At 36.0% G+C, this 144,179-nt stretch overlaps 9 protein-coding genes across 11 annotated transcripts in view; all 9 read right to left on the bottom strand.

The window, feature by feature from the left end:
- The window catches only part of LOC142336295 (dolichyl-diphosphooligosaccharide--protein glycosyltransferase subunit 2-like), a 23,698-nt gene extending 3,676 nt beyond the window's left edge, over positions 1–20,022 (bottom strand). The window contains exons 1-10 of the mRNA XM_075385011.1: positions 19,849–20,022; positions 14,709–14,879; positions 13,913–14,329; positions 13,293–13,472; positions 12,592–12,731; positions 10,380–10,509; positions 9,972–10,066; positions 9,462–9,666; positions 3,938–4,126; positions 3,237–3,446 (exon numbers count right to left, since the gene is read on the bottom strand). Coding sequence (XP_075241126.1) covers positions 3,237–3,446; positions 3,938–4,126; positions 9,462–9,666; positions 9,972–10,066; positions 10,380–10,509; positions 12,592–12,731; positions 13,293–13,472; positions 13,913–14,329; positions 14,709–14,879; positions 19,849–20,022 — 1,911 coding nt within the window. The remainder of the gene's footprint in view (positions 1–3,236; positions 3,447–3,937; positions 4,127–9,461; positions 9,667–9,971; positions 10,067–10,379; positions 10,510–12,591; positions 12,732–13,292; positions 13,473–13,912; positions 14,330–14,708; positions 14,880–19,848) is intronic.
- Positions 20,023–28,497: 8,475 nt separating this feature from the next.
- On the bottom strand, positions 28,498–33,650 carry LOC142336294 (UDP-glucose:glycoprotein glucosyltransferase 1-like). The gene has a single exon (XM_075385010.1). The coding sequence runs from the start codon at positions 33,614–33,616 to the stop codon at positions 28,946–28,948; it is 4,671 nt and encodes a 1,556-aa protein (XP_075241125.1). The 5' UTR covers positions 33,617–33,650; the 3' UTR covers positions 28,498–28,945.
- Positions 33,651–41,480: 7,830 nt separating this feature from the next.
- Positions 41,481–57,982, bottom strand: LOC142336293 (asparaginyl-tRNA synthetase-like). 2 transcript variants are annotated; one of them, XM_075385009.1, is made up of 4 exons: positions 57,744–57,982; positions 57,048–57,465; positions 42,092–42,792; positions 41,481–41,726 (listed from the first exon to the last, which is right to left on the bottom strand). In XM_075385009.1, the coding sequence occupies exons 1-4, from the start codon at positions 57,894–57,896 to the stop codon at positions 41,538–41,540; spliced, it is 1,461 nt and encodes a 486-aa protein (XP_075241124.1). In that variant the 5' UTR covers positions 57,897–57,982; the 3' UTR covers positions 41,481–41,537. The 2 variants fall into 2 exon arrangements, with proteins under 2 accessions (XP_075241124.1, XP_075241123.1); XM_075385008.1 differs by having other exon boundaries at positions 42,092–42,809; positions 57,044–57,465; positions 57,744–57,979.
- A 7,732-nt stretch (positions 57,983–65,714) lies between these two features.
- LOC142336291 (uncharacterized) lies at positions 65,715–67,408 on the bottom strand. Its single transcript, XM_075385004.1, has one exon. The coding sequence runs from the start codon at positions 67,406–67,408 to the stop codon at positions 65,951–65,953; it is 1,458 nt and encodes a 485-aa protein (XP_075241119.1). The 3' UTR covers positions 65,715–65,950.
- On the bottom strand, positions 67,182–71,609 carry LOC142336292 (uncharacterized). 2 transcript variants are annotated; one of them, XM_075385006.1, is made up of 3 exons: positions 70,328–71,609; positions 68,552–68,679; positions 67,182–67,300 (listed from the first exon to the last, which is right to left on the bottom strand). In XM_075385006.1, exons 1-2 carry the CDS (start codon positions 71,518–71,520, stop codon positions 68,577–68,579), a joined length of 1,296 nt encoding a protein of 431 aa, XP_075241121.1. In that variant the 5' UTR covers positions 71,521–71,609; the 3' UTR covers positions 67,182–67,300; positions 68,552–68,576. The 2 variants fall into 2 exon arrangements, with proteins under 2 accessions (XP_075241121.1, XP_075241120.1); XM_075385005.1 differs by lacking the exon at positions 67,182–67,300 and adding an exon at positions 67,636–67,774 and having other exon boundaries at positions 70,328–71,607.
- Positions 71,610–80,286: 8,677 nt separating this feature from the next.
- LOC142337145 (proteasome subunit alpha type-4-like) lies at positions 80,287–82,436 on the bottom strand. The gene is made up of 3 exons (XM_075386249.1): positions 82,120–82,436; positions 81,576–81,797; positions 80,287–80,992 (listed from the first exon to the last, which is right to left on the bottom strand). The coding sequence occupies exons 1-3, from the start codon at positions 82,404–82,406 to the stop codon at positions 80,719–80,721; spliced, it is 783 nt and encodes a 260-aa protein (XP_075242364.1). The 5' UTR covers positions 82,407–82,436; the 3' UTR covers positions 80,287–80,718.
- Positions 82,437–86,436: 4,000 nt separating this feature from the next.
- Positions 86,437–93,722, bottom strand: LOC142336290 (alpha-mannosidase 2C1-like). Its single transcript, XM_075385003.1, has 5 exons — positions 92,937–93,722; positions 91,913–92,545; positions 91,518–91,636; positions 88,753–88,895; positions 86,437–88,252 (listed from the first exon to the last, which is right to left on the bottom strand). The coding sequence occupies exons 1-5, from the start codon at positions 93,631–93,633 to the stop codon at positions 86,665–86,667; spliced, it is 3,180 nt and encodes a 1,059-aa protein (XP_075241118.1). The 5' UTR covers positions 93,634–93,722; the 3' UTR covers positions 86,437–86,664.
- A 10,374-nt stretch (positions 93,723–104,096) lies between these two features.
- On the bottom strand, positions 104,097–122,364 carry LOC142336289 (POU domain, class 2, transcription factor 1-like). The gene is made up of 5 exons (XM_075385002.1): positions 121,783–122,364; positions 121,054–121,241; positions 119,992–120,583; positions 104,881–105,105; positions 104,097–104,472 (listed from the first exon to the last, which is right to left on the bottom strand). The coding sequence occupies exons 1-5, from the start codon at positions 122,003–122,005 to the stop codon at positions 104,246–104,248; spliced, it is 1,455 nt and encodes a 484-aa protein (XP_075241117.1). The 5' UTR covers positions 122,006–122,364; the 3' UTR covers positions 104,097–104,245.
- A 102-nt stretch (positions 122,365–122,466) lies between these two features.
- On the bottom strand, positions 122,467–124,200 carry LOC142336288 (eukaryotic translation initiation factor 2D-like). The gene has a single exon (XM_075385001.1). The coding sequence runs from the start codon at positions 124,188–124,190 to the stop codon at positions 122,505–122,507; it is 1,686 nt and encodes a 561-aa protein (XP_075241116.1). The 5' UTR covers positions 124,191–124,200; the 3' UTR covers positions 122,467–122,504.
- Positions 124,201–144,179: the final 19,979 nt, after the last annotated feature.

The raw sequence follows: 144,179 nt of genomic DNA, 5'->3' as shown, positions 1-144,179 counted from the left end.
CGCTCGACTTCCTGTTTCGGCGTGACCAAGATCACTACTCCAATTTGACTTCAAAAATCATGAAAATGTGTGAACAGATCTTAAAAAACAGAGCCGGAAGAATTCGGGAAACGACTCGAAAGATAAAATTGCCCATACGTATGACTTAATAAATAGAACAACTATTGTGAACCCTGAACCTCCACAAATGCCATAAAAAATAAGGAAGAACCGAAACGGCAATCGAACACAAATTGAACAAAAACTAGAAATAGTACAAGGAATAGTACTTTTTAATAGTACAAGGAAGCATAAAACCTAGTAAAGTTCCTCTGCACTTAGAGCAATGAAAAGTTCGCAAAACAATGGGCAAGTCATAATAGTCTAGGAAACTACTCAGATATAAAAAAAAGAGAAAAACTCCAAAAAATAAGAAAAATAGGTTTAAAATTTCTCAATTTTTCTTCCAAATTTCCCAAGAAAAAAATAATTGATACCAAGAGAACTTTAGTCAATTGGTAACCGAAAATATCTTAAGAAACAAGCTTCTATTCGATTCTCACTTAAAGCATTAAAACAAAAAAAAAACAGGCAAAAAACCATTAAATTTTGTCTAAAAATAAGCAAAACTGATCAAAATCCTCCAAATTAGCAGAAAACTCAAATTAACTAATTGAACAATTCAATTCCTATCAAAACAAGCCTAACACTAATACAATATCATAATCAAACTTCATAACCATCAAAAGTTGGAAAAAAACTGCATTTAAAAGCCGCACGTGAAAAAAAAATTCGCTCGCTTAGAGAAAATTTTTTCAGAAATCAGTTTCTCGCTCTCTCAAAAACAGCTGAATGAACAAAAACCACTCCCTTTTCGCTCAACTCTTCAGATTTCTTCAGCGCCAAAATAACTCCAAACGTTTTTACGCGTTTCATTTCCGGCTTCAAAAATCACTTCAAAAAAATTGATTAAAAAAAAGTAAAGAGATTAAGAAAAGTTAGTAATATCTGTCATTGAAAAGTCCTCTAAATATATTCCATTAAAACCGATAGAAAAGTTCCTTTCAAAAGCTAGAATAGTAAAAAGTAGCGAAAAGCAGAATCAGAAGATTTCAGCAAAAAATCAAAAAAAATCACAAAAATTCGCGGAAATCTTCATAAAAATTACTCAATTATCTTTAATAAAATGACTCAAAGGTAAAATCAAAATCATCAACACGCATCAAAACCAACTAAATTGGACTGTGGGCATCCCCAAATGCTATAAAAACTTGAAGAACACAAAGAGCATATAAAAACAACTTGAAAGAAATCTTAGAAAAAAATAAGTTTTTTTGATTTGACAAGAGCACATAGAGCCAAAAAACGTTAAATGGAGCAAAAAGAAAACTGAAAAACTTCCAAAACAATAGGAAAACCAAATAGGTTAAGAAACTTCTCTAAGTTTAGTAAAAAAAAAAGAGAAAAACAGCAAAAAATTAAGAAGAATAATTAAAAATGATTCAGTTTGTCACTTTTCTTAACAAAAGAAAACGTAATCACGTGGTATCTAAAGACTCAGTAACTAATATGCGTCTATTCAAAGCCCATACAAAGCAATATAACAAGACAAAACGCAAAAAATTGCTAAAATTCGCCTAAAATTCAGCAAAATAGCTAAAAAACAAGCAAAATGGTATAAAATTCTTATTAATCTCCAAAAACCTACAAACCACTATTAAAGCAACCATAAAAATCACACAGTATCATAATTAGACTTCTAAACCAAAAAAATTAACAAAAAAAACGGTTTTAAAAAGCCGCACGTGAACAAAATTTCGCTCGCTTACAGAAATTTTTTTTCACACCTCAATTTCTCGCTCTCTCGAAAACAGCGGAATGAACAAAAAACCACTCTCTTTTCGCTCCCCTGTTCACTTTTGTTCAGCAACCAAACCACTCTAAAATTTTTCACGCGTTTCATTTCCTGCTTCAAAATTCACTCCAACTAAAAAAAACATAGCCGGAAGAATTCCGGAAACAACTCGAAGTGAAAATCCATTTAAACGCCATCCAACTACTCATCAAACAAAACGTGCCTTCACTAATTTATGATTATCTAGAAACAAAGTCAAGAAACAAAAAAGTAAAAACAATAAAATCAAATCTGTTAAAATATGATAAAAAATCTGATCAAATTTTGTTATAAATTGAGATCCCGAAAAAATTATCTCTGCCAAAATAACTTCATCAAAACAACTAGTAGTTACAAAAACCACTAAATTGAATTTTGAAAAAAAAAATACTTTAGGCTAAAATTATGAATAAAAAGCTCTTAAAAACAACTTTCATTGAAAAACTGGAAAAAGTTACTAAATTTTTTAATATTTCAAAAACATATAAATCCAAAGAAAAATTCCCTTCAGCCAATAGGGTATGCAGATGCTCCCAAAACAATAGGCAAGTCATAATAGGCAAAGAAACTTAGCTAAAAACAGAAAGAAAGCGAAAACTGCAAAAAATTAAGAAAAATAGTTCCAATTTTCGCCATTTTTTGTCATACTTCTCAACAAAAAAATGATTCTTACCCACAAAACTGTAACCAATTGTTATCATAAAATTGCTCAAGTAGAAGGGGGGTTTCTCCAATGCCCATTCGAGCCAGTAAAAAAATAATTGTCAAAAAAACGCAAAAATTAGCCCGAAAATCAGCAAAATACATTAAAAACCTCCTAATTATCATAAATTCATATTAATTTCCAGAAACCGTCAAACCACTACCAAAACCAGCCTAAAATTAAAACAAAATCTTAACCAAGCCTCTTCACCAAAATAAATGAAAAAAACTGCTTTAAAATGCCGCACGTGAACAAATAAATTTCGCTCGCTTAAAGAAATTTTTTTCACACATCAATTTCTCGCTCTCTCAAAAACAGCGGTATGAACAAAAACCACTCTCTTTTCTCTCCGCTCTTCACTTTTGTTCAGCGCCAAAATCACTCCAAATTTTTTCACGCGTTTCATTTCCCGGTTCAAAAATCACTCCGATAAAATTGATTAAAAAAGGACTTTTCCAATACTCCTCTTCGAGTCGTATAGAGGGGACTTCTCCAATACTCCTCTTCGAGTCGTAAAAAGACAGCGCCCCAATACAATTCAAATTCTTTGATTTGTAAAAAAATAGGATCGCTATAATAGCCGGCTGAGAAGACGAGGGCGGCTATTAATAAAGAAGGATTTGGTACTCTGTGCTCCATATCAGGCTATTCAATACTAACCAAATGTGCCCAATAACAGTAGTACAGGGCAAATATGGCTGCCAGTCCTCCGTGGAACCCGATAGTGGCCACGTCCAACTCCATGTTTGAGATATTCACTCCCATTTTAGACCAGACAGCCAGGAGAACCAACAAGGGCAACGCTGCCAACAGGGCAAATGCCTGGGAAAACACTACTGCGGGACGGGGCTCCGGGGTGCGGAAGAGATGCTGAAATGGTTGAAAAACCAGCTACTCACTATTGAAATCAGTGTAATATTGAAGTAGGCACAATAGGTGCTCAGACGCATGGACACCTTTCAATACGAAATTACCTTAGATACCAGTCCCAAGTTATATTCCAAGTGAACATTTCAAACGCACTTGAAGAAGTTCAAAGTTCACCCCCAAATAAAATAAAAACATTTCTGATTAATTTGAATTTCATAAAGAATCACAGGTGAATGCCCACTGTAAGGCATTTCAAACGTTAGCTATCTTTCGAACGTTAGCTATCTTGTAACTTTATGGGAGACCATATAGGATCTTTCTTTTCCACATCTTGATTTTCTTGGTATTCCTGCCTTCATTTTCAGTGAAAATCATACCTTGCAATAAAATTGATTCTCCGATAAAATTTGCTAAGTTTCTCACACCCGCGTGAATAATCGTATTTGCTATATGAAATGTCCGTTTATAACTAATATAGTATGACAACTCACGTGTATCTCTGGCTTTGGCTGGAACTCCTGCTTGTACTGTGGCTGTTGGTAGCTCTTACTCTCCGCGAATGCCAGAGTGATCTTGGCCAGTTGCCACATGAAAGAGTTGGAGGCCACTGCATCTCCCACTATGAGGTACATCTCATAGTCACCCGAGAGAGACTTGAAGAAACTATCAGAGGCACGAACCTAAACAATACATACTAGCATATTAGCAAGAACAGCCAAAGTGACGAAAACACATAAGCACCCCATGTCAATATCAAACTTTCTCAAAGCAAGGAGGCTCGCGCATCTGAGATTTCGCACAGCTTCCACTTAAATAGGACATAACAGACTAACGTTGGGCGAATTGCTCTCAAACGACTGGCGAGAGGTTGACATCGTCAGTAGCTAGCTACGGTTTATAACATAGCCGGCGGATTGCCGGAAAATAGCCGCGATAGACGCTTGTGGCCTTCCATGGAATTAAAAACATACCCGGCAGATTGCCGGAAAATAGCCGCCGTTGATTCCAATAAGCATGATTGGGATTGAACGAATAGAATATATTGAAAAAAAAAGATTTTTGTACAAAAATATTTTTTAAGTCCGATACACTTTGATGGCGTTTCGTGGTTGAACATACTTCTGTTTCTTAGAGAGAGGCTACAGGGGCTACTATCAACACCAATAAGCATTAGAGGTGGTAACTAAGACTTATAGGAACGACGTTCAAATAGCGGGCATCTAAAATTGGGCTTTATGGGTTTATCCCGTTTCTATTTCTGACTTTAATTTTTTATACCGACTCTGTTCATTTTGAATTGCTTTGCTTAGCAACTGATGTTCAAATTCACTTTTAGCAGAATGAGAGAAGAGAGAAACTAGCCTAGAGAAGTCAAAAAGATTTCACGCAAAATGTCGAAAAAGCGGCAAAATGGTAAAGCGAAAAAAAGTTTGACGAAGTAAAAAAAAATACGAGCGCAATAATAGCCGGCTGAGAAGATGAGGGCGGCTATTAACAATTAAAGAAACAAGATATATTGACCACCAGTCCTTTAATAGACCACTAGACTTTTTGGTTAGATTCGGACTGTCATTTTTATGAGACACATAGGCTCTATAAGAAAAAAGCCCTAAGAGCTTTTCAAAATTAATAATCGAAATCAACAAGGCGGCTCGTTAATGTGCGATCTCACATAAGGTTCCGACCCCGCTCATCCACAATTTTGGCATAATTGTCTACCAAATGAGGAACAGATGGAAAAACAAAAAAATTCAAGTATTTAAAAAAAAAACAAGTGTATGAACGAAAAGATAGCCTCCAAAGCAAATAACTCAGTGGAGTAAAAAATGATGCATTAGATTGATGAGATATGCCGATATTAAGAAAGCGAGCGAAGAGGAACGGCAAAATCAAACAACAACAACAAACATTAATTACATCAAAATTATGTCCGTTTTAAAAAACAAAACTTAATAACAAAGTCAAAATAGCGTCAGATAAAACTGAAAATAAACAAAAAACATTGTAATTCACCAAAAAAATGGTTATTCACCAGTTCCTAATAAAGCTTGGTAACAATTAGACAAAAAAGAACAGAAACTTTAAAGTTAGAAAATTCGCTGATTTTTTTTTTAAAAAAAACAATTTATTTCAAAGTAATGAAACCCATTAGGAATCAACTAATACATCCCATAGATTTAAAATTACTAATACTTCTATAGAAGGGAATTAAGAACTCTTGTTATTCATTTTTTTATACAAAAAGAACAACAAATAGACAACAAACTAAAAATCAATTAAAACTTGCCATAAAATGCTTTGGAAGCCGTAAAGCCATACTTCGGCCTCCAAAAACTGTTCGATTGCACTTTCGTCGAACACCGATAATGTATTATGTTGCTGCTCATTAATAAAAATAAGCAGCAATTCGACAAAAAAAAGAAAAAAAATGCAAAATTATGTAATACTTGTTCTTTTTCGAAAAAAATTTTCCAAAGACATAAAAGCCATTAATTACAAAATGAAAAATTTGAATAGGTTTGTCCATTCTTACAAAAGAAGCCCTTGGGACCTGAAATTATCCAGAATATGTTTTACGTCTACAAAAAGAACGTCAAATATGACAAAAATCAAAAATATTTTTTTTTGTGAAAAACCCGTGTGGAAGCCAGTAAAGTCATAACGAATTCTCTTAAAAAGTCAGATTTTGTGACACCAATCCCTTTTGACACCTTCCCTTGATATTTATTATGTGACTTTACTCATTAATGAAACTAGGTAACAATTAGACCAAAAAGAAGAAAGCAAGATTGTAATATTTGTTTTTACCGAAAAAAATTTATTTCAAAAGACATGAAAGCAATTAATTACAAAATGAAAAAAATGAAGGGGTTTGTTTATTCTTTCAAAGGAAGCCCTCGAGACCTGCAATTATCCACAACAAGTCTTATGTGTACAAAAAGAACGTCAAAAATGAAAAAAAAATCAAAAATAAATTGACTTTTTTTTTGTGAAAAACCCGTGTCGAAGCCAGTAAAGTCATAACGAATTCTTTAAAAACATTAGATTATGAGACACCAATCCCTTTTGACACCTTCCCTTGACAAAAATTATGTCATCTTTAACCTTTAATTAACGAGACCGGGTAACAAACAGAAAATAAAAGGAACAAAATTGCGTTGTTGATTTAATAAAAAAGTTGATTTTTTTTTCGTTTTGGAAAACAATTGTTTTCAAAGTCAGGAAAGCCATTATCTATCTTCGAATATCAGAACATCTGCTCATCTACTCTTCCAGGAAAAACCAATCAAACCAGGTCATTGTACAGGAAATTAAATACGGCTAAAAAGACAAAGTAAAAACAAAAGTTAAAGACAAAATTAAAAAATTCAATTAAATTCTTCGAGAAAGTACTGCCGAAGCGGGAAAGAACCACAATCTATCTAGTTAGGGATTTAAATATAATCAATTGTGCGCTATTTTGAACGCGAAAAATGAGATATATGAACTGACAAAAACGTGATAATTTGACAAAACTAGAAAACATGAAAAATGGGCAAATACCTAAAAATTTTTAAAAAATGTGAAATCTAGAAGTATCAAAGCCAGAACACCATAACTTAAGGCGTAAAACCACAATAAAGACTCAAATTGAATTCAGCAGCAAGAAGGAACACTCTTTGATTGCTGACACTAAGCTAAAAGTTGACCAAATTAAGAGAAAAATGGAGGCAAAGTTCAATAAGCCAATTTTTATTTGAAAATCAAATATTTTAAAAGTCAAAGCTTTCAAGCAATCAACTAGATAAATCAATTGCGAGCTAATTACGAAGCCAATAGGACCTATCACTAGTGAGCTTTGATTTGAAATGTTCTGTTATTTAATTAATAAAAAAGATCGAATTTTTTTTCATAAAAAACCGACTGACGACAATCCGAATTATTTTTGGATTGTAACGGTCCAAGATTGGTAAAGAACAAGTCCTGCTAATAATGCTTGTCCATTAAGAATATTTAATTTTCGGAATGTCATTGATATAGATATTTTGTTAGTTAAAAAATCAAAAATAAATGCCGCGTTTTTGATAATCAACGAAAAAAGTTAGCAAAAAACGGCAAAGTTTTATTTACAGAGCACTCTCAACGGAAGTTGAAGTGGAATTAGCCCCCTTTTCAGTCTACAAAGATTGTGTTAGTGGTGTTTGGGTGTGCACTTCCTGCAAATTTAATCAGAGTGGACTAAAGAAACTTATTTCGTGCTGTTTTTGCTGAAAAAGTCTGAATTTTGTGAAATATTTAGCCCGAATTAGTGACAAAATTCAATGAAATAGACGACAATATTTTTTCGTCTTTAAACGTAAAATCAACAACATTTTCTTGAAAAATTTTATTAAATTTTATCAAAATTGGCGAAATTTTAGTCAAAAATTCCGAAAAAAGGTGAATGAAATCAACGGAATTTTCTCGAAAGTTTAAACCTCGATATCTCCCTGTCAAAAACGAAAATCAAAAAAATCTTTTTAAATCCCTATTCTACGCCGGACAAGCTTTCTAATAATACCAGTCTCAACTCTCTACGATGAATATATCGATCGGCCAAAATTGACTGAACAAAAAAAACCCATTTGAGTATATAGTTTCTCCCCCCTCAAGAGGGGTCGGAACAAAAACGCAAGACTAATACTCAAGAATTAGGACAAATACGTTTGGGACTACTTGGATGCACACTATTTTCAGAAGTCATTTTTTTGAATGAGGTAAGTCACGCAATTGACCAAAAAGTAGAACAAATGACGACGCACACAAATTTTAACTGTAAAGCAGTAGAAATCACTGAAATTGAAAAAGTCAATTCCAAGAAGTCAGGTAGCAAGAATCATCAATGGAGACAACGAATTAAAAAAACATAGCAGGACAAGTCCTGACGCACAATTCAAAGAATTTTCATTGACTAAACAGAAAACTAGACCTAGAACGGAATATGAATGGATTGGGAAAACCATTTAGAAAAAAAATCCGATCCAAAAAATCAAAAAAAGTAAAAATTAAAGTGAAATTGCCGCATGTGAACAAAAAACCATTAGCGAGAAAGCGAATTTTTGTTCAAACACCGTTTTCTCACTCTACTTTAAATTTAGAGCGAAAAAATTTCACGCCGCAAAATCACTCGCTTTTTCGCTCCACTTCCTGTTTCGGCGTGACCAAAATCACTACTCCAATTTCACTTCAAAATTCATGAAAATGTGTGAACAGATCTTAAAAAAAGGACAGCGCCCCAATACAATTCAAATTCTTTGAATTGTAAAAAACATAGCAGGACAAATCCTGACGTACAATCCAAATAATTTTCATTGACTACACAAAAAACTAGACCTAGAACGGACTGTGAGTGAATTGGGAAAACCATTTAGTACATTACGACCAAGAGCGTCTGTTCGCAGCTACTTCGACGATTTGCGGGCTATATTTTGACTAAGTCAGCCATCATAATTTCATCAATTTTTTTATGTCATTCTCAGAGAAACAAACAGCTCTTCGCAGAAAAAATCTACGCGTAAAGGGTTTTCAGATGATCCCACTCATCTTTCTGGAATGCAAATTCGGGGGGTCGGGGTTCAAGAATGACCGAACAGAAAAATGCGAGGCTAGCATTACATGACGCCAGAATCCAATTACTGAGAACGGATTCAGTTGAAAATAGATCACTTAAATGGATAAATTCAACATGAGAAGGTTTTCTATAGAATATCGACGTGCAGAAAACGCAATGCCTCATTTTATTGGAAAATCCGCATTTATTAGAAACGGTTTGAAACAATGAATAAAAAATTCTCTTTCAATTTTGAGTTTACGAAAAGTAAACAGCATAAAATGCAAGTCATACCTTAAAACAATCAACCAAAAGGGTTCAAATTTTTATTAATTATTTTTCTTTCAATTATTACCTATCAGGACCCGGAATACCAACATTCAACATCTTCTCAAATCTGTTTAGAGGAGAATCTTACAATAGTACGAACTTGAAATTCCAGTTACCTTCATTTCAAATTCGTACAGGCTGCCCTGTTTTTCGCAGACGAAGAAGACCTCCTGTTGGCTCTCAATATGCACCAGTCGCATGAACACTTGATGTGGTTCGAAGTCCAGGTTGGAGTGTTTGTCTTTGATGGAGAAAGAGGCCACCACCTTCTGAGTAGAGTCCGCAAACAGGGTACTCTTCAAAGTGCTAGGGTAACTCACACTAAAAGAGAAGTCACAAATGTTCAACTTTGACAACGCTTGTAATTTGCATCAGTGTCTCAGATCCTAACTGTGATAGTTGCTATGAACATTAACTACCGTTCAATTTACAGCTTAGGGAAGAAACTCAATTTTAGACAAGTTTCTCAACTTTATACAACACAAGCCGGGCTATTTGATTTAATGTTCTTCTTCAAAATCTGCTAATTAGTAAAATTATGGAGATAAATCTAAGTTGGGTAAGTGAAAATGGGCACAGCACATGCGTTGTAATCAAAAGTTGGCTTCAAGCATTCAACTACTCACGGAGTCTGTTTTCCTATGGTGGAGCTGGAGTCAGCATCTATGACGGCAATGTTCATGTTAGTCGCTGTCACCTCTGTCAACACTCTCAGGCTCAGCTGAAAAAAAACATCGCACGACATCAGTTAAAGCAATACCATTCTCCTTCTACAAGTTTCGACATAACATTCATTCATTGGTAATTTAGATATGGTTAATTGAAAGCTTCGACGCGAGACCCAACTCGAAGTAGACCACTTACATCGTCTATATTGATTTGGGCATCTCAATATAGATTTCACTCTATTACCCATCTAAATTAATAGAGCTGTTCTTAAATTCTCAACTTCAAAAGTGCAATGAAACCTATCCTCCGCAACGTAAATAGGCTCCTAAAACATAATTCATTCAAGCGGCTGGCTAAACACAAACCTTGGCATTTCCAGGGGCAACTCCAACAAGTTTCGGACTGGCAGTTGCAGACGAGGAAGCTACGGAGACAGTCAGAGTGTAGAAGCCAGCTCCCGGTTTCAATTTCAGAAGATCCAAAGTGTACACGGTCCTAAAACACAACAAAAAAGATATCACAATGGGATCTTTTGTGAAAAATTGCATCTTTTTTGAAGAATTCTTGAATAGGATTTAACCAAGCGATTTATTAACCAATCAGAGACGACTAATAACTTTCCACCTATGCGCATACTATGTTAAACTGAACAGAATAAAATACGCCATGCTATGGCAACTAAACAAATTGGAATACAAAGCGAAAAGAATATTCGACTGGCAGGTCGGTGGGCGCGCTTCACCGCGATCCCGATTGCTCATCATACAAAATTTTTAGTACTCATACAAAGTCATATGATTCTTAGTAATCATACTAGGTCGTATATGATTTGCATGAACTCTTGGTAGTCATACAAGGATCATATATGATTTCCTAGAAAAGATAAAGGGATAAAACAAAAAAAAACAATTAAGGAGTAAAAAAAATTATAATTTTCATTTTCTATCGAAGTTGAAAAAAATTTCTTGGAAATCATACAAGGTCATGCATGACACATAAAACATTGACTGGTGCCACAAATTCTCGTATAATGTAGTCAGAGGACATAATAAAATATATCGCATTTGTAATTCACAATTGAATCTTTGTGTGCGCTAAAATAATAACGTTGCAATATGAACCTAATCGCAAAACGAATTTGATATTATATTCAATTTTTTTAAGGTTTCTTGTAAATGAGCATTTATAGGTATTAACTGGCTTCAGCGAATATCAAAACTTCAGCTATCTATTTGGCACTACTCTTTTATTTAGTGCCCAACTTTTCAAATGATAGTGTACGTTAGAGTCCTTTGGCGGATCACAAAGTGATGCCAGGGAATCACATAGGTGATGGCTAACCTAATAAAACTAAAAAAGATAAAAGGTAAAAAACATTCATGAAAAATAGATGTATGATTCTTGGTACTAGGTTCATATACGATTTCTTAGTAATCATACAAGGATCATGTATGATTTCTTAGTAGTCATACAAGGATCGTACCAGGAAATACGTTATGGTTTGTATGATATCATATATGATCCTTGGATGACTAAGAAGTGGCAACCCGGGATTACCGACTCAAGATTTCCAGGTTACATCCCACAGCGCGTGACAGGGATGACCGTGAACAGCGGTCCGCAAATGCGCTCAAACTTATATTCTGCCATTTAAACTGTGCGACAAGTAATATTATGGTAAACTATAGCAGAGAAGGGAAATCTCTATTAGGTACCAAAAAGATCCTCACAATGTAAGAAAATGTAATAACTAGCGTTCCGCTTAGAAAGATTTTACATCCAGAACTCATAATGGGCATATAAATTAACAAAATCTTATGAATGCGAGATCTAATTTTTTCATTCAACTAATATACTAGTTGAATATATAAAACTTGTTGAGCTGTATTTCTTCAAAAACAAAACATAACCGACTAACGTCGGAAGAATTGCTCTCAAACGACGAGCGAGCTGTTGGCTTCGTTAGAAACCAGCGAGGTCTTACGTATGCTAGGTATGGATGACCGGACTGCTGGTCCTCTAAGGGGAGCGGTGACTGGGGGGTGACTGAGGGAGGTAAGGGGTCAAATTCTTAAGATTAAGAACCACTCTTCACACTATAAATTTATGTCTCCTCAAAAGTTTCTGTGAATCGCATACTTAGAAACTAGCACGGCGTAAAGCCCTAAGAGAGTTGCTCAACCAATTAATGCCCCCGGGCTTTACCTGTTCATCCCATTTTTAAGGACAAGTTAAAAGCGTTTAACAAAAAATCGGTCAAGCGAAAAATCGCATAAAAAGACCGCAGCACTAATATAATCGCTATACACATCGTTTGAGAGCAATTAAAAACATTTAAGCCGAAAACAACAACTTGGAGATCGTTGTTTTTTTTCTTTAAAAACCGGATCCAATGAATGCCAGAATAGTTTGGCAAATTTGCTTTGGGAGATTCAACTTTCAACCATTGCTTTTCTGCTAAAATTTAAATCAAAACCGAATGATTTCCCAGAGTCAATAGCAAAGGCGTAGCTTAAAGACATTATTTAATGGGTTACAAGTTAGATATGAGCTTAATTGAGATGCACAACAACTAACTTGTCGGTTGGGAGTTGCTTGAGTGGCTCTTTGTTGACAATGATGACAGCGTCACTGTTCCTCTCCACTTGCTCCGCTGTCACTCCGGTCAGTCCTGCCTTCAGCTCACCTCCCAACAAATTGCTCACTCTCACTCGCACCTTAAACACAAAATGAGCACTTTTTGATTAAAATAATGAAATGCGAATATCGTGACAAACACAACTAGCATCTCTTTCATTCTCTGCGTCAAAAAAATGGTGAAATGATGGACTGTTAAACTAACCGATCTTTTCTCAATTATTACAGGAGGTAGAAATGAACAGCAGCACGAATGTACAGCAACAGGATTGTACAAAATTTTCATATGAGTTTACAATTTATTGAAGCATTGAATTTTGGACCTCCAATATTTGATGTCTTCAGTCAACTGTCACACTTTGCTTCTGATCAGCCCATTTTCGTTCAAAAAATGGCGAAAAATTAGTCTCCTTCCACTTGCCATTGGAACAACTGGGCTTCGAAAACACGCAGACGATACTGTTCTGTAACTAGATAACGGGGTGGCACAACATGCTTAAGATATAATCTAGTTAAAGATCAGTATCGTCTATTACTGATAAAATCAAGTGTACAACCATGATAAGACAAGCTCAGATTTCTTAATATAATTTGATCGATTTGCTTAGATAAACAAACAGCTTATCAATACTGGAATATACCTTCTCCTGTTCCTTGTTTGTAGAGAATGCGAAGTTGTTGTTGTCGAGGGAGACAGAAACAGGGACAAAGTGTGTGTTGTGTGAGAGAGTGGAGGCAGCCAGGACTACAAAGTAGACACTCTTCAGACTCTGGCTCTCTTTCCTAGACATGATATAACTCGCCATCTGCTGCAGCTTGTTCTAAATATACAGCAAACCATCGAGTGAACTTTCTGTAAAATGGACCATTTTTGAGTTTCAATAGCACCACTTGCAAAGTTATAAGTTACGGATTTTTCTTGGATTTGATCTGGCATGGCACAATGTTTTTAATACAAACAAGCTTTTTCTTAACTCGGACACGATCCTCGTAAAGTTGCCAGGAAATAGTATGTCATCCATTGAAAACTACCTAGCTTTTGACTGTCAATTCAGACCCACAGTCAATTCATCCAACACAAGGTGCGTGTGATCACAGTGTGTGCTGTGATCACACCAAAAACGAGAAATTATTCAGAATAAAATAGAACACTGGTTTTGAAAATAACTTCTACGGCTTCATCGTGGTCCCAAAATCACACAACTCAATGCAATTTAGCCAAGATGGCTTGCTTTTCTATTAATGTTTACTAAATGATTACCTGAAGAATAAGAGGCGGTTTGTTCATTTTAGCAGCCAGATTGAAAGCTCCCTCTACAAACAGTGCAGTTACTCCCAGACCCCCCTCCAGCTGCAGGTACTTCTCATTGACCTCATCAGCTTGACCAACAATGTCCTCTACCAACGAAAACAAGTTGCTCAATTCGGGAGACGCAGATCCTGGGGCTTTTGGAGCCAGAATAGAAGCGATATGCACTCCGTACACTTGCGCGGAGAGAGGAGTATCAACATTAGATGTCAGTTGAGTGGAGACGGACTTGATGATGTTCTGAGGGGATCCAACAGATTGCAGAGATGCAAAGTCTGCAGCCGCTTGTACTCCGTAGAATTTGTCCTGCATTTTGGTCTTGTCATCTTCAACAGTTTTCAGAGTATTCTCGAACTCTTTCGCTGAGATCTAAAACGTACACAGATTAAAACACTTAAATTATCAGGTGACCTCACTCAAAATGACTTGAAATTAATGTTATTTTCTGAAAGAATTCGAATTTCTTTAGAGTATCCGTTATTGGAAGTTAATCAAAACCCATATCTTTTCAAATGTTTACGGAATGAAAATTGCAACCTGTACTCACTATTGCAGCATAGCCATTTAAAAACATCAATAAACGATCAGATTGATCGCCAGAACTTAGAAATGGCTTCCGTGACATCTTAAAAATCAATTAAATTTTGTAATAAGCAAATTACTATAGTTATAAAACATTTTAACTGATTCATTAATAGAGTAAGCATGAACATATTTACTCTAAAAATCGAATTGAAAGAAAACTTACCCCGCATGTGAGTGCTTTGTTAATTCCCGCAATGTAGTATGCATTCTGCAACTGACCAGTTGAGGAGGCAACTTTAGATTTGACAAAGTCACAGGCTGCTTTTGCTCCTCCTTTCACAGGAATGGAAAGGGTCTTGAGGGTGCTGGAGGCGTAGAACAGAGAGGATAAGTCCTGCAAGAAAAATAGAAATCGAATTTCTCATCATTCAATTATTTACTATCAGTAAATTCGAATGAACCTATATGCCTACCCTTTATCAATAGTTACTGTTAATTTCTACTTCACACTTCAATATATAGTGCACTTGTTCATTGTCCTATATAAATTAACTGCTTTGACTGCAGTGCATTCAGCCCCTTCCAAGTAAACAAACATCCATAAACCCAATCCACAACATTAAATATTGTTATGACTTCACACCCCCCCCCCCGAAACTTTCATCGTAGATAGACATGAATGGTATCGTTTGAAATTTGAAATCCCCTGCAAAGAAATTTAGAAAGGACATTTCTGAATTGTTTATGATGGGAGATATGACGTTTTTATCGAATATCGGGTTTTCGCTAGTGAATTAGAAATTGAACAAAACCATATTAATTTCTGATTTTAATTCTTTTGTCAAGATAAATATTAATACCTACAAAAGCAGAATCAGATCGTAATTGGAGCTCTGGTTTTTTTTTAATGTAAGATATTTCACAGTAATGACTAGAAATTCAATTTGGATTAGGGACAAAAATCCACCGAGTGCATTGAGTTGGGATTCACCAACTTTAGCTCTATTAGCGCAGGAATTATGCGACGCTTCAGATTGTATAGGCATGCCCCAATTCAAATGGCATGTTCCCCTCCCTGTATACGGGTGAATTTCTTTTATCGCAGAATTTCTCATATCGAGCACTTTTTGAATTTCTTTTTCATTTTTTCTGTCGTCTAATATATCTCTAACAGTTAAATTAGAAGGCGTTCTGAATAAACGACGGTTTCCACCTACAGCTATTGAACCTGATGACCTTCAGAACACCTTAGTGTAAAAAAGTGAATATTTTGATATTTGCCTGCATTTATAATGTATGTTTATCCAAAGCTATCAAATGAAAAGGGGGTAAATGGCAATTAATGATACATAATTCAAAATTTTTGAGGGCTGCAGTAAGAAGGTTTTAGTTTCGATGCAAGCAGCTTATTGAAGCGGCACTTTTCAAACTTTAACAATTACTTATGTCAGGCTGCTTTTAATTACTTTTTCAATTCATGCTATTAATAAAAAACTTGTTTTTTCCAAATGAAGCGCAGTTCTAGTTGTTTCAAACTATTAGTTCACAGCTTTTAATTCGGACGCTACGTAGAAACCTTTTCACAATCTCTGATCTTTGAGCAAATGCGTCTTGCTGATCTTTTCATACTTTATCAATACTTGATGTTATAAAAAGAACGCTATATTTTCAAATTATGCATTGCTTTGAATGAAGAAAGATTTAGTTTACAAATTTTCAGGACACTTATTTTGACACAATTTTTTTTAAAACTCAGTGAGCTTTTGACATTCCGCCGTGCTTCTGGCCGTTTTTCAGGTCATGCTGTTCTTAAAAGAAGCAAGACGGCTCTCGTGCGAGTCTGTGCGTAGCACAGTATGTTCCAACATAACTCTCAAAGTTGCAACAACAACGTTTAAATTCCGTCAGAAACTGTTCGGAGTATCCGAAAGCAAATTATATGCATTGGAAAAATTACTTATACTGTTTGAAACAAAATATTTGTTTTTTTTTCGGCAGCCAAAAACAAAAACTCCTTAGCACATTCTGGAAAAATAAGAGTAATATAATTTGAAAGACACAGACACAGACAAACCATACAAGCACAATCGCACAATATACACATGACACACACGAAGATAAGCACACTAATAAAAACCCCCAACACCAAAAAATAACATTTAAAAATTTCCTTTTGGCAACTGGTCTTTATTCAAAATTCGTCAAGTACAATTAAGTCTTCTTCGTTTTTTTAATAAATAAATAGGCGTGGACTAGTTGAAGCACTTGTGCCGGAAATTGTAATTTTGGCAGCAAATTAAACTCCTTGAATTTTTTGAAAAAAGTTTGACAATTTTTGATGTCACAAGAAAAGGAAAATAGTATTTTTCTAAAACCTATTAATGTGCTATCAGATTCAGCCAGATTCAAAAAAAGGAATTTTCATTTTGGACAAAACTTAAGCCTCAATTTTGCCTCAATTTATTCAATTTTTATAAGATTGCAAAATTTTTTGCACTCTGACTCTATTCGTGTCTAACATTCAGGATCTCTACCAAAAATGTAAGGAACTAAATCTCTCTATTTTCCCTCTTACACACAATACACACATCACACACGACACACATGCACCAACATAGATAACCCCACACAAGTGCACGCACGAACACACAAAAGAAAAAATAAAATCATCTTAATTTTCTTTCGGGCAACTAACCTTTATCCGTGGTTCTCATCGTTCATTTATGTCTTGCTTGTTTTCTCTGGAGAATTAGGTAAGAACTTGTTGAGGCGATTGTATTGGCAACTGTAAAATTGACAGTAAAAAGAAATCTTTAAGTTTTTCCAAAACTTCAATCATTTTGGATGTATCATGAGCAAAAAGGGCCAGTTTTTTCAAACTCTCGAAGATGTTTTACCAACTAGATTTATTAAACACATTTATTTTTTTAAAATATTAAAACCGCAAACGTTTAGTAAAATTTAAGTAATTTCTAGTTTTTAAAGGCTGATACTTTTTGAACTCAGCCTCTACCTGTGTCTAACATTCAAAGGAAATAACTCTCTTTAACTAATTGTCTTTTTTCTCGTTCTCCTAAACGCACATACCACACATTACATTTTTATACACTCACAAGCATACTAACTAACACAAGCGCGCGCACACACAAACAAATAAATACACCGATACAAAATCGCTTTTTTCCTTCTGGCAACTGATCGTTACCTAGGGTTCGCGTAGTACATTTATGTCTTGTTTGACTCATCTGAAAAACTACGCGCGGATTTTTGAAGCAATGAGTCGGTAATTGTAAAACTGACACTAAAAGTTGAACTGAAATTGTTTCCCAAACTTGTCATATTTTTGTGTTTCAGGAGCGTAATGGTCTATTTCGTTTTTTCAACATCTCACAGGCGTTTTACCAGCCAGATTTTAAAAGCACAATTTTGGACACAAGAACCGTTTTTTGCAGAAACTACAATTTTTTTTTTCAAATTATAAGATTTCTGGCAGTTTTTGCACTCTGCCTCAATTTGTGTCTCACATGTAGAGAACGTTAAAGGCTGTCCATCTTATTTAGTACTAAAGCAGAACATTATAGATAATTTTCAAAATTCGGCTGTTTCACTCTTAGTATTTTTAAAGAAAGCTTTGTTTTGTGAACGGAAGAAACGATTTTTTCATCTATTAAAAACACTCTTCGTTTCTTATATGATCATCACAATCAATAAACTATTGAATTTTATAATTTACGAACATCCTCGAAGTCTGGAAAAGATAAATTCGATGAGCAATTTCAAAATACAGAAACGAAACAACCAAAATAATTTCCTAATTTTCAAAATAAGGTTCTGAACATCTGTGATCTGTTTTCCAACCTGACGAGCCATAAACTTCCAAAATATTCTGTATTTCATTATACTATAGAAGGTTAGTTTAGATGATCTCTTACATCAAGGAATAAAAACAGGGAAAAATCAGAAAAGAAAGTCATCTTTACTTTTCAATAAAGAATTTGGTTGATTTGATATTCATTCGAAGAAATCGGCTTTTTACGTCTACTGTTATGAAAATATAGAAAAAGCTATTTCTGATGAAAATAGAATTGTTTTTAGAGACTAAAATTTATAAAATACAATTTTCTGTTTATAGTTTACACTTACAAAGTTGATTTTTTGGCTAATTTGAGATCCAATTTGCCTGAAGTCTTTTATTTTCCAAAAAACTGTTCGATACTTTGGTTGCAACAGAGAAACATTGGTTTTTACAGCGGTTTTAAGTAAGTAGAAAACTGAGAGACTGAAAATACAGTTTTAAAGAAAATTTTAAGAAAAAAAAATGACTTTTTCGACTTTTCTGGTCAAATAGCTAAAATCGTTATTTTTAGGCTTGAAATTGTAAAATATTACTCGTGTCAGTCAAAATTCCCTTTAAACTAGCTAACTTTCCTACAAATTTCATCAATTGATTTTTTTTTAAATTTCAACGCGATTTGTCACCACTACCCCCATCCCGCGAGCGGTTTCGTCCTTTTCGATTTTTCCTTCGAAAGTGTTCCCCCTTTTTCAAGTTTCCGATAAACTTTTATAAAAATGGAAACAAGATCCCGAGGAATACAAAATGGTGTTTCTTTTTTTCTCTCCGATGCGTAAACAAAGAGTGAAAATTTGACTGAAGAAAAAAGTCAACCTCGCATAAAATAAAATTTGACTGAAGAAGAAAAAGCCAGCCTCGCATATATATAAAATTTGACTGAAGAAAAAAAACCAGCCTCGAATATTATATATATATATATATATATATATATATATATTAAAATTTGACTGAAGAAAAAAGCCAGCCTCGCATATATATTCCCCCATTTCTGAAAAAATGTCGGAACAATTATGGGTTTCAAAATCATTTTTACGTTGAAGTGCTTGAGAGGTTCGCTCTGACGACTGACAACACTGCAGAAGAGTAGACAGACTTTATACTTTTGTACTCATCTTTTCCGTTAGTTTACTTTAGTGAATTTCATACAACATTAGAAAGCTGATATGAGGAGAATTCTAACTACATGCAGTTTCTGTTGCTTCACAGTGCCAAACAGTAGCTACATATTTCAATGGCTTTGTCAACTCGGATTTTCAAAAATATTTGGTAATTTTCTTAGTTTTTCTGCATGCTTACTTCGTCATTTCTTGGCATTGATGCAAGTCGGCACGTGTTCGCTAAAGATGTACACTTTGTTTTATTTCCTTGAAAGTTAAGGAAGGCGATATTTAACCACTGATTTCCTTAACTGGGGATTGGGACTAGCTGTGCAAAAGCACAAACGCGATCCTCCTTGTTATAAAAAATGATACTTGATTAATTAGAGAATCAAACACAAATTCTTTACTTGTTGAGCTGGATTCGCGAGTGCACTTTGGGCGAGGGCTTCAACTCTCTGGAGATCGTCCTTCTTGAAACTGTCAGTGATTGGGGCAGTCTGAGACAAGGCAGAACCAACCAGAACAGCTAATAAAGTGGAGAGCGTGCAAATAAGCACACGCACGTTCATCATCATCAACATTCAACTGAAAGACAGGTAGACTTTTGACACTAAGATCTCACACCTCATAGGAAACTTATTGTTCCGACTCCTCTTGAAGAGGGGGGGAGGAGGAACTGTATACTCAAATGTTTTTTTTGTTCAGTCAATTTGGTTGACATTTATGCCAAAAATGCGGATGAGCGGGGTCGCACATTACCGATCCTCCTTGTTTAAATTTAAAATGTATTCAACGTCGTAATAATTACTCTGATAACGTAGGCGGCAGCGAGGGGGTTTAACTGACAGCCAAATTTTCATATAGGCTAATTAGCCAATTTGAAAAAATCTAAGAATCATAACTAATTATCTTTTGAAAAGACAGTATCAGCACCCACAAATTTAACAAAAAGTTTCAGCAACTAAACGGATTTGGAAGACTTCTTATGATGAAATTATACTTTATCATCCAAAAAATATGGAAAATTGAGTACAATTAAGCATTACATACTACTTTTTGTAGTTAAGTGCAGATAATCCGCGCCCGCAATGGAGTTTAGCTAATTCAATTTTAATGAGAGCTGCATAGAGCAGGCATTAAATCAACTTCAGCGTGAAGACGTGATCGACAAAAACTTCATCTGAGAAAAATTTACAAAAATATTACACATTATAGGCAAAAAAAGTCTTTTGTGAAGGACGGGGGAGGGTTGGAAGAGGGGAGGGTTGGGGATTTGGATATGGTGGTAGAGGATGGACGCGGAGTGGTGGTCGTGGTGGCGAAGAGGGGGTGATTGGGGGTTAATAATTAAAATTTATGACCCTCGTTTTTATGATGCCAATGCGGCGGCCACTAGCGAGAACTGAAGGTCGAAAAATCGACTGACTACTTAATGTGACGCTCGACGAGCTGTCATTCTAAACCAGACAATAGGTATCGAAAATAAACATCAATTAGCCTAAAATATTTCCTACTCAGCTCACTTGCTACAAATAAATACCAATGGCCAAAAACATGAAATTAAATTTGAAGCCAACGGGGGCTACATGGCACTGCACTTCCTGTTCATTTTGTAAAGGAGCCGGGAAGATAAAAATCTGATATTCACAGTTTAGCAGGATCAAAACCCAACAGTCATATTGGACGATATGTAAAAGCATACAGCAACAATGAATACAACTAAGTTCAATAATGATCTGAGTGCTTGGTTAACAATTAAACTGGGGTAAAAAGAGCAAATTTGAGATGTGAAAAGAAACCAATCAAAATAAGCGGCAAACAAAAATTTGGAGAGGAAAACAACTTCCACTGCATAAATAATATTCACGGAACGATATTAGAAGCAATTCAGCACAAGTTTAATTCTGTACAGATCGCTCAAAGTTCACATAGATTGAACAAACATGTGGTTATAAACAAATACGTGTTTCATTTTCATCACTTGTTTTCTAATAGCGTTATACATTCACGTATAGCCAAGCCAGCCGCTCACAGCATGAAGTTTTTAGCCAGCAACTATAAAACAGCAGATATTAATATTAGTCATAAGTTACTGGTTGCGTTCTCTTTAGTACTCTGTCGATATATGTCAGACGTTCTACTTATAAACTCTCGCAGTAGTAAAAAAAATAATGGAACGATACTCCTTACTAATAACCACGCAGTACAGATTAGACAGACCAACTGTCAAAGAAATTCTTCTGAATCCACTTCAAATACACAAATACACATGAAGCTGTTGCAGCGTACGCCGATCTGATTTTTCAAACTATTTGAAACCAAGCATGAAAAACCAGAACTGGATAAATCCAGAACGGACCGAAGTTTCAAAAAAGCGGATCTTTTCCAAAAAAAAATTTAATGCTTTTCTGAAAAGGGCATTTATTTTCACAATAACGTTCCTGTTATAATAGATCAACAACCATGAATGCAAGTTTTAAAGAAAATTTTAGTAGTATACCCCTTTAGAAAGCTCGTAATTACTAAAAATGCAATAAGAACAAGTTTTTGGTTGATGTTTACATTATATGCAGTGACTTATTGCTATATACATTATTTTCAAACCTCCGCTCTAATAGTATTTTCTAAATGCCTATTCACACGTATGCATACGTAATAACTCAAAAGAATACATAATGTTTTAAAATATACAAATGGGGTGTGCCTAATTTACTGGAGGGTTGGGCGCTAGCGGAAAAGATCCAAAAAAACAAAAAAGGAATTTTTCCCTCAGAAACAGTGATAACCGATTGTTCGACCCACAGTTTAACGATACCCACAGGGAGGTAGACAAGATAAGGAAAAGGAAAAACCCAACAGCTATTTCCCAGAGTATTCGCAGTAAAAGAATTGTATCTTTTAGCATAAAATCTTGAATATGAGTTGAACATCAAATGCTTCGCTAAATGCCAAGCTATCATTATACCAACTAGAGGCAATTGTTGATATTTCTTCAAAACTACAATATTTTAATTTTTTTTCTATTTTGGTCCTCCGAAACTGTGATAACAAACTTTTGGGCAGTCAAAAAGAAACTATATAGCTATGCAGACAAGATTCTCAAGACAAATTCTCAAAATTAAGTTTGAATAAAAATGAGAAAAACGAAAATGTTAGGACTAAATTTCAAAACATTTTTCAATTGTTTTCCTCGAGATTAGTTTATTTCCACTTTCTAAGGCTGAACAAAACAGTTAATATAAATATAAAACAACAAATTCTTTGAGATTTATTAACTGCGAAAAAGATTGTAATTTTGAAACATTCGGATTAAAAAATGTGTTTAGGAAAAGGCACAAAAACTGAATAAACATAACCAACTAAAAACGGGCGAATTGCTCTTAAACAGCCGGCGAGCGGTTGGTGTCGGTAGTAGCCAGCTGGGGTTTAGGCATGCAAGCATTAGCCAGGGGTTTTGAGCGAAGTGGGGGTAAGGGGGTGTCAAGTGATGGGGGTAGGGTTGTGGGATAGCTGGACGAGGGGGTCAAAATCGCCAGGATGGAGCAGGGTGAACGTGGGGTGACTGAGGAGTTTCAAACTTAAGAACCGCCCTTCACACCCTGAAATTTCCTCAAGTAGTTTTTACTATTAACTGCAAACATTACATCGAAAAAATGCGTGCCATTAGAATCCCAATAAGACCTGCCATTAAAATGATTCAGAGGGAAGACAACAAAAGAACAACCAAACGGGTGACCCAAAAAATACACCAATGTTTTTTGCAGCAAAATATTGCATTCAGAAAAATGCAATCAAGCAACATTAGAACTAGTTTATCACAATTAATCGAATTCGGGAACAATTACGCGCAAAAACAGAAGTCACAAATGACAGGTGGAAAATAATTCTCCCTCTAAAGCCAAACGTTGGTGTCTTTTCCAATAATCCCCCTTATGGTATATTACCATCCTTGGTGGGCTTTACGTTTTCTGACAATTAAGCGTGGGGGGGAGGGACGTTATAATGGGAAAGACCTCAACCAAAACACCCATTTCTCATTCCAATTAAAAACAGAGTGGAAACCTTTACTTTTGAAGCTACTCGTTTTTCTTACATCTGCCTTTTCAGTGTGACTGAAATAAGCACAATTTGACTTCTCATGGTTAAGCAAAGTCGAAGAGCAACAAGACGTGTAAAAAAGGCTTAAAAAACACGATTGGAAGAATTCCGCAAACGACTCGTAGTAAGAAATCTGAGAATGTCACCTGACATCTACAGTTTCATCAATTACTGTCAAAACTCGTCATAGAAGAAAGAACTCATCGCAATTCTCACACCAGATTGAAGGGACAAAATTATGGAACTTCAAAAATCATTCAAATTGGTTTAATTGGTGAAATATGTCATTGCTACCGGAACATTGCTGAAAAAAAGTATAGTATTTGCAAGAAATTAATTACAATTCTCGTTTGCCTAGTGTACATTTGCCTGATGGATTCTTTTGGATGTCCAGGAGAGTAATCATAGAAAACTATCATGAAAAACCTGTTCCGCGCGAAATTTAAAATTCTAGTCCAATATGATGTGCCAGGTACTTGCGGCCGAATCTAATACACCAACAAATCAGAGTCAAGTAAGTAATGGCATTGAAGCAAAATAAATAAAAGATACACTGGTATTGTAAAAAAAATTCTCAAGTTTCCAAGAAAAACAAACAGAAACCTTCACTCTTAACGAAAAAACTATCCCATTGGCACTCCATGCTAGAATGTCAAACAGATAGTGGGAATACGTTATAAAGGGAAAGACCCCAATTAAGACAACCATTTCTCATTCCAATTAAAAACTGCCTGAAAGCCTTTACTTCTGAAACTACTCGTTTTTCTTACATTTGGTTCTTCAGTGTGACTAAAATAAGCACAATTAGTGTCAAAAGGGCTTAGAAAACACGATTGTAAGAATTCCGCAAACGACGCGAAGTAGGAAGCTGACAATGTCACCTGACATCTACAGTTTCATCAATTACTGCCAGAACTCATTATAAAAGACAGATCATAACACATCGCAATTCTCACAACAAATTGCCTGGACAAAATTATGGAACTTCAAAAATCATTGAAGTTTAATTTGTGAAATATGTCATTGCTAAAATAAAATTGCTGAAGAAAACTTAAGTACGTATGTGCAAAGAAATGACTTACAATTTTTGTTTGCCAATAGTTCTTTTGCCTAGTGAATTCTTTTGGATGTCCAGGAGAATAATAATCAAAAACTATCAAGGAAAAAACCTGTTCAACACGGAATGCAAATTTCTAGTCCAATCTGGTGTGCCAGGTACATTCGTCGGAATCCAATACAATAACAAATCAGAGCCAAGTAAGTAATGGCAATGAAGCAATGTATATAAAAGATACATTCGTATTTAAAAAAATTCTGAAGTTTTCAAGAAAAACGAACAAAAACCTCCACTTCTAACGAAAACAAACCATTCCCATGACACTCCATGCTAGAATGTGAAACAGATATTAATACAGAAAACGACCTAGAAAAATTCGCAGAGTAATAAAAACTTTGAATATTTGCAAACAATAAAAATCTTCACCATCTCAATTATAACTATTTTCATTTAGCATCAACCAGTCAATGGTCTCAACCAGACACTGCACAAAAAACATAGACCAAAAAAAAACACAAATCTTACCTTCATTATCTTCGAAAAGTTACCTTAAAGTCTGGTCCATCTCATAACATAACAACTTAGTTTCATTTGCAACTATCCTTAACTTTACAGCATGGGCAGAAGCAAAAACGGTTCTACTAAACAGTTTTTGAAAAACAGACAAGGAGGCTCAGTAATGTGCGTTTGCACATAAATTTCCGACCCCGCTAATCCGCATTTTTGGCATAAATGTCTAACAAATGAGGAACAGATAGAAAACCCTAAAATTAAGGTATTTTTCAAAAAAATTAGTATGAAGATAAAACTAACTCGGTAGAGTAAAAAAACGAATTAGTTTGATGAGATCAGCCATTATTAAGAAAGCAAGTAAAAAACAAAATCTAACAACAATAACAACAAACCTTAATATCATCCAAAACTTTAAAAAACTTATTAGCAAGGTCAAAATATTCGTCAAATGAAACTAAAACTAAACAAAACAACTTGTACTCCATCAGAAAAGATATGCGACTACTCCTTAATAGGGCCCGGTAACAATTAGACAAAAAAGAGTAAAAAAGCAGCAAAGTTTAAAAAAAGAGCTTAAACTTTTAAAAACAATTAGTTTCAAAGTAACCAAAACCGTTGGATAGCATTTGAAAACGTCAAACAAGATCAAATACACCTTTATAGGAGGGCATGAAGACTTGACGTCATTCAATTTTTTATGCAGTTACAAAAAGAACACCGAGACAACAAACAAAAATTCAATTAAAACTTGCGAGAAAACGCTGTCGAAGCCGTAAAGGCATATTTTCCCCGACAAAATAGGTTGAATTGAGCTTTCCTCGAAAACCAATAATGTGGCGTGCCGGCTCTTTTTAATGAGAATAGGTAATAAATAGACAAAAAACAAAGGTTAAAATTATGTAATACCTTTGTATTTTTCGAAAACAATTACTTTTCAAAGCATAAAAACCATTAGCTACAAAATGAAATATTTAAATAGGTAGCTTATTCGAACCCATTTAAAATGAAGTGCTTGGGACCCGTAATTATTCAGAATATGTCTTACGTCTACAAAAAGAGCATCAAATTTAGACAAAAAATCAAAACCTAATTTCCTTTGCGAAAAACCTGTGTCGAAGCCAGTAAATACGACATCTTGAAAAACATTAGATTTTGTACACTTGCACCTTCCCTCGACGACAATAATGTCATATGTGACCTTTAATAAACGAGACTAGGTAACAAATAAACAAAAGTTAAATATTTTTTATTTTTGAAAGCAATTGATTTCAAAGCCATAAAAGCCATTAGCTAAATACTCAAATCAGAATATAGGCTCATTTATTCCTCCAACAAAAGCCAATGAGACCTGTCAAAAACTTGGAAAGACAAAGTAAGAACTACCGTTAAAGACAAATGTAAAAAAATCAATTAAATTCTTCGAGAAAGGGGTGTTGAAGCCGTTCAAAACCATAATCCATACATTAAAAATTTATCATATGTTCAGTTGTGCCCAATTTTGAACGCCATTAAGATTATATGTGAACTTTCAAAAATGTGATAATGTGATAAAACGAAAAAAAAACGCGAAAAATGGGCCAATGCCTGAAATTAAAAAAATGTGAAATCTAGTATTATCGAAGCCAGAAAACCATAACTTAACGCGCAAAAAGATTAAATTTTAACTCAGTAGAAAGAAGAGGACGAAAGAGCATTCTTTCTTTGCTGACACTAAGTTGCAAGTTGACCAAATTCAGAGAAAAACTGGCAAATTTCTAGAAGCCATTGTTTATTTAAAATTAAAACATTTTTAGAAGTCAAAACGACCAAAATCTTTCGAATAAAGAAAGAAACTAGATACACTAATTTGGAACTAATTATGAAGCCAATTGAACCTATCAACACAGCTTTAAGAATAGTTCTTTCTTTAATTAACAGAAGAAAGCTCAAACTTTTTTTCAAAAAAGACCGACTGATTACAATTCGAATTAATTTTGGATTGTAACAGTCCAAGATTGGACCAAAACCAGCCTTGCTATTGCTGTTCATCCATTAAGAACACTCGAATTGTTTCGAATGTTTGTTAGTTAAATGGTCAAAAAATGCTGCGTTTTTGATAGTCATAGAGTAAAGTTACCAAAATACGGCAAAATTTAAATTCCAGAATACTCTCAATGGAAGTGGAAGTAAAACTAGCTCCCTTCGTAGTTTACAAAGATATTGCTACTTGTTTTTGGGTTTGTACTTCCGGCAAATTTACTCAAAGTGGACTAAAGAAGCTTAATTCGGGTAATTTTTGATGAAAAAGGGTGAAATTTGAAATATTTAGCCAAAATTTTAGCCAAAAAATAGTCAACAATACAATACTTTTTTGTCTTTGAAAATAAAATCAACAGGAATATTGTTAACAATTTTTACATATTTTAGCAAAATTGACGCAATTTTAAACAAAAATTGAGAATAATGTGAATAAAAACAACGCAAATCGGTCTCATTCACAAAAATTTAAAGCACGATAACTCGATCTAGATAACAAAATTCAAAAAAATCTTTTTAATTCCATATTTTACGCTGGACGAGCTTTTTAATGATACCACTCACAATTCTGTACGATGATTATATCGATCGGTCAAAATTGTCTGAACAAAAAAAAAACCCATTTGAGTATATTGTTCCTCCCCCCTCAGAAAGGGGTTAGAACAACAATGTTTATCCCATAAATGATAATAAGCAAAGGAAACTCACTATTGTCCAATAGCACATAATGTTCTGACCTGGCTCATTCATCCACATTCTTGGCTTAACTGTCTGCCAAATGAAATAAAGCTACTACTCTCGAAAAAAATAGTTAAAATAAGCTATACAAAAAAACCAGTTGAGTATATAGTTCCTCCCCCGTTCAAGAGGAGTCGGAACAAAAAACAGAATGCTAAGAACATTTTGCCACAAAACTGTCTTCAGCAACTAAACACGACAAAATTTGCATCACCTGGCTTGAATTGAACTTCTAGAAGTATTTTATCCGTCATACGAAATGAACACAACGAAAACAAAATCTGCAGAAATACTCAATTTCTTCTCAATTGGTTGGTAATTTTATGAAGCTATTGTTGCCAAAAAGTCAGTCCCAAAACATATCAGAAGGCAACACGCTTGTCACTCACCCCATTTGGAAATACATTTGGAAATACAACCAAGGTAAGGCCAATTATAGCTCCACTCAGCTATTAACAAGTTACGTGCAAATTAGTTATGCAATTATGCTGTTGATGCTTCAAGTAGGCGCCCACCTATGTGGACAGACAAGTTTTCAGAGGAAACGAAATTGATCTCTGCTGAAAATCGTCTGTCAGTTTTCAACGCATATGCTAATTGTAATCGCTAACTTCAGCTCCCCGAATTTCAAAACTAGACCTGATCACGATAAATTATAGGGAATACATTACATTTAAACAAATTATAAGACAGCAAATAATAAAAGCTAAAGGAGATAGCATCATTATTTTCATCATTATCCGTCCATTCAATGCCAAAACAAAGAGGGTGCAAAATAACTAAACCTCATTTACAACATAAGTAATTCTGTCAAATAAATCCACCGATTGACCCACGGGTTTATCATTTCACATCAACAGAATGGCCAAAGAGCGATTGGAAAACACACATTAAGGTTAAATCCGATATGTCAGTCTCTCAATCAAACCAACGGAATATTAAAGTGGACTTGAAACCTATCACCAAAAATCCACACTTTTATAAACAAATTTTATTAACACGTTTTATGTCGATAGCTTGAAGAGCTCTGATCCAAAAGAAAAGCAAATTTTTGACCCTATTTTGCTAATTTTGAGCCAGCTCTACAATTCAACTTTACCCGTTTGCGAGGAGCCCCGATTTCTGGAACTATCAGAACTCTTTCCTGAGTTTCTATTGCCACTTGACATTGATTGGCTTAAAATTTGTCTGATTTCTGAGTCGTACTCTTTCCACTCGGGAACAATACGCATCGCTCTGTCTAACTTGGGCTCTTTGGTTAGAGGGTTATTACAAAGATCTATCGTCTTAGCCCTTGATAGAGATTCGTCTGAGCACCAAGTTTCGCACCAGAGCCACTCAATAGGCAACGATTTGATTCGCACTTGGTGAATCATATTGTTCGGCAAGTCCTGATCTAAGTTAGCTAAGCTGTTCGGATCTTGACTCAGACCTTGATACTGTCCGCGTAATCTGTCACCTGCGGCGATCTTTCTAAACTTCTGCAGATCGATGACGTACAAGGCGCTGATGTGGTACTTCCTGCCCGCCAGATGTCCGGCCCAGTATCCTGACTTCCAAAAACGGAAGCCCTCCATTTCTTTCTTATCGTCACAGAAAGGAGTGTAACCATAAGGTGCTCCATCCAGATCCATATCTCGCAGCTCAGTTAGATCGGCACGTACAACCTGGTCAGCGTCAACAAATATGATTTTCTTGATATTGAGAGGAAATAGGACATCGAGGAACAAAATTTTATATCCCCAAATCATTCGCTGCTTTTCAGTCTGCTGGTTCAGCCATCGTGGCCATTTATACTCAACGAGTTCGTACTCAAAATCGTAGTGTTGTTTCATTGCGTCAACCGTATCTTTGAATGATGGTGAGAGGTAGTTCTTTAAGAACCAGAACTTGACTGGAGCTTTAGTGTTCTTAAGAACACTGACCATCATGACACGCATAAACCTTTCATAAAGGTGACCAGACGCGACTGAGAAAATGTTAAGGACCTCAGCCTCTCTGTCATTTGTACAATCCTCTCCTTCCGGGCACGACGCTTTTGCACTTTCAGAGCCAGCGCTACCATTGTCACCAAATAATGACGACTTGACTGTATCCCAAATTCCTCCTGTCTTTTGTGGTTTATCCGATTCTACTTGTCCAAGGACGTCTTTGTCCTGCATTCCCGGTTTTTTGCTCACAAAAATATGGATAAACTTGTTAGTGAAACTGCGCATCGATACAATCACATCTTCAGAACCGGCAGGCGTGCTGGTACCCTTAGTCGTTGCAATGTCATAGATCTCTTTTGAAGGTCCATCACGAAGTTCCAGGAACCAAGATCCCGGGTTCGCCTTAAGTTGGAAATATCCAAGATTTGCCATCACAATGGTGTCATACAATTGCGGTTCGCGACTGGTACCGAGAGTAAACTGTAAACCTCTCGGAGGCTGCCCACTTTGCTTCTCATAACAATGCCCCTCTAGCAAAATGTGAGCAAGCTCATAGTTCACATGTACAGTCTCAACGTCAAGGTCTTTCAAAAGTATATTGTCCAAATCATACGGCGTTCTGACAGCTTCAACCAACCAGCTTTCAGGAGTCTGTAAGTTCATGGTTAGCAACGTAGCTTTAGGCAGCCCAGTAAATTTGGCTTCTAACTTGGAATTAGATATAAATCCATTTTGGTCAAATTCTAGAGATGTTGGTAAAACGTAACGATAGAAACTGTTTAAAGGCATTTCTGACCATTTTCGAACGCAGTTCATAACGACAGAAATTTCAACATTAACAACTTTGTAAATCTGCTCCAAAATTGTTGAAACTTTTTGTGCAGCTCGGCTAAGTGGGTCTACAGCAACGTGTATTTGATGATGAGGTTCATCTGGCTTTCTCGCTGGCACATGAATTACACCAAGCCGGTCGCGGAAGATTCCTTTTGGCATCTCAACACGTTCACTGTCAGCTGCGTTTTTCAATAACGTTGACGTAATTTTCATTGTGAGATCACTCAACTCATTTCCGACTAAGTTTAACTTAGTCATCAATTTCAAGGCTTTTGTGATCTCTTTTGATGATAAAACATGAATGTATTTGTCAACCAAACCGAAGTCATCGTAGCCAAATTCTTCGTTGCCTTTGAACGGCCCAATGACTTTACCGTTTGCAATTAGCATTTGATCAGTTGCTTCAGCCTTCAGTACTTCCTTGGAGAACTCTGAATGAATTGCATAAATTTCGTTCAACTTCTTTTTGTCTTCAAAAGCCGCATGGAAGGCTTTCGAATCCATTCCAGTAATTTCCAAGTCTTTCAAACTTCTGGCGCCAGATTTTAGTTCCTCTACGAACTCTTCTTTGACCAATTTAGTTATGAACAGTTTCGCATCTTGGTTATTTTGTGATAACAAAGTTGCCAAAATTGCATCACTTATTAGGGAGTCCTTGCCTTTATGATTGAAGAGGAACCCTATACGCATGGAGTCCGACTTTTTAAGGTACTTCAGCGCTTGGTACGCCAAGGCACGTCCTTTGGGTTCTTCAAGACTGGCAGCAACCCACAACGTCACACCCTTGTCAAACTCTGGGTTCTTCTTAGCAATGTAGAGGATCTGTGTGCTAATGAATTCGGTCATCTGGGCGTGATTCATGGACGGAAACGGAGTATTCTCCCTATACCTTGCATACTCAAGGTACCTCGACAAGTCTTTGTTCAAAACTCTTTCATTTAACCTCGGCATCACGTGACTTTGCTCCATGGCAAAATCGAGCAGATCTGTGTCGTCATCAACATCGCCTTCCCATACCACTTTCTGCCAGAAGAATGTTCCAGAATAAATATCACTGATGATTAATTCGTCCAAGTTGTCAACGTGCGAAACTTTGATTGGCTTACCATTGTACAAAACTACAGGCAAATCGCCCAGACCCGATTTTGCGTAATATTCGCTTCCGAATACACTGTATTTATCGTAAGCTTCATCCGCAATTATTGCCTCAAAATTTAGATAGTTGGAAAACTTTTCCTCGAATTTTTGCTTCAACAGGTCTTCATTGATTGTTTCTCCGGCTTGAATAGCAGCGTAGACAGATTTAAGAAAGACCAAAGAGTCTTTTGGTACATTTTCATAGAAAAAGTAACCAACAATTCTGTTAAGTAACACATTCATTTCGTCGTTTTCGTCTCGTATAAACACAAATCCAATTCTGGACGGTACTGAATTCGTCAACAAATACTGTGCAGTGACAACGTACGGCTTCGATGCAACATCCGCCGGATTTATGATGAACACTGTGTGGTGGATATTTCTGCCCAACCGTCGAAGAGAACCCGGGAAGGTCGGTTGCAACAGGTACTGCATAGACTTGGGCCATTTTTTATACCTGTCATCACGTTCTATATCGTTGACATAGTTAATCGCATCATTTCTGATGTCAACAGCATATTCGTCCTCGCCCTGAACGCCAATGTTCAAGTTCAACAAATGCCGAATATACTCAAAAGGCAGACCAAAATTGAACAAAGACGTTATCAACTTCGATTCCGAGTAAAGAACGTCAACTAATGAAAATGGGTCCAGGGTTTCGATGTCAATTTGCAAACCATTTAACAACATGAAACCCGAACCTTCATTGACGACATTTTCTAGAACTCTCTGCAAGCTTGTCACGTCGTCTCTAAGTGCCCTTGAGACTTTGATTTTTGAGAACTCGTTCGCATAAATTGGAAAATTTTGAGAATAATCTTTCAATGCGGACAACGCTTCGTAAGGATCTTCGTTTTCTTTCAACTTCTGCACAGTTTGATAACTCAGATCCGATAACTCCCATACTTTCAGAGGCTTCAAACCTTCTGCTTCCTGGATCAAATGGAACTGGAATTGGTTCAAATTCTCTTTCAAATCAGGGTTGGCTTTCTTCAGTTTGTTGAAGTCAAAACCTTTTATAACCGCGTGATCTTCTAACGCTTCTAATTGCGAACTCTCGTCTGAATCTTTACTGCTGTCTATTGCTTTGTATTCTGTCGATTTGATGGCAAGTTCAACACCAAATCCTGATAAATGAACTAACTGCTTCGAGGAATATCTCTCAAAAAATCGCAAATAGTATTTTATTTCTCCATCATTTGATAACTTTTTCAAAATTTCATGAAAGTCTTTAAAAGATGGTGTCCCTAAATTTGCGTAGAGAATCACATTCAAAGGTGTTTCCTCCTCCGAGAGTTTAGAGGTAAAAACGTGATCAAAGTCGAAAACAGGCGTTGATACAGATTGTAAACTTTTCATCTCTTTCACTAGTTGCTGCACAGATTTATAATCACAAGTAACTTTCTCTTTTATAACTGCAAATGCTTCACATTTTTCCGACTCGAGGTAATTTTTGCTCATTTGTTGATACATGGCAATTGCGGGCGAATCAAATCTAACAGATAAAGAGAACTTTAACGATTCTTTCACCCTCTCGTCTAAGAACTGCGTGTTTTCCACAATCCAGTTATACGTATCTTGATCCGTGAAATTGGCAAAGTCTTTGGCTACTGTTGACTGGACAAAGTGCCAGAAAGAGTCACGCTGACTGCGATCTCTGGACAGGAATTGTGCTGTTTCTAAAAGAAGAGGAGTTTCACTCCATCGTGACGTCATAGAAACCGTCACTGGTGTTGCGAGGGCTAAGTCGACGAACTGGGCTAATGCTACTATAAGTATGGATAGAATCCATGATAGCACCTTTTTGTTCACGTGTGAGCATGAACCACTACTGACTAGGAAATCACGCATGATTTTCCTGAAAATAATTTACATTCAATGCTCAATTTTTAAATCTTTTGAAATTCCTCGAGCAAAATAGAAAGTGGATTTATGCCTTCGCACTAAAACGTCAACAGACCCTTTAGACAGTATAACAACTCCAATCGGAGTGATACTGTATCCCAAAAACTTAATCATGACCTCAAGTTTAGCGGAAACAACTGGAAAGCTCATGTAAGAGCAACCATAGAACAGACAGTACTCAAAATAGACAAATCAAAGTATGAAGTAAAAACAAAGGGGGCAGTCCAGGGGTAGGTAGGTAGGTTATGGTTGGAGCGGATGGTGTTAGATTGGGAAGGGGGTCACACAACGTCTAAAAATACCTTGAAAAACAACAGCGTTCACATAAAAAGAGTGAATATTAACGAAAATAAAACGTTGCAAATCGCGGGTCAAAATTTGATAACAAAGAGGGTATCCATTTCAAGTTGTGAACAAAACCGTTCTAGCTGTAAAAGAACAGACGGAAGACTGTAGGAACGAAACCATGGTTCGTGCTATTCAAAGTACTTGGAACCAGCACACACATATAAAAACTAATACTCCTTTTGGGAAAGGAGTATTGCGGAAACTAATACTCTATTACAGAAAAAAATCGTTTTGGGAAACTAATTCTCTATTACAGAAATAACTACAATTGAATTCATACAAAAAGCCGAATCTTAAAATATGAATTCAGCCATGAAAACAATGGGTTCCGCTCCGATGACCTATAATTAGACCAATACGTTGTCATCTGATTTTAAAGGTACGTAAGTGATTATTACACTTGAATTTTTTTCGGTTTTTATGTCAAACAATAACCGCGGTTAAACTTTTTTTATTTTGAGATACTTTAAACTAAAAACGCACTGAAAACTGCCAAACTACCAGCATGTCTGTGAATCATCGGATAGATCTCTTTACCAATTTCTGAAAACTTTTTATATATATTTATTTATATATATATATATATATATATATATATATATATATATATATATATATATATATCAGATGTGCAAAATTTTAGACAATGCCCACATGCTGGAAGACAAGATAATAAAAAAATTATATTGACAAAAAAACACAAATTGCTACCAAAAATTTATTGAAATCTTTAATAATAAATGACTTCAAAACCAAATTTCTTTGATACCCACCCAAAAAAAATATCTTTGATACCAACCCAAAAAATTGTTATTTCCTCTCAAAAAGATACTACCGCTTACGGTGACCATGTAATGTTTGAGCGTCTTTTCGAAAAAGCTTTACCTTGGGGGGAATTGACTTCTAAACGATTTGGTGGAAAATTAAGAAAGGCGGGAACAATCGGGATAATCAGGCAGCTGTCATTCGTTTTTATCCATTACCCTAAAAACAACTATAAAAAATTTGGTCTTCCCCGCTTTGAAAATGAGCAGAACTGGAAAAAATTCGATCGCGAAAAAACGACATCAAGTCGACAATAAGTACTTATCTTAACTTCATTGCGCAGCCCCTATAAACTCAATCTGAAGACTGCAACAACTAACGAAAGGTTCGTGGTAATCAAAACTGGCCGTATATTTCAAAAAGCTAGCAACCCATTTAAAAACTTAAGACACAGAATCTTGAAATATAACCCGGCGAAGGAGGGTGGACGGTGCGGGTGAGTGAAAGGGGAGGGGGAACCAGTAAGCGGCTGGCTTTGGTAGTAGCCATAGGTTTAATATACTGAACTTTTCAATTTTTTTTTAATTTTGTACATCCAAAACGGACAAAATTCTATAGCTATGCAGACCGGATTCTCAAGACAAATTCTCACAATTAGGTTTGAATACAAATTAGAAAAACAAATATTCTAGGATTAAATTTCGAAACTTTCTTCATTTGTTTTCCTCGGGAGCAGTTCATGTCCATTTCTGAAAAGAAAAAGTTATTTTAAACACGCAGATATAACCATAAAACACTCTTTTAAAATTACCAACTATGAAAAAAATGTGTTTAAAAAATATTTTGAGCTTTACGGAAAAAAATATGTGTAGGAAACAGAACTAAAATTTATAAACGTACCCAACTTAGGTCGGGCGAATCGCTCTTAAACGAACGGCAAGCGGTTGGTTTCGGCAGTAGACAGCTGGGGCTTAGGGATGCTAGCATTAGGAGGGGCCGTAGGCAAAGTGGGAGGTCGTGTTGTGGGGTATGGGGGATGCCTGAACGAGGGGGTCTCCAAATCGCCTGAATAGCGGTGGGATCCGACTAGAAGGGTCAAACTCTTTAGATCACAATCAGCCCTTCAGAGCAAGAATCTATTTCGCCCCAAAGCAGTTCCGGCGAAGCGCATAATTAAAGACTGGCAAGGCCCTGAGAGCAGCTCAGCTGCTTAATGCCCTCCGGGCTTAACCTGTTTCTCCCGTTTCTGAGGAAGAGAAGTTAAAGTGTCAGACTAAAACTCGGTCAAGCGAAAAATCGCAAAACGATTGCAGGATTACTATTAATATAATTACTACAAACTTCGTTTGCGAACAATTTAATACATAGGGGCCTCTATATAACGGCAAATAGCTCACTTCATTGACTTTGAGTTGAACCAACCTTATGTACTCAATTTAACTTCAGTTGCTACAATTAAAAACCCTTTTTAGTAAAATTCAGATGTGATAAAAAAAGATTCCTCGGCCTTAAGTTCCGCTTTAACAATGAAACACAGTCACCTTTGATTTGTAAAAACCAAAAAAAAACACCAAACACTTTGAAATGTAAATAAAGAGGAGGGTAAGAGAAAACTGCGTATCACAGATGTTGAGTAATACAACATGAAATGAACAAAACAACGGAAGGTACTGACAAAATGATTATATGAGCGTATATCAGATGTGAGCGTCAAACCGTAAAGATGCAGCCTATATCAGTTCGATCCAAAATTATAAAAAACAGCAGCTGACCTTATATTTCAATTCTAAAAAAATTAAAAGCACTTCGGGGCTTACGGAATTAGATGAATGCTCAGATTAAAGATCAGAACTAGATACATAACGGACTACAGTCGTGCGAATTGCTCTCAAATGACAGGCGAGCAGTTGATTTTGGTAGTATAAAGATGGGGCTTATGGATGCTAGCAATAAAAGTGTGCGTGTGTGTGGGTCTTAAGCGTTTTGGAGGATGGTCCAAATCGCCAGGTGGAGGAAGGTGTACAGAGGGAGTCTCGGTGATGTAGTCATTTTTGATAATTGAGAACAGTGTGTTTTCACTTGTTCACTGTGCTTGATAATCGTCTGCTTTCTCATCAAATTGTCATTACGAGTGTCCCTGAGCAGTGTTTGCCGATGCTTTTGTTTTCATTGTAGTTAATTCGAAAATTAGCTAACAACCTTAGTTCTTTTTGAATATATTTATTTCAAAATATTGCTTCATTGAGGGTCCTATTCATTTCAAAATTCAGTCGGCTAAAGATAGTTCAAAATATTTTTTAAAATACTGTCTGGAAAAATTTTTTAGTCTTCGTAAGAATTTGCAGAAATAAGAATTCTATTTCTGCAAAATTTAATTTTCTTGGCTTTTGATTGTTTGTTTTAACCAAACCTAATACTTTTTCAGGACACATTTTTTTTGTTTCCTTGAATCACCAGCAAAGAGAACTTCAGACGTAAAGAGTACTTCAGACAGACTATACGCAAAGCGTATAATCGCTGTGAAATTTAGAGCCCTGTTTTATATTGTGGCCCCTACCTTGTAATCAAACACTGCGTGCCCTCGTTTTCTTATAAATTTTGGTTTTTTTTTTATTTTTCCGTGCTCACTTTTCTCCAAATTTTTGAAATTCACTGTTAAAAATTTGAGCCTTCAGACATATGGCGCCTAAAACAAAATTTTCCAAGTAAAATCGACATGAAATGTTGCTGTTTTTTGTATTTTTGATTATTGACTAACAATTTAATCCATTGCGCCGTTTTTTTGTACTGTAGGCGCATCACTTTCTCAGCCTGCTATTAATTTTCTGCGACTTTTGTTTTTAGGCTCAGTCTTAATTTTACCGCTTTTTGAACAATTTGCGCAGAATCTTTTGTATTTTCTAGGCTAATTTTACCCGTCGTTCATTTCCATTTTACCCTGCTCAGTCTTCATTTTAGGAGCAGCTGGTTAGCAATAGATTGAGGAAGTTAGGAATCAGGAATAGCAACGAGGTAAAACTATAAAAAAGTATTAGATGCGCGTTGCCCCACCTTTATTAGTTAATTAGTTTACTGCAAATTGTTATTGATATGTGTCCCTCGATCCCTTCATTAAGACGTTGGATTAATGCTATGAATCAATTGCGTTCAAAATAACTCACTTTTAATAGTTTTCTATTCATTGCTTGTCTTGATCAAAATCGGGATTCTGGAAACCAATCGCGGCTATTTTCCGGAAATCTGCTGTGTATGTTTTGTATTTAGTTGCGCTGAAACCGAATTTGTAGCACTTATATTAGTCAGGCGGTATTTTTCATGCGATTTTTTGCGTGACTGCGGACGCAGCTCTATTAGAGCCTTACACTTTACTAGTCTAAGTATCCGATTCACTAACTTTTGAGAAGACGGTAGTTCATGAAAAGGCGGATTTAAATCATAAGAGTTTGACCGCCCTTAGTCGAACCCCAAAGCACATTTTCATACTCAACTTATATGGCCCATTCCAAATTGTTTAACAACCAAAACTATTACATTAGAAGCCCAAAATAAACTTTATTGATTGAACTTCTATAATTTCCGGGAACTTGCAATTTAAATAAAGATACATGCGGCCACAATTCCACATCATCGCATCAGTAAAAAGACAGTAAACTCCATCGCGAAAACGAAAAAAAAGTATTAAGTAACGATTCTTAAAGAGTTTCAAAACACAATTCTCAGAGCGAATGCTTAATTTTTTGCTCAGAAAAAAAACGACGTAAATTTCAGAATGGGCCGGCTGATTGCCCAATAATAGCCGTAAATAGACTACTGAGTAAAATCAACGCCTAAGGTAAAACGAGTGAGAGGTCAAATCTATCGCATCCTGATTCTTCCTGCGGCGGGGGATAACTAAAAGCACCAGGGAGACTTCAAATGGCGTCATCAGAGGTATAAAAAATTACACAAATTTCGGCTCACTTTTCATCTGACTTGTAGTAAAGAACTGCCGCCATATGAGTTCAGCTGCTGACTTCTGTGATGAGAAATTTAGATCACGCGAAATAAAAATTTTAAGGGCGTAAAAGTCGCTAAGTCGAAACAGTCAAGCAAAAATTTTGCAAACATAGCTGGCAGATTGCCAGAAAACAGCCGCAATAGCTTCATAGATCTGCAGTCTAAAAAAAAGTAAAAAAGACAGACCAAAAAAATCGTCTTTTCATTGAAGGCTGATGTTAAGCAAAATCTGTATAAGTTTTTGTTGCCTCTATTAGCTGCTCTCTAACAACCTTCATTTAGAGTGACACACACCGATTTGACTTTATCTCTTTGAATTAAAGTAAATAAAAGTCAATTTTAAAGTGAGGAAGTCATTTTTGAGAGCGAGGTAAGTCAAGTGTGACCAAAAATTTAATCACGCAAATGAACAAAAAACTGGGCCCACTAAGAGCGAAAAAGGACGTCACGCACGCACTTCAGTTGAAATTGCATGAACGAATGAACAAAAAGCAGAAATGAAGTGGTTGTGACATCATATGGTCGCAACAAAAATCGCGACGACGAAATAAAGAAACATAGCCGGAAGAATTCCAGAAGCGACTCGAAGCGTCAGAACTTCACAAACAACCGTAATCTAAAAATTGGTGAAGTTTAAACCACTATCACAAAGAGAAACAAAGTACAGCAGAGTTTTATATTATCGAAAACGTTTGGTAACGTTAAAGCCCGAAAAAATTAGAATGGTCGAAATACTGATCGGCTCAAACAACTGACTGGGCTATCAGTTGCCCTCAAATAATTCAAGATTCTAGTCTCATAAAGATCGAGAAAGCAAACGGCAGATAAATCTTAGAAACTAAGTTTAATTTTTTAAAAGAATGCTCAATTTAAGAATCAGAAAACCACTACAATTAGATTTCTAATCGCTGCAATTAGGACAAAAACCAAGCATCTTCCGTGTTGTATATACAAAATCATTTCACATTAACTCAAAAATGAAATTAATCATAGAAAAGACACAAGCAACAGAATAATATTCAAAGGCAAAAAATCGTTCAAAAACAGTACCAAGGCAGCAAGAAAATTGCAATAAAATAGTATTAAATAAAACTTTGGAAAAGGTTGTCTAGCAAACTCTCAGTACAGTCTTATTTTGAATGAAATCAATTGCAAACTAGAAAGACAAAAATCAAGAGACTGTAATCAGTCAACTTTTTAACAACTAAAAAATCAATATAACAAATATAAATGTAGAAGCCAGGATAAAACTAGAACCACACAATCTAGAATGTGAAGAATATGGACACAATGTAACAAACACCGTAACAAAAAGACATTCTTGATTTTTGAAAGTTAAACGAATACATTTCCTTGTTCAGCATTCGCGACATAGAAAAGACAACGAGTCATCCGGGACAATGATCCATCCTCCTGAACAGAAAAAAGAAAGCATAAATTTTGCAAAAAAATGGTCAAAAAATTTGAGACTGCATTTCTGAAAAAAAATTTTAACTGTTTTTCAAAAATTTAACGCCAAAAAAATGATTGATTTATTATTGAAACAAATTAAAGTCCCTCAAGTTGCACAAAAACACCATTTCTAGTAATTAAAACCAAAATACTAAAAAAACTGGAAAAAAATTGAAAACTACCAAAATCGGATTAGCATATGTATAATTTTATTAACCGAAAGTACATCGAAGTAGAAAGAGGCGTTGAGTATATAAATTATCAGATGGAAGTTGCCATATTAACTAATTGTTTGACAAAAAACGGCTGAAAGATCCGAAAATGAAGAAATTAATAGAAAAAAGATATATGTGCCAATTTTGAACTTCAAACGCATTTTCAGGCTATGCAAAACACTCTTGTATCAATTTCCGAGGTTTACACTTCAATATAGCATAGAATGAAAATTATTTCTACAAAAAACCAAATAAGAAAAAAACTGGTCCACTTAGACGAAAAACGGCTAATAACGGTTATTTTTATGTGCTATTCAGTCAAAAACTACTTTTCAAAGTCAAAAAGTCATTTACTAAACACAGCGCATGATCAAAAAACTTCTCTCGCTCAGAAAAAATTAGTTCACACGGCAATTTTACTCATTTTCGCTTTTAGTTCAAAACAGCGTCTGAACGCATAGTACTTCCGGTAAAAAAAACCTTAAGAAAACCAATACTCCTCTTAGAGTCGTAAAAAAACCAAGAGAAGGCCAATAATAGTCCCCAGCTATCGCTGTCCGGCTATTAAAAAAGACCAGAACGTTGAGAGGAATTGCTTCAAAGTCCGTACGAAAGCAATTAAAAATAGTCAAAAAATCAAAGTTTAAACGCGTCGTTCCGTAAAAAGACAGAACCCCCATTGCAGTATAAATAAGATAATTGGCCTGCTTTAGGTTCTAGTACCACTAAGCTTTAAGGGGGGCTACGCCGTGGGAAAACATTTTAAAATGTCTTTCAAGCAAAAGATCCCTATATTATTGAAAAATTTTCCCTTTTTTTGGTTTTTAATTAAATATATTAATTGTCCGAATGAGGTATGTGATATATGATCAAAAAACATTACACCCTAGGCTTAAATCCCAAATTAAAGAAAACAGATGACGCCAAGCACACGAAGTCAGAAACTCTGAGTGTCAACATGGGGACATAAGTTGCAGCTAATAAATCTATTGACTAAACCCAACAGGTGCTTGCTGTAGATGTTTCGACAAAAGTGGGATACATAATCAATTCAAATTTGTTCAAATGTACAATATCTAAATCTACAATTTCTACATGGGACAATAATCAATATGCCTTGGAAAGGGTATCGTGTTCCTAATATTAGCCGATCCAGTTAGCCAAAGGAGATACCTTTCAAACCCTATTCCGTATCCTCCATGGGGTATGCTGCCAAACCTCCTCAGGTCCAGGTACCAATCCAAGGCATTCACTGATGACGCCTCTTTCCTCGCCAGACTCTTTAACAAGTTCAAGTCCAAGAAAGTTAGTTAGGAATTGGTGTCTTTCCCATTATAGTATGTTTACCATGATGGGGGCTATAGGTAAATTAACATGAGCTCTTGTGGGGTCGCAAAAATTCTCACGCAAACAAGTTATTTATTTGGTGTCTATGATGCTCGTCTCTTCTTGAAAATTATTTCAAAAATGTGTTATAGAAAATAGAATTCATTATTTTAAGACCAGAAAAAGACTATTCCGTTAAAAATTCCATGTCCACACCTGTTTTAATGACGCTGTAGTCAAGAAGTACCCAGTATTACCCAAATTCATCGTTCTGGGAGATATACAAAGGTCAGGTTATAATGGGACGGAAAATTCTTACCTCCTTCATTTTGTGCTCCAACTTCTCAATACGATTTTCACGCACACTCCCTCCGACAAGCTCACTCACTCGTGGAACTAACAAGTCAAAACTAGCGCAGGTATTACTGCCACTAGATTCATTTTCCCGAACATAAAACGCCTTTTGTTGCTTCGGATAATTGTAAACAAAAACTGGCAAGTTGAACTTCTCTGTCAAGAATAATTCATGCTCACGTAATAGTTCGCTTTTCATTGTTAATCGTGATCCTTTTTCTGAAGGGCCGATGAACTCGTTATTTAAAATTCCGATCGCTTCAGCAAAAGACAGTCGCACGAAATCCGATTCTAAAATGTACCTCCAATGCTTCGAACTTAAAGGGACGTCTTCCATATTAGCTTTGCTCCACAAAAATTGCAACTCTTTCAGCTTATCATTTAGTAGAGAATCGATAGAAAACTTCAAACAATGTTCGACATTATCCATTAACACATGGACAGAGTCTATGTAAGCTAGTTCGGCCTCTACCATATAAAATTCAGATAGATGTCGTATAGTTCTAGAATGTTCTGCTCTGAATGCTGGACCTAATGTGTAGACATTGTGTAGACCACTGATAAGCGATTCGAGGTGCAGTTGGCCACTAACTGTCAGCTGAGTTGGGATAGCGAAAAAGTGGTTCCGCTTGCCCTTGTGCTCTTTGTCACTTTCTGATTTAGCTACTACACAGGACTGACTCCTGTTACGCCAGATTTCACAATTCAGCATTCGACATGATTTGATAACCAGAAAACAAATTAAGGGTAGCCTAGCCTCACTTGTAACAAAGTATACACTTTTGTTAAAGATGCGAAAGTTCGAATTGAATTTGTTTTGGTTTACAGGCAATCAAAAAATCCTTAATTATCACAAACTTAGAGGAAGAGCAAATCTAAATGAATGAGAAATAAATGCCAATCCCAAATGAATGCCAAAAAAAATGAGTTGCTCAAACTGTTTTAGAGACCCCAGGGTACGATATCATCGGTCACTAAAACTTCGAGGCAGACAGCTTAGTTGGGGAGATTGAAGTTGGACATAAAGAATAAAAGTTATCGAGCATGAACACTCAGACTAAAACGAACTTGGAAAACATTTCCTATCTATTAATAGAATGAACTAAATTTTGACTGGACAAAAAAAGTAAATAAACAGTACAAATAAGAAATGCATCGCACGAATTCTTATTCATTCTAGAATTTATTCTTGAAAAAATCAGCGCTATTCATCATCCTCAGAACGTCCCATCATAGCAGAATACCAGACGCTTGTGAAACTAAACACTTCGAAAATATACTGAAAAAGGAAACAAAAACCGCACTGGATACCTAAACGTTGGGAGGAACCCTCCTAGACGCTACCAATATTTAGAGGTTAGCATATGGCGACAGAGACTGAAATCGTCATTAGGCAAAACCAAAGAAAGGGAGAAAATTATTACCACAGTTGAAGCTTCACAATAAAATATCTCGGAAATCACAAATCCATGCTTATTCCTCTAGGAAAATTATCACAAAAACAGGCAAATTGTGAATGCCCTGCTGCAACTTAACGCCGTCAAAATTGTTCCCCGATCTCCAAAACTTAAATCCTTGAAGCTGATACAGATAAGCTTATAGAAGCTCAAGCTGAAAACACTGCAGTAAGAACCTGAAACAAACAAATAATCCAGTCTCTCCAGATTATTAAATTGAAAGCTTACGAAAATTCGGATATATAGGGAGAAAATTATTATCACAGTTGAAGCTTCACAATAAAAAATCTCGGGAAATCACAAATCGATGCTTATTCTTCTAGGAAAATTATCACAAAATCAGGCAAATTGTGAATGCTATGCTGCAACTTATCGACGTCAAAATTGCTCGCCGATCTCCATGAGGTAGGGAATATTCATTATCAAACATAATTACTCAAAAATACCAAAACTTAAACTCCTTGAAGCTGATACATATAAGTGTATAGAAGCTCAAGCTGAAAGCACAGCAGTAAGAACCTCTAACAAACAAATAATCCAGTCTCGCCAGATTTGTAAATTGAAAGCTCACGAAAATTCGGATATAGGGAGAAAATAACTACCACAGTTGAAGCTTCACAATAAAAATCTCGGAAATCACAAATCGGTGCTTATTCTTCTAGGAAAATTTTCACAAAAACAGGCAAATTGTTAATGCCCTGCTGCAACTTATCGACGTCAAAATTTTTCGCCGATCTCCAAGAGGTAGGGAATATTCATTATCAAACATAATTACTCAAAAATACCAAAACTTAAACTCCTTGAAGCTGATACATATAAGCTTATAGAAGCTCAAGCTGAAACACAGCAGTAAGAACCTCAAACAAACAAATAATTCAGTCTCACCAATTTTGTAAATTGAAAGCTTACGAACAAGGCTCACGAGAGAACTGTTCCTTCTACTCATAAAACACTCAAATAGCAATGGCAGCCCCTCGCCAACCCAACGTATCACTCAAACGTGTCGCGGGGCTACCGAACGAAGGCCTCTTGAGAGCCAGCATAGCAGCTGCCAGGATTACGGCGGACTATCAACAGCCAGCCAGATACTTACACTTCCACCTGGACGGAAATACACTGAACTAATACCTACGTTTACGAAAACAAACGGAACATCCTGGATGACGCTTTAGAGCATCTACGCAACCAAAACTAGGGCCCTCACCAACGCCGTAACTTTGAGCTAGACATACAGAGCAGAAATTTTGATTCCGTTGAACAACCACATGAATTCCTACCTGACTTACAGCGGCTTGCAAACTTTGCCGCCATCGATGACGCTGGTGACGGAAGTGACCGCAATGATGAGAGGACAAGAAAAATCTGAACAATATATACAGGGAATGCCCTTCAAATACAAAAAGGAATTTCTCAGAGAACTGGACAATGTCGGAGTAAATGAACTACGCTCAATAATCAAAAGAAGACTCAGAATATATCAACTGAACCCTTCAAACACAAGAAGGAATTTCTCAGAGAACTGGACAATGTCGGAGTAAATGAACTACGCTCAATAATCAAAAGAAGACTCAGAATATATCAACTGAACCCCGAGCGAGAGTGACAACAGCATTCTACTCACTAACACTCTAATAAATCTCGGTCGAGAATATAATGGCAGCAGGCATAGCCTCAATCTAGGCATCAGCTTCACAAAAAACGCAACCAAATGGTAGAATAACCACCAGAACAAATTTAATAAACACTTCTCAACCTACAATAGAAACAACATACATATAGACCAACCTATTAAAGCCGAAGCTTTTCAGGCTACTAAAAGCGTCCCTTCTATTGAGGAAGAGCTACAAAGGCAACAGTGATATTCAGCGACCAAAGTCAACAATATAACCAGCTAGAACGTTTTCGCACTCCAATGCGCACCTTTTGCAGGATATATGCAAGCAACTACAACACGGCACGTGGTTGATATCGGAGGCAACCACCTCATCTCAACGCCACAACTCCATTCAAACAGCAGCCAAAAACAACCTGCATCATTTTCTACAAAACATTTACTGCACACCTAGCTTTAACGAAAACATTTTTCTAATTCCCTTCAATTAGGCAATCACAATGAGAGAAATAACCAAAATTGGATCAATTAGCAGCGCTACGTCACAAAACGAAAGAGCAGAAACCTGAACCCCCCTTATCAAGAAACTTCACAGAAACAAACTAATTGGAAAAAGCACCCTTGCCGGCAAATTCAGGACAAAGACAATAGCTGTTACCATGTGACGACATTCACGAAATAGTTACTTTGCAAAACATTTACGTGTAAAAGAAAGCGCAAAACTTGATGGAGCTTACCATTAAAAGAAATAATTTTTGAATGCAAGTATAAAGGAAAATAAAACAGTAACAAAACAATGGAGAAATTGTAAGTCAAAATTACTATGAAGCGCATCGAAAAAGGCAGAAAGAGTTGAAGAGATAAATGGAACATGAAAAAAAGAACTTCTAGCCAATCAGAACGCAGCAATTAGATGAACCGCATAAAATCAAAAATTGTTTAACAGTCGGCAGCATTCTCACTATTCCTTCTCTTATTATTCTATGGATAATTTATATTTAAATTTCAATCAATGACAAACAAAATTTTTATTGAGTAAAAACTTTTACTACCTGTAATGGCTAAAACGCTATCATCGACAGTAAAAAAAGTTTCCTTTTAATTAAAGAAAGACCCCTATTTCAAATTAATACACAAAAAATCATCATAACTACGCAGTCACGCTTAACACTCCCAGTCACAATTGAATATTCCTCGCAAGTCTGAGCAGCAAGCAATCTAAGACCGTATCAATACAAACATCAAATACACGAAAATCCAAACATTTTTTAAACAGTTTTGGTTTTTTACCAACCAGCCGCAATTGGCAGTAGAAGTTATATGAATAACACTTATTCAAACCCTGCTGAACAAAGCACAATTCGCGACCTTGCCCAAAATTCATTTGGATAAAAATTTTTTTGTCCAAATGTTTTACACCAGAATTTCTATGCCTAAACCACTACGAAGAAAAGATCCCCTAATGTGAAGATACTCCGACAAAATTTACAATTTTTATGTTAATTTGGATTAACTTCAATCTGTTCCTGGTTTTTTCATCAGTTTTAAGATTTTACCTGATATTACAATAATTTTTGGGTATAGACATATGAGAACAGCCATCATAGAGCAATTTTTGAAAAAGATACCCCAAATTATTCCGTAGTTCAATCATTTTTGAAAACTAGTGGAAAATTTTTTGAATGGAGAACTCAAATCTAAATAGACAATCCACAACACCCTATCAACCACAGCAAAAACTCCTTTTATTAATTGGGACGCCTTTCACGTTGACAATAACGGAGGCTATCGACCCACAATTGTACTCTTCCCCATGTACCCTTACCTATTTCACGGTCGCCAAGCAACGCTGGTAACCCTTATTATCCGAAACCACAGCACCATTTCTCTTTTCGTCGAAATTGTAGACCCCGGTTATATCTTGAAAACGGTGACCTTCAGTCCCAATTTTGTTGATGACCACCTGATCCTAAACTGCCTCAAAAATCCCACCAACGACACCCTCGAACAAGCATGCCAACTCCGCAAACAGTATCCCCTAAAGCCATGACTTTGCTTTCCCTAACAGACCTAATTTCACTATAACTTCGCCAACAATAATGCATTTTGATGTTAACCTTCCATAGATTGACCACGCCTTTTATTGGGGTCCGTTCTTTAAAACTATTTACCCACCCAAAATTTAAAGGAAACCTTTATTTCCGCAAAAATGTAATCGACATCAAGCCCTTTTCACGGGCCAAACTCCATTTAATCCCTTTTTACTTTCACATTTAGCCCAATTTTATTAAAGAAGACAGAATAAGGGCCCTGGGGCATCAACTACAGCACAATCAACAAAAATTTAGGCGAGAAAAACTTTTGAAAGTGTAAATTTAATGAAAAAATCATTACTCAAAAAAATGACATCAAATTCTCATTGTTGACACTTGCTTCAAAAAACTTGACCATAGCTATAAAACAGCACCTGATCACGTGGGGCAACCATTTAACCTTCACAAACTTAAGCAAAGCTAGATTAACAAAAGACAACTTAATGCACTCTAAAGTAGTGCAGGATCCTTTGGCGGCAGAAATGTACACAAACTGCTCTCTGTGTCCACAGTAAGGCCACCATTGTTTTAAGATTTTACCTGATATTACAATAATTTTTGGGTATAGACATATGAGAACAGCCATCATAGAGCAATTTTTGAAAAAGATACCCCAAATTATTCCGTAGTTCAATCATTTTTGAAAACTAGTGGAAAATTTTTTGAATGGAGAACTCAAATCTAAATAGACAATCCACAACACCCTATCAACCACAGCAAAAACTCCTTTTATTAATTGGGACGACTATCACGTTGACCATAACGGAGGCTATCGACCCACAATTGTACTCTTCCCCATGTACCCTTACCTATTTCACGGTCGCCAAGCAACGCTGGTAACCCTTATTATCCGAAACCACAGCACAATTTCTCTTTTCGTCGAAATTGTAGACCCCGGTTATATCTTGAAAACAGTGACCTTCAGTCCCAATTTTGTTGATTACCACCTGATCCTAAACTGCCTCAAAAATCCCACCAACGACACCCTCGAACAAGCATTCCAACTCCGCAAACAGTATCCCCTAAAACCATGACTTTGCTTTCCCTAACAAACCTAAATTCACTATAACTTCGCCAACAATAATGCATTTTGATGTTAACCTTCCATAGATTGACCACGCCTTTTATTGGGGTCCGTTCTTTAAAACTATTTACTCACCCAAAAATTAAAGACAACCTTTATTTCCGCAAAAAGGTACTCGACATCAAGCCCTTTTCACGGGCCAAACTCCATTTAATCCCTTTTTACTTTCACATTTAGCCCAATTTTATTAAACAAGACAGAATAAGGGCCCTGGGGCATCAACTACAGCACAATCAACAAAAATTTAGGCGAGAAAAACTTTTGAAAGTGTAAATTTAATGAAAAAAATCATTACTCAAAAAAATGACATCAAATTCTCATTGTTGACACTTGCTTCAAAAAACTTGACCATAGCTATAAAACAGCTCCTGATCACGTGGGGCAACCATTTAACCTTCACAAACTTAAGCAAAGCTTGATTAACAAAAGTCAACTTAACGCACTCTAAAGTAGTGCAGGATCCTTTGGCGGCAGAAATGTACACAAACTGCACTCTGTGTCCACAGTAAGGCCACCATTGTTGGGTATCGATTACGTTTACCTCCCCTTATTTTCTCACGATTATAATGCTTCAATGATATCTCAGTTTTAACCAAAAACTGTGCATGTTCTGTAATATCTCTGGAGCCACCGAGGTCTTTCTCTTTTAGTGCCCAAACTAAAGCAGCCTTTTCCCATAATCTTCAAAAGTTTTTTCGAAACACCTTAACGGACCCCTAACCTAAGAGGTGTAAATGTTCGCCAAGCACCTTTCTCAATTTTCGAATCAGGCGCCCCCAACCAGTAACTATGGATAAGCCTGAAGACATTGCTAAAACTGCTTGAGCACAGAGCGACGGTTGACAAAGAACACTGAATTTAATTGTTAAATAAAACCAAAGGTCATCACCTAACTCACTAACTATGGGACCACGCTTTATTAACTCCATAAAAAACCGAGGTGTTCCTATTACATTACCAAAAGAAATAGACGTCTTGTAGATTCCGAAAATTAGGAGCATAGATGGCAGGTTGCCAGAAAATAGCCGCAATAGATAGCTTTATATAGCTGAGTCTCAAAGAAATGGAAAGCAAACAGCTTTTAAGAAAATGTTTAGCTTACGGCTGATTTTATTAGCGCCCCTTATATACCCTTCAGTTAGAGTGACACACACTCATTTGACCTTATCTCTTTGAACTAAAGTGATGAAAAATCAATTTCAGACTGAGTAAGTCATTTTTGAGAGCAAGGTAAGTCAAGTGTGACCAAAAATTTAATCGCGCGAATGAACAAAAACACTCTCTCTCTCTCTCTCTCTCTCTCTCTCTCTCTCTCTCTGAGGGGTGAAACATGAAGTCACGCACGGAATTCAACTCAAGTTGCATGAACGAATGAACAAAAAGCAGATTTGAAGTGGTGATTGTGACGTAATATGGTCGTAAAAAAAACCTGTTTAAAACAAAGGATTGAAAAAAACAAAGGAAAAAAATATTGAAAAAAAAACAAAGGAAAGGCCAGTATTAGCCTCAGATATCGCTTTTCTATCTATTAAAAAGCGTTTCTTCCACTATAGTCTTTGACACACTGTTGTTCCCACCCATTTCTATATGTGATCGTTTCCACCAGGGAGCAAATTGAATTGTTACACCTCTCCTAGTACAGTTTGAATTGGAGGGAACCTCTGTAATTAAAATCTGTTCAACAATAAACGTTCAGCATACTGAGCCATATAAACACTCATAGGCTGATACTTGAGTATTCATACGTCAACTGTTGCGATATTTCGGCAAACTATGCATGAATATTTCAACTTGCTTTACATCAGCAAGCGACTCCTTTACAGAACGCTTCGGTTAACCGAACAATCTCTTCATTGCGAAACTCTACGGACATCTTGCGCCAACCGTTTTTGCCTACTAAAAACCCCCTCTCCTCTTCAACTAAATTGGTACTTAATTTAGGCCAACTATTTATACCGAAATTCTATCCATGAAACTTCCTTCCAACCTATTTCTATCAAGCTATCCTGTTTTAGATACTCCTCCTAAAACTTGCTTATATCACCCAAAAGGTCATTCATATGCCGCGTACGCCTGAACGAAGCTATTTCTGAGCAATTTTTAAATAAATTATTAAAACTATTAATAAATCGAACCTCTCGGGATGTGCCAAGACAATGTTGAATGTTTTGATTTACATCATCTGAAATTAATGTAATGGAACTACAAACTGGAAAATAAAACGATATGAATAAAACTAACAATAATCCTTTTAAAACAGTGAAAAACATAAAACTCAAGTTTGAACCCCCCACCAAAATCCTTGCCCAAATTCTATACATCTCATGACCGATAGTCAAACTGAGTTGATTGAAAATTCGATCGAAATCGAAATCTGAGTAATATTCTCACTATTCACTCAAACAACCTCAAATATGCTAATCGCACCTTACTTCATTCATCTCAGCAATTGAATAAGGAAAAAAATCAGGGAAACACATCAATTACACTCTTAGCAAATCTGACAAATTTAAATTAACTCAGCATACTAATATCACAAATATCATTTAAAACGAAACAAAACTTGAAACAAAACTAAAACACATCACGTGATGGGTTTTCCAACCCATGCTAAACGCTTTTCTGGATAGCGCATTATCGAGCATGAACACTCACACTAAAATAATGTGATAGCCAGATTTGGTAAAGTGATAGCCGAGAGGTAAAGTGTGTGATTCACACGCCAATGATTGAGAGTTCAATCCCCTTCATCTGTGAAGCTGTCTGTGTGAAAATGAGCTCTTGCTTAACCATAGCTTCAGTTGACCAGAGCCTGACCAATGTTGGCTGCAATGATGATCCCACGTGTAAGTTTCAGACGCAAAAAAAGTGGCTATAGTCACCAAAAAAGAGCCATGTTGCTCATGAAAAGATCAGTATGAAATGTGGGAATAATAAGAAAAAGGGCAGCTGAGAACAGGCTACTGTCGGCCCAATGTTGTTCCGCTGCGATTACGCAGGAAACCATAATTATTATTAATCATTAATAAAACTAGGCAAATTTTTCCTCTATTAATAGAATGAACACAAATCTGATTGCACAAAAAGGTAAACAAACAATAATAATAAATTCGTCTCTAAGAAAATATTATTTATCGTCGAATTAATTCTTGAAAAAATCAGCACCATTGATCATCCTCAGAACTTGTGAAAATTTTCCCACCTTAGCAGAATACCGTACGCTTGCGAACCTAAACACAAAAAAAAAAATCTGAAAAGGAAATGTTAAGAGGAACCCTGCTAGATGCTAGCAATATTTAGAGATTTACTAAGAAAGTTTTTTTGTTGCCTTGAACTTCGTGTCCAAATGTAGGACACTAAGTTTAGAGCAAAAAACTTAGACTTCGTTCGAAATCTAACTTTTGGCACTTAAATCAAACCACTGAATAATCGGCTGCTCCTATATTTTTTTAAGAATATTTCTTTCATTAATCCTTCAATTTCAACCGAAATTCAATTTTCGCACCCTTTGGTTTTCTAATTACGTTAGAACTAAATCTTAGTCCCCTCGGGCCCCGTGCCCCGCAATCGGGCGCAAGCCCCTCGTGTCCGGGCACTAAGACCCTCGGGTGACAGATTTTGTTCTACATATACTAATAGAACTACTTTCGATACCTCATTGATTAGTACCGGGCTTCGTTTCAACTCGGCTTCACCTCCTCTCAACTCTGCGCTGTATACTAATCAATTCGTACATGCGAAGTAGTTCAATGACAATTACTTAAGTTTTGAAAATACCCTCCTTCTTCTAAGATTACTACATTGGCTTATTAAATTTTGAATGGCATAGATTCGCTTTATTTATTGTAACTTTGCGAACATAGGACCAGTTATTTTTTCCCAAATCAACCAGATTATTTACCAGACCTCACATTTTGTTGGGCAACAAAATAATTCGACTTAAACGAAAGCTATTTGAAAAGACAGAAGAACGATCACAATAAGAACTTACATATCCCGACTATCCCATGTCTTGCTATTTATCATCATTTGATTTCAGCCAACAGGATTGCAATGGACCAAATCGCAACGCTCAAGTCATAGTCGTCGTTTTCATTTTAGCGATCATCTTTGTGCAATTGATTGAAATCATTTTCAAGGGCGTTGAATCAAAAGAAAATGAAGAGAACAGAAAGAGAAACTCAAGTGCTGCTGCTAAACACCAAAACATTCATGCGCGAAGACGACAGCTACAAACCTATCAGGACTAAGTGTAAAGCAATTAAGAAGAACAAAAAAATGACGCAAAGCTGTTTCCCAGGAATTATTTCATTCCCCTAGCCGTAAAAATGGTGATAGTAACAACGTCTGGTCTTCTGCCCACCCCCCCCCCCCGTTTCTATGTCCCCGTCTACACATTGTATTTTCACATGATACTATATAGCACTCTATTTTTTTTTACTTTTGGGGGGGGGGGGTAACTCCACCTCTAAGGCATACGAAACAGTTTGTTTACAACTTGAAAATTAAAAACAAAGCCTTTAACAAGGAAGCAAACAAAGACAAAACCAAACGCTTTCGCACCCTTTGGTTCTCTAATTACGTTAGAACGAATTCTTGATCCCACAAAATCGTGGCGAAGATTTCAAGATAACTCCATTGAAAAAGCACCATTACAAAATATTAGCTCAAACACCTTTTCAAAATTGGAGGAATATATATGCAAGCCAGGTTTTTTTTCCTCAGTGAAGTTTTCGCTTAATTGATAACATCAAACAAAATTAGCGAAAATAAAATACAGTTTGTAGCTCAAAGTCTAGTTTTGAATTCCTAACAAAATTTCCAAATTTTCGAAAAATTGAAGAAAAAAAGATCAACCGTAGATTGATGGCGTTTGGGAAAAGAAAGGGCGCCATTTTCTAAATTTCCGATTCTTTAATATGTGTAAGTCCGATTTTGATTGAAAGGCACAATTTCGTTAATTGGAAACTTGAAAAAAATGGAAAATCCAAAAACAGCAGGCAAATTGCCGGAAAAAAGTGCAATAGCTTCATAGACCTGGAACCTCAAAAATGTAATGAAAAATAAGGCTGAACTATAGAAATTCTAATTTTTCTTTTTAATTGCTAATATGTCACATTTTGACTTAAGAAGATTGTTTAGCTAATGTATTCTTTCTAATAGCTGCTCCCAAAACTACCAGTTAGAGTTACACAATCAGCTGACTTTCCAAAAAGTAAGCAAAAGTCTCTTTGAGTGAGGAGTCATTTTTGAGAGTCAAGTAAGTCATGTTTGACCAGAATTAATTGCGCAAAATCGCTGAAAAAATTACGTCACGCACGCAATTTAGTCCAAATTATGCGACTATTATTATAGTCCAGATTTGCAGTTAGGTGAGCGCGACGTAACTTCGTTGTATTAAAACTCTTGACAAAATTTTCAGAAAACTAAAAGAAGCCACTAAATACATCAATATTTTTCGAAAATAAAACACCTACTTCTTGGTTGGCTTATATAACGCATCGATAACTAACTTTGAATGATGTTCGCTAGATCAGCAGACGGTGATTTAGTGAACAAAGCGCAGAAATAAATCGCATGTATTTCAATAAAGAACGGATTTCGGATCTTTTCCGTTTGTGCCCCCCCCCCCAGTTTATTGGGTGCATATTAATTGCACCCCCGCAGACGCACGTGCAATATTTTTACATAATGATTTACTATTTAATGGCACGTGCTCTGTAACTGGGGGGCGCATAAATTACTGGGGGGGGGGCGCAAAAAACGGAAAAGATCCCGATTTCTTTTGGAAAAAAACAACTGGCGACTTCAGTCGTAAGTATGTCTTCTCCCGTATATTAGGTATTAAACCTTTTTAATAACTAACGATTTCTCAGAATAAAACATAGCTGGCAGATTGCCAGAAAATAGCCACAATAGATTCGTAGATCGGCAGTCTAAAAAAACAGTAAAAAAGACAGATAAAAAAAATTGTCTTTTGATTGAAAGCTTATCTGTTATATTTTGATTAAAAATCTGTATAAGTTATTGCTGCCTCTATTAGCTGATCTCAAATAACCTTCATTTAGAGTGACACACACCCATTTGACCTTATCTCTTGGAAATAAAGTAAATAAAAGTCAATTTCAAAGTGAGGAAGTCATTTTTGAGAGTGAGGTAAGTCAAGTGTGACCAAAGATTTAATCACGCGAATGAACAAAAAACTCGCTTCACTAAGAGCGAAAAATGACGTCACGCATGCAATTCAGTTGAAATTGCATGAACGAATGAACAAAAAGTGGCTGTGACGTCATATGGTCGTAACAAAAATCATGACGAAATAAAAAAAAAACCTAGAGAAGGCCAATAATAGCCCCAGCTGTCGCTGTGCGGCTATTAAAAAAACGAAAACATTGATTTTTTGGATTTCTAGAGTTCGCTTCAACAAAAGAGAAGCAAATGTACATGAAATAAAATAATTTCGGAGAGAATAATTAATTGTTTTTTAAAAAGATGAAGGAAACCTTCGTGAACTCTACTATTATCTTCTTCAATTATGAAATTAATCTTCAACTGTTGATTTCTAGTGTATGACAAATTAATATTTTAAAAAAAGAAGTATTCATGGATAATTCATTCATGAGTATTTATTCATAAAATAATTTTAGCACCGCTTACATTTCTGATACTGTTTGTCCGTTCTACCATTTGACTTTTCCTCCTCGAAAAAGGCATAAATAGGAAAAACCCAGTCAGCATTAAGTCGCCGAACTGTTTTCTTATAGCCTTACTAGTTTCGACACCCACAACGATCAGATCCCTTATCTAGGCTTATGCTAGCTCCCTAAAACCCAGCTAGCTACTGACGAAATCAACCGCTCGCCATTAGATTGAGAGCAATTCACTCGATGTTATTATGTTTGCTTTTGGAAAAATAAATTAGGGCATTTGCTCAACAAGACTTCTGCGATTTCCTGGTGTTTTGAAATATGATATCTGTCACTAATCTTATACCAAGACCATCGGAAAAGTGAAAAAAAATTACAAACATCGGGTTGTTTCTGAAAAAACGAATAATTTTTTTCGTGATGCAATCCTGCCATTGTTTGCTTTGGCCCCTATAACTTCTCTTATTTGTCGATAAATGAGGGAGGATGAAAACGAGATGATTTCAATTTATACTGGGCTTCGAATAACTTAGTTAAATCTCAGAAGCTGCTGCCAACTATTCATTGAATATTGAAACTTTCCAGCCTTGTTTCCAGCCTTTCAAAACTTGCTTTGTATTAATATCTAACAATTATTGTTTTTGGGCTTAAGCTTAAGTTGTTGGATAATTTGATAAAACGTACAGGTCCTTACAAGCGGTAGTTGCAAATGAAAATTCATACACATCAAAATTCAAGCGGTAGTGGCAAATGAAAAAACAAGGCACATAAAGCAAAAAGATGGAAAATCCATTTTTGAAAATAACTCAACTATATTCAATTTTTCACTAAAAATTGGCAGAAAGTTTAAACTTTGTTTTAAAACGCTCTTTAAAGACTAACTGCCACGCTCAAATTTCTTTGGTACGTATTTGGGGATTGGCACATTATGCGAGGCATTTGAAAGTTCAAATAGAACCCAGTTATTTATTCGCTGAAAGATAAAAACGGTTATGGTAATGTTCCTTTCTTTCTTACATCTCGAATTTTTGGTCTTGATGGTGTGCTTAGATTGGATAGTTGACAAAACGAAGAATTAACTTACCGTTTCATCATTTACTTTTTCAACAATTTGCACAAAATAGGTGTTTTTAATAAAAAAAAAACTTTGGTAACCCTCGTTAAAGTAAGCATTAATAATGCAGCAAATAATGCTCTAGTTTGATTTTAACGAATAATCTAGATTCGTTCAATTTAAATTTACGAAGATTTTGAGCAACTTTCTGTCTTTGATGCAGATTGACTGTTTTCACTTGAAACATCACGTTCAAGTATTTTATGGGTCATTTAACGGAAGTCTTCTAATTTTCAGCTCCTGTAGTGATTGAAGACTTTGAATTTAAAAAGGTATTACTGAAGCACCAGTTTCTGTTTTTTTTTTAAATTAAAAAAATTAAAATTAAAAAAAAATAACATTAAAATAAATATGCATTTGATCAAGTTCATCATGTTGATTTTGTATTAATTTTTTTTCATATTAAATAATCGCAGAGTACTCAGAAAAGCTGCAAAACGAAACAGTTTCTAATAGTTTTAGGATCAGTCAAAGATGCATTGACAAATGCAATCGAGTCGCCTAAAATCGCTTCGCTTAATTTCGGGCGGATCTGAAACATATTTCCGATTTCTTCGAAATAAAGGCAATGATTACAAAAACCATCAGAAATAGGGAAAACCAGACAATCACAGGCACAGGACAGTTGGCGCCTGTATATCGGTGCACCAGTAGATAAATTTTGCACCAACAGAGAAAATCGTATTCAATCAACCATTACCTAGCGTTCGTGCTTACTAACGGTTTAAACACGCGACACGTTTTTTTTTCTACCTCGGCACAATTTTGGCTAATCAACCATTTTTATGTGTGCATCCCTGTCAAAAAATCATGAGGCTCTAGAAAGCCCTTGGCACACTTTTCATTTAAGCTACTTAAACAAGACTTAGTAAATTTAATGTGAAATTTGGTCAGCTTTGAAATCAATTACACACTGTTCGACACATGTTCCATCTTCTCTTCTGCATCACAAGCTCCAGTGACATTAAAACACTCCCCTGCACCCTCACAGTCATTCGATGTAATAATCGGCGTAGTCACTTTCACAAACCCATTTTTCCTGTAGAAGTCGTGAAAAGAAAACTCTGCCGCATCTCTTAGACGCATCATATTTTGAAAGTACTGCGTTCTCGACTGTAAATGAGGATACTTTCGAATGGAATCTAATGCCATTTTATGAGTATTGACGAGAGGGTATAAAGAATTATTTCGTTCAGCAATCTTGTCCATTTTATGTGAGATGATTTCAACAGCTTGACCTTTTGCTGGACTGAGCACTAATTCGCCTTCAATTTGTAAGATGTCTCCACTCGCAATTTTTGATGCTAACTCTGATGAAGAGGGAACAACAACCTTCAAAACAATCATTTTTTATAAGATCTTAAAGAAACACATTCGATGTTGCTAGGACTTAGAGCCAAATGTGTGCAGAACCGAATGAGAAGTAATTGATCAAAACGATCAGATTGGTTCAAATTAAGGTATAAACAATGTAAAAAATGGCAAAATAAATCAGTTGCCGATTCGTAATCTATAAAGTCGGTTAACTATAAAGTCGGTTATCTATATCTATAAAGTTAGCCAATGAAAAGCTGCATCTTGATAGATAGATTTTAAAAAAAAGACATCACCTGAATACTTTCCGTGGAGCTTCCATCGTGCAGAACTATAAAGTAGTTATCCTTCAAGTGTCTCACGCGTTGAACGCTCCCACTGACTCTCAGCCTTTTCCCAATGAAGGCTGGGCTGTTAACAAGAATTGTTTTGACTGCTAAGTTTTTCATAATATCTGAAAGAAGATTGTTATAACGAGCGGACGCCTATTGTCAAGCGAACCTAGGACGGGCGACTAAATATTTCTTCTATTTAAGGAGTAATTACTGACATGGTTGAAACTAACGCGGAAAAAGGACAAGTTCACCCCTCCTATGGTATCCCAAACATTATACCTTTCATTGGAGGAAAAATTCGAAACAGTAGCTACGTATTTTGAGAATAACATCAAGAGCTTTCAGCACCATTCATCGGTCATTCATTAACTACTCAAAACTTCGATAGTTTGGTACTATTTTCACATTTAAATGAAAAACGGAGCAACGAAAATCGTGGTAATGAGTTATTTGAGTTATTTTTCAGTATTGTCGCCTCTACGATGTTGCAAAGAGCAGATTTAACAAAAAGTTTTATTGCAGAGCAAAATTGGCTTTCTACAGTTTTCTAAAAACAACTAAAATAAAGATCATACTTAGGAAAATACCAGATCATTCCAGAACGTATCCGGACCTAACGACAACTCAATTTCAGTAATGGGCAAGTCTAATTACAAGTCTCATTTCATTACTGATTCAGAGCTATGATCATGTCACGTTTTACACTTGGCATAATCAGACATAACCAGACAGTCACAAGATCTGAAATATGCATCAAATTAAGTCCATTTTCGTAAATTCGGGCTAAAAACGGACAATAACTACATGAAATGACAGTGGAATTGGATCTGGGCATGGTCCTGGAGGTACCGACGCACATAGCAGCGGTGGCCAGGCGTCAAGTAAAAACAGCGGGGGTGGACATAAAACCTCGCAATCGTGACACGTTACAAAAAATCTAAAAATTCGAATTTTTTACTGAAAAATTTCGAAAAGCTGGTTTTTACTTTCCGAGTGTTATCCAAGTATGGGCTAAGAACTGCCAGTGTATTTAGACTTGCCCAATACTGGGAAACGAAACGAGTTAAGACTTGGATTTAGACTTGCCTAGTACTGATATTGACTTGGAGTTCGGTAAGGAAGGAATGACATCCGGTGGACACATCGAGGGGGAGAGGGGCTGAGGGAAGGTCTAAACCGCCAAAAACTGCCCATACACCATAATTTTATGCTTCTCAGCAGCTTTGGTGACAGACACTTCGAGACTAGTAAAGCTCTAAGAGAGGTGCTCAGCGAATTAATGACCTCCGGGTTTCACCTGTTTATCCCGTTTTTGCAGCCAACTGGGGTCCAGGGATACTAGCATTAGGGAGTGGGGTGGCTGGATTGGATTTTTAAGGGGGTATCGCCAGTTGAAGGAGGGTGGACGGGAGGAATGGTGCGGGAATGCTGAGTGGGGGTGAAGGGGTGAGTGGCGGGAGGAAACTCAGGGGGTCGAACTCCTTAAATCAAGACCTTCACACCACGAATTTATGTCTCCTCGAAACAGTTTCGGTTAATCGCATACTAAGAGACCAGCGAGGCTTGAGGCTCTAGCTCTAAGAGCTGCTCAACCACTTAATGCCCTCCGTAATTTACCTGTTTAGCCTGTTTTTGAAGACAAAAATTCCGGATCTATTCTGTTTTGCCCCCCCCCCCCCCCCCCCCAGCTAAGCGGGCTTATATCTTTTACACCCCCAGGCGCACGTGCTTTTTAACATAGTAACATGCAATAAAAAGACATAAGAAGGGATCTAAAATTCAAATGCGCAGGGTAGGCAAAAAACGCGTATTTCCCATTAGAGCCCCCCCCCCCCCCCCACCAAATCACAGCACTCCTATGGTTAATTACCATGATTGCGGGGCTATAGGTTATATGAATAAAAAGCTGGGAGGGAGGGGGGCTAAAATTCGACACGAGAAAACGGCACACAAAAATCGGATCTTTTCCGTTTGTGCCCCCCCCCCCCAGTACATTGTACACCCCCCATTACAGAGCACGTGCTATTCCATATTAAATTATAATGTAAAAGTCTTGCACGTGCTTCTGGGGCGTGCAAATAACATGTACCCACTTAGCTGGGGGGGGGGGGGGGGGGGGGACAAACGGAAAAGATTTTAAAAAACACGGACTAAACAACAGCAAGACTAATATATTTGCTACAAATTTTGTTTAAGTTTAATGAAGATTGAGATCAAGAAATGCCGCAAATGCTCTAACGCTGAAAATGCTGAAAATCACCAATACTTGAGCATAAATTGTAACAAACTTAATTTAGGTTTCTAAAAAATTGGCAAAATCGAGCGGATTGGGTACATTTTCTCACACATAGTTAAATTGGAAGAAAAAAGCAAGGTATGCTCCGGGCAGTACATTACAGTCAGAGACAAAAGCACAATTGACTGTAGAAAATTCAATAAGTTTAACGAAAGAAATGATATGCATGAGTTATATTGATAATCATAAAAGAAACAGGAGAAACATGAAAAACGACAGATCTGATGCTAATTTTCAACCCTGCCGTGCACTCCGTTGAGCTTTCCCATGATAACTTTCCTATGAGCTTTCGTATTATTTGTCCTAACAGTTTAGATGGTGGCTAAAACTTACAGCCTGAAAACGAAGTTAAAACGCCTGCCAATATGTTTCCCTAGTAACAATGGCAAAAAACATGCGCATTAGAAATAAGTAATGGAATTCAATAATGATTTCGCAAGAAAAGTTGAAAAGGCAAAAAAGTTGAACGAAACAAAAATTGATTGAAAAATTAAACACATAGCCAAGCATGAACTAAAAGACAACAATTCCAAGAACAGAGACCTCAAACTCTAGTTTATTTGATTAAAAGAGAATTAATAGACGTTTAGGAAGCAATTATCGATTTACAAAAGGACAGATAACTTAATAGCTTAGAGCTTCGGTTGTGTCAGATTCAATGCAAAAATGCCTGTCGCAAGCTCATTACACTAAGCCCTAGACGCAGTTATAATCGTTGAAAAAATAACTAACGTGATATGGGTTGAGAGATTAGCAAATGAAGCTTTTCAAAAAATGGCTTCAAACATTACACTCGTTCAGCAAAAATATTCTCTGCAAACAAGACAGTTCCTCTTGTGAATCTAATTTGCGACAAACTGACAAATATGACAAGTCGGAGAACAACTAAATTTTGTTTCTAAACAAGGCGGCTCGGTAATGTGCGATCGCACATAAGGTTCCGACCCCGCTCATCCACCATTTTGGCATAATTGACTACCAAATGAGGAACAGATAGAAAAACACAAAAAATTCAAGTATTTATCAAAAAAACTGGTGTATGAACGAAAAGATAGCCTCCAAAGCAAATAACTCAGTGGAGTAAAAAATGATGCATTAGATTGATGAGATATGCCGATACTAAGAAAGCGAGCGAAGGCGAACGGCTAAATCAAACAACAACAACAACAAACATTAATTACATCAAAAAATTTATGTCCGTTTTTTAAAAACAAAACTTAATGACAAAGTCAAAATAGCGTCATATAGAACTAAAATCAAACAAAATAACTTGTAATTCACCAGTAAAAAAAACGGTTAATCACCAGTTCATAATAAAGCTTGGTAACAATTAGACAGAAAAGAACAGAAACTTTAAAGTTAGCTAATTAGGTCGCTGAGTTTTTTTAAAAAAAAAAAACAATTAATTTCAAAGTAATGAAAAACATTAGGAATCAACTAAAAACTCCCATAGGTTTACAATTACCAATGCTTTTCTGGAAGGAAATTAAGAACTCTTGATATTCAATTTTTTATGCAGTTACAAAAAGAACAACAAATAGACAACAAACTAAACAAACTAAAAATCAATTAAAACTTGCCAGAAAATGCTTTGGAAGCCGTAAAGCCATACTTTGGCCCCCAAAATATGTTCGATTGCACCTTCGTTGAACACCAATAATGTATTATGTGGCCACTCATTAATGAAAATAAGCAACAATTAGACAAAAAATTTAAAAAAAGCAAAATTATGTAATACTTGTTTTTTTTTCGAAAAAAATTTATTTCCGAAGACATAAAAGCCATTAATTACAAAATGAAAAAGTTGAATAAGTTCGTCCATTCTTCCAAATAAAGCCCTTGAGACCTGAAATTATCCAGATTATGTCTTACGTCTACAAAAAGAACGTCAAATATGACAAAAATCAAAAACTCATTTACTTTTTTTTGTGAAACACCCGTGTGGAAGCCAGTAAAGTCACAACGAATTCTCTTAAAACATTAGATTTTGTGACACCAATCCCTTTTGACACCATCTCTTGAAATGTATTATGTGACCTCTCATCAATGAAACTAGGTAACAATTAGACCAAAAAGAAAAAATGCAAGACTGTAAAATTTGTTTTTATCGAAAAAAAATTATTTCCAAGGACATGAAAACCATTAATTACAAAATGAAAATTTTGAATTGGTTCGTTTATTCTTCCAAAGGAAGCCATCGAGACCTGCAATTATCCAGAACATGTCTTACGTCTACAAAAAAAAAGTCAAATAAGAAAAAAAAATAAAAATCAAATTACTTTCTTTTGTGAAAGACCCGTGTCGAAGCCTGTAAATTCATAACGAATTCTTTTAAAACATTAAATTTTTTGACACCAATCTCTTTTGACACCTTGACACCTTCCCTTGACAAAAATAATGTCATCTTTAACCTTTAATTAACGAGACCAGGTAACAAACGGACAATAAAGGAACAAAATTGCGAAGTTGAAATGTTTTTTTTTAAATTTGGAAAACAATTGTTTTCAAAGTCATGAAAGCCATTATGTATCTTCTAATATCAGAACATCGGCTCATCTACTCTTCCAGGAAAAGCCAATCAAACCGGGTAATTGTACAGGAAATTAAATACGACTAAAAAGACAAAGTAAAAACGATAATTAAAGACAAAATTAAAAAATTCAATTAAATCCTTCGAGAAAGTATTGTATAAGCGGTAGAGAACCACAATCTATATCTGTAAGGATTTAATTATTATCAATTTTGCATTATTTTGAACGCGATAAATGTGATATATGAACTGACAATAACGTGATAATTTGACAAAATTAGAAAACATGAAAAATGGTCAAATACCTAAAATTAAAAAAAAATTGTGAAATCTAGTAGTATCAAAGCCAGAACACCATAACTTAAGGGGTAGAACCGCAATAAAGACTAAATTTGAATTCAGCAGAAAGAAGGAACATTCTTTGATTGCTGACACTGAGCTACAAGTTGACCAAAGTAAGAGAAAAATGGAGGCCAAGTTCAATAAGCCATTCTTTATTTAAAAATCAAATATTTTAAAAGTCAAAACAACCATAAGCTTTCAAGCAATCAACTAAATAAATTATTTTCGAGCTAATTAGGAAGCTAATAGGATCTATCACTAGTGAGCTTTGATTTGAAATGTTCTGCTATTTAATTAATATAAAAAAGATCGAATTTTTTAATAGAAAACCGACTGATGACAATCCGAATTATTTTTGGATTGTAACGGTCCAATATTGGTACAGAACTAGTCCTGCTAATGCTGATTCTCCATTAGGAATATTTAAAGTTTCGAATGTCCTTGATATAGATATTTTGTTTGTTAAAAAATCAAAAGCAAATGCTGCGTTTTTGATAGTCAACCAATAAAGTTAGCAAAAAACGGCAAAGTTTTATTTACAGAGCACTCTTAACGGAAGTTGAAGTGGAAATAGCCCCTTTTTCAGTCTACAAAGATTGTGTTAGTGGTGTTTGGGTGTGCACTTCCTGCAAATTTAATCAGAGTGAACTAAAGAAACCTATTTCGTGCTACTTTTGATGAAAAAGTCTGAATTTTGTGAAATTTTTAGCCGGAATTTGTGACAAAAAAATTTCAATGAAAATAGCCGAAAATGTATTTTGTCTTTAACCGTAAAATCAACAACATTTTCATGAAAAATTTTATTAAATTTTTTCAAAATTTGCGAAATTTTGGTCAAAAATTCCGAAAAAAATCAACGAATTCACTCTATTTTCTCGAAACTTTAAAGCTCGATATCTCCGTTAAAAACGAAAATCAAAAAAATCTTTATAATTCCATATTCTACGGCGGACAAGCTTTCTAATGATACCAGTCTCAACTCTCTACGATGAATATATCGATCGGCCAAAATTGACTGAACAAAAAAAACCCAGTGAGTATATAGTTCCTCCCCCCCCCCCCTCAAGAGGGGTCGGAACAACAAGCACCTATCAAAACTGCTAGAATCATTAGGTATATGACAAAAGTATGAAACAGAAGCAACAATATGTTAAACGAGAGAACTAGAGATCTTTAAGTACTGAGACTTAAAATACAATGCAAAAAATTGAAGCAGCCTGGAATTTGGAAAATTTATTTTTTAGAATCTTGTGAGAACTTATTTTCTGAACATAGATTGACAAGTGACAAGTGCTATTATCAAAAAGACAACGGCCATTTCGTCAATCGGACAAAGCAAGAGTAAACTGGAGAACAGATCCAGACAGAAGAAAGTATATAGAAATACTTCGAAAACGAATTTTGTCTATGTAATTGAAAGCTTCAACTATGTAACTGAACCTATGGATAAAGGAAATTTTGTATCATTACAAAGCAGATAGCACCTGCCACATTTTTTGATAACCACACTTATCGCCAACAGTAACTAAATAGTGACAAACTTTACTAAAAAGTATCTTCACCAAAACAAACGGCGTCAAAGTCAACTTATTAAATCTCAAATTATCAAAACCTCTCTAAATGATACTTTATAATAGCAGCTAAAAATCTCAGAGAAAAAAGGAAACCTTGAAATTAGTTGTCAAAAAATTGCGAAAACCTATTCTCTCGTTCACTTCCGAAGTATTAGTTCAAGACCTAAACCTGCTCGTTCTCCGATACATGTACTGCAACAATTTTGACTTCTAATTTCGAAATGATCAAAACATGTGAGAATATCTCGGGAAAAAGGACGACGCTCAAATCAATATATGAATTGTAAAAATAGATTTATAATAGCCGACTGAGTAGATGACACTACTTATAACAATTGAAACTGGTAGTTCTCAGCACTGGTTGACGAAATATAAACTTGCACAAAAAACGGAATCAACGTTGACCTTTAAAAAATTTCAAAAATGTTTTTTTGTAGTGATTCTTTTCGGGTCTCAAGGTTGAGAAGAGAAGTACGTGATGCGCAATTAGTTCAATTAGTTGAGTTATATCATTTAAGAAAAGGTAAGTGATATTTTCGTTTTGCTTCACAAGAACTCGAGAAATAATCAAAACCAGCTGAAAAAGTTGTTATATAATTTGAAAAGCGATCACATTGGCCAAAAGTGACCGAAATCTTGTCTCAATTTTTTTTCCGAAAAAATCAAACCCTTATTATCTTTGAATTTTATATAGTGACTTTTCTAGAATGATAACATACGTTTTGTTCTGAGAGACCCTCAGACAAAACACCAATTATGAAATGATCGAACTAAGAACACTTTTTAGAAAATTATACTTAAGTTCAGAATTGAATCGACGTGACACGCTGCTGAAGCTTGCTTTTTTATCGCCCTTCTTGATATATTTTAATTATAGACACAGACAGCGTTAGGAAGGAGACATAATAATTGGTCTGGGATACCGTTGGAAAAGCCGTTACTTGCCTTTCATCATCCAAAAAAAAACAAATTTCTATCAAATTTCGCTAGAATTTAGACCAAATGAAAATAATCGACACTTACATGCTGCCATAATTTGATTAAAATTTTTCCATACAATAACTTTTTGAAAATTTCTTTGTAGTGAAAATCTTTACGCAGGGAGTTCTAATTTCATACCACATATGTTAGTCTCGGATGCCTTCAAAGAAGTAAAAAAAAATCGCAACAAAAAATGTGGCTCGCAAAAAGTTCTCATTTTTTTTAAAAATCTGGAATCAAAACTGCTAAATTATTCTTCACAGAAATGGAACCAAAATCAACAGAACTACATAACAGAACTAAGAACAAATTTACAGATTACTACACTAAAGCTAATTCAAATCAACTGAACTAAAACTATCAATTGCTTAATTATCGAGAAACAGAATGAGGTTACACAAATTGAGCAGGATTTCTGAACTCATTAGAATAAATTTGGCCTTTTCTAGAATTTAACACTGCAATCACGTTCCTCCAGTTCTTGAATTGTGTTCCACACTTTGTTGGAAGAGCATTCTCGGTGGATGTTCTCATTAACTCGGAAGAAGCCTAGTTCCGATGAAATCAGTTCTGAACTTGTGACCAGGTCGAGGAATCGACCATCGTCCTTTACTTCAACTACGAGTATTCGGAGATTGACTAGAGACTTAGTTATGCTTCTCATCAAGTCATCTAAACTTTTCCGAAGCTTTCTCTTCAGCTTAGACGACATTAAATCGGCATCTAGATGCATCTCAATTATCACATTTTCAAGAGGCCAAACAAATTTTTCAGAGTTCGCTTCAAGACATTTGGCCAGGTAAATCAACTGAGTTTCTGCTTGCTCATTTGACATCCATTTTAGACTCAGGCTCTTCAAATTTTTGAGTCCTTTGACGAAATCGTAGTTGGAAACCGGGAACTCAATGAGTCGAAGGAACTCAAGGCTCTCGAAATCCCATTTTAGCGAAGAATCCGATGTCAAGGTCACTTTGGGATGTTTTAGGACATTGGATCCGGTCACAGCTAAAGTTTCCAAGTTCGGACAGCTGGCCAGAAGTCTGTTCACACATGTGACAGTGTCCAAGCGGACTGATAGTTGGGCTACGCCTTTCATCTTTGATAGCTCATCACGTGAGAAAAACTCGTCGTACCATGATGACAATTTGATTTTCTTTATACTTGTCAATTGCGAAAATATTTCCACTTTCCGATCGGACCCGTAGAATGTCGAGAAATGTTCGCCGTTGATCTCAACGCATTGCAATTCTGGACAAAATCGCGCAAGAGAATCAGCGAAGCTGTCGTCAATTTTAAGTTTCTCCGAGTGAAACTTTATCAGGTGGAACCACAGAGGTTCTTCAAGGTTAGTCAATTCTTCATTAGTCAAAGTACATTTGAAGTTAAGCATGAACGTGCCATCAGCGTTTCTCAGCGCAACTTTCAGCATTTTAAGTTCTGGAAACGATTTGACGACATGAGTCAAATTCAGCACCTGGTTGGTTCCTAGATTTCCGAGATCTCGCGGGATATTCCCAGCGTCAATTTCTATATTTACTGTTTTGATTGATGAGACGTCCCAGATCCACAGCTCTTTCAACTTTTCAAAAGGGGTCAAGGAAAAGTTCAGATCGATTATTTCGGATAGCACATATTTCAAAGACAAAGCCGAAGGTCTCCAAAGAGGATTCTGCTCAATACTATCCAGAAATTTCTGAACAATCTCCCAGTTTACGGGAATTTCGTCATAGTCCGCAGGATTTGCATTGATGACCAAAGGAATGTTCCAACGCATTATCATCTGAGGTACGCGTTCCTGAGAAACGATACCAGTTTGCGAAAAAGATAAGACATCTTTAGTTGAAGAATAATTGAACACGCTTTCGAGCAAGTGCGCCGCTAAGTCTTGAATTGGAGCGATCATTTTTACTTTCCAATTGTTAAATTTCTGCACCAAAAACTTCAGAAAAAGTATTCTTCGAAAGACCAGAAGAAATAAGACCAGTTTGGAGAGTAAAGTAACATTAATAATAATTGTTATAACACCATTAGAGTGAACTGAATAGAGTAAAATTCAAACAACGTGACTTTGCTGGTTTTTGGCCAAAACTACAAGTCAGGCTACAGAAAGCCATTTTACGAACATCGGATCAAAAAACGACCAGCGTAAATTTTAAACAAGTTTTCGCACTGCACTATAACTGAGCAAAATCGACTCGTGAAGTTGTTCACGTTTTACTTTCTCGTGTAGTCGACGACAAATAACAAACGAACATTTCATCTGTTGCTTCTAAAACAAAAAAGGCAAAAAATGGATTTTTCTGGTGAATGAAAACGTGCTGAACATACAATATAAAATTAATCACGGTCCATGTATGCATTATATCTGGACTATTATTATAGACAAATTTGGGTCTCATTTACCACAAAAATTCAATTTCATCTGTTGATTAGAAAATAAAAGCAACAAGTTATGCATACCTGTGCTGAATAAAAACGTGCTTCTTAAACAAAGACTAGATAAGCTTTATTTGAGTCCAGATTTGAGGGGATATTTGATCAGAAAGAGCATTTTTGGAATGAACCGAATTAAAAATTTAAACGCCTAAGTGTACATAACGTTCGAAATAGGAATATTAACTGTATGCTGTGAACCGAATTTATCAAAACAAATAAAGCAAGTTGAATCAAATATATTCATGCCAGTTTTTGGAGTAAAATTAAATCTAACTCTGTGGCTGGATATGAGCTGTTACGGTTAACCGTTTGAAATCGTAAAAATGCCCCGAACAAAAATTAGGTTTTCACATTTAAGGGTGAAATTGTCTGCTGACGTTTCAAAGCCAGCTGGTACAACTAAATCTAAGCAATAAAACAATAAAATACAGATTAAAAAAGTTACACCTTAATGACGATTAGATCTCCTTTTTGGAGCCTATTGCACATCTGATATTATTCGGTAGTTAGAATTGATCAAATTATAGACGGTTTAAATGTTGACATAATTATCTGTCAATAGATCTATATTAATATATAACCTAACAAATGCTGAAAGTTAGATGCTAACCTGCTCAGCATTAGGTAGGAGCTATCTATTTCTTGGCCTGTCTGCTGGGAGTTTGTCGAACATTCCTTCCTTTGCTACACTCGATACAAAACCATCTGCCTTTGGGCGCATCTGTCAACCCAACACACCTACAAAACGAACGAGACATTTATGGACAAATAATCATAAGGTCTCTAGCAGCAGCAAAATTCTACAATCTGCTCAAACTTGAAAGCATCTTTTTTTCTATGAGATGTAAATTAAATTGTTTTAGCAGAATTTATCTAAAATGAATCGATTTAATTATGCCTTTGTGATTAATTAGTTCGCTCTTTCACTAGACGAAAGGTTAAAAAAATCGGTCAATAGAAGAGAACAATTGTATAAACATAACCGACAAACGACGGATAAATTGCTCTAAAACGACAGCGAGTGTTGATTTTTAGGTTCTACTTCTTTTCACCCCTATTCATTTAACTCCGATTTATTCACCCCTCTATCATTTAACCCCTCTATAATTTCACCCCTCTATCAATTCATCCAGCCAATTAGCAGTCGACAGTAAAGGCATGTTTTGTCATACTTAAGTGGATAAAATAATCCCACGTTCGGTTGTGATAGTTTTATATCAAGTCTCACGGGCCGCTGAGGCATTGCCATGGCCCGCGAAGCATGGCCAAATGATTATAATGCGAATTTAATAATCCTTATTTTATAGAAAGATTAAAATCGGGGTGAAATGATAGAGGAGCTAAAAGATAGAGGGGTTGAATGATACAGGGGTGAATAAATCGGGGTTAAATGAATAGGGGTGAAAAAGTGGGATACCGATTTTGGTAGCATCTAGCTTCTAGCTTAAGCTTCGGGGGGGGGGAAGAGAGTGGCAAAAAACGCTAAAAGGGCATAAAAGGTAAAAGGCGTTTTCAAACCACCTTAATTTCCCTTTAAATCGCGAAAATTTAACAGTGAGTAGGGGGCTTCTGGGAGGGGGGGGGGGGGCTTGAGAGTTCAAACTCCAAAAACCAACCTTCAAAGCATGACCTGTTGTCTAGGGGTGTACGAGAACTGCTCAGCAGCCTTTAACAGTATATCTCGTTTCTCAAGCCGGAAAATTTAGTGGTCAGGCAAAAAACGTATTACAAACATAACCGACTAAACGTCGGAAGAATTGCTCTCGTACAACTAGTGGGAGCTCTAATCAATTGCAGCCTGCTTCCGTCGAGGGGAGAGCTTAAATGGGACTAAGAAGCTCAATAGTGTGCTTTAAATAACCACATTAGAGTTTAATATATACTATTAAGATTTAAAGTGAAAAATGGCACCAGTTTCGGCGCACTTTTCATTTGACCTTTGGTTTTAACTTGCCGCCAATTGAGCTCAGCTGCTTGATATTGTGATTGAAAGGGAATTTTAGATCAAGCAAAACGCAAAAAGTCAAGGGCTTAAAATTCACTCGAAAAGTCAAAACGGTCAGGTGAAAATTTTGCATAAAAAAGACACACACGTTTATAATAATTGCTTCTCTACGCGAGCAATTAAAAAACAGTAGAGCAAAAAATCTCACAAAAAGACGAGCAGGTGTGGAGAGAAATTTAAGAAGGATTAATAGACAAATAAGCGTCAATAAGACTCTTCTAGCGTGGTACAAGCATAAACGCCCAAAATTACTATTCTTCACCAAGTAACATTGATGTTAAGCGATCTATCTGATTCCTTGTTTTATTTATAGCGATTCTATGTTGGAACATTTTGTTCATAAGAACGACCACGATTTTAGTAAGAATTTTTTCGCCTCACCTGAAGTGGAACCACTCAATCTTACAGTGTCGATTATCACATGCAACCATGTCGCTATTGAAGGGTTCCTTGCACACACAATAGCTCTTTGTCAACTGCTTTGAAGGCGATTTGACACTACCATTTCCTCCGTTACTTTGCGAATTTGAATTACAACTGCTAGTATTGCCCGCCTGTCCAGGAACTTTGGAAGAACTCGTCTCTGCACTTGATTCTTTGTCCGAATCATCATTTGACCTCTGTTCGCTCGAACCCTTATCTGCATCTTCAGGTTTAACGTCAGGTTCCGGTTTACTACTTTCGACGACCTGCATTGGTTCTTCAGAACAAACCTCGGCTCCGACGGTCTCGTCCGAATCAGCTAAACCCTTCGATAAATCCACGTCGATTTCAGCCTCTTGCTTAATTCCTGAGTTTGTCTTTTTGTTGTTAGATGCATCAACGTTTGCTTTACATTTAGCAATTGGTGGCTTTTTCTTAGATTTGGAACCTGAATTGTTTTGTAATTTCAGAACTTCGTCTGCAATACCAGATTGCAATGACTGCTTCGACACTTTGACTCTTGATTTGGAATTTTTCAGCTTCTTGATTTTGTTCTTAACTGCGCGCGACTGAGAAATTGACCTTGAGCTGTCTTTAGGCTTCGCAACCGCTCGATGACTTGATTTAGATTTCGTTTCATAAATGACATTTGGATTAACCTGAAGCCTTTGGTTGCCAATCGTACTATCAATTGATGGCTTGAGTGTTGTGGAGGCTACCGCCGTTTCAACAGATGCAAAATGACCACTGCTTTTTGCTCTATCTTGTAACGTTTTAACATTGGTCAAAATTTGCTGCATTTCAGAGGATTTTTCTCTAGCTATTTGAAGCATTCTCTTCGCGATTGCTACTTTTTCGTCTAAATTCTGGTGCAAATTTTGAAGTGCACTTTCATACGATTCTTCGTCATCTGTATCTGAGTTGGAATGATCGCCGCCATGTTTACATTGATCACGTGACTGTGACGACGTAAGCGTACGAATGAACTCTTGTGACCCCGCATCCAAACTGAGACATGCAGAGATTTTTGGCTGTAACTGATAATTTAGGTTCTGCATACAGTCTGTGAACTGATTAGTGTCAGAGGCAATCTGGGCCATTTCCGCAGTAGTAAATGCGCGTGTTGTTTGATCTGGTGGTCTACTAAGCATCGCGAATATCAACAAAAACTGAAATTAAATTTTACACAACTCAAATTGTCTATTATGACCATGCGAGAAAATTAGCCTTCGCAAATCATGGATGTTATCAAAATTTAGGAACTCAAATAGTTAAACCAGGCAGCTCGTGTGAGTGTGCGATTTGAAAAAAACAGCGGGACAAGTCCTGAAACACAATCCAAAGACGAATAAAAAATTTAGAATAACTATCTGACCATCAGATGAATTCAAATGCCAGCCAAAAAGTCTCAAAAGTTTAGAGAAACTAATATAATCAAACAAACTAAACATAAATATAATCATTGCTAAAACTTTTTGAACCTTTTAACCCGAAGGTCAAAATTGATCCAAAAAAAAACACATTAAACCACGCACCAGCTTAGAAAGGGGTTTATTGGCCACTGAAGATAGAAAATCTCGAGAAATACAAATAGTTTTTCAAAAAAATGCAAATGGCACAATTTATTGAAAAATTCTAAATTTTACGATATTAGAATATACGAAACTATTTTTTGGCCTGTTGAACAAGTCTAGTAAACCATCTGCCCCTTAAATATCGATAAACTCTGAAAATGACAAAAAATTCCAAAAAATTTTAATCTCAAATTTTCTTGAAATCTTGCTAAAATTGGTGACGTTAATTTCTTCAGAACCCCTACCTTTTCTCCAGAACCTATCCAGTAACCAAATCCAGTAATCGAAAACTTTATCAAAAATTGCTAGATTCTTGGTATTTTAAGGTTGAAAACCAATTCCAATGCCACCAGAAACTAAGCAAAAACCTATTAATAAACCCTAGAGGAGGCTACGTAGCCCCTGAGTCTGACCAAACTCTAAAAATAACAAAATTTCAAAAACTGCAAATCTTATCAAAAATTTGTGATACTAACATTCTGAAAACCATTCCATTGGAACTAAAAAATATCCAGTAACCCAATTTAAAGCCCTAAAAACGATTCATTGGATCGTAGTGATCGAAAAACTCAAAGAAAAATTTCAAAAAAATGCAAAATTACTTCAACTTTTTGGAATTCATCTTGCATTACCAAAATATATACCTCAAACAGTTATGAAGAGCATTTCTAGCTCGCAAAAGGTTGCTGGGAGCTTAAGAAAATATCAATTGAAGTCCTTTTTCAGAAAAATCTCAACAAATCTCTTTAACGAAAGACAAAACAGCACAATTTTGTGGTCATAAACTTCAAAAGTGACATTTTAACTTAAATTTAGACGTTCCCAGCAACTTCAGTACATTAATCACCTTAAAGACTAGTTAAGTCAGCTGAGGGCCTCTATTGCAACTTAATGCGCGACGCGCTTTACCTGTTTATTCCGTTTCGAAAGGTAAAAGTCAGAAAAATGCGTGAATACATGTTTAAAAAAGAAGGCAGACCAATACAATCCAAAAACTTTGGATTGTAAATAACCTGATGTTGAGCCATTGCTGCGTATCAAGAAATAAGGTGCAAAAAGCAAGCTAATAAAAAGAAATTCATTAGAACCAATGAACCATTCAGAACAATTATCAGATTTTAATTAATCGTAACCAAAAACTTTGATCAAACTGGAAAAATGTTGGCCCTGAATAAAACACGATAACTTTCTATTAATTTTTACTTTCTTACTCAATCTGTCATCATATACTTTCTGCATTGATATGTTGCATAAAGGATCTCATTCGACTTTTTTTAAGCATTATTTGTTCGCCAGTGTTGCGTTCAACTGATTCATTGCCTGTTTTCCGATGTTCTAGAACGTTTATGTATTTTCTTCGAGCTTTAGATAACCTTTTGCTTCAAATTGCCTTTTGCTACAAGCTACCATGCCGCATGCAAATTGAGCGAACTATAACGCAACATAAAGAAGACGCAATAAATGGAAGCATTAAACCCCTAGGATCACAACAAGTGAAAAATCATCATAGCAGCCCTCAAAAATAATCAGCTTCTTATAAAAAATATAAAAAACGATTGCTTTCTCCGACAAAAATCCGAATGGGAAACTGACAAAAAAACTGCAAATTGAATCATCTTTAACAAATTACGAACAAAAAAAGTGATTGCTCAAAAATTGAATTTGAAATCAAAAATAACAGTAATTGAAGCCAAAAACAAATCTTTTTGTCCGAGAAATAACGGCTTTCCCCTCGCCATAGTTAACTTAAATACTTCAAGTCTAAAAACGTCTAACATCATCCAAGGTCCTAAATTAATAAAAAAAAACGAAATACAACAAAAAGACTGAAACCTAAAATTTCAATAAATAAAATAACGAAAATTACAGAGATAATAAACATTAAAGGAAACAAAAAAGTACCAAAAACAAGACTCAGGACGTAACAGACCAAGAGTTGAAAGATAGGAAAACCGCAAATTGATAATTTTGAAAAAAAAAGAAAACTCGAAAAGAATAAAAGCAAGTTAATTTTGTTTGTCAACCTCAAATGGAAAAAAACTACCAAATATAAACAGTTTCATAAAAAGAAAACCTCATACCAAAAAAGAGGAATCGAAGGCATGATTCATAAATTTAAAAACTTAACATAACCGACTAACGTCGGGCTAATTGCTCTCAAACGACCGGCGAGCGGTTGGCTTCGTCAGTAGCAAGCCACGTTTTAGCGAGGCCAGCTTTAGATTAATTGAAGGGGCGTAAGGGGCTGCACCCCAGCGTGGGTGCAAAAGTGGATTGGGGGACTGATGTGGGGGCAGTGGGCGGGTGGGATCAAATCCAGTAAAAATTCAAAAACATGAAAAAATTGCAATATTTTAAAAAATTGCTTAAATTTGTGATATTTAAACTTTAAGAACATTCCAGTATATCTACAAACCATGCAGTAACATATTATCAAACTCTAGAGGAAGTTGCGTGGCTCTTGAGGCTAGAGAAACCTAAAAAATGACAAAAAATTGCAAAAAAACTCAAAAAAAATAGCAAGTTCTAAAAAAAAATTGGTAAAACTTGTGAAAATTAATCCGCGACCAACAAAAATTTGCCAGTAACTTATTATCAAACCCCTGAGGCACAGAAAACCTGAATAATGACTATGTCAAAAAATTTAAAAAAAATGGCAAAAATGTCAAAAAAAAAAACTAAAATTGGTGATGTTAAAATCTTGCAAGATATTCCATTACATCTTGAAATTATACAGTAATCTATTTTCAAACCCTACAAGAGGTTCCTTGGCTCTTGAGGTGAAAAAACCTAAAAAACAACGAAAATTTTATTAAAAATCGTTGTTTTATTAAAAACAAGTTTTATTGTTGTCAGCAGGTTTTATTAAAAAATTGCTAAAATTTGTGAAATTAAAAAGTTGAGAAACTATTCCATGGCCAATAAAAATTTGTCAGTAACTTATTACCAAACCCCTTAGGATGTTTTCTGGTTCCTGGGTCCGGAGAGACCTGAATAAGGAAAAAAATCGATGTCAAAAAATTTGAAAAAATGCACGTTTTGTCAAAAAAAATGCAAAAATTCGTGATGTTAAAAAGTTCAAACCATTCCGTTACCACTAAAAACTAAGCAGTAACCTATTATTAAAACCTAGAGGAGGTTATCTGAAACCTAATGCGAATAAACATTAAAAGTCAAAAATTTTGGGTGGAGGGGTGCATCGAGGGCTGATGGGGGCAACAGTGGGGTGGGGGGTAATAGCGGTGGTGGAGGTGGGGGCAATAGTTGGGGGTCAATATTGGGGGTCTCTTCAACCTCTAAGAACCGCCCTTCACACCATAAGTATAAAGTCTCCAAAACAGTTTGAGCTGAAACAGAGCTGAAAAGCTCTAAGAACACTTAATGCCCACTGAGCGCTACCTGTTTATCCCTTTTTTATGACGGAAATTCAAAAGCGTGAGACGAAAAGTCGGTCAAACGAAAAATCGCATTAATAAAAAAAAGACCGACAGGACTAATATAATTGCTACAAACTTCGTTTGAGAGCAATCTAACATAGATCACATTTTAACAATATACATTGATCAACGTCCTTATCAATCTTGGGTATTTCCGGTAAAAAAAACATAGCTGACAGACCCCGTAATTGACTCGAAGTAAAAACTTGTCTCGAGCGCCAAAGAACTATTCACTAAACTGTATAAGCCATTTACTTTCTCAAACCATTCAATTTCAAGGAAAAGGAGAACCTTTTTATTAAAAAAAGAGCACAGCCAAGTCTTTCAACAATCTAATATTTTTAATACCCAACACACCATACGATAAGTCAATATTCTGTTCCTTAAGGAACTTGCCACCAGGTGTAAAAGAACAAAAAACAATGAGCGAACAAGAAAGGAAGAAACAAATACTCAAAATCCTTATCAATTTTAACAATATTCTGTAAAAGATGCAACGTCTTATCATTTGTAGAACTTCTGATAATGCATCTGTTGGAGCTAAGACTGCTCGCTTGACATATAACACATATAAAAATTAAAACGAAGACCAACAACTTGAAACCGCTTCAAACAAAACCATTTGAATTTCAAAGTGTTTCCTCTTAACAAAGATATTACTAAAATATCTTACGAAACCAATTCAAAGCGAAACCAAAACAAAATCACCACTGGGTCTTCTTTCTGCTCTTCAAGTTTGTTCTAAAACAAGTGAAAATCGAAGTTTCTCTTCGAGTGGCATTGACTTCTACATCCTGTTTAAAAACAACTTGACCGATTAAAAACTAAATCACCATAAAATCTCTAGAGTCGTAAATAGAAAACAAGAAAAAGCCAATAACTGTTCCACTCAGCTATCCCCAAAGCAGCTTTTAAACATAAAACGACATGTCGTTCAAATTGCTCTCGAATGACAAATTGCTCTCGGAGCAATTTAATTCAGAGAGCGCTGTATTCTAGATAATTGGTGCAGAAAAATTCCAACCAGTGAGGGGTTTAAACCCACGACTTCCCCCTTGCTGGACAAAATCATTACTCACTTAGCTATGAGGGCGTTGTAATGTCCCATCTTACACTGTTGCTTTAGACAAATTCAGAATATGAGCAATTCAGATCACTCAAAAATTGAGAAGTCGAGCATGCAGTGAAACTTTTGCATAAAAAGACACGTTTAAGATAATTACTTCAAATTTCGTTCCTGGTCAATGAAAAATAAACAGTGCAATGAACTGATCTAACTCCGTTAATATGTAAAACATAGCTGTCAGATTGTAAGCAATAGCTGACAGAAAATAGCCGCAATCCCTTGGTGGATCTGCAGTATCAAAAAGTAATAAAACCAGACCAAAAAATTCTTGGTTTAATTGAATGCTGAGAAGTTCGATTAAAAAGAAATTTTGCTTAAAAATCTGTATAACTTGTTGCTGTTTATATTAGCTGCTCTTAAGTAACCTTTAATTGGAGTAACATACACACACATGACCTTATTTCCCGGAATTAAAGAAAAGTCAATTTTAGAGTGATGAAGTCATTATTGAGAGTGAGGTAAGACAGGTGTGACGAAAAATTTAATCATGCAATTGAGCCAAAACTTGACTAAGAGTGAAAAATGACGTCACCCACGCAATTCGGTTGATATTGCATAACAAAAATCTTGACAAAAAAACATAGCAGTAAACGTCCAAGACAAAAATTCAAATTATTAAACATAGCCGGCAGATTGCCGGAAAGTTGCCGCAATAGACGCTTGTGGCCTTCTATGAAATATAACAACTAAAGAAATAAGATAGACAGACCGACCACCAGTCCTTTAATAGACCACTAGACTTTTTGGGTTAGATTCGGACTGTCAATTTTACGACACATTCGGTCTAAGGAAAAAACCATAAAAAGAGCTTTTTTAAAATTGATATTCGAAATAAAAAACTCAGGACTAAAACTCAAGATTTAGGGCATATAAGTTTGGCACTAATTACATGCACACTATTGATCTTTAACTAGTAAATGCTCATAAAATTTAAAGTTCCATAAGTGAGTTCTGATGTCATTTTTTTATTCAGGTAAGTCCCGCAATTCACCTAACAGCAGAAATGACGTCAAGCACACAAAATTTAACTGCAAAGCAGTAGAATTCACTGAAGTCAATGAAAAAGTCATTTCCAAGAAGTCAGCTGGTAAGAACCATCGATGGAGACAACGAATTAAAAAACACAGCAGGACAAGTCCTGACGTACAATTCAAAGCATTCTCATTGACCAAACAAAAAACTAGACCTCAAATGAACTATTAATGGATTGGGAAACCATTTAGAAAAAAATTCGATCCAAAAAAAATCGAAGAAACTGTAAAAATCGAAGTGAAATTGCCGCATGTGAACAAAAAACCACTAGCGAGAAAGCGAATTTTTGTTCAAACACCGTTTTCTCACTCTACTTTAAAATTAGAGCGAAAAAAATTCATGCCGCAAAACCACTCGCTTTTTCGCTCCACTTCCTCTTTCGGCGTGACCAAAATCACTACTCCAATTTGACTTCAAAAAATCATGAAAATGTGTGAACAGATCTTAAAAAAAAAGCAGGACAAATCCTGACGCACAATTCAAAGAATTTTCATTGACTACAAAAAAGACTAGAACTAGAACGGGCCATGAATGAATTGGATAAACTATTTCTAAAAAAAATCAAATCAAAAAAATTAAAAAAAGAAACAGAAAATCAATGTCAAAATGCCACACGTGCACAAAAAACCACTAGTGAGCAATGAAAATTTGATTCAAACAAAAAACTAGGCGTAGAATGAACTATGAATGGACTGGAAAAACCATTTAGAAAAAAACCTATTCCGAAAATTGAAAAAAAAACCATAAAAATCGAAGTGAAATTGCCGCATGTGAACAAAAAAAACCAGTAGTGAGAAAGCGAATTTTTGTTCAAACACCGTTTTCTCACTGTACTTTAAAATTAGAGCGAATCATTTTCACGCCGCAAAACCACTCGCTTTTTCGCTCCATTTCCAGTTTCAACGTGACCAAAATCACGACTCCAATTATCTTCAAATATTATGAAAATGTGTGAACAGATCTTTTTAAAAAAAGACAGCGCCTCAATACATTTCAGATTCTTTGAATTTTAAAAAGCAACGATGTCCCCAATAATAGCCGCTATCGCATCGCGGCTATTAAAAAACTGCTTTTCAAATATTTAGTGCTTCAAGAATGCCTAAAAATACAACAATTTTTGAAAAAATTGTTTGTATGTGTCCTTAGAATGAGTTCATTAAACAACAACCTTGAGGAACTCAATCACAAACCTTTCAATAACAAATGCTATCTCAGAGAAAGAACACGTTAGCTAAATTTTGGAGCCAGTTAATTGGCTCAAATTACACCGCACCAGAGTGTCTTTCGAGATTAGGTGGAAGGACCACAACAAAAACACTTGAGACCAGAAACTCAATTTTTATTTCTCGAACAGCAGGTGCATAAACCCTTAAAAACAATTGCCATGAACTCGAACGACTAATTAGGTTCACCAATTACATATTAGCACCCGAAGATATCTGTCATTAATCAGACAAAGTGATAAAACAGTATAAGTACAAGAAGAAATTAAAAAACTCAATAATTCAGTAAAATCTCTAGAACGCGAAAAGCGTATAAGTAAATAAAAACTAAAACCATTAGTTAATCGACTAATTTAAGCATCCTTGGCGACCGATAAAAATTTTTATTAGGGAGACTAAGAGAAGACAACAAATTGAGCTATAAAAACACATATAACCTCAAAAATGCGATAAAATGTCTTGCATCCTTGGCGACCGATGAAAATTTTTATTAGGGAGACTAAGAGAAGACAACAAATTGAGCTATAAAGACACGTATAACCTAGAAAATTCGATAAAATTTCTTGAAATGAAAAGAATGAAAGTCAAAGTCATTGAAAGAATTAACTTTCAAATAAAACAATTAAATCGGTTAAAAAAATCCTATTACTGACATATAAGACCTGTCCTTGATGGTATTAAATGATAAGACAACAAATAGAACAGAGCCTCTCAAAACTTAAAAAAAATCATGAAAATATTTTGAGTACAAGTAGTGGCAAAGTCTTGAAAACAAGTGTCATAAACTCAAACACTTAATTAGTTACATATATGCCTCATTAACGATCAATGATACTGTCATTAATGATACAAGGCGATAAAACAACGGATATTAAAAGAAGGGGGAAAAATTTTCAATAATATTTAACAAAAAAATTGTGTCAAAATAAAAAAAGAGCATTAGCTGCCCGTCGATGAGTTCAATCAATTGCTAATAGGCTCAATTAGAAAACATATATATCATATCAAAAGCATTGAAGAGAATATTCATCAGTCAAACTGCCGCACGCAAAAAAATTGCTTTCAAAAAAACCTAGAATTTTTTTTTTGAAAAACTAACTTCTCACTCCACTTTAAAGTACTGGGAAAATTTACTATTTCAAAGTGATTAAAATTGCCACTCTCAATTTGACTTCTCACTGACGAGAAAACAAAGCGTCAACATATGTTAAAAAATGACAGCACATCAGTACAACCCAAATACTTAGGATTGTAGAAAACCAAGAGACGGCCAATAATAGCCCCAGCTATCGGTTCGCGTCTATTGAAAAAATTTGACTTAAGCTGAAGTGTTTAAAAGAAATGAATTGTGCGGTTCTACTTCTTATAATCCCGATTCATTCCCCACCTCCAACCTAACTCCCCACCCCCCCCCCCCTTCCATCATCACATCACCTATATATCCTTTAATTCCTCAAACCTTTCACCTCGAAACCATTTCCCATGTCATCCTAATTTTTAAATTGCTACGAAAAAGTATAATTCATTGTTTTGAGAAAACTACATTAGAGCAAGGATTAAACATTACAACCTAATGAGCTTAACTTGAACTTCACGAAGCCTGCATGAAATAAACATCAATAATACAGCATCAGTCAAACCAATCAAAAAATTTGAAGACAAAAAATAAACTGAGCATATCAATTGCAACAATGGTTAAGAGGGAAAATGGTACATAAATTTTAGCAAACTTATATTCTCGTCAAATCGAACACGTAAGGATACTTAGCTCAATCACATATTTCATCATAATTATTAAATGGATCACAATTCACATACAATTAGGTCAGATACCCTCAAATTCAGCCTTTCCAAAATTTTAGTTTCATTCCTGATCAATTAAAATAAACATCCAGATAATTGTACACGCAAGGCTATTTATCATAACTAGCATGATATGTCATAACTAGTTAACTAACTATTTGGATGACCCTGCCGCGTCTTTCTTTTCTTTCTCTTCCGCGTCTCGCTTTGCTTCATATTCTTTAATCAACTTTTCAACTTCAGATTTGGGTAAAACTTTTGACACCAAATTGCTCTTGTCATCTTTGGTCAACTGTGCAAGTTCTATTTTGTCAGGGGTGAGTTCAGCCAAGTCAAGTGTCTTGCTGAATATCTTAACTGCCAACTGTTTCGCATCTGCTAATGACATCTCTCCAATCTTGTAGTCCTGGTTTAGAATTGAGATAGCACTAAAATAAACGTATCATGAATCCCTTCACGAGAAAATGTGATCACTTGAAATTTGCAGAATGAACGTATTAACATGTTCAGAGTACTTTGTAATATTATTTCTGTTGGATTTTCGGTTGAAAACAGTTGCCTATTGCAATTGAATCTAGGAGCAGAAAACGGAACGTTTCTATCATGTCCACAGCACCATATAAATGTTTTGTTCGAAATAACACACGATAACTCTAACTTGAACAAGTATATTCTTTAAAGATATTTATATCAAACAAATCAAGGAAGTTTTCAGTTTAGATCTATTTGTTATCACCAATTTTTTCAAAAGCAGCTCGGAACTTTTCAAGCCTACCGTAAGTCTTAACATATCAGAAATATTCGCTGCATGAATCAAAATCTCTTTTCAGTCTAATAAAAACCCCATAAAATAAAACAGTTGCTTCTGGAGCATCCTTCTCTTGCCATTATAGATAGCTTAGTGTGGCGAGAACCAATGAACCCCCCCCCCCCCCTTTATAATAGTAGTTATATCATAGTACAGGGCCCCATACCGGAAACTCGCCGATCATCAATACAAAAGCATCAAACCTCTGTGAATTGTTGCCTATGCAGGTGGCTTTCCATCCTCCGTAATTACCACTAGGGTCACTTTGGTACAACTGGTAGCCGTAGTGTTTATCCCATCCCATGTACAGAATGGACACTCCAAAGGGCCTCTTCCCTCCAAATTGGGTGAAGGCCTGCTTCACATCACACATGGGTTTGATCAGCTGTTCCACTGGAACTGGCTCTTGGAACTGCACTTCATATCTAAAAAGTTACCTCAGAAATTGAGAACTGTCTCCTTCCCAAAACAAACGCCTCAAAAAATAGAAAAGAAAGAACGGAGTATCATTTCATTCGAAAAAAATCCACTGAATTTTTAATTTATTTTTTGTTATTTTCAAGCTCACGGCATTACAATCGCAAATTTCGATGACATGTAAAAAAATCAGCCAAAATTAGCCGCTCAATTCCTGGCAAATTCGATGTTCTAATAAAAATCTAATTTTGATGTTCTTAAAACATCTAAAAGAAAATAGAATTAACAGACATTTTTCAACCTCGCATTACTATGCTTCTGCAAACTAACCGTTGCGCAATAAGCCGTAACTCAGTAAGCAGAACATTTGCATCAGACGTGAGACCAGCGAATGAACAGATTAAGTGATCACTGATTTTGTATATCTTTTCACTGCTGAACAGATTGTCTAACAGTGGATTCGTATTTCTGTTTTCACAACCCAGAATTACCCCATCATTGGCTAGAATACCCAGACAGGTGCCGGAGTGGTTGACTGTCTCGATTGCATACTCCACCTGGTATAATCTTCCCTCTGGTGAAAAAATAGTCGTACGTGAGTCGTATCGCCTGGCCATTATTTTTCAAAAAGGCACACTCAATCTGAAAAATAATCGTTTTCTTATACTGTCGAACGGCTTCCCAGCAACAAAAAGATCCCCGCACACCCGAAACTCTCAGCGCTAGAGCTCTTTTCAAAGTACACACAACTGAGAACTTCACTAACGCTTATTTTATTTTTTAATCGGTCTCCTCAACAACTTCGAAAAATTTAACTATTAAATTAGAAAAAGAGCAAACTTTCATTCGTCGAAATGATCAGAAATACTACGATCTTTTTGATGAAAATTCAACACAACTTTCTTCCTGAACAAAAATCATTTATTAAACGATGGTAGGATGTGGATTTCTGGAAAAACGGTTTTGCAAAAAATCGCGCTACCGCAAAAAAATTCCGCAACTGTACCAATGTACATGGACAAAGATGACAAATTTGAGAACATAGCTGGCAGATTGTCAGAAAATAGCCGCAATAGCTTCGTAGATCCGCAGTCTCCAAAAAACAGTAAAAGAGGCAGACCGAAAAAATTCGCCTTCTCATTGAAGGCTGATATGTTATATTTTGATTAAAAATCTGTATAAAATTTTGCTTCCTCTATTAGCTGCTCTCAAATAACCTTCATTTAGAGTGACACACACCCATTTGACAGTATCTCTTTGAATTAAAGTAAATAAAAGTCAATTTCAAAGTGAGGAAGTCATTTTTGAGAGTGAGGTAAGTCAAGTGTGACCAAAAATTTAAACACGCGAATGAAAAAAACTCGCTCCACTAAGAGCGAAAATTGACGTCACAAACGCACTTCAGTTGAAATTGCATGAACGAATGAACAAAAAGCAGATTTGAAGTCGTTGTGACGTCATATGGCCGTAACGAAAATCGCGACGACGAAAAAAACCAAGAGAAGGCCGATAATAGCCCCAGCTATCACTGTGCCGCTATTAAAAAAGAATAGCTAACGAAAGCCTTCGAAGAATAGTCCATATTGAATGAATCCATTCGCTACAAGTGAACGTTGCAAATTGTTCCCATAGAAAAAGGAGTACGCCAGACATGTCTGCGTACTTTCACATGACCTAGTCTCGTTTCACAATAAAATTGTATTGAGGTCGGTCTCTGAAAACTTAACTGGTCTTTCTGTACGCTGTGTTCCTAGTAATTTCAACAAGTGACTAAGGTAACCTCTTAAATTCCAATAAAAAATGTAACCGTGTTAACAGAAAACAGTTAGGAACGTAAGGAATAAGCTTAAATAATCGGATGGAAGCAAGGTGCAACCTAAAGATAACATTAACTGAACAATGAATATTCTTTTCGTGCTGAAAAAAAGGAGAAAACTCAAAATAACGAAACAAGTACAAAAATAGAAATCTTGAAAAATTGGAAGAAAAAGATTAATTTTGCCGTCTCGAGAAAGCTGTTAGGAAAATAACGCATGTAAAACAAATTCTGTTCTCATTTAAACCTTATATTTAAACGTACTTTTCTCGTTATTTATCAAAACATTTCAAAAATAAAACTACTCTTTCCTCACCACTTTTTGCCTTTAATTCAGCAGAAGAGGTTCACCTCTAAGAACCGCCCTTCACACCATAAGTATCAGTCTCCAAAACAGTTTCTGTGAATCGCATACTTTGAGACTAATGAGCTGAGAGGCTCCAAGAGCACTTAATGCCCACTGGACGCAACCTGTTTATTACGTTTTTGAGGACAAAAAGTAAAATCGGTCAGACGAAAAATCGGTCAAGCAAGAAATCGCATAAAAAGACCAACAGAACTAATATGATTACTACAAACTTCGTTTGAGAGCAATTAAGAAATTAAGGACCATTCCACGCATACAACAATCAACAGATACAATTTTTTTCAACTGACAAAAAATCTGTTCTTGTAAATACGTTTAAAAAGGAACAAGAAAAAACTGAAGTTGAGACAAAGGGACAACAAGCAGAGCTACTGTATTTGGAGCTGCTTTCGAGGAACTTCAATTATGTGGTGAAAATAACAAATTCAACAGATTATGTTTAAGCAATTATTTTTCCAAAGTCCAAGGATCTGAAATTAAAATCGTTTTCTTAGTAACTCATTACCTGCTCATAACACGAGAGAAATTGCAACAACAAACACAAAACTTTGTTTCTAAAAATGCCTGCAAAAAATTATTTAATTGATATTTTTCAGCAACACAACCAAGATTACAGCTTCTGTAAAAAAACAATTGACGTCCGAATATTGTGCAAATTTACAATGAACCAAAGATCTTCAAAAACTGGACCAAAACATTCCGAAATTTCAATTATGTACAATTTTCTGGTCCAAAAAATAATTCGAAACTAATCAAATTCAAATCAATCGTTCGAAAAACCTCAGAAAGACGAACCATTCGATACCCCTCGGACTCAAGTTTCATTTAAGACAAGAAAAAGCATATAAGACTCTCCAAAGGTAAGAATGGTAAGATGCTCTAATTGCACTTAAAAGCGCAAGTTTCTTTTCAAAACAAATTTAAACGCCTAACCATCAATTATGCATGCCAAAGAAACACCAATTTGTCTGATGCACTTCAAGTTAAAACTGATAGGTACAAAAGTGTCTTCACAACAGCCGCAATTTACCAGATGTTCAGGTCTACCTCGCTTACATTTTTAACCCCTTCTTTTTTGCTCCCTTTCAAAAACTTATTTGAACTACAAACCACTCTTGCTAATATCTGCTCCTCATCGAATGTGTTCGTCAAGTCAACATTTATTTTTATTCAAGCTTTTAGGCCCTGAACTTCCTGTTGCGACTTTAGCTCCACTGATTAAAAAGCTCATCACAATAACGTCTTTAGAGTCGTAGACTAAATGACTTCGGCGCTCCTCTTCGAGACAATAAAAAACATAACCGACTAAACGTCGGAAGAATTGCTCTTGAACGACTAGTGGGAGCTCTAATCAATTGCAGCCTGCTTCAGTCGGGGGGGGGGGGTAGCCTAAATGGGACTAAGAAGTTCTATAGTGGGCTTCAAATAACCATATTAGAGGTTAACATATACCACTATTAAGATTTAAAGTAAAAAATGACACCAGTTTCGGCGCACTTTTTATTTGACTTTTAGTATTAAATTGCCGCCAATTGAGTTCAGCTGCTTGAAATTGTGATTGAGAGAGAATTTTAGATCACGCGAAATGCAAAAAGTCAAGGGCGTAAAAGTCACTCGAAAAGTCAAAACCGTCAAGCGATAATTTTGCATAAAAAAAAGACACACGTTTACAATAATTGCTATGAACTGCGTTCAAGAGCAATTAAACAGTGTAAAGCGAGACAATAAAAAACTAATCGATGAGAATATTATCAAAAAAACTAGAACCGAAACTGTAACAATTAGAAATGTTAATTATGTTTGTATTAGATATGAATGGCTAACGTCGGGCTAATTGCTCTCAAACGACTGGCAAGTGGTTGGCTTTGTCAGTAGCCAGCTACGAATAAGGAAACCAGCTAAGATTAATTGAGGGGTGTGCAGCGGTGGGGGTGCGATGAGGGGGATCGAGAGTTCGGGGTTACGAGTGGAATGAGGCGGACGAGGGAGAGTGGAGGTGGAGTGGATTGGGGGGGGGGGGGGGGGTTAAACTCCCAGACCGGCCCTTAACACTGAATTTTTGCCTCAACAACAGTTTCCGTGAATAGCCTACTTAGAGACTAGTAAGGCGTAAGGCTCTAAGAGAACAGCTTAGCGACTTAATGCCTTTCGGTCTTCACTGGTTTTTCCCGTTTTGAGGACGAAAAGTCAAAGGGTCAGACGAAAAATCAGTCAAACAAAAAATTGCATAATAAAGACCGGCAGGGCTAATATAAAAGCAACCAACTTCGTTTGAGAGCAATTAATGACCTTCAATTAGAATTTGATGTCTTCAATTGAGTCATCCAAATAAAGTATCCCATCTCTTTGTTGCTTTTAGAGAGGTATTTCATTTGTGAAGAGCCCGTAAATGAACCAGCTCCAACATGAGCAAAAATTGCCATCTACAGTATTGTGCTTAAAAGCCGCATGAAAAACTGAAACATCGAAAGAAGGCTACTAATAGCGCTCCGCTACTTCTGCGACCGACCAAATATTTACCAAAAATAACGTCATGCTTGACTCAAACTACCAACATATGTACAACTTCGATAAATTTTATTTATTTACAATTTAAACCGGGAACATCAGTTAATGACAATTCATATTATCAAATAGCTTACTACAATACAGTTGCCAGCAACCCTCCAAAATGACAGCAGAATATGGATATTTACAATTTAAGCAGAAGACAAATAAGTTTAAATGGTTTAAAGGTCAATTCCACACCAGAAGTTGGAACCATCTCCCAGTCCTGTCCGGGCAGTGGTCGCTCCAAAATGTCACAGAGAAGATAACTCTTCAAACAAAGACCGGTATTTAGTTTGACAGTGCAACTTACGGCGGAACCAAATTGCTCAGACAACTTCAAAACAAACACATTGTTCTGGTCAAACGCACATTGAAAGCTTTCAATTCTCACGGCAGGAGCTGAAATGCTGATAAGAGAGCCTGCAGAGGCCACCAATTGCTCTAACCATTGCCTGTTTTGAATCTGAACATAAAATGGATCGAACTTTAGGTTGAACTGATCAGCTCGCTTTTGAACACCAGCAGTTTGGAAGGTTCCATGGTAAGGCATCAGAGCGTAATTTATGATATGTTGGCCCATATCTGCATTGGCGTCCGGAGATTTTGGAGATCTTAAAAGCGAAAGTGACAAAGTCGATTCCAGAGCTCGGAACCCGTACTTGGCAGGTGTCAGAACAGCACAACCAACACCATATTGCTGCATTGCCGCCCACTTGTGCCCGCAAACTTCAAACTTTGCCGTATCTTGAGACGTGTTCATGGTATTTGTCCGCTCAACATAGCCAATTTGAGATCCGTAATAACAACACGAAGGTCTTAAATTAAAGGGAAATTCTACCTTCAGAAGTTTGTGTGCTTCATGCCAATCAACCTTAAGCTGGAACTCCAAATTTGGCGAAGATTTAGACAAAAACACTCGCATTTCCAGGGATGATTTATCACCGACATCAAAGAAAAATTGCAACGATTGTGGATCAACTTTGTGGCTTTTTGCAATTACACAAACTCCAGTTTCAGCGTGATAATCCATAATATCCCAGGCGTCCCAAAACAAAGGCATGTCAGAATAGATTTTGAATACGTTCAGAGGATTGTTACCGCATAACTCGATTGCTTCATCTTGTCCGCTTAACAACAATGACTTTATGGTACCCGATAGGGTGAAATTCACTTCAATCAGTTCATTCTTCAGGCAAAGGAAAGAACAATTTTCAGATGTCGACGAAACAGATGGTGCAACATTGTAAGAAAGATCAGTCTGTTTAGAACAGGATTCAATTGACCATTGATTAAGATCAACTTTACCTGATAGCAAAGATGTTTCGCTCGATGCTTCTATAAGATCCTTGTCATTTTTCTCATGTTGACACAGAAAGCTAAATTTCAACAAATCTTCAGCTTCGCGGTAATATTGTATTGCATCTTTGGCCACTTCTTCTATACAACTTCCCGGCAAAACGTCATGAAATTGGTTGCAAAGAACTAGTTCCCATGCTTGCTTCAAACAACTTCTCATTCGTGTAAGGTCAAGTTGATTCAAGTCCAAAGACTGAGGATTGTTTGCAGAATATATGCTGAGAACAGCCAGATAGAACTCGGCAGCCCGGAGCAAGTTTTCCATTCGATTATTGAGTCGTTTGATCTCCGAGTGAGTGGTGAATGTCCCTTGGTGAAGTTCAAAATACAACTCGCCAACCCATTTGCACAAATTGGGGCGACAATTTTCCAATCTGCAGCAGCAAATAGGGCGTTTTAACTAAATTCACTTCTTAATGTGAATTTTTATTATTTAATTGACAATGAACTTATATATCCATGTTATGGGCCTTAATGATGAAGAAATAAGCTGATCAAATCGCGCGACAACCGTTAATTTCAGGTTGTTGCCCACTAATTGAAACTACATAAAAATATGAATTTTAACACCGAACAGCCAAACTGGCTAAATTACTATACAGATCGATTTTAATAAAGGCGAGTTGATTTCTCAAGCTAAATTTTTTTTGCTGTGTTACAAAAATATGTTGCTGTGTCTTCAACAAAAAAAGTATGTTGAACGTCGTTCACCACCATTCAATTTCCTTTCCCTTAGTTACTTGCTAATTTAAACCAACCTTTAATCGATTGTGTAATCTTGCAAATGGCCCTGACAGTTGCCGTACGCTATCCGAACAAATTCGATCACATATTAGAAAACAGTGTACATTTTATTTCAATAAATCAACTTTACCTCTGAAAGAATTGAGTAGGCGTACTGGTGATGCAGGAAGGCATAGAAAATTTATGTTCAGTTTGAAGAGCATTCAATCTGATTAGCATCTCATCCGTCGGACCACCACCGCCGTCTCCAAAACCGAACAGCATCATCGCTTCCTAGAAAGTTGAAAGCAGCGTGAGAGCATTGTTGAACAATAAAGTTCAATTTTAAATAACTGAGTAACATCGAACGGATTGCTTTCAAACAAGAGTTTCGCGTCTGACCACATGCCAATCACTCAAAAAATTGCATGGATGAATGGACAAGAGCTGATTTTAAGTGAGCGTGACGCCATACGGTCGTAAAAAGTATTGTTGACAAAATAAAAAAACAGCACCGAAAGAACTCCGGGAGCAATTCGGAGCATAATAACCTCCCGAAAAAAGTGGGAAAAGGCAAACAAACTAACAGAGCAAATAGAATGAGAGCAAACAGAAATACTTTACTACCACTGACTGTCATAAATATTTGCATGATACAGAAAAAAGGCTATTAACACGAATGTGGAGATCTTGAACAAACAAAAGACATCTTAATACTTTCAAAAATTCAAAATTTAAAAATTTAGGTAATACAACAAGTATTTTTCAATATTAAGTCTTCGCGGCACAGCAAACTATTTGAACCATTCCTGTTCAAACAAAATGCTGAAACGTCACTCGAAGATTTAAAAAAATCTTTGTCAAAAACAATACAATTATTAAAATTGGAACTACGAAACAATTCTGCATTCGATTACAATTCAGAGTCATAACCCCTACCTCAAGTAATACAAATTAAATCCCTCGCGTTACACGATTCGAGTCATTCTAATAAACCAAATCAAAATAGAAAAAATTGGACAAAAACAAAATCGAATTGGTGGATGTACAACTTTATAAAAAAGAACAACACTTCACGTCAGACACTGACAAACACAAGTAGTTAATTACAGACCATTATTATAAAAAATGATTTCAAAAAGTCCGATCAAGTATCCAAAAACAGAGAACGTTTAAGAACAAAAAAGTAGAAAAAACTTGAAAAGTAGAAATGTGAGTCAATTTGGCACTTGAAGCGCGTTTCCGGGCTCCGAAAAATGCTGTAATAATCACTATAACCCCACTAATTTTTTCTAGGAAACAAAACTTTGGAAAAAAACGAAGAACAAAACTCAGGAAAATCAAACCAGAACATGTACAATTTTATTCTTTCCAATGAAAAAATTGGATAAAAACAAAACTGAATTGATAGAGGTAAAATTTTACAAAAAGAACAACACCTCACGTCAAACACTGAAGAAACACCTGACGTCGATGAATGCAAGGATTTAATTGCAGACCATTCACATTTATGCTGATTTGAAGAAATCCAATTAAATATCCAAAAAGAGAAATTATTTAAAAGAACAAAAAATACAAAAAAAAGAGCCAAATTGGCCCTTAAAACGCGTTATATGGCTTTAAAAAGCCATACAAAGGGTTTTGTATTACTGTGCCTCCGAGAGAATAAAATAGAATTGCTCTCGAATGATAGGCGAGGTAATTTAATTCAGGGGGCGTAGCCTAGATAAATTTTTCTTTATGGGTGCAAAATAGTTGATCACGCCGGGATGCGAACCATTGACCTCTTGATCTCTGACCAGAATCACTGTTCACTAGGCTATTTGGGCCTTCTTTTAGCTCTGCTGCAATCGATTTTATTTTAACAACAAGCTTTACTTCTGAGTGAGAGCAATAGAGATCACTAAAAAATGAACGAAATCGTGAAAAAGTCACTTGAGATGTCAAAGAATGTTCTAGAAGAAAAACGCAAAACGGTCAAGGGAAAAATTTCCATAAAAAATACCAACACGTTTACAATAATTGCTAAGAACTTCGTTCGATAGCAATTAAAAATGGCGATAGGCACAGTTCTCTAAAAAAAAAACTAATCGAAGTCCAAACGTCATTCATCACTCATGGACAAAAAAGGCGAAGCTCATGGACAAAAAAAGCTTTTCTCGCTCATCAAAAATAAGTTCACAAGGCTACTTTACCCACTTTCGCTATTAGATCAAAACACCGCCTGAACACACTACCAGTACGAAACACAAACCGACTAACATCGGAGCATCTGCTCTCGCATGACTATCGGGGCAACATATTTTAGAGGGTAGATAAGCTACAAAAATTTCTATGGGCGCCACACCTTCCCACAAGTTTGAGGTTCAAACCCCGGATCTCCCGGATAAAAATCCGTGCCATTAACAACAAGATACACGGACCATATTCAGGAATCACTCACAACCGGTTTTATTTTAACCAACAGACTTATTTTCTGAATGAGAGCAATTTCAATCAATCAAAAATTCAAAAAGTCAAGCATGAAAAAGTCACTCGAGAAGTGAGATCAAAAGAATGTTCTAGAATAAAACCGTCAAGCGAAAATTTAGCATATAAAAAGACACTCGTTTACAATAATTGCTTCAAACTTCGTTCGAGAGCAATTAAAAACTCTAGAAAACCAATACTCATCTCTGAGTGGTAAAGACCAAGAGAAGGCCAATAATAGCTTCCCTCGGCTATTGCAGCTTTTAAAAATGACAAATCTGGCCTCTAGAGGTTTCAAAATGATTTACATTTATAGTCTCTAGAATGCGCACACGAAAGCAATGCTTTGCCTGAAAAAAGCCAGCCGTCTTAGAATTTCCCTAATTTTGATTTTGAGGTCGGAACAATTAACTACAATTAAAGACTCGTACAAAGGTATTCTCTCACCTGTGAGCGCCCCTTGTCTTTAAAGTTCTTCTCCGCAAACATCAGTTCACTCGGATTCAATCTGGCACAATAGTTGTCGTTTGGCGGAAAATGTGTCAATAGTTGAGAGCCGTCTATACCTGAAAGAGCATTGAGATTGAAAACTTTTACTTACTGATTCACGCTAAGTTTAAACCTAGGATCATATTTCATTTTCGTATCAACTCCTTGAAAAAGCATAAATAAATGAACTGCATGATAGGTATTTATTAGATATATTTGATATATTCTCATATTTGCAAATGACAGTATCTTTCCCTCTCACAGAGAATACACCAAACGTTTCCAGCTTCTCCTCTAACATGCCATTTTCAAAATTGCAAACTGTAAAATAATGGAAAATTTGCAAAACATACCTTCCCAAATGAAAGAATTGTGTGGGAACGTATTGACCAAATTCCAGCTCAGCTTCTGCGTCAAAAAATACTTTATTCCACTTAAATTTGCAATCTGAGGCAGCAGCGTTGAATAGCCGAAAGTGTCCGGTAGCCAAAACACATCACTGAACATTCCGAACTTCTCTTTGAAATATTTTTGCCCATAGAGGAATTGTTGGCAAAACGAGACACAACTGGGCACATTTCCATCCATTTCAACCCAACACCCTCCGATAGGAACAAATTGCCCTTTTTGAACATATTCTAGAATGTTCTTGAACAAGTCAGGGTAGTCTGTTTCCACCCATTTGAACTGCTGCGCTTGTGAACAAACGAACTTGAAGTTTTTGTGTTTGGACATTAATGCAACCTGATTGGCCCAACTTCGAGCGCACTTGCGTTTTGTTTCATTATACGGCCACAGCCACGCTGTATCAATATGACAATGTCCAAAAGCGTCGATTGTAAGATGTTCAGGCGAATTCCTGGGTTCTGTGTTGAGAGGGAAAAGGTTGTTGATAATTGACAGAGCTTCTTTGATGCTTTCGGCAGTGAAGCCCCTTCTGTGTAGAAAATTCTCACAATGATTGGCTGTGAAAAGCGCATTGCTAGCTAAAAGTGCACCATGTTAAGCATTCCTTTTAAAACAATAATGATTTGGTATTTTTATAGCATTCATGCTGTCGATAGATTTCAAACCCAATCCAACGGAGCAAATATATATTATCCAAAGCATCTTTGCATAAAGCACTTTCCAGTGATACCATTTATATAGTACTTTAGGCCAACGCCTTATCACAGCTCAGAAATGCGTTCCGAGGACGGAATATCTATTGGTTCTAATTTTACTGCTACTGATTTGGGTTAAAACTTTAAGTGACTCTTATCACGATACCAATTTCCACGCTGTAAAAATATCGAACTATCCATCCAGTGCAATTTTAACCATAGCTTCCAAAATAAAAAAAAACTTAGAGCAGAAATTTATATTTAATGAATGTACCCGATATGTTGTCTTTTCCAAGCTCCTTAGCCGCGTCATGAATCATTTGCATCTTGTGGTATAGCTCAAATGCAACTTCATTTCTCAATACAATCTTTGCCTCGGTAACGCGAAAGGTCTTTTCCAAATTGGTAGGCTGAATGCAATGCTCGCCCGCTCCGAACATCCCATTACATGCTAACTCTATATAGTACGTTCCGACCAAGTTCTGATCCGGCAATCGGAAGAAAGTTCTCTCTTCTGAGAATGACTGTAACGGGACTCCATTTTGATCATAGACCATAGCTTCGCAATCACATTTCCATAGCAATCCGGGAACCAAATCCCGATTTCCATTATCCAAAGTTGCTCCAGAGCTCGATTTCAAGGATGGCAAATCGATATCAAGTTTGAACCAATAAGTCGACCAGGTAGGACCAAAACTTGTTGACGTCAGCTCAACACTTTCGAATTTTTCATGCTCGACATTTTTGAACAGAGGTCTTCCAGTTTGGTATTTTAGACATGGCACTTGAGATATGTTTTTAACATCTTTGTACAATTGAGAGGTCAAATTATAATTCACGAAAAAGGCATCAGATAGAAACTTTTCCAGTCGTTCCAAAGTGGTGCGCCAGTTCTTAAACGGGGGCGCAACTATATCTGCCATTATTTTGGCATTCAATCTATACCTGAAAAAAGGACCCGTGATTCTCATTCGAAAGACTATTCCAACCGCTTTTATGAAAATTGAGACTATTGAAGGATTTTGTAGTAAAATTACAAATTTAAACCTTATTACATTGTGTAGTAAAATTACAAATTTAAACCTTATTACATTGTAAGCGTCTGTGTGTGGCGGAGATCGTTGTAAAGCATTCTATTATAAGAAAAGCATACAAATAGTTTAAAGATTTGCTGTACGAAATGTTAGAGGAGCTAACAAATTTGATAATCGAAAGTGAGTTTGCCTCCACCATCACAAAAAAGCTTTTGTTTATTTCATCTCCATGCTTTTTTTTCAAAAAAACACGCAACATTATTGACACTTAAAGTTATTGAGCTCAATCCGAAAGGGAAAAATGATTTTTATCACATTCAATTTCAATCATTATAAAGATAATGTTGAGTGAGTCAAACGCGCTCTTCTCTTAAACCTTGATTCAGCCAAGTAGGTTTCCACTCCTGCTGTATTTGGAACAATGGTCGGCGAAGCTGAGTTCTTTGTCAATTCTCGTCCTCTAACTCGTGTGCGCAGTAGCAAAAATGACGACAAAACAGTGTCAACCAACCATTTCTTGACGGTTCTACAACGTTCCTGGAGCCGCCTTCGATCGTAACGTGACCCTGAAGAGCTCAGCCTGGACGCAAACAACGCCGAGACTAACAGATATGGATAAGATGGCTGACCGAACATGTTCCTACGCATAGTAAACGACAGAAGCGCAGAACAACTATAGAAATTCGCGACGCAGTCTGGTTACTCGAGGATTTCACCCCAAAGAGAAATCTAGAGGATGGGACGAGTCACACGGACTTGCAATTGCCTCGACAAGAAAGCTAGTCTTAAACTTGAGGTAGGGAACGGTTCAGGTAAATTAAACAGTCCCCTGTAAAACTCGTAAGATTACCATACACAATGAAAGGTTAGGCTAAGGTTATATGGGATTCAATGTTAATGCTACTCATTAAATTCTCACAATGCCACTTCAACGTAATATGTAGGTTAATAATCTCTCAGCCCAAATTTGAAGCATTTGTAATGTGAAAAAAGTGATGGAAATGTAAAACCGGAAATGATAATAGCTTTGATATCATGTAATTACACACTAAGAGTGTTTAAAGCACAATGGACTTACATAAACATGAAGATCCGAAAGATCTAGCGGACCCGATTGTTATCAAAACTTTTAGATTTCCAACAATCGCAGAGAAACTATTATTTAACATTTGACAGAAACAGGAGTGTGAGTCAATTCCGAAGAGAGATCAACAACGCTGCGGCTCCGAAATTTCCTTCATCGCCAAGCTTTCAAATTTCCCATGATTCTTCGACCATTTTTGATAAGACATCAAATACAGCTGCTTTTAGCTTAGTCTTCTTTTGTATTTAAGAACATAGAAGATTTGGCCATTAGATGGGCCAAAACTTGTATACAAGCCATTAAAAAAGTTTATCCAAAACCTACGCTGAAAAACGAACATTTTTTTCGATGGCTTCAACTGAGTAGATTTTTTTTTGTTTTTAAGTGTGATATTGTTTGCCCCCTCCACAAAAAACTGATATAGGAATCGTGATAAAATACAAGACAAGCATTCTCGTAAAAATACTGCAGCAGCACTTTACGTGCGGTATTATCCAATCGAATATCTTTCTCCTATTAAACTACTACACCGAATGGAAGCACTCGGAATAATTAAAATCAAAACAAAACTTAGTTGATATACAAAAAAGATTGATTCTGAGTTTTGGTCTAACGCTATCCAAAATGAACAACTTTTTCGATCTCTTCAACTGAATTTAAGAGTAGATTTATTATTGTTTTTAAAAACCAGTGTGAGATTGTTTGTCCCTCCACAAAAAAACTGATATTAGAATCGTAATAAAATACAAAACAAGAATTTTCGTAAAAAAAACTGCAGCAGCACTTTACGTACGGTATTATCCAATCAAATATCTTTCTATTAAACTGCTACACTGAATGGAAGCACCAGTAATTGTGCGACGCGTAAAAGTTTGCAATTAAGACTGAAGAAAACAGTCTTACATAGATTTCGATTTTCTCTGAATTTGTCAAGTTGCTACCTAATAAATAATATATCATGAAAAAAGACCACAAGACTAATATAATTCCTACAAATTTCATTTGAGAGCAATTCAAAACCAATAGAGGGCAGGGGTAGATTAAAATAGACTGCTATTTAAGAGCGCTCGAAAACATTTCGTGCAAATACCAAAAAATTTTTGAGCCTCAAAAAATGCGGAATATGATTCATTTCAATGTGCACGTTGTACTTTATTTCTACACTCACCTTCACGTTTAAATTGCGTTGTATCCAGAGAAAATTAAAAACATGGACGGTAGATTGCCGGAAAAAAGCCACGATAGACGCTCCAGGTCTTCCAACGATTTGAAGCAACTAAAAAAGATAGACAGATTGACCACCAGTCCTTTAATAGACCACTAGACTTTTTGGGTTCGATCCGGTCTGTCATTTTTATGAGAAACATACGCTCTATAAGGAAAAAACCTTAAAGGAGCTTTTTCAAAAATAATATTCGAAACCACAAACTCAAGAATCTATTACACAAGAATTAGGGAAAACAGGTTTGGCAATACTTAGATGCACACTATTGATCTTTAACTAGTAAATTGTCATAAAATTTTAAGTTCATTAAGTGATTTCACAAGTCATTTTTTTAAGTGATGCAAGTTACCAGTAACTTCACCACTCTAAGTGCTTGAAGGAGTACCAAACGCGGCTAAGGGCCTCTAATGAAACTTAAAGCCCGCTGAGCTTCACCTGTTTATCCCGTTTTGAAAGCTCAAAGTCATGAAAAGTCATCAAAGTCATGAAAGTCAGGGGTAAGACGAAAGAAAAATCTGTTAGACGAAGTAAAAAACATAGCAGGACAAGTCCTGAAATACAATTCAAAGAACAAAATGAAAAACTTAGATGTACTTTACTTGACCAGCAGATCAACATAGCAGCCAAAACACAAAAATCATATCAAAAAAACAATAAGAAACTAAATCAAACAAACTAAACAAAAATATACTTATTGCTAAAAATATTGAAGCTTTTACCCCTCAGTAAAAATTTGATCCCTTTAAATATACTTATTTCAAGTATATGTTCACGACCAAATTTAGTTTTTGAAATCGGACCAGTATTATATCTGCATGACCTGAAAAAAATTTATTGGCCCTTGAAACTCGAAAATGACCGAAATATTAAAAAAATTAGGAATCAATAGGAAATTTAAATGAATTGTTGGTGAATATCGTGATATAAATATCTTCAGAATAATTTCTTTCTCGAGAGGCTATACAGTAACCCAATTCCAAGCCGTTAAAATTCATGGGCTCAAAGATCGATAGGCAATACTTTTTAAAAATTTCAAATTTCAAAAAAATAGAAAATCGTTCCGTTAAAATGTTGAAAAGGATTCCGTTCCCCCTTAGCAACTATTTAATAAGGTACTATCAAACCCTGGATGAGGCTACCTGGCTACTGAGGCAAAAAAAAACAAACAAATATTTTGAAAAAAATTATTGCAAAATTTATCAAAAAATTCGAAAGGTTAAAGGTTAAAATGTTGAAAACAAATCTTTTGAAACTAACAATCATGCAGTAATTTTTTATCACACCGTGGAACAGGTTTTCTGGCACTTCAGAATGAACAATTATCAAAAATTGACAAAAACTTCAGAAAATCTTGAATTGCAAATTTTATCAAAAAAATGCTAAAAATCGTGACACTAAAATGTGGAAAACCAATCCACTATTACTAGAAACTATGTAGTGCACTATTACCAAACCTCAAAGGAGATTCCCTGACCCCAGAAGCTGAAAAAAATCAAAAAAGTCAAAATTTTCAAAAACTTGAAAAAAATACAAAAATTAGTATCATTTTGCGTGTTTGTGTTTGTAGTACCCAAACATATAGCTCATAAAATGGTCATAACAAGTAATTTTGTCTCGCAAAATGCCTTCATTAACTGCTTAAAACTTCAACCTAAGACTAATCAAACAAAAATCTCAAAAAACATGAAAAATTGCACCATTTTGAGCCCTAAAAATGACCTTAAATTAAGGTCATCCCAGCAGCTGCAACACTAAGCACTCAAAGGACGATTAAAACATATTTTGGGCCTTTAAAGAAACTTAATGCCCGCTGGGTTTTACCTGTTTATCCCGTTTTGAAAGATCAAAGTCATTGAAAAATTTGTGAACACATCTTAAAAACAGCGCCCCAATACAATTCAAATTCTTTGAATTGTAAAAAATAGGAGCGGTACAATAGCCACCTGGAACTGCAGACGCGGCTATTAAATATACCAACTCAACAATGCAAACTCATACAAGCAAAATTTCTAGCAGTCACTTCCTTTTTACTTTAAAAGGCCGAAAATGTCTTTAGAAACAGGCTACTTGATATCAATTTTAAAATACTAACCAAACCAAATCATTTAGATAACAAAACATTTCGATTGCATCACATTAATGCCCAAAACGTTGTGTTAAAAACGATTGAAACTAAATGACTTCAGTTACCCATGAATGAAAATTACTATGAAATGCACTTAAAATTGGAACGCAAACATAACCGACTATCGTCGCGCGAATTGCTCTCAAACGACCGGCGAGCGTTTGGCTTCTTCAACAGCTAGCCAGGGCTTAATGACCTGAGGGCACTACCTCTGTATCCCGTTTCTGAAGACGAAAGTCAAATGGGTCAGACGAAAAATCGGCCAAGCGAAAAATTGCATAAATGACAAACAGGATTAATATATATGTGCCATAATTGGCTTTTGAGAGCAATTAACAAAGGTTTCCTAAAAAGCGCCTGTTAGATCATTTATGATAAAAAATATTTCAACTATAACTCATTGATAATGAGGATCAGAGATGATGACATTAAGTTTCATAACAGCACCTGAAGTGAGTTATCAACAAAGAGAGAGAGATAAAACGTGAACGAGAAGGAAAGGAACCCTAACCGAAAGAGAGAGAGAAAAAGACACGAATATCTTCCATGATTGGATTCGACACTGCAACTTCTAGTTTTTTAACCTAGTTAATGAATAAATCATATAAAAATAACTGAAAAAGGCAAAATTAAAAAAAAAACTTTTCAACTTCGCAATAAAAAAATTTAAAACCATTTTTTGTCTCGAAGGTACTGTCAAGTTACAAATCTTCGAAACTAGAAAAAATTTGTTGGCCAGTAATGGTCGTTGAACTCAGAAAAGGACAAAAAATATTGAAAAATTTTGGAAAAATTTGCAAACTTTAACAAAATCTTGTTAAAATTCAAGACATTAGTATCTTAAGAACCAATTCATTGTCTCAAGAGACTATCCTGTATCCTTGTTTCAAGCCTGAAATAGTTTCCCAGGCTCATAAAGATCCATACAATTGGAACAAATTTTCCAAAAATTTGAAAAATTTTAATTTCATCCAAACATTCCTATAACTGGAATCATAAAAATGTTGATCACCATCCCATTATCTCTAGAAACTATGATGCAGCATATTATCAAATCTTGGAGGAGGTCCCAGGGCCTCTGTTGCCCGAAAAAATTCAAAACATGAAAAAAATTTTAAAAATTGCTTAAATTAGTGATACTAAAATCTTGAAGAATATTCCATTAAATCTATAAAATATGCAGTAAAATATTATCAAACCCTAGAGGAAGTTCCGTGACGCTTGAGGCTAGAGAAAAATGACAATATTCAAAAACCTTGCAAAAATTACAAAAAATTGCTAAAACTTGTAATATTAAAAAGTTGAAAATTAATCCATGACAAACAAAAAATTTCCAGTAATATCAAACACTAACGGAGGCTTTCTGACCCTTGAGGCTCAAAAAATCTGAATAATGACTAAAGGTCCAAAAATTCGAAAAAATTATCAAAAAGAATCTAAAATTCGGGATGTTAAAATCTTGCAAGACATTCCATTTAATCTAAAAATTATTCAGTAACCTATTTTCAAGCCCTAGAGGAGGCCCTGGGCTCTTGAGGCTGAAAATTTCCAAACGGCAAAAAATTTCAAAACTTGAAAAAAGCAAGATTTATCAAAAAAATTGCTAAAATTTGTGACATTAAAAAGTTGAAAAACTGTCCCATGGCCATTAAAAATTGTCAGTAACTTATTATCGAACCCCTTAGGATGTTTCCTGGCCCGCGGGTCTGGAAAGACCTGAATAAGGAAAATGTCAAAAAAATTTGAAAAAATTGCACGTTTTGCCAAAAAGTTGCTAAAATTCGTGATGTCAAAATTTTGAAACCATTCCATTACAACTAGAAACAATTCAGTAACTTATTATCGAACCCTAGAGGAGGTTCCTTGACACATAGGGCTGATAAAAATCAAGAAATTGTCAAAAATTTTAAAAAAAGCTTGACAAAAATTCCAAAATAGTAAAAATTTGCGTTTTTAGCAAGCGGTTGTTCGTCAGTAGCTAGCGACGGGAGGGGAGGGGGGGTTGGTGTCACTGGGTGTTGATTGGGGGGCATCACTGGGGTGGGGGGCATTAGCGCGGTGGGGGGTGGGGGCAATAGGGTGGAGGGTCAACAGTGGCGGTGTCTTCAAACTTTAAAAACCGCCCTTCACACCATAAGTATAAGTCTCCAAAACAATTTGAGCTGAAACATGTAACATGAAAATAATTTGCAGAAGCTCAAAAGCTGCAGAAGATGAGACGACAGACCAATACCAAACATAGCCGACTAACGTCGGGCGAATTGCTCTCAAACGACCGGCTGGCTTCGTCAGTAACTAGGCGCGGTTTAGTGAGGCTAGCTTTAGCTTAATTGAAGGGGCTTAAGTGAGCGCAGCGGAGGGGGGTGCACCGGGGGCTGATGAGCTGGCAACAGTGGGGGGGTTAAATTTCTAAGAACCGCACCATAAGAATATGTCTCCAAAAAAGATTCCGTGAATCGCATACTAGTGAGCTGGAGCACTTAATGCCCGCTGGGCGCTACCGGTTTATCCCGTTTTTGAGGACGAAAAGACAAATGCGTCAGACGAAAAATTGGTCAAGCGAAAAATCGCATAAAAAAGACCGACAGGACTAATATAATTGCTACAAAATTCGTTTGAGAGCAATTAAAAAGCACAACTGAGCTCAAATGGTTTAAAATACGAACAAGAGCCATCTGATTCCGCAAATAATTGAAGCGTTATTCATGGAAAAAAAGAAGATCATGCCGGAAAAAAGGAGAAAGATACCTATCAGTACGCAAACAATTCAAAAAAACTCCAAGTCAAAACTAATTTAAAAAGTAGGGAAAAAAAAAGAAAAACGCAGGAAACTCTATGAAAAAATTTGCTCTGTATTTGAAGTTCATAGAAACTTGCAAAAAAATAATTATCAACGCCAATAAACCTTAGGCAATCGTGAAGAGAAAATAAGGTTTTAGTGTATTTTAGCCTTTCTATCCATAATTGCGATATCTCTAAATCCACAGAGTGATCAGATCCGAAAAATTTGTTGTAGAATATACAGATGAAACCAAATTTAATCGAGTCTTGCGCCAGAGCCACAGTAGAAGGCAAACTGTCTTCATGAAAAACCAAAAACAAATTGATCTGATCCGAATAATGTACACTTTCCGTAAATACTAAATATTTGTCAACTCAAGAGGAGCAAGGAAACAATTCCACTGTTGTCAGCTAGACAGCTGCTTATTTTCACATAATTGGAGTATGTTAACCTTTAAGAGCCCATTCATTAACAATTGATTGCCACATTCGAACAAACATAACATATTATCTTTACCTAAGTCTGCCAGGTTTTTCTTTACCCAAGTGTTATCTTTACCCACCAAGTCTGACACTTCATAAATCGTTATAGATTACTGTCCTCCAAGATAGGGTAATAGTTATTTGGATGAAAATTATGCATTACTTAAATCAGCGCAACATTAGGTAAAAAACATAGCCGGCAGATTGCCGGAATAGCTGCGAAAGAATAGACCTGCGTGCCATATAATAGAGATAGAAACAGATACAGATCGAAATTGAAAAATCGACGCCGCTCAAAAACCAGGTAAAAAAACATTCAGCGATAATTTAATAAAGCTTGTTAAAATTCATTCCGCGGAAGCCTCTTATTAGGGACCTTTACTGCACATATGAGTTCCTTTGTCCTTAAACAAATTCAAATTAAACTTAAGTTTTAAAGTGCAAAAGTCATTTTATTGAGTGAAGTAAGTCACGTATGATCAAAATCTAATCACGCAAATAACCTTAAAACTTTTGCTAAAACTTTTGCTAAAATACTTAAAGCGAGTAAGAAATGACGTCACGCGCTCAAATGCCGTTAGTGAGAGGAAGAAGTCATTCAGAAAATTTGACTTTTTCAGCTTTGCTGTGTGAACAAATGTAAAACGAAAAAAGAGCGTCAGACGACGAAACAAAAAAACATAGCAGGACAAGTCCTGACGTACAATTCAAAGAATTTTCATTGACTAAACAGAAAAACTAGACCTAGAATGGACTATGAGTGAACTGAGAAAACCACTGAAAAAAATCAGATAAAAAAACCAGAAAAAAAACAGAAAATCAATGTCAAAATTCAGCATGTGAACAAAAAACCACTAGCGAGAAATAAAAATTTAATTCAAACAAAAAACTAGGCCTAGAATGAGCTGTGAAAGGATTGGGAAAACCATTTAGAAAAAAATCCGGTCCAAAAAATCGAAAAAACAGTAAAAATCAGAGTGAAATTGCCGCATGTGAACAAAAACCACTACCGAGAAACCGAATTTTTGTTCAAACACCGTTTTCTCACTCTACTTCAAAATTAGAGCGAAAAAACTTCACGCCGCAAAACCACTCGCTTTTTCGCTCCATTTCCTGTTTCGGCGTGACCAAAATCACTACTCCAATTTGACTTCAAAAATCATGAAAATGTGTGAACAGATCTTAAAAAAAAAGACAGCGCCCCAATACAATTCAAATTCTTTGAATTGTAAAAAACCAAGAGCACCGCAATATAGCTACGCTCAGCTTACAGCTTCGCAGCTATAATAAAACAGCAATGAATCTTTACGCACTGATGATTTACTACGAGGAAAACAACCGACTAGAGTTGGGCGAATTGCGCTTAAACAACCGACGAGCGGTTGCCTTCAGTAGTCCCCAGCTGGGGCTTAAAGATGCTAGCATTGAGGGGATGTGAGCGGAGTGGGGGTAGGGTTGAGAGGGCTGGATGAGGTGGTCCAAATTGCCAGGTGGATGAGGGTGGACTGGAGTGTGTTGGGAGGACCGCCCCTCACACGATGAATGGGTGTGTTGGGGAAAGACTAAGAACCGCCCTTCACACGATTAATTTGTCTCCTCGAAACAGTTTTGGTTAATCTCATTCTTAGAGACTGTTAAGGCGCACGGCTCTAAGAGAACTTAATGCTCTACTGGCATCAACTGTTTATCCCGTTTTTGAGGACGAAAAGTCAAATAGGTCACATGAAAAACCGGCAAACCGAAAAATCGCATAAGACCACATATATAATTGCACCAATGTAATTGCAACTATAACTTCGTTTGAGAACAACTGAAAATAAACTGAATAACGTCGGATGAATTGCTCTCGTACGACAGACGGGGACAAAATCCACCCAAAAGGGTTTCAAACCCGCAACCTGGAGGATGGCCGTAACACCGTTCCGACTAAGCTTCTACGTCTTTGATACTCTACCACTCACAATCGATTTTATTTTAGCTACAAACTTTATTTCGGAATGAAAAAAAATTGAGATCAAGCAAACGACACACACGTTTAATATTATTGCGTCAAGCTTTGTTCGAGAGCAAGAAAAATTAGGAAGCTCTAACTAAAAATATTTTGCTCCATTTTCGAAGCAACATTTAGCAGGAACTCGAACAGAAACTATTGATCAACGTTCATTTCTATTGGTTAAATGTCAAGAGGAACCAATATATCACTGTGGGTTAGCCCATAAGTCCATCATTGCGATACCGCCGACTTCAGTGGGTGCTCATATTTGTTTGAATATATCAATTAAATCGATTTTTTCCTATATTAATGACAAATATTGCCCTATAGCTGGCAGTTATTTAATTTCAGCAACAAAATTTAATCCGTTCTCATTAACTTAAAATTTATTTATTTAGATTCTAACTAATTGACAACTCTCCAGGATGAAAACAAGCACTAATTTGATTGATAAACCAAATCATGCTCTTGACTTGAGCCAGAATAAAAGCCGCTCCTTTTAGTTTGAGTGATGCTACTTTTCTCATACCTGGAGAGCGTTGACTTTTTAATTTAGTTACTAGATTAGTTTATTTATATTACCACATGATGCTCTATGTAAAACGTGTAAAATTAACTCCGACATGTGCGGAACTTCAGCCATCATCAAAAACATTCTTCATGCAAAGAATTACTTAAGCAAAAGTAGGCTTTTCATGCAATGCTGAAACTTAGTGTAATCTTTAATTGAAACAATTCCTTTTGGTCAATAATTCGGACATGAAATCAGATCTTCAAAAAACATTTGGAGTTCAATTTTGTTTAATGTGACCATCATATATATAAATATCGTAAACAAAGAAATGAGCGCGATTCAGTTCAATTTGGATGAGTGAAAGCTACACTGAAACTTGAGCTATTATTGCTCATTGCATCCGCGGATGACGCAATATGGGAAGCAGTAGCGCTAAGTTGTTGGTGGTGTAACACCGGTGGTGGAGGGGCCGAAAAGGCTGATGATTTGGAAGGTTGCAGCACTAAATTAGAACTTCCGCAGCTAGCTACTGTACCTCCTGATGAGACAGGAACCATCATCATGGGATGTTCTGAAATATCAGCAAAAATTAGGACTCTCTCACATACCCCAAATCTACAACGACAAAGATAGCGCGACCAAAATCAGAAGCTCCCAAAGATTACTGTGTAAATAAATCACAAAGAGACGTCCATACTTTTGGGGAGCCCGAGGGAGGGGGGGGGGTCGGCTAATCCATACATTTACCAGACTGCGCAAACATTAAAAAATACATTCAACGCAAACATTAAAAGTATTCAAAACATTTAAAAATACAGCCTATAAGCCTCAAAAAAGCCGATTCGTGCAAACGATGGATATCTCGAAAACCTTTTGGAAACCTTGTGTTTCAGCCCCCGTACCTCCAATCCCACATTAAGGTCATTAAATTGTATAACCTCGGTGTGTGAACCCAATTATTACACAAAGTGATACACACCTTCCTCTGTTGGTTCCATTGCCATAAGGTCAGAATTAGCTGTGTAATTGACAAGGGAGGACTGATGAGCTGCGAAAGAAGCTGTGGGCGCTGCTATCACCGGGTTCACGTGCAGTCTCTTGTCCTTCTGTCGTCTATTTCCAAACCATATTCTGACTGTGTTCCGCTCCTGGTTTAGGGCCTCCGCTATTGCACAGCACTCTTCATTAGAAGGATGAGGCTTGTCTGAAACAGAAATACAGTCCACTTCACTCTCTTGCCAAAAAAATCATACAAGATGCTCAGACTTAACTGGCAAAAATGGGGCAAATTCGTGAATTGCTCTCAAACAGCAGAAGTGGGGCATAACTCAATTAAAGCGCGTAATGTGATGTTATTTTATTGTATTATAGAACAACACGTTGATTTACATTCAAAAGAAAACATAGCCGCGATATGTTGCCGGTCAATAACCGCAAAACGCTAAATTAATTTTGAGACTTCTAGCTGAAAAAATCAATAGGCCCGATGACAAAAAATTGGTACTAAAAATCCCACTACAAAACTAAAAGCAAAACCCATTAACGTCGGGCGAATTGCTCTCATACAAGATTGAACCAACTACCGGCGAGTGGTTGGCTTCGTCATTAGCTAACCACGGTTTAGTGAGGCTAACTTTAGCTTAATTGAAGGGGCGTGAAGTGAGCGCAGCGGGGTGCACAGGTTTTTGGCTGCAAGGGGCCCTTACGGCCTGAGGGTTGTGCGGGGTGGGGATTGGAGGTGAAGTGAAGGGGGGGCTGATGTGTGTGTGTGTGTGGGGGGGGGGGCGGAGGTGCGTCAACCTCAAAGAACCGCCCTTCACATGATAAGTATAAGTCTCCAAAGACGTTCTGTGATTCGCATAATTGGACACCAGTGAATTGAAGGCCTCTGAGAGCACTTAATGCCCGCTGGGCGCTACCTCTTTACGAAAAATCGGCTACCTCAATTATTAAGAAGCTCATTCGAACTCAAGCAAAAAAAGCTTATGATTAATATTGTATTTCAAAACAGATCATCTGAGCTTTGGACCTGGTCATTTTAGTCAATTCTTCGAGCACAAATGAATTAGGTCCAATCTCATATCATGTTACGACCCATCAGAATTAGCCCATGGCCTGAAAGGTCAAGAAGACGAACAATAATAGCAATTAAAAACATGATCTCAAATTCTGTTCTTAATCTTAATCAAATCACGAACTTACGTTAAAAAAAATAGCTTTTTATAATACGCTAAATAAAATAGTTTGAATTCCCTCAAAGCAATTTCAATTAAAGTTTACATTCTAAATTCAGAGTTAAAAAGCAAGCACAGAAGTGAACGTTACGATCCAGAAAAGTCATATGCACAAAATATTACAATTGATCTCATAAATTCTTAAAAAAATCTAAAAACTTTTAAAATAATTGCTCCTCTCTTTTTAACAAAGACAGGACAAAATAATGCCAAGCACACAAATTCAGCTGCTAAGTGGTAAGATTAGAAGTGGAAGAATTCAGGGAACCGTCTCCAGAAAAGGGAGCGGAACAATCCAAAAATTCTTTTCTCTAAGTCGTCATACCTTCAAAAGCATATGACTCAGAAAAAAACATCACAAGAAGACTCATTGCTGCAAAAGCTTTCATATTCCTAAATGTAATATCAGAATTACTACTAGGTAGAAACAGCTAACAACACAATCGCTAGAAAAAATGTGAGAAATGTACAATTTAACGTCTAGATTGTCGTTGGTTCAAAAAAAGGGCTTTAGCAATAAACCAAATCCATGGTGTTTTAAAATTAAACAAACAGAGGTGACAAGTAACAGAATCTATAGAAGCAATTTCCGTTAGAAAACTTCAACGGAAAAATAAATGATCTCCAGAAGGCTAAATTTAGCTGTGGACAAATAATTGTATGTCACGCCAATATTTCGTGTCTCAAAATTACCCGTTGTTTTTCCTTAAATATCCGAATGAATTGCTATAAATTAGTTCATGTTTAAACAGTTCAAGGCCAAATTTCCATCCAGGACAGCAATCTCTAGATTGGCAAATTGCTAATAAGCATATTAGGTACCCAAAATCCTCAATACTTACCTTTTAAGATCGGTGAAAATGAATTTGTAAAATTAGTAAATATGGCAACGGAAAGTTATGAACTCGGTGTAGCAATTATGCTGATAAAGTGGGTACTAATACGGAAATTGTATGTATTTAACCAACATCTAGGAATGTACAAAAGTCGGAAATTGCCCAACTTGGAGATCATTCAATATTTACGAAGGACCAATAAATACAGCTCGAGGTAACACTGCGGAATTGACAATCACCAGACACCAGAGAACCAGAATGATATCCAGTTGAAAACTTTATCTTTACACTCTTATAACATCTCGGTAAACTTCCTTTTCTTTTTGCTCCGACCCCTCTTGAGGGTGAGGAACTATATACTCAAATGGGTTTTTTTGTTCAGTCAATTTTCGCCGATCGATATATTCATCGTAGAGAGTTGAGACTGGTATCATTAGAAAGCTCGTCCAGAAAGATTTTTTTTAATTTTCGTTTTCTACAGAGAGTTATCGAGGTTTAAACTTCTGAAAAAAGGAGAGTGAATTCACGTTGTTTTATTCACATTTTCCGAAATGTTTGCCTAATTTTTCGTCAATTTTGCTAAAATTTGGTGAAATTTTTAAGAATAGTGTCGTTGATTTTATTTTTAAGGACAAAAAAGCCTTGTTGATTATTCTGATTTTTTTGGTCAGAAACTCTGGATAAATATTTCAAAATTCAGCCTTTTTCATCAAAAAAACAGCACGAAATAAGCTACTTTAGTCCACTTTGATAAAATTTGCCGGAACTACACCCCCAATAATTGGTTTTTAAATAAATGGCTTAATGAACTTTTCCTCCTTTTTTTCTTTATTTGGTCAACTTGCAGTTTCGTGTCAGCAAAAAAAGAATGCTTCTTCATTCTACTGATTGGAAATTTAGTCTCGATTGCGTTTTTAAGCCTGAAGATATTGTTTTCTGGCTTTGATACTATCAGAATTCAGATTTTTTTTTTGTTTTTAAAAATTTGCCAGTTTTTCACGTTTTCTAGTCACATTATCACATTACTGACAGTTCTCATATCACATTATTAGCGTTCAAAATGAAACATAATTGAACATGTTAAAATCCTTAAAGATAGAGATTATCGTTTCAACGGCCTCGACACTTCTTTCTTCAAGAAATTAATTGAATTTTTTAATATTGTCTTTAATGTCATTTTTACTTTGTCATTTCCTTTGTATGAAATTTCCTTTATAGTGATAGGTTTCACTGACTTTTTATGGAAGAATGGACGAGCCGATATTCTGTTATCAGAAGATAGCTGATGGCTTTCATGACTTTGAAAACAATCGTTTTCCAAAACTAAAAAAAAAAACTTTTTAACTTCAATAGTTTGTTCCTTTTATTTTTCCTTTCGGTACCTAGTCTCGTTAATTACAGTTCAAATATGACATTATGGGTGTCAAGGGAAGGCATCAAAAGGGATTGGTTTTCCAAAATCTTTTTTTTAAAGAATGCGTTATGACCTTACTGACTTCGACACCGGATTTTCATAAAGTAAATTAATTTGATTTTTGTCATATTTGACGTTCTTTTTGCAGACGCAAGAATTATTCTGGATAATTGCAGGCCTCAAAGCATTAATTTGGATGAATAAACGACCCTATTTAAATATTTCCTTTTGTAATTAATGTTTTTCATGACTTTGGATATAATTTTGTTTCGAAAAAAAAATCAAAATTATTACATACTTTTGCCCCTTTTCTCTTTTTTGTCTACTTGTTACCTTGTCTCACTCATAAATGGCCAAATACTACATTATCGGTGTTTGAAGGAGCAAACGAATATATTTTGCGGGCCGAAACATGGCTTGACGGTTTTGACAGCGTTTTCTGGCAAGTTTCAATTGAATTTTTGTTTATTGTTTTTTTGTTGTTCTTTTTATCTGCTTAAAGAAATGAATAAGGACAGGTCCTAAAGCCCTTCTATAGAAGCATTGGAAATCGTAAACCTTGGGGACAATTTACTTGATTTCTAATGGTTTTAACTACTTTGAAGTTAATTGTTTTAAAAAAATATACTGTTTTTGTTCTTTTTTAACTTTACTGTTTTTGTTCTTTTTCGTCTAATTGTTACCAAACCTTTTTATGGACTGGTCCATATCTTTTCTGGTGATTTATAAACTATTTTGTTTAGTTTTAGGTTCATTTGACGGTATGTTGACTTTGTTATTAAATTTTGTTTTTTAAATCGGACAAAAAATTTTTGATGTAATTAATGTTTGTTGTTGTTGTTGTTTGATTTTGCTGTTACTCTTGACTCGCTTTCTTAATATTGGCATATCACAGCAATTTGATGTTTCAATTTTTACTCCACTGAGTTTTTTTTTTTTGGAGGCTATCTTATCGTTCATACACAATTTTTTTGAAGAATACTTGGGCTTTTTTGGGACTCCCAAAAAAAAATTTTTGGGTTTTCTATCTGTTCTTCATTTGGTAGACAATTATGTCAAAAATGTGGATGGGCGGGATCGGAACGTTATGTGCCATCGCACATTGCTGAGCCGCCTTGTTTCATATATTCTTTAATAAAACGGACAAAAAAATGATCTGGAAAACTTGTCCAATTTCATAAGTTCTAATAGATGCTGAGGGCAACTAGTGGATATATCACGCTTAACCGCTCAAATGAAGGCTATTACTTTCTAATTGTATTGACAATACATCCACTAAAATCGCACTATGAAACAGCCATATCAAGTCGTTGTACATGACATAATTCTTGTTAATTACTCTTGAATATTAACTCCAAAACACTCACGAGAGAACCTTCAAAAATTAGTGTGGAACGAAGTCCACTTGAACAAAAATAAAATGCAGAAGCTCAAAAGCTGCAGAAGACGAGACGACAGACCAGTTTCAAAAAAAATAACTCACTAACGTTGGGCGAACTGCTCTCAAACGACCGTAAGGCTTCGTCTGTAGCTAGGCACGGTTTGAGGCTAGCTTTAGCTTTATTGAAGGGATCTGAGTGAGCACAGCGGGCGTGCACCGGGGGGGGGGCTGATGTGGTGGCAACCGTGGAGGGGGCAACGGATGGAGGGCGGTTTTTGGTTGCAAGGGGCCCTTACGGCCTGAACAATGTGCGGGGTGGGGATTGGGGGTGAAGTGAGAGGGGGGCTGATGTGTGGGGGCAGGGGAGGGAGGTGGGTCAACCTCTAAGAACCGCCCTTCACATCATAAATATAAGTCTCCAAAATATTTTATGTGAATCGCATACTTGGAAACCAGACTAAAATGATTGCTACAAACTTAGTTTGGCAGCAATTATTAAGCAGCTCATTCGAACTCGAGTAAAAAAGCATTAAGCTTATGATTAATATAGGATTTGAAAACAGATATAAGCTTTGGAACCTGTCATTTTAGTAGATTCTTTAAGCACAAAAGAATTAGGTCCAACCTCATATCATGTTACGACCCATCAGAATAAGCCTATGGCCTGAAAGGTCAAAAAGACGAACAACAATAGCAATTAAAAATAAGATCTCAAATTCTGTACTTAATTTTAATCAATTTTGGAAATTATGTGAAAAATAATAGCTTTCTAATACATTAGTTTGAATGACCTCAAAGCAATTTAAACTAAAGTTTACATTCTTGAGAGGTAAAAAGCAAGCACAGAAGTGAACGTTAAGATCCAGAAAAAACAAATATGCTCAAAATATTACAATTGATCTCATAAATTCTTAAAAAATTCGAGCAACTATTAAAATAATTGCTCCCCTCTATTTAACAAAGACAGGACAAAATAATGCCAAGCACACAAAGTCAGCTGCTAAGTGGTATGAGTAGACAATGGAGCGGAACAATCCAAATTTTTTTCTCTAAACAGTCATTACTTCAGAAGCATTTAAACGAGAAAAAAACCACAGAAAGACTCATTGCTGCAAAAACTTAAAATCCTAAAGATGACATCAGAATTACTGCGAGGTAGAAACAGAAATTCCATCGTGTTTTAAAATTAAACAAATAGAACGAAAGAAAAATAACAGCAATCCATTCAAAATCTTGAATACAAGAAAGTAGAACCAGCAAAATCTCACGCCACTATTTCGTGTCTGAAAATTATGCGATGTTATTCGTTAAATATCCAAATGAATTGTTATATATTAGTTCATGTTTAAACAGTTGAAGGCGATACTTCCATCCAGGACAACAATCTCTAGATTGGCAGATTGCTAATACACATACTGGGTAGCGAAAAGCCTGAATACTTACCTTTTATGTTCGGTGAAAATGAATTTGTATAATCGGTAACGAAAAGTTACGCACCTGCTTTAGCAATTATGCTGATAAAGTAGGTACTAATACGGAAATTGTATGTAACTAACCAACATCAAGAAACTTAAAAAATTCGGAAATTGCCTAACTTTGAAATCAATATTTACGAAGGACCAATAAAAACAGCTCGAGGTAATACTGCGGAATTCACAACCACCAGAAAACCAACCTGATAGCCAGTTGAAAACTCTAATCTTTAAACTCTAATAATATCTTTTGAGCTTACTTTTCTTTTTTTTATATTTAATTTATAAAACGGACAAAAGATTGATCTGGAAAACTTTGTCCAATTTCTAAGTTATAATAGATGCAGAGGAAGATTAATATAGCAGTGAAAAGCTATTAAAAAAACAAGGCAACTAGTGGATATATCACGCTTAACCGCTCAAATGAAGGCTATTATTTTCTAATTGTATTGATAACACATCCGCTAAAACCGCACTATGAAACAACCATAACAAGTCCTTGTTACATTAAAATAACTTGCAGAAGCTCAAAAGCTGCAGACGATGAGACGACAGACCAATTTCAAACATAGCCGACTAACGTCGGGCGAATTGCTCTCAAACGACCGGCGAGCGGAAGGCTTCGTCAGTAGCAAGGCACGGTTTAGTGAGGCAAGCATTAGCTTAATTGAAGGGACGTAAGTGAGCACAGCGGAGGAGAGGTGCAACGGGGGGCTGATGGGGTGGCAACAGTGGGAGGACAAAAGTGGAGGGGGCAGCTGTGGGAGGGCGGTTTTTGGCTGCAAGTGCCCTTACGCCCTGAACAATGTGCGGGGTGGGGATTTGGGGTGAAGTTAGAGGGGGCTGATTTGTGGGGTGGGGTGGGGGGAGGTGGGAGGAGAGGGAGGTTGGTCAACCTCAAAGAACCGCCCTTCACATCATAAGTATAAGTCTCCAATGCACTTTCTGTGAATCGTATACTTGGAGACCAGTGAGTTGGAAAGCTGTGAGAGCACTTATTGCCCGCTGGGCGCTACCTCTTTACGAAAAATCTTTCGAGCGAAAATCGCAAAAAAAAGACCGACAGGACTAAAATAATTGCTTTAAACTTAGTTTGGGAGCAATTATTAAGCAGCTCATTTGAATTCGAGTAAAAAAAGCATTAAGCTTATGATTAAAATAGTATTTTAAAACAGATATAAGCTTTGGAACCTGTCATTTTAGTAAATTCTTTAAGCACAATAGAATTATGCCCAACCTCATATCATGTTACGACCCATCAGAATTAGCGTATGGCCTGAATGATCAAAAAGACAAACAATGAGTGAAATTTAAAAAAATCTCAAATTCTGTCCTTATTTTTAATCAAATTTCGAAATTATGTTTAAAATAATAGTTTTATAATACGCTAGTTTGAGAGACCTCAAATCAATTTAAATTAAATCACAGACAGGACAAAAAAAGACAGGACAAAGTGGAAGAATTCAGGAAACCGTCCCCAGACAATGGAGCGAAACAATCCAAATTTTTTTTCTCTAAACCGTCATAACTTCAAAAGCATTTGACTGAGAAAAAACCACAGAAAGACCCATTGTTGCAAAATTTTAAATTCCTAAAGGTGACATCAGAATTACGAGGTAGAAACAGCTAACTACACAATCGCTATAAAAATCGCCAGAAAAAATGTGAGAAATGTATAATTTAGCGTCTAGATTGTAGTTTGTTCAAAACAAGCGCTTTAGCAATAAACCAATTCCATCGTGCTTTAAAATTAAACAAGTAGAGCGGAAAAAATTAACAGCAATTCACCCAAAATCAGTACAAGATGGTAGAACTTGCAAAATCTCACCAACACATGCAAAAAGGTGACAACAAACTGAATCTACAGAAGCAATTCCGTAAGAAAACGTGTCAGACAACTTCAACGGAAAAATAATTGATCTCCAGAAGGCTAAAATTAGCTGTGGACAAGAAAGTATGTCACGCCACTATTTCGTGTCTAAAAATTACCCGATGGTTTTCCTTAAATATCCAAATGAATTGCTATAAATTAGTTCATGTTTAAACTGTTCAAGGCCATATTTCGAACCAGGAGAGTAATCTCTAGGTTGGCAGATTGCTAATAAGCATACTAGGTACCCAAAAGCCTCAATGCTTACCTTTTAAGTTCGATGAAAATGAATTTGTATAATTGGTAAAAATCGTAACGAAAAGTTATGTACTTGGTGTAGCAATTACGCTGATAAAGTAAATACGGAAATTGTATGTATTTATCCAACATCTAGAAACGTAGAAAAGTCGGAAAATGACCAACATGAAGATCAGTCAATGTTAACGAAGGACCACTGAATACAGCTCGAGGTAATACTGCGGAATTGACAATCACCACAACATCAGAGAACCAGCCTGATAGCCAGTTGAAAACTTTATCTTTAAACTCTTTTTATATAATCTTTTTTATAACGGACAAAATAAAAGATTGATCTGGAACACTTCATCCAATTTCTAAGTTATAATAGATGCTGAGGGAGCTTAATTATATCAGTGAAAAGCTACTAAAATACAAGGCAACTAGTGGACATATCACTATTAACTGCTCAAATGAAGGCTATTACTATGTAATTCTATTGACAACATATCCACTAAAATCGCACTATGAAACAACCATAACAAGTCCTTGTAACATGAAAATAATTTGCAGAAGCTCAAAAGCTGCAGAAGATGAGACGACAGACCAATTTCAAACATAGCCTACTAACGTCGGGCGAATTGCTCTCAAACGACCTTCTGGCTTCGTCAGTAGCTAGGCACGGTTTAGTGAGGCTAGCTTTAGCGTAATTGCAGGGGCGTAAGTCAGCGCAGCGGGGGGGGGGGGGGTGCACCGGAGGCTGATGAGCTGGCAACAGTGGGGGGAGTCAATCTCTAAGAACCGCTCCATAAGAATATGTCTCCAAAAAAGATTCTGTGAATCGCATACTAGTGACCTGAAAGGCTCTAAGAGCACTTAATGCCCGCTGGGCGCTACCGGTTTATCCCGTTTTTGAGGACGAAAAGACAAATGCGTCAGACGAAAAATTGGTCAAGCGAAAAATCGCATAAAAAAGACCGAAAGGACTAATTAATTGCTACAAACTTGGTTTGAGAGCAATTAATAAACTATTCCACATCACAAAAGAATCATAGACATCTAGCCTACAGAAAAAGTATACAAAAAATCACCACCTAACGTCAAGTGAACTACTCTCAAATGTCCGTTTGGTTTGGGGAGTAGTCGGTGCGTTTTAGCTCTAGCGGAGTGGAGTTCTTAAAGCGAGGGGTTTAGGGGCCGAATGAGGGAGGGAGGGTTGTTGAACGAGTGGAGGGGTGTGTGGAGTGAGAAGGTCTAAACAAGCAAAAAATGGCCTTCACATCATGAATTTGTCGTCTCAGCAGTTTGATAAATTGTAATTTACAGACTAATTTCGAGTGAGAGAGAGAGAGAGCTACTTTAGAGAGAGCTGCTCAGCGACTTAATACCCTCGTGGCTTTAGCTGTTTATCCTATTTTTGAGCACGAATTGTCAATCAAGCATTGAGGAAGAATTGAAAAATATTCAAGCGAAAACTTGCCTCCAGAACCACTAGTATTTTCGCTGCTCTTCGTATTTGTTTATCCAGACGTGAAAATCAAGCTTTATTTTGGGTGCGTCGTTGCGACTCGCCTTGTTTCATTTACAAAAAAAAAAAACACGATGAGCCCACTAACGGCCTCGGTACCGCTTCGCGGCTTTTAAGACTTACGTTCCACATTCGAAATGACTTGTGAATTTCTGTCAAGTGAGCTTAGCTGCTAATAACTGTGAACTAGGAAAGTTCTAAATCACATGAAACTTGGGTTTAATCCAATTGACTATGATCAATTAAATCGCGAATAGAAGCGACATACAGCTTCGCCTCGTTCTCATCAATAGATCATAAAACTCTACCTTACCCTGATAATACTGCTCCAGGGCTTTCTTTGTCCGCACATCTATACACGTGCGCCGTTTCCTTCTCCTCTGTCCCAGATTATCTGTTGAATTGTTGAAGATCTCCAAGGTCTTCTGATCTTCAGTGCTCAAATTCGAGGCATCCAATTCCACTAACGTTTTGTGCCTTTCTGCGTCATTAATCCACTTTTCCATAAAAGGTTTTAAACTGACCATGTTTTTAAAGCTCAGATTAAGCTCAAAAACAAATATGCTCAAAATATTACAATTGATCTCATAAATTCTTAAAAAATTCGAGAAACTTTTAAAATAATTGCTCCCCTCTTTATAACAGAGACAGGACAAAATAATGCCAAGCACACAAAGTCAGCTGCTAAGTGGTATGAGTAGACAATGGAGCGGAACAATCCAAATTTTTTTCTCTAAACCGTCATTACTTCAGAAGCATTTGACTGAGAAAAAAAACACAGAAAGACTCATTGCTGCAAAAACTTAAATTCCTAAAGGTGACATCAGAATTACTGCGAGGTAGAAACAGAAATTCCATCGTGTTTTAAAATTAAACAAATAGAACGAAAGAAAAATAACAGCAATCCATTCAAAATCTTGAATACAAGAAAGTAGAACCAGCAAAATCTCACGCCACTATTTCGTGTCTGAAAATTATGCGATGTTATTCATTAAATATCCAAATGAATTGCTATAAATTAGTTCATGTTTAAACAGTTGAAGGCGATACTTCCATCCAGGACAACAATCTCTAGATTGGCAGATTGCTAATACACATACTGGGTAGCGAAAAGCCTGAATACTTACCTTGTATGTTCGGTGAAAATGAATTTGTATAATCGGTAACGAAAAGTTACGCACCTGTTTTAGCAATTATGCTGATAAAGCAGGTACTAATACGGAAATTGTATGTAACTAACCAACATCAAGAATTTTAAAAAATTCGGAAATTGCCTAACTTTGAAATCAATATTTACGAAGTACCAATAAAAACAGCTCGAGGTAATACTGCGGAATTCACAATCACCAGAACACCAGAAAACCAACCTGATAGCCAGTTGAAAACTATCTTTAAACTCTAATAATATCTTTTGAGCGTCCTTTTCTTTTTTTTATATTTAATTTATAAAACGGACAAAAGATTGATCTGGAAAACTTTGTCCAATTTCTAAGTTATAATAGATGCAGAGGGAGATTAATATAGCAGTGAAAAGCTATTAAAATACAAGGCAACTAGTGGATATATCACGCTTAACCGCTCAAATGAAGGCTATTATTTTCTAATTGTATTCTAATTGTATTGAAAATAATTTGCAGAAGCTCAAAAGCTGCAGACGATGAGACGACAGACCAATTTCAAACATAGCCGACTAACGTCGGGCGAATTGCTCTCAAACGACCAGCGAGCGGAAGACTTCGTCAGTAGCTAGGCACGGTTTAGTGAGGCAAGCTTTAGCTTAATTGAAGTGACGTAAGTGAGCACAGCGCAGGAGAGGTGCAAGGGGGGCTGATGGGGTGGCAACAGTGGGAGGACAAAAGTGGAGGGGGGCAGCTGTGGGAGGGCGGTTTTTGGCTGCAAGTGCCCTTACGGCCTGAACAATGTGCGGGGTGGGGATTTGGGGTGAAGTTAGAGGGGGCTGATTTGTGGGGTGGGGTGGGGGGAGGTGGGAGGAGAGGGAGGTTGGTCAACCTCAAAGAACCGCCCTTCACATCATAAGTATAAGTCTCCACTGCACTTACTGTGAATCGTATACTTGGAGACCAGTGATTTGGAAAGCTGTGAGAGCACTTATTGCCCGCTGGGCGCTACCTCTTTACGAAAACTCTTTCGATTGAAAACCGCATAAAAAGACCGACAGGACTAAAATAATTGCTTTAAACTTAGTTTGGGAGCAATTATTAAGCAGCTCATTCGAATTCGAGTAAAAAAAGCATTAAGCTTATGATTAAAATAGTATTTTAAAACAGATAATATAAGCTTTGGAACCTGTCATTTTAGTAAATTCTTTAAGCACAATAGAATTATGCCCAACCTCATATCATGTTACGACCCATCAGAATTAGCCTATGGCCTGAAAGATCAAAAAGACAAACAATGAGTGAATTTAAAATAAAATCTCAAATTCTGTCCTTATTTTTAATCAAATTTCGAAATTATGTTTAAAATAATAGTTTTATAATACGCTAGTTTGAGAGACCTCAAATCAATTTAAATTAAATCAAAGACAGGACAAAAAATGCCAAGCACACAAATTCAGCTGCTAAGTGGTATGAGTAGAAGTGGAAGAATTCAGGAAACCGTCCCCAGACAATGGAGCGAAACAATCCAAATTTTTTTTTCTAAACCGTCATAACTTCAAAAGCATTTGACTGAAAAAAAAACCACAGAAAGACTCATTGTTGCAAAATTTTAAATTCCTAAAGGTGACATCAGAATTACACAATCGGAACTACACAATCGCTATAAAAATCGCCAGAAAAAATGTGAGAAATGTATAATTTAGCGTCTAGATTGTAGTTGGTTCAAAACAAGCATTTTAGCAATAAACCGATTCCATCGTGCTTTAAAATGAAACAAGCAGAGCGGAATTAACAGCAATTCACCCAAAATCAGTACAAGATGGTAGAACTTGCAAAATCTCACCAACACATGCAAAAAGGTGACAACAAACTGAATCTACAGAAGCAATTCCGTAAGAAAACGTGTCAGACAACTTCAAAGGAAAAACAATTGATCTCCAGAAGGCTAAAATTAGCTGTGGACAAGAAAGTATGTCACGCCACTATTTCATGTCTCAAAATTACCCGATGTTTTTCCTTAAATATCCAAATGAATTGCTATAAATTAGTTCATGTTTAAACTGTTCAAGCCCATATTTCCAACCAGGAGAGTAATCTCTAGGTTGGCAGATTGCTAATAAGCATACTAGGTACCCAAAAGCATCAATACTTACCTTTTAAGTTCGATGAAAATGAATTTGTATAATTGGTAAAAATCGTAACGAAAAGTTATGTACTTGGTGTAGCAATTATGCTAATAAAGTAAATACGGAAATTGTATGTATTTAACCAACATCTAGAAACGTAGAAAAGTCGGAAAATGCCCAACATGAAGATCAGTCAATGTTAACGAAGGACCACTGAATACAGCTCGAGGTAATACTGCGGAATTAACAATCACCACAACATAAGAGAACCAGCCTGATAGCCAGTTAAAAACTTTATCTTTAAACTCTTTTTATATAATCTTTTTTATAACGGACAAAATAAAAGATTGATCTGGAACACTTCATCCAATTTCTAAGTTATAATAGATGCTGAGGGAGCTTAATTATATCAGTGAAAAGCTACTAAAATACAAGGCAACTAGTGGACATATCACACTTAACTGCTCAAATGAAGGCTATTACTATCTAATTCTATTGACAACATATCCACTAAAATCGCACTATGAAACAACCATAACAAGTCCTTGTAACATGAAAATAATTTGCAGAAGCTCAAAAGCTGCAGAAGATGAGACGACAGACCAATTTCAAACATAGCCTACTAACGTCGGGCGAATTGCTCTCAAACGACCTTTGGACTTCGTCAGTAGCTAGGCACGGTTTAGTGAGGCTAGCTTTAGCTTAATTGCAGGGGCGTAAGTGAGCGCAGCGGGGGGGATGCACCGGGGGCTGATGAGCTGGCAACAGCGGGGGGAGTCAATCTCTAAGAACCGCACCATAAGAATATGTCTCCAAAAAAGATTCTGTGAATCGCATACTAGTGACCTGAAAGGCTCTACGAGCACTTAATGCCCGCTGGGCGCTACCGGTTTATCCCGTTTTTGAGGACGAAAAGACAAATGCGTCAGACGAAAACTTGGTCAAGCGAAAAATCGCATAAAAAAGACCGAAAGGACTAATATAATTGCTACAAACTTGGTTTGAGAGTAATTAATAAACTATTCCACATCATAAAAAGAATCATAGACATCTAGCCTACTGAAAAAGTATACAAAAAATCACCACCTAACGTCAAGTGAACTACTCTCAAATGTCCGTTTGGTTTGGGGAGTAGTCGGTGCGTTTTAGCTCTAGCGGAGTGGAGATCTTAAAGCGAGGGGTTTAGGGGCCGAATGAGGGAGGGAGGGTTGTTGAACGAGTGGAGGGGTGTGTGGAGTGAGAAGGTCTAAACAAGCAAAAAATGCCCTTCACATCATGAATTTGTCTTCTCAGCAGTTTGATAAATTGTAATTTACAGACTAATTTCGAGTGAGAGAGAGAGAGAGCTACTTTAGAGAGAGCTGCTCAGCGACTTAATACCCTCGTGGCTTTAGCTGTTTATCCTATTTTTGAGCACGAATTGTCAATCAAGCATTGAGGAAGAATTGAAAAATATTCAAGCGAAAACTTGCCTCCAGAACCACTAGTATTTTCGCTGCTCTTCGTATTTGTTTATCCAGACGTGAAAATCAAGCTTTATTTTGGGTGCGTCGTTGCGACTCGCCTTGTTTCATTTACAAAAAAAAACACGATGAGCCCACTAATGGCCTCGGTACCGCTTCGCGGCTTTTAAGACTTACGTTCCACATTCGAAATGACTTGTGAAACTTCTGTCAAGTGAGCTTAGCTGCTAATAACTGTGAACTAGGAAAGTTTTAAATCACATGAAACTCGAGAAGTAAAAGGACAAAACAGTCAATCAAAAAGTCAAATTGGTTTAATCCAATTGACTATGATCAATTAAATCGCGAATAGAAGCGACATACAGCTTCGCCTCGTTCTCATCAATAGATCATAAAACTCTACCTTACCCTGATAATACTGCTCCAGGGCTTTCTTTGTCCGCACATCTATACACGTGCGCCGTTTCCTTCTCCTCTGTCCCAGATTATCTGTTGAATTGTTGAAGATCTCCAAGGTCTTCTGATCTTCAGTGCTCAAATTCGAGGCATCCAATTCCACTAACGTTTTGTGCCTTTCTGCGTCATTAATCCACTTTTCCATAAAAGGTTTTAAACTGACCATGTTTTTAAAGCTCAGATTAAGCGCTTCAAACCTTGAAACTGTAGTTTGACTGAAGTCGCTCGAATAAATCTTTCCTAAGGATAGGCCCACATCATTTTGTGTATAACCAAGCCTAATACGTCTGGTTCTAAAATCTTTAGCGAATGATTCCAGTTCTTCTAGCTTGCTTGATTCATCACTGGCAGGTATTGGTATAATGTATTTTCCAGCGATAACATCAATTTCTTTTTCGTCTAGACCTGCACTTCTTGTTTCTGCGTTCGGGTTTAGTGGATCGATGTCTGTGTTTACTGGACAGGCTACAGATATCTGAGGGTTTTTCAGCTGCAGGGGACCTTTGGCTACTGGAGTTGCCCTTGTAGGGGCGAGTATTAGCACCTGAAACGTAAATAGCAACGAACGGTCTAAACAAAATTTTTATGTTTCAAGAAACAGAACAAAAGGTTAGGATGCAGAAAAATCGGCTATAACCGGATCACTTGTAACAGAAAATCGATCAAAGATTTGAACGCAATGCAGCTTCTAATTTGACATTGGTCATATTTCAAGGATTAGTCATGCTTCAGGAATGACTAATCCTTGAAACTTGTAACAGAAAATCACTTGTAACAGAAAATCCTGATCTACGATTTAAACGCAACGCAGCTTCTAATTTGACATTGGTCATATTTCAAGGATTAGTCATGCTTCAGGAAAGATTAAAATTACCTACACTTTAACTGAACAATACTATTGCTAGACAATGACAAATACGTGTACTCAAGCAACAAAAAATCTGCTATAATATAATGAGTTAAACCACAATTTTTCACCATCTCTAAGTTCGCTTAGCACGTTAAAAAGTCTACCTGTTGCATAGTGGAGGGTTCGATGGCAGGGTAGCCTTGACTGGGGTCGAAATCACCAGGCTGTAGCACAATCAGAGGGTTCACATTCAGAGGCTGCATTGTATTCTGGGCCACGTCATGTAGAGAAGTCTCGAGATCAACCAACTGCTTCACGGGAATCTCAACTTTCTGCTCTAAACTGGGAAGATCTAAACACAAGTACATGCATTTTATTAACACTCCATTTAAGCTTAACGTTCAGTTCAGAATGGAGTAAATCCAAAACTCATATCTTTCTGACCCCTATGGTCGCATGTTAATATAGCGAACGCCAAGTAGAATCTTGCCAGAAGATATATCGTCCCAAAGAAGATTTTGGAAAAACTATTTAGTCACTCGGCTTTTTATAACAAGAAAAACCTCGCAAACGCTAACGAAATAGCCATTGGCCAATGATTTACAACCTAAATTGCTATTAACAATCTCAAGCTGTGCCAATTTATCAAAACAGCGAGTATTTTCAATTCGGTGTGTTAAGACCTAAATACGGATCGCGCAAAGTTTTGCGGAAAGCATCACATTAACCTTCGCCGATTCGTACAAAAATCAAGCAAACTTAAATTTGATATTCCTTGAATTAGTTGCGATGTCGATAGAATGGCGGTTGACAGCCATCCGTTCGCGGATCGTTACGTGGCGATAATAATGCCACCAAAACCTTACAATTAACTGCGACGGTTGAGAACTCACCGATAAATGCTTCCTTTTCATCCTGTTTCAACTCAATCAGCATTCCCACTTTGTGGTGTAGACTCCTGATTACGGCTTGCTGAGAATATATCAACATGTTCCTCGCCTCCGCCTCTGAAGCATTCACTTTCTCTTCGATCAGCTTCAACAACTTAGGCACACTCTCTTTTGGATCCTGATCGACATTCTTGAAAATTTCCTCTTCAAGGTCAAACGTGACCATTTGCGCTCATAAACATACAGGGAGCTGAATCAACTAATCTAATCTGAAATATTACCCATCAATAAATTAAAGAGACGTTGATGGTCATTTTGGGCACCCTTTGGAGGAAGGCAAAGAGAAAATAGTAAAACTTGGTGTCTTTCCGTAACAAATAGCCCCATTGTGGTATATTTACGATAATGGGTGGTATAAGTTCTATAACCACTAAGCTCGGGGGCGGGGTACAATATGAAACTGATATTTTCTTTTTACAGGTAAGCACTTCATGATTGCTTTATTTCGCTCTTTTCCCATACGATATCGTAATTTTTGACTCATTAACTGAGCAGTAACATCATTCAAAGAATATCTCAATAAAACGAACCCCGTTTTTGTATTGCGCAATGAGCGCTATTAAAGCGTAATGCACTCGACTGCAATGAATCAGAGAGGTACTTAACTAGGAACTAACTGATAATTAATCAGGAAATAGCAATTTTGAATTAAAGTATTAGGACATCTATTTGATAGGTATGTCAACATATTTCGGTGGAAATTTCATTTGGTCGAAAAACAGTTTTCTCAATAGCTTGATTTGATTACCCTGCACTTGAACGTATTCAAATTTGCTAGCCTTGTCTTCGTTTATCGACGAGCTAGAAGCAGCTAGGTTCTGTAGGAATCTGGCAAACAGTTTCATATTTATCCCAAATTTATCCAGGTTCTGTATTAACGTCACATGTTTATTTCCAGCTCGTTTTTGAGTCGTTACCTTCAAAATTGGATGTGATTGTCCTTTTATAAGAGAGGGTTTTATAAAACTTCCACCTTGGATTTGATATGCAGGTTGCAAGCTATCGATACTTCGCTGATTCAGTTCTTGCCACGATAGATGCGTCAGATTTTCGTTCTTCTTCAGTAATAAAGACGCTAAATGCGGATCTAGTAATACACCTTTGGCATCCGACTCACAATTTTTCAGGACGTACTCTTTGACTAATGATCTGACTTCATTTGATGTCAAAGCTTGACCTTTTTCAAAATCTTTAAAAACGCTCGAGAAAGATTTTGAAACAAGTAAAACAGAACTAATCTCAGGAAACACAAAGCTTTCAAGAAAATTTTCGTTAGCATCTTCTGAACAATCGTTGCTTGAATCGGCCGTTATCTGAGAGACATCCTTCAAAGGTTTGAAACCTCTCAACAGTTCGTGGCTTAAATCTGCAGACGTAATACTCCAAACATCTTTGTCGGAGACAGAAAGCTTAATCAGCCCTTTCGACTCGTACTCTTTATAAAAGACAGACATTTTTTTAAAGCATGACTTTTTAACGTCCATATTCAAATCATCTGGGCATGATGGAATCATGTATTGGCTCTGAAATGTGCTGCAAAGAATCGGGAAGTTATTCTTGCAAAGCTTTACCGCCGACAACAGGCACAGTTCTAAAATTTCTTCCATTGATTTCGACCTGCTTTCAATTCCATCGACACCTGCTTCTTCGTTAGACACAATATCCTTCGAATAATTTGCATATTCGTCCTCGTTTTCGACCTTATCTGCTACTGATTCTCCATTTTCCTCTAATATGTTCAACTCATTTGCAGTTTTGGAAGCCAACAGTTCTTCCTCACTTGGAACTGTTAGTTTTCCAAGTTTAAACAGCTCATCGCCAACAATGTGCAAAATATTCGCAAGTTTTCCTTTAAAACCGCAACTTTTAGCTTCTTCGAAATTCATAAGAAGTGAACAGATGGCAACAGGTACAATAGATGTATGAGCACAAATAAAATAGATATCACCTCTTTCAAAATTCTCAATCAAATCCCAATTCAAAACACCTGGAGCCATTAATGCGGCACCCCTGGACAGAATTTCAATAACAGGTGCACCAACAACAAATACGGGCTTATCCAAACCCAATGCCCAGCATGTCTGAAGTGATGGTACCAAGTGAGAACCAAACTCAAAAGCTATGGGATTACTAGATGAAATATAGGCGGTCAACATTTGACGTTCTGCACCTTGAAATTTCTTGGTAAACATTGGGTCTTTCAAAGGAAATAATCGATCTATGCATTCGTTTGAAAGGGTTCCTCGGGACGAAAACGTGACCCATTCAACCACTGACTGCTTTTTCAATTTTTTACGCTCTCCCAGTTTCGTCATTGTATCGCTTTTCAATTTGATTGACTTCGAAAACATACTATCTGGAAAATAACCGAGAAATTTGGAAACACTGGTACAAATTCGACTCACCGTTTGCGCCTTTACCAAATTGATAGGGGGAAAAACCCTGATGTTTAAGCACAGCAACAGTACTTAAATCTGAATAGCTTTGAGTAACGTTCTTAAAAATATAAACCAATTTAACAAGAAGTTCATGGGTGTCACCATGGTGCCATTAAAATACCAGAATTATAAATATTTCAACGTTTTTTTTAAATGGCAGGAAAATATTTCCTAGGCAGGCTTTTTCTTCAGTAAAGTTTCCACGTTCTGTGTATGCAGCGCAGATGAAATCGAGAAGCGCCATTTGTAGCTTCTAGCGTTTAATTTTCATTCACATAGATTTAAATTTTTCAACAATAAGAGAAAAAAACATTTTAATTATTTTGAAGGGAAAAATGACCGAAACATCTATCCGGAAACGTTAGACTGTGAGAAAAGCAATTTTTCAAGAGGAAATAAAATGTTCAAAGTGTAAGGAGCTGCCGGGTCCTCCACCGAATCTTTTCTCAGAGATCTTTGCAATGCTCTGCAACGCAAACGAACCCAGAGCCGGCGCCTTTCTTAAAAAAAGAATCTCCTTGGCGATTCAAGGTTCAAACGCCGCGTGTTTGTTGGGAACTGTTCAAGACAAAACAACTTTTGACGAGATTTTCCATGGGTAGCTTTTAATATTTTTGTATTGAGTTGACCGTTGCCATGGCACGGTTAGTAGGCCAGTCTTTTTATATTGGCTTCATTTTTTTATGACTTTTTACTACGACTTCGAGGCCAAAAAGATGACTTTTAAGATCTTTACTGAACGAACATGTATATCATCACCCCGCATTGTATCCCTTATTAATTGCTTAAATTTTTCTTAAGTAGCTGCCACACTCGCCGAATTCATTACTCGTGTGCCCAAGCTATATGATGACCGGCTCTATCCATGATTGGAACCTAACTCCTATTGACAACCTAGTCAGCATCCAACTATTGAGATAGAAAAAAAATCTAGAGAGAAACGGTAGTTTAGGAGCTGCTTAGACTTTCTCCTCTTTTAGTAAATAGATTCTCGCTCCATTACAAGGAGCAATTTCAATAACTTGAAAGCCAAAAAACGAAAACTTAAACAAGAACTTCCCGAACATCAAAAAGACGCGCATAATTTTTTTTAATCTGCAAACATGTAAATTAAACTAACCACTTGGTTAATGTTACATGTTAGAAATTTATTAATCAAACATTATTTTTTTCTAATTTATAACAAACTAAGGTTCGGTTTTCGTAAAACAATTTTAAAAAAATATATGTTTAAATCCTGCAACCCTTCTGTCTATTGGAACTCTTTCGTGTCGTTTAAGCATTTCCGCTGTAACTTTTTGTTTAAATTTGGTCTTCGACATTTCTTTTCTAATTGTAATTGGAAGTGTGTTCCATTTTCGAATAAAGTTACGAACAATTGAACCATTACTCCATTTCGACTTACATTTTTGTTCTAAGAAAAGGTTATGGGTTCGTTTGTTTACAATAATAGGCACGTTTTCTAAAAATCTGAAATGTTTATTAGAGCGATTTCTTGTTTGTTGGAGAATATTGAAAAACCTATTTAAAGACACCCGTGTTATTTGGAGCTCTGCTGGAAGAATTTTAGTCTCCAGAAGTAGATCTCTGGCAGTATCGTATTTGGTTTTCATAAAGCAAACTTTTATTCCCCAGTTTATCTGTTTGTTAATTCTGTCAATAGAGTAAGATGGTAAATTTTGAAAAAAAAATGCGCTAAAATCTAAATGAGACAAAACTAGTGATTTAAAGATTTTTTCTTGTTTTTAGCGGTACCTGATAACGAACCAAATATAATGATCTGATTGCTGAAGCCATTTTACTGATAACCTTGTTTAGTTGATTTTGGTATGTCAGTTCCCTATCAATTATTACACCTAAATATCTACATTTTTCAGATGCTTCCAATCGGTGTCCCTTGAAATCGACAGTTTCAATGATCGGCAATTTTTCATTCCTGAACACCACTAACTCCGTTTTTTTCTCATTCAAAGTTAACCTGTTTTGTTTCATATATTGATCTGTCTTGTTTAATGTATCTTCAGCTATTAGCTGCAAATTTGCTTCATTCTTTGCATGACATAGAATTGCTGTATCATCGGCAAACTGTAATACATCACAATTCGTTGATACAGCCTCACTGAAATCGTTGACATAAAGTATAAAATTTAGAGGCCCTAAGACAGTTCCCTGAGGAACACTGTGATTTATGACAACCCAATCTGATTTTGCTATCCCATTTTTTACACACTGTTTTCTATCACAAAGGAAAGAGTTTAATAAGAATCTTGCATTTTCTCCAATTCCATACCTTTTTATTTTGTTCATAAAAACATCTATAGATATTGAGTTGAAAGCCTTTGCTAAGTCTAAAAAGAGTGTGACAACAATTTCGTTTTCGTCAACGCATTGATTTATCTTTTCAGTTAATGAAATGATAGTATCGAGACAGGACTTTTGCTTTTGAAAGCCGAATTGATTCTTGTTAATCAGACCATTAAGAGTTAGGTGGTGAGTTAGTTGTTCAAGTAGTAATCGCTCAAAAATTTTTGCTAGAGTTGGTGTGACTGATATGGGTCGATAGTTTTCTGGTTCTAGTCGGTCTCCCTTCTTATAGACAGGTGTAACATGCGCTGTTTTCAAAATATTAGGAAACGTGTTTTTGTTTATACATTCATTGACGACAAATTGTAAATGAGTTCCAATAGACAGTTTACTATCTTTTAGCGCCCATGCTGGTATATAGCCCGGTCCGGGAGATTTATGCTTAGGTAGATTATCAATAACATTATACAATTCTTTTCTGGTGACTGGTCGGAAGCTAAATTCCGGTCCATCAAATGTTAGGGAAGAACAATTTGGAGCAACGTCTTTGCCTTTGTATAATCCTAGTCTCGCAAAACAATTATTAAGAACATTGGCAATCTCTCTGTCATCCTCAACAAAATGACTATCTTCCCTTAATTTGTCAATTTTTCCTATTTGGCTGTTGGAATTGATCCTCTTTTTGATGAATTTCCATTGTTCTCTTGAAGTTGGTAGCTGCTGGAAAAAATTCTTTGTGTAATCATCTGCAGCTTTTTTCAGTTTTCTATTCACTGAATTGCGTAAAGATTTGTAAACGTTATATATCTCTGATTTTGGGTTTTTCTTCCACGCATTAAAGAGACGGTGTTTTTCATTTATGAGACCACGAAATTCTTTCTGGTACATAGGCGACCAATCTTGCAGCGCAATGTCACGACTGAATATTGATCTTGAATATTTCTTGGTATTACGTATCAAAAACTGCCTTTTCTTATCACTGTGATCTATTTTTAATGATGACTGATATACTATTGTGAAGTGATCAACTCCAAGAGTTGACTCTAGAACACTGGCTCCAAAAATTTGGTTCTTCGAGATAAAGCAGTGATCAATTAACGAATATTTTTCACCATTTGTCCATGTTGCCTCCGTTTCATTAACGTAACATAGCCTATTGTTTGCTGTGAAAATATCAAGTGACTGTCTACCTTTTGTGCCTAACAAGTTTATATTGTAATCTCCTAATAAAATTAGATTATCTGTATACGAATACACATTTGAGATTTCTACAGTCATTTCATCCAGAAAAAAGTTAGAAAGATTTACATTGGGGCAGTATGCTACATTAATGAGTAGTTTTTGTGTTAAAGGTTTACCAATTTCAATCCACATTGACTCAAAAAAACTTCTATTGATTGTGTTCAAATCATTTCTCATTTTTACTTCAAACTGTTTGGGAACCCAAATACCTACCCCTCCACCTCTCTGTACATTAGTTAAGGATGATCTTGGTTGGTGAATGAAGTGATGACTATTGCACAGATAAAACTCGGGAATGTCAGTTTTTTCGTTTATCCATGTTTTGGTAACAACAAGGAATGAGGTTTCGTTAAGATTTTTTCAAAAAACGAGACAATTGCTCATGTTTATTATTGAGGCTTCTACAATTCATATACCAAAACTTGGGGAACTCCGATTTTCTCGCACACTCACCATTGTATTTTTCAATTGTTGTTATTCTATCCAAATTTGATGGACCTGGGTTCTTTCAATGTCACCACATTTTTGTAGAATAACTACGATGATTATAAGTAGATATTTTATGTTAAATATTCCGAGCCACAGTAAAAACTTTTTAATCTGATCGATATGACGGTAGTTAGGTTTTTTAAGTTTACATAAATTTGAGTAAATTTTTGTACATTGTACAGAATGTTCCCGCACTCGCATCTGAAAGCATACAACGCAAGTTCCCATATTTGGAAAGCTATTTTAGCTATGCTTGATTAGCAATAAATTGTGTTTATGCAATTTTATGTGTTAGCTCAAATTGAAAAAGGAAAATAGTATTAGTAGTAGTAGTAGTAGTTTAGTCGTCAGTGTCGTGGCACTAGCATTAACATCAATTCATTGGATGCCAGATTTGACATTCTGTACAGGAAGCAATTGTTGCAGTTGCACAAAAAGGTCCAAGTACAAGAGTTGGCTTCCGATAATGCCTAGAGAAGTAATTCTAGTACATTAAGTTAGGCGCTTTTTGTTTAAACTATCTAAGTCATATATAAACTATCTAAATCATATCCAAGTCATTAACACTTGGCCGGAAAGTCTCCAGAAACTTTCATCTGCCATTTTTGTACTTGTTTGGTTTATACCTCTTTTCTCGAATCGTTTGCTATTTTGTTGATCACCACAACTTTGATTTTTAGTGATAGGAAAGTTGATATAATTTCCTAAGTGAAAATTATTGAAAAAAGTAGCTCCATGGATAAGGAGAGAGGAAGCATATTGAGTTTTTCAAACCGTTTCTTATAGTTCATTTTTTGTTCAATTATAGATATTTAGGACCAACTTTTAGCTTTCTTCTGAACTCTCTTGATCTCCTTTGTTTCTGTTGTGTTAGCAAACCAGGCTTGAGTTGAATATGTTACTATTGTGATCACATATCCTGCCATCGCAGTGAGCTTTGCACATATTTCCGTAGACGCCGACGTGTTTCTTAAGAAATAGAACGTTTTTAGTGCCTTAGAGCATCTTTTTTCCACATTACGTTTCCAGTTCAACTTGATCGCCAAAGTAATGCCGAGATCTTTTTGTTCGCTTTGGTACTTTGAATTTTTGTTGTTCAGGCTTTTCCTGGGTTTGTCTTGACCTTTGAATGATACGAGATAGCCCTTATTTTGGTATCATATCATTTTGTTCTTCCAACACCAATTTTCTATTTGTTTCATGCCATGTTGCATGTTTTCGCTGTTTATTGCAATTAGCTTAACGTTGTCAGCATAACTGAAAGCTTCTGATTTATAAACTTGCACAGATAGATCATTAAAAAACCTGGTGAACAGAAGTGGACCCAGTAGAGAGTCATGAAGTACCCCACTACCTACATATCAGGATACAGTCTCTATACAATTAAGAGGAAACACGTTAAACATTTCGAAAACATGTACAAAGAAATGCGCTGAGAAATTCTGGAGACCTATAAGCCACTTACTTAAAAAACTCGAGCATGCTGACTTATCAAAACGTCTATTAACCAATAGTTATTGGAAAACCTGTGAAAAATGTTCCAAAGACAAACTCTTCTACATGAAAAATTTACTGTATATGTAGTAATTCCAACCCTCTACATAAAATTCAGCCAATGTTATGTGGGTTGCATATCCTCGAAATTTGTTCTCCAGAGCCTACATTACTATTAATTTTATTCGTTTTTCCAGTTGCCTCCCAATATAGATCTTATTATATTTAATACTAAATACTATTCAAAGAGTTTACCTTCCACGTTTATCATGCAAATTGAAGACCAACCAAGAAACATAAAGAACAGCAGAAGCAAATAATTCATCTTCACTTCTTTCCAGTGAAGTGTTCTCAGATCTTCCTAAATGCATCAAAATTATTCTCCCTGACAAATCCAACAATAAAAACCGAAAGCATTTGATTTCATATGGTTTGTACTATTTATTTTGATTCCAGCTCAGAAAATTGACTAAATTTTTGTAAACCTTTTAAGTACATTATCTGGAAAGATTGAGCAAAAACCAGAATGTACAAATCAAACCGATTTCAGGCAAAAACGTTTGTAAAGCCGCAATATTATGTTCGGGTCTTTTTCAAAATAGACCCCCATCTAAGGGTCACACAATGTATAGCCCCAGAGACTTGGTAATTATACATCGTAGGGTGTGTGTATTACCAGTGAGTGGGGGTATTTTTATAGGGTCCTCTAATGGGAACGCCATAAGTTTCGTTGAAATAAAAATCTGCTCCAGAAATACTTTTCAATAAGTCCTAAACAAGATTTGGAAGTATTAACAATAATATGGCTCCCTGAATTGATTACATGCGTAGTTTTGAAAACCAATTACCAATTGAGGAAATTAATATTGATCAATATGGCCAATGTAAGATCTCTAATCAATTTGATAAAGCTTTGTAAAGAACAAACCCAAAAAGTTTAGAATAATTAACGACATAACAAATATGGGGACAAGAACTGAGGGAAACCACCAATTTTGAATAGATTATGGAAACTGATTGCCATAAATTTATTTAAAAACGGGTAACCTATTAAAACATTCTGTGTAACTAATTCACGCAAAACATAGAAAGAGCTCAGACAATGATTTGTGTTATTAACTTGGACAGAGTAACAAAAACGAAGTAATATTAACTCCTGTTTGAAGGCAAGCAATTTTCGAGTATTTACGTTTTTTTTGCATAGGCAGAGCATTCTGAAAGAAAACAAAATGCAAGTTCAAAATCAGCTGGCACAATTTTGTAATGGTTGACGCTAAAAAAAACTTTTGCAGGCTTAATCTATATAATTTGAGAGACACAGAACAAAAATTAGAAAAATGAGGCGGCGGCATTATCTTTTAGCAATGTCAATTAGACCGGCATTCAATTAGGCTCTGCTGCAGCCCATATAGAGTTCTTCCATTTTTTGATATGCAGAAAAACCGTACAGCGGCTCCAAATTTACTCCTCTAAATTGAAACGGAGCAATTGTTTGTTTAATTGCAAATTAGATAAAAATAGGGAAGGAAAGTAGCCCACTCATGCAAAAACGACTTAAAGCAAAAAGTTTAAAAATACGAAAACGAAAGTCAAAAACATAGATCCTGACGATATAATAAAAAAAGCCCAGTCTATGAGAATCAGATGTAAGTGAAGCTTATAAAATTGGTGAATTGAAATGAGGTCAAGGCAAAAAAGAACTATATTTATTGAAATTGACATAGGTTTCCGTATTGAAAGGCAAGTAAAAATCGACATCACTCACCAAAAAAAGTTTTCAAATCACCTGAAGAAGCACAGGTAGCAATTTACGAAGATAAATTTGAAAAACACAAACATGTAGCTTTAAAAAAAGGAAATCCTTTAAGCATTCTGATCAAAGCCTATATAAAACCCTGTGTTTAAAAAAAAACAGCAGCATTGCTATACATAAAACTATTTTGTTACTGCTCTAATTGAGTTCAACTGCTGCTGTTCAAATGTACGGCCAAGCGAAAAGATTTCCCCGTGCTTGCGGTTGAGACTCTTTGAAGGAGAATAACATGAATATGATGAAATGATTTTATGCTGCTGAAAAGAAAAAGCTTCCATGAGAAGAGTTGAGAAAGCGTAACAATGAGGTTAAGCCAAACAGATCTGTTTAATGAAAAACATATCGAGCGAGAATTCTTTCACAAAAATAGAGACTACCACGTTTAGTAGTCTCTATTTTCCCTCATTTTCCACGTTTATCGTGCAAATTGAAGGCCAACAGGCCAACCAAGAAACAAAAAAAAAACAGCAGAAGCGAATATTTCAGCTTCACTTCTTTCCAGTGAAATATTCTCAGATCTTCCTAACTGAATCAAAATTAATCTCCCTGAAAAATCCAACAATAAAAACCGAAAGCATTTGATTTCATATGGTTTGTACTATTTATTTTGATGCCAGCTTTAAAAGATGACTAAATTTTTGTAAACCTTTTAGATGCATTATCTGGAAAGGATGAGCAAAAAACAGAATGTACAAATCAAAACAATTTCAAGCAAAACGTTTGAAAAGCCGCAATATTATGTTCGGGTCTTTTTCAAAATAGACCCCCATCTAAGGGTCACACAATGTATAGCCCCAGAGACTTGGTAATTATACATCGTAGCGTGTGTGGGGGGGGGGGGGTAATTTTATGGGGTCCTCTAATGGAAAGCCCTACGGTTCAACGAAATAAAAATCTGCTTCAGGAATACTTTTCAATAAGTCCTAAACTTTTGGAAGTATTAACAATAATATGGCTCCCTGAATTGATTACATGCGTAGTTTTGAAAACCAGTTACCAATTGAGGAAATTAAAATTGATCAAAATGACCAACGTAGGAGCTCTAATCAATTTGATAAAGCTTCGTGGAACAAACCCAAAAAATTTTATTTAACGAAAAAGGAACTATGGCGACAAGAACTGATGTAAACCACCAATTTTAGAGATTTTTGAAACTGAATACTAAAAATTTATTTAAAACGTTTAACCTATTAAAACATTCATTGTAACAAATTGAGGCAAACATAAAAAGAGCTCAGACAACGATTAGTGTTATTAACTTGATCAGAGTATTAAACATGAAGTAATATGAAATAATGTTTGAAGGCAAGCAGTTTTCGAGTTTTTACGTTTTTTGCATAGTCAAAGCATTCTGACAGAAAACAAAATGCAAATTCAGCTGGCATAATTTTGTAATGGTTGATGCTAAAAAAATTTTGCAGGCTTAATCTAAATTATTTGAAGGACACAGAACAAAAATTAGAAAAATGAGGCGGCGGCATTATTTATTAGCAAAACCAATTAGACTGGCATTAAATTAGGCTCTGCAGCAGCCCATTTAGAGTTCTTCCACTTTTTGCTATGCAGAAAAACCGTACAGCGGCTCCAAATTTCCTGTTCTAAATTGCAACGGTGCAATTGTTTGTTTGATCGCAAACTACAAAAAATAGGGAAGGAAAATAGCCCCCTCGTGCAAAAACAACTTTAACCAAAAGTTGAAAAATAAGATAACGAAAGTCAAAAACAAAGATCTTAACGATTTAATAAAGAAGCCCTGTCTACAAGCATCAGATTTAGGTAAAGCTTATAAAAATGGTGAATTGAAATGAGGACAAGGCAAAAAAGAACTATATTTATTTTAATTGACATAGGTTCCCGTATTAAAAGGCAAGTAAAAATCGACATCGCTCACCAAAAAAGTTTTCAAATCACCTGAAGAAGCACATGTAGCAACTTACAAAGATAAATTTGAAAAACACAAACATGTAGCTTAAAATAAAGAAATTCTTTTAAGCATTCTGATCAAAGACTACATAAACCTTTGCATTTTAAAAAACAGCAGTTGCAGTGCTATACACAAAACTTATTTTGTTACTGCTCTAATTGAGTTCGACTGCTGCTGCTGAAACGTACGGCCACGCAAAAATATTTCCACGTGCTTGCGGTTGAAACTCTCTTTAAGTGAGAATAACATGAATATGATGAAATGATTTTATCCTGCTGAAAAGAAAAAGCTTCCATGCGAAGTGTTGAGAAAGCGTAACAATGAGGTTCAGCCAAACAGATCTCTTTGATAGAAAACATATTGAGCGAGAATTCTGTTACAAAAACAGACTACCTGCTTCTAAATTAAGTTAGACAAAAATGCATATGGGGACATCAAATGCATGCAAAGGGCAAAACTAAAAACAATTGTGAAATGAGTTCCCTCATAGTATTGGAGGCAAAAAGCATGTTCAATTACTTTAGCAAAACAAATTGAATTTAACCGTTTTTGGAAAAGCGCAGACAAGAAATAACTCGGGGCAAAATGACAAATTTAATTAAGTCTTCTTCCAAAGCCAATTGTCTCTGTATTTGACATAAACGGTACATAAAAATTTGCAAGTGTGGCTGCCAAAAACAATATATTCGTTAAAAAAATTATTGAGCTGGCGGTTTCCTTTAAATAATCATGAAAAACCCCACAAAAACCAAAATTCATACAAAAGCCTGAAAATCTGGATGTTCTATTGTATTGCTGAATTCTAATCTATTATAAACAGTCATCTGGAGCATATCTTTAACGAACATAGAGACCCAAAAAATGATAAGGCGTAAGCGAACGTTTCACCTTGAGTGAGACTTGATTTAGGACCCATAAAACAATTTGGTATTATATGGAATTATTGTAGATAGGATTTTTTTTGTTATTGATATCAATTGTTTCCATTGTGCTCCAAACTTTTAGCATGTCAACAAAATTTCCTTAATATCTTCTGTTTGCTGTTCAACTGTGAAAAACGTCTATAAAAATTTATAGAAAACTTTCAGTTTCTATTAGTCGAACAAAGAAAAAACAAAAAGATATAATAGAAAGTAAAAGGAAAAAAATTGAAAATTATCTCTCCTTAAAAATGTAGATACAAGTACAATTTGGTATCGTTAAAAGTTATGAGCGGAACAGATGTTTGAGAGACAAAAATTTATTGCCAAATTTCCGAACTTTACTCATGAAATTCAAGATACGTTAAATTCGTCTTAATGGCTGATTTGATAACAAGATACATCTTAAGCATCTTATAACAAAGCAATTAAACAAAGCAACATAGCACAAACATGAGTTATAATAGATAAATTGCCATCATTGTGCCCAAGTCAGGTGTTGCGCCTGCCGGCAAGTGTTGGTCACTAGTCAGGCGGCGTCTATGGACTCTTGTTTGGGTCATGAAGAGGTTTTATTCCTTGTGAGGGTTTGATGGTAGCGCCCTTCGGGCACTGCCAACATGTTTTAACAACTTTTTATGTAACCTCAGGGCCTTACCGAACACTTTCTTCTCGAAAAATTGTTTTTGATGTAAAAAGTAACCTGGGATAGTTGTATGCCTCGGAATCTTGGATTGGGCATGATGTGGGGCAAGCCCCACATGCATGCCCCGAAATATTTTTAAGCAATTGTTAACAGAATGTCCATTTTAGATCAATTTTTCATTATTTCTATTTTTGAGCCCTAAAACGTGGCAACAATACTTAACTTTATTTCTGTGTAGATTTCCAGTGGTCAAACAAAGAGTTATGTCAATTTCGAATAGAGGAAAATTGAATTCTCGGTCATGAAAACTTAGGAAAGTGAAAACAAAAAATAATTCAAAAATTTTGAAGCAAAAATTTTTTTTTTGTTTTTCGCACAAGAAAACGTTTGGGTGAGTCTTTCTTGACCAAGCAGAGACAGAAAAACAGTTTTCAGGACAAAAAGAAAATTTTCAAAATTTTTGAAGTTTGGACTTAGAAATTTTTTTGGAAAAACATAAAATTTAGCCTAAAAATTCCAATTTTGGGTTTAATTTTTTGGAAAAACTAATGAATAATTTCATTTTTTATGTAGAAAAGCCTTACTATAACTCAGTGAGCATCTCAACACAGCTCAGGGATGACGACAAAACATTTTCGTTTTGAAAATATAGTCATAAAAAAACAAGCAAAAAATCAATTTTTTTCCACAAAAAGTTGTCTTTTTTTCGGAATATCTCGAAACTGAGAAAAATTCAAGAAAAATCGTCCTTATTAAGCAACCCCTAATTTTTTATGCCAGACAACTTTGCTTTTATGAACTAGGCACAGAAATTCGTGGTTTTTGAGAAAAGGCCAAAAATTATGATTTCAGAGGCGACGAAGTTCAAAAAAATGCAAATTTTCTCAAAATTTTTACATTTTATCCTTTTGACTATTCTAGACATAGTGGTTGGTCATCCGGTAGCAGACACGTATGCAAAATTTTTGGAGTCGAAATTTTTTCAAAAATTGACAAAAATTCACATTTTTTTCGAAAAACTGAAATTTGACTACTTTTGCCCACTTTTTGCCCAAAAAGTACATGAAGGAGAAATTGGGCGAAAAAGTTCATTAAGGGACTTTTTATTCCCTTAGCACATGGAAGCCACATGCAAAAATTTGGGAAAATCGGTTGATTAGTTTTCGAAATCGTCACTTTTTTCAAAATTCCGAATAATGTTTTTTATTTTGAGATCGGCAGGGCCCCTACCCCACCTAAGCGGATTTTGTTGTGAATAGATGCACGGCCACCTAGATGCCAGGTGTTTTGCCGCTCGGCAAGTGTTTGGTCAATTTTTCAGGCGTTGTATGAATTAGCAACAGGCGTGTTTATTAGTTATGTCATATGAAATTCAAATGTCTCATGGCAGCGCCCTTCGGGCACTGCCATCAGGTCTGAAACATGAGTTCAGCTTATTTTATGCTTTTTTACCAGAATTCGCTGAAGATATTATTCTTGCGAAGGCATCCCCCAGGCTGGTTCTTCAATCCCATGACTTATAATTTGGCATGTTTTTTGGGCAAGCCCCAAAAAACATGCCATGGATGTTTCTTCTCAGGGGGTACACCTGATTTGCCTATTTTTTCTAAGTTAAAAAATTGAAAATTTTTAAATTGTGATTTTTGGCCCGAAAAGTGTTCAATTGGCCTAGTTTGGACACTGGGGGAATAAAAAATGCGTATTGGGTCGAAACAAAATTTTTCTAATTTTTCGATTTTTGGACTTAGAAAATATTCGAAAAAATGCAATTTTGGGTCAAAAACTTGTATTTTTTAATAAGTTTTTTTTCAAAAAATAACAAAAGCAACTGATTTATTGATGTGTAAGGGTAAGCATAGGTCATAGGACTCTTGTTTGGCATTTACAGAACAATGCTAAGGGCTATGGATTTAAAGGTAGAGCTTTAGAAAAACGGTCAAAAATTTGAAAAAATTATTTGCAAAAAAACAAGTTTTTTCAATTTTTTTCAAAATCTGTAAATTTTTTCAACAAAACACCCTTACTACCACCGACATAATTTTTCACGGCACACAAAGTTCTCTATAATAACAAAAGTGAAAAAATCAAAATTTCGGAAGAAAAATGCAAAAATTTGAAAAAATGCACAAAAATGGGTTAATTATATACTGTTTCTGAAAAAATAGAAAAAGTTAGCAAAAAACTGTTTACACTGCCGAGACTGCATCTGAAAATAATTATATTTCACCCTTATGAAAAAAGACGTAAAAATTAACACAAAACGAAATATAGTAAAAAATTGAAAAATTAGGGCAAATCTGAACCATAAAATTTTCCAAAAAACCATGAAGGAGTGATTCAATCAAAAACTTCACTAAGGGACTTATGCTTCCCTTAGGCATTCTAGGCCGCATGCAAAAAATTAGACAAATCGGTTGGATAGTTTTTGAGAACTTAACTTTTTTGAAAATTTTTTATAATGTATACGGTATACGGATCGGCAGGGCCCCTACCCCGCCTAAAAAAAATTTTGAGTGCAGAAAAAACACGGCCACCTAGGGGGCAGGCGTTCCCCCAGGGTCAGGAGACCCCCCTGTCACTCGAACACACTTCATTTGCTGTTGACTTCCGTCTCTTTTTGGCTGATTATCTCCCCTCCTCTCACGATAAAGAAAAACAAACACACACACGCAGATGTCTTGTATAAGCTTCGAACTGCTGCACGCAGGAATTGGAAAACTATTTAAAAACGACATTTGTCAACTTTTGCCGTTCCGGCTCGAGGTATGAAAAAATAGTACAGCTGGTTCTTTGTTTATTGACTATGAAAGGAACTGTCTGGCGGGGACAAGCCCCTTAGACAGTTCCTGCTTGGATTAACGTCAATGAAAGGTTTTAAATGGCAATTAGCACGCTTTTAGACAATAGTAGAATCAAAATTAAGCTGCTCAAATGTGTCAAAGGTGAAAAGGAAAAAAGTAAGCCTCTGACGGGATTCGAACCCACGCCTCCAGCTTAGAAGTCGCATCTTCGACCACTGCACCATGTTACCTCTCTTTTCGAGCATTTCAAACTTAGAACATTGCCTCTACTCACTATGCAGTCTATGATTCCAATCCCCAATGTGTAACGTTTAGTTACCACTATTCTACTCAGTTTGTGTACACGCGCTTTAAACTTCTCTTCAACTTCTCTTCATTTGCGCTGCCAGGCCAAAACGCACACATTAATCAATTGTTCTATTTCTGAATTAAATGTTCTACAACAAAGAAATCTTAGGCACGCCAAATGAGCAATCTCAACGCCTAATTGGCCTCATTTCAGAACTGTTTTTATTTGAACAACGACAAACGTAATTTTCATGTGTGTGAGAACTCACACATACAGCCGAATTTAAACGCGTACATACAAAAAAACGTTGACTAGAAAACTTCATCAAATGGTCATTTTCTCTCCTGCTCAGAATCGATCTGACAACCTGCAGCGTGGGAGGCGAAAGCATATCGTGCACTGCGCCAAGGTTCTCCGCTTACAAAAAAATAAGGAAGCGAAGCGAACTTTAAAGTGGGTTTTCTTCAAATTGGGAAAAGCTATCTGTCAACGGTTTCGTCTAATATAAACTAGATTTCAGGACAATTCCAATGGACCAACACAAAAAATTAACTTCTTGGGCAATTTCGAGGAAATCCACTTTTTTCTCGGATCAACTCATTTTGACAATTTTCCCGGGAAAAATGCCCAAAAAATCATGGAAGGAGTGTTTCAATCGTTTCGGGTCATAAGGGTAAATTTTCCTAGCTCGCCATTTCCCACCAGCTGACAAAATTTCAGAAAATTCTGATGGATGCGATTCGAGGAATTGATGCGCGCAAAATTTGGGGTACATGCTACCCGTACAATAAAACATCCGGGGCCCCTACCCCGTCGTACAAGCCTGACTTTTGCATTGAGCACGCGACCACCAAGTCAGGTGTTTCGCCTGCCGGCAAGTGTCGGTCACTAGTCAGGCGGCGTCTGTGGGCTCTTTTTTGGGTCATGAAGAGGTTCGATTTATTCCTTGTGAGGGTTTGATGGCAGCGCCCTTCGGGCACTGCCAACGTGTTTCGATAACTTTTTATGTAACCTCAGGGCCTTACCGAACACTTTCTTCTGGAATTTTTTTTTGATGTTGTGAAAAAAGCCTAGGTTGATTGTATGCTTTGGAATCTCGGATTGGGCATGATGTGGGGCCAGCCCCACATACATGCCCCGAAATGTTTTTAAACAAGTGTATGAAAAATTTGTTAACAGAATGTCCACTTTAGCTCAATTTTTCATTATTTCTATCCTTTGAGCCCTAAAACGTGGCAAGAATACTTAATTTTTTTTCTCTGCCAATTTTGTGTAGATTTCTTGTGGTCAAAAAAAAAGTTATGTAACTTTCGAAAAGAGGAAAATTGAATTTTTGGACATAAAAACCTAGGAAAGTGAAAACGAAAAAAAATTCAAAAATTTTGAAATTTTTTTTTGGTTTTTCGCACAAGAAAACGTTTGGGGTAGTTTTTTTTTGAACAACCAGGCACATCAAAACGGTTTTCAGGACAAAAAGAAAATTTTCAAAATTTTTCATTCTCGGACTTAGAATTTTTTCGGAAAAACTTAAAATTTAGCTTCAAAATTTGAAATTTGAGTATAATTTTCTGGAAAAATTAATTAATTATTTCAAATTTTATATAGGAAAGCCTTGCTATAACTCATTGAGGACCTCAAAACAGCTCATAAATGAAGGCAAAACATTTTTGTTTCGAAAATAAACTATTAAAAAAACCTGCAAAACGTCATTTTTTTCCACAAAAAATTGTTTTTTTTTCGGAATATCTCGAAACTGAGAAAAATTCAGGAAAAACTGTTCTTATTAAACAACCCCTAATTTTTTATGCCAGACAAATTCGCTTTTATGAACTAGGCACAGAAATTCGTGGTTTTTGAGAAAAAGCCAAAAATCATGATTTCGGAGGAGACGAAGTTCAAAAAAATGCAAATTTTCTCAAAATTTTTACTTTTTATCCATTTGACTATTCTAGACTTAGTGGTTGATCATCCGGTAGCAGACACGTATGCAAAACTTCTGGAGTCAAAACTTTTTCAAAAATTGGCAAAAATTCACATTTTTTTCGAAAAACTGAAATTTGACCATTTTTGCCCACTTTTTGCCCAAAAAGTACATGAAGGAGAAATTGGGCGGAAAAGTTCAGTAAGGGACTTTTTGTTCCCTTAGCACATGGGAGCCGCATGCAAAAATTTGGAAAAATCGGTTGATTAGTTTTCGAAATCGTCACTTTTTTCAAAATTCCGAATAATGTTTTTTATTTTGAGATCGGCAGGGCCCCTACCCCGCCTAAGCGGATTTTGTTGTGAATAGATGCACGGCCACCAAGTCAGGTGTTTCGCCTGCCGGCAAGTGTCGGTCACTAGTCAGGCGGCGTCTGTGGGCTCTTGTTTGGGTCATGAAGAGGTTTTATTCCTTGTGAGGGTTCGATGGCAGCGCCCTTCGGGCACTGCCATTACGTTTAAATAAATTTTTTGTATCCTCAGGGCCTTACCGAACATTTTCTTCTCGAATAACTATTTTTGATGATGTAAAAAATAACCTGGGATAGTTGTATGCTTTGGAATCTCGGATTGGGCATGATGTGGTGCAAGCCCCACATACATGCCCCGAAAAATTTTTAAGCAAGTGTATGATAAATTTGTTAACAGAATGTCCATTTTAGATCAATTTTTCATTATTTCTATTTTTGAGCCCTAAAACGTGGGAACATTACTTAACTTTATTTCTGTGTAGATTTTCAGTGGTCAATTAAGAGTTATATAATTTTCGAATAGAGGAAGATTGAATTTTCGGACATGAAAACTTAGGAAAGTGAAAACGAAAAATAATTCAAAAATTTTGAAGGAAAAATTTTTTTTTTTCGTTTTTCGCACAAAAAAACGTTTGGGGGCATCTTTCATGACGAAGCAGAGACAGCAAAACAAATTTCAGGACAAAAAGAAAAATTTCAAAATTTTTCAAGTTTGGACTTAGAAATTTTTTTGGAAAAACCTAAAATTTAGCCTAAAAATTCCAAATTTGAGTTCAATTTTCTGGAAAAATTAAATAATAATTTCATTTTTTATATAGAAAATCCTTACTAAAACTCATTGAGGATCTCAACACAGTTCATAGATGAAGACAAAATGTTTTCGTATTGAAAATAAAGTCATAAAAAGACTAGCAAAAAATCAATTTTTTTCCCATAAATGTTGTCCTTTTTTTCAGAATATCTCGAAACTGAGAAAAATTCATGAAAAATTGTCCTTATTAAACAACCCCTAACTTTTTATGCCAGACAACTTTGCCTTTATGAACTAGGCACAGAAATTCGTGGTTTTTGAGAAAAAGCCAAAAATCATGATTTCGGAGGAGACGAAGTTCGAAAAAATGCAAATTTTCTCAAAATTTTTACATTTTATACTTTTGACTATTTTAGACATAGTGGTTGGTCATTCGGTAGCAGACACGTATGCAAAACTTTTGGAGTCAAAACTTTTTCAAAAATTGACAAAAATTCATATTTTTTTCGAAAAACTGAAATTTGACCACTTTTGCCCAATTTTTGCCCAAAAAGTACATGAAGGAGAAATTGGGCGAAAAAGTTCAGAAAGGGACTTTTTGTTCCCTTAGCACATGGAAGCCAAATGCAAAAATTTGGGAAAATCGGTTGATTAGTTTTCGAAATCGTCAATTTTTTCAAAATTCCGAATAATGTTTTTTATTTTGAGATCGGCAGGGCCCCTACCCCACCTAAGCGGATTTTGTTGTGAATTGATGCACGGCCAACAAGTCAGGTGTTTCGCCTGCCGGCAAGTGTCGGTCACTAGTCAGGCGGCGTCTGTGGGCTCTTTTTTGGGTCATGAAGAGGTTCGATTTATTCCTTGTGAGGGTTTGATGGCAGCGCCCTTCGGGCACTGCCAACGTGTTTCGATAACTTTTTATGTAACCTCAGGGCCTTACCGAACACTTTCTTCTGGAATTTTTTTTGATGTTGTGAAAAAAGCCTAGGTTAAATGTATGCTTTGGAATCTCGGATTGGGCATGATGTGGGGCCAGCCCCACATACATGCCCCGAAATGTTTTAAAACAAGTGTATGAAAAATTTGTTAACAGAATGTCCACTTTAGATCAATTTTTCATTATTTCTATCCTTTGTGCCCTAAAACGTGTGAAGAATACTTAACTTTTTTTCTCTGCCAATTTTGTGTAGATTTCTTGTGGTCAAAAAGAGAGTTATGTAACTTTCGAAAAGAGGAAAATTGAATTTTTGGACATAAAAACTTAGGAAAGTGAAAACGAAAAAAAATTCAAAAATTTTGAAAATTTTTTTGGTTTTTCGCACAAGAAAACGTCTTGAGTAGTCTTTTTTGACCATCCAGGGACATCAAAACGGTTTTCAGGACAAAAAGAAAATTTTCAAAATTTTTCATTCTCGGACTTAGAATTTTTTCGGAAAAAGTTAAAATTTAGCTTCAAATTTTCAAATTTGAGTATAATTTTCTGGAAAAATTAATTAATTATTTCAAATTTTATATAGGAAAGCCTTGCTATAACTCATTGAGGAACTCAAAACAGCTCATGAATGAAGGCAAAACATTTTTGTTTCGAAAATAAACTATTAAAAAAACCTGCAAAAAGTCATTTTTTTTCCACAAAAAATTGTTCTTTTTTTCGGAATATCTCGAAAATGAGAAAAATTCAGGGAAAATTGTCCTGGATGAACACCCCCTAATTTTTTATGCCAGACAACTTTGCTTTTATGAACTAGGCACAGAAATTCGTGGTTTTTGAGAAAAAGCCAAAAATCATGATTTCTGAGGAGACGAAGTTCAAAAAAATGCAAATTTTCTCAAAATTTTTACTTTTTATCCATTTGACTATTCTAGACTTAGTGGTTGGTCATCCGGTAGCAGACACGTATGCCAAACTTCTGGAGTCAAAACTTTTTCAAAAATTGGCAAAAATTCACATTTTTTTCGAAAAACTGAAATTTGACCACTTTTGCCCACTTTTTGCCCAAAAAGTACATGAAGGAGAAATTGGGCGAAAAAGTTCAGTAAGGGACTTTTTGTTCCCTTAGCGCATGGAAGCCACATGCAAAAATTTGGGAAAATCGGTTGATTAGTTTTCGAAATCGTCAATTTTTTCAAAATTCCGAATAATGTTTTTTATTTTGAGATCGGCAGGGCCCCTACCCCACCTAAGCGGATTTTGTTGTGAATTGATGCACGGCCACCAAGTCAGGTGTTTCGCCTGCCGGCAAGTGTCGGTCACTAGTCAGGCGGCGTCTGTGGGCTCTTGTTTGGGTCAAGAAGAAGTTTTATTCCTTGTGAGGTTTCGATGGCAGCGCCCTTCGGGCACTGCCAACGTGTTTCGATAACTTTTTATGTAACCTCAGGGCCTTACCGAACACTTTCTTCTGGAATTTTTTTGATGTTGTGAAAAAAGCCTAGGTTAAATGTATGCTTTGGAATCTCGGATTGGGCATGATGTGGGGCCAGCCCCACATACATGCCCCGAAATGTTTTTAAACAAGTGTATGAAAAATTTGTTAACAGAATGTCCAGTTTAGATCAATTTTTCATTATTTCTATCCTTTGAGCCCTAAAACGTAGGAAGAATACTTAACTTTTTTTCTCTGCCAATTTTGTGTAGATTTCTTGTGGTCAAAAAGAGAGTTATGTAACTTTCGAAAAGAGGAAAATTGAATTTTTGGACATAAAAACTTAGGAAAGTGAAAACGAAAAAAAATTCAAAAATTTTGAAAATTTTTTTGGTTTTTCGCACAAGAAAACGTTTGTGGTAGTCTTTTTTGACCAACCAGGGACATCAAAACGGTTTTCAGGACAAAAAGAAAATTTTCAAAATTTTTCATTCTCGGACTTAGAATTTTTTCGGAAAAACTTAAAATTTAGCTTCAAAATTTCAAATTTGAGTATATTTTTCTGGAAAAATTAATTAATTATTTCAAATTTTATATAGGAAAGCCTTGCTATAACTCATTGAGGACCTCAAAAC

The sequence above is a fragment of the Convolutriloba macropyga genome, chromosome 3 (genome assembly GCF_964194025.1).
Source record: "Convolutriloba macropyga chromosome 3, txConMacr16.3, whole genome shotgun sequence".
NCBI lineage: Eukaryota > Metazoa > Xenacoelomorpha > Acoela > Convolutidae > Convolutriloba > Convolutriloba macropyga.
Note: the sequence above shows the minus strand (reverse complement) of the source record. Positions and strands in the feature narration are given on the sequence as shown.

Bases quoted from the DNA above. Each gene is read 5' to 3' on its own strand.
- LOC142336293 (XM_075385008.1), bottom strand. From the start codon at position 57,896: ATGAAAAACTTAGCAGTCAAAACAATTCTTGTTAACAGCCCAGCCTTC. The intron at 42,810-57,043 runs GTAATTGATTTC...CTGGCGTAACAG, and splicing joins GAACATGTGTCGAACAGTGT to GAGTCAGTCCTGTGTAGTAG. The intron at 41,727-42,091 runs GTAAGAATTTTC...AACTTGTTAAAG, and splicing joins TGGAGCACAAAATGAAGGAG to AGTCTGGCGAGGAAAGAGGC.
- LOC142336290 (XM_075385003.1), bottom strand. From the start codon at position 93,633: ATGAGAATCACGGGTCCTTTTTTCAGGTATAGATTGAATGCCAAAATA. The intron at 91,637-91,912 runs GTATGTTTTGCA...ATGCTCTTTCAG, and splicing joins CAATTCTTTCATTTGGGAAG to GTATAGACGGCTCTCAACTA. The intron at 88,896-91,517 runs GTGAGAGAATAC...TCAACTTTCTAG, and splicing joins AAGACAAGGGGCGCTCACAG to GAAGCGATGATGCTGTTCGG.
- LOC142337145 (XM_075386249.1), bottom strand. From the start codon at position 82,406: ATGGCCAGGCGATACGACTCACGTACGACTATTTTTTCACCAGAGGGA. The intron at 81,798-82,119 runs GTTAGTTTGCAG...GTAACTTTTTAG, and splicing joins TTACGGCTTATTGCGCAACG to ATATGAAGTGCAGTTCCAAG. The intron at 80,993-81,575 runs GTTTGATGCTTT...CGTTTATTTTAG, and splicing joins ATAGGCAACAATTCACAGAG to TGCTATCTCAATTCTAAACC.
- LOC142336288 (XM_075385001.1), bottom strand. From the start codon at position 124,190: ATGTTTTCGAAGTCAATCAAATTGAAAAGCGATACAATGACGAAACTG.
- LOC142336291 (XM_075385004.1), bottom strand. From the start codon at position 67,408: ATGATCGCTCCAATTCAAGACTTAGCGGCGCACTTGCTCGAAAGCGTG.
- LOC142336292 (XM_075385006.1), bottom strand. From the start codon at position 71,520: ATGCTTAGTAGACCACCAGATCAAACAACACGCGCATTTACTACTGCG. The intron at 68,680-70,327 runs GTGAGGCGAAAA...TTCGTTTTGTAG, and splicing joins ATTGAGTGGTTCCACTTCAG to GTGTGTTGGGTTGACAGATG.
- LOC142336289 (XM_075385002.1), bottom strand. From the start codon at position 122,005: ATGGTCACGTTTGACCTTGAAGAGGAAATTTTCAAGAATGTCGATCAG. The intron at 121,242-121,782 runs GTGAGTTCTCAA...ACTTGTGTTTAG, and splicing joins TGAAAAGGAAGCATTTATCG to ATCTTCCCAGTTTAGAGCAG. The intron at 120,584-121,053 runs GTAGACTTTTTA...TTTACGTTTCAG, and splicing joins AACCCTCCACTATGCAACAG to GTGCTAATACTCGCCCCTAC.
- LOC142336294 (XM_075385010.1), bottom strand. From the start codon at position 33,616: ATGCGTGATTTCCTAGTCAGTAGTGGTTCATGCTCACACGTGAACAAA.